General features: G+C 44.7%; 5 protein-coding genes across 5 annotated transcripts; 2 read left to right on the plus strand and 3 right to left on the minus strand.

Annotated features, from left to right (window-relative positions):
* The first annotated feature begins 4369 nt into the window (after positions 1–4369).
* On the plus strand, positions 4370–8898 carry emp1 (epithelial membrane protein 1). Its single transcript, XM_034540248.1, has 5 exons — positions 4370–4497; positions 5371–5461; positions 5909–6008; positions 6266–6406; positions 7370–8898. The coding sequence occupies exons 2-5, from the start codon at positions 5387–5389 to the stop codon at positions 7528–7530; spliced, it is 477 nt and encodes a 158-aa protein (XP_034396139.1). The 5' UTR covers positions 4370–4497; positions 5371–5386; the 3' UTR covers positions 7531–8898.
* zgc:101679 (uncharacterized protein LOC450058 homolog) lies at positions 8567–13800 on the minus strand. Its single transcript, XM_034540239.1, has 12 exons — positions 13055–13800; positions 12574–12620; positions 11975–12047; positions 11311–11470; positions 11044–11112; positions 10797–10917; positions 10573–10665; positions 10337–10401; positions 9896–9977; positions 9723–9769; positions 9371–9426; positions 8567–9255 (listed from the first exon to the last, which is right to left on the minus strand). Exons 1-12 carry the CDS (start codon positions 13204–13206, stop codon positions 9174–9176), a joined length of 1047 nt encoding a protein of 348 aa, XP_034396130.1. The 5' UTR covers positions 13207–13800; the 3' UTR covers positions 8567–9173.
* A 195-nt stretch (positions 13801–13995) lies between these two features.
* On the minus strand, positions 13996–17258 carry LOC117731480. The gene is made up of 6 exons (XM_034533872.1): positions 17040–17258; positions 16356–16625; positions 15231–15352; positions 14824–14943; positions 14572–14682; positions 13996–14482 (listed from the first exon to the last, which is right to left on the minus strand). The coding sequence occupies exons 1-6, from the start codon at positions 17119–17121 to the stop codon at positions 14420–14422; spliced, it is 768 nt and encodes a 255-aa protein (XP_034389763.1). The 5' UTR covers positions 17122–17258; the 3' UTR covers positions 13996–14419.
* A 1975-nt stretch (positions 17259–19233) lies between these two features.
* si:ch211-243a20.3 (uncharacterized protein LOC100151507 homolog) lies at positions 19234–23874 on the plus strand. The gene is made up of 4 exons (XM_034540943.1): positions 19234–19362; positions 22343–22483; positions 22725–22854; positions 23357–23874. The coding sequence occupies exons 2-4, from the start codon at positions 22369–22371 to the stop codon at positions 23676–23678; spliced, it is 567 nt and encodes a 188-aa protein (XP_034396834.1). The 5' UTR covers positions 19234–19362; positions 22343–22368; the 3' UTR covers positions 23679–23874.
* A 6726-nt stretch (positions 23875–30600) lies between these two features.
* On the minus strand, positions 30601–94318 carry grin2bb (glutamate receptor, ionotropic, N-methyl D-aspartate 2B, genome duplicate b). The gene is made up of 15 exons (XM_034534990.1): positions 94060–94318; positions 93629–94026; positions 61796–61939; positions 59993–60263; positions 59113–59305; positions 50168–50282; positions 49700–49905; positions 48308–48479; positions 46494–46647; positions 45283–45408; positions 43675–43904; positions 42592–42752; positions 40236–40423; positions 36055–36293; positions 30601–32994 (listed from the first exon to the last, which is right to left on the minus strand). Exons 1-15 carry the CDS (start codon positions 94301–94303, stop codon positions 30601–30603), a joined length of 5235 nt encoding a protein of 1744 aa, XP_034390881.1. The 5' UTR covers positions 94304–94318.
* Positions 94319–123430: the final 29112 nt, after the last annotated feature.

The raw sequence follows: 123430 nt of genomic DNA on the forward strand, positions 1-123430 counted from the left end.
TAGCATATTCCAGCACCAGCACTGTCCACTTACTACGCGGCGCCATAGGCCTTTTACCTCTGTCCACGAACAGGTGTCGGAATTCTTTTCCAGAGGCAGTGAAGGTCATGACCCCATCTTCACACTGCACCACAGGGTTCATAGCCAGCCACTCAGAGAAATGTGAACTGGACTCCAACGATGGGCCCAAAACTTTCCCCTGGACTCCACGAGAACCTTAAAAAGGACATCCATCAGCATGTAAATAAAAATGCAATAAGGTCCATGGCGAAAGCACTCCTGCACTAGCTGTGAAAGAAGTATTCAAATCCTTACTTATCTTCAGTAAAAGTAGCAATGCCATAGAGTCCATATGTTAACGTTTGCAGACTTCGCATCAATATGTAAGCAGTGGAGCCGATTCATGTAACGTTACTTATTTAAATGGTCAAATCTGTAACAACGGACCAGATTATATACATTTGTGTTGTTTTTATTACGAAAAATAGCTAATTAAAAAGCTCTTAAATAAATGTAGTGATGTAAAAAGTGTAACTTTTCTCTGAAATGAGGGGAATATAAATATAAAAAGAGCATAACAAGTAACCTCAACATGCTACACTTACGCTAGTGCTAATGTAACGTTAGTCTCGAGCTACTAGCTTCTAAGAGAGACAGCAGACTCAAATGACGTCGCATGAGGCCACGTTTTCACGCAGCTTCTCTTGAGCCACAGCAGGCTAACTGCTACACTAGCTAACCTAAACGTTACTTCTTTTTTCTAACTGCGCCGGTGCGTTACCCACCCCACGGCGGTGTGACGTTTACCTGTAAAATCTGCTTGATATCCATCTTCATAGTCGTGGGCCGAGGACCTCGAGTCCATCCTGACTTGCCCAACGGTCCAGGACGAGCGGTCATCGAGGTTTGCAGCGCCGTGAAACGAGACTGGCTCCGCGGGGAAGACGGCAGATTCTGACCGAAGCTCTGTGCGACGCGATTTCCGACGTGGGCCCGGAGCGGGTTCACCCGGGTCCCGGTCTCCCCGCTGGGCGTCCTGGTCTTGCTTAATCCGCTCCTTCCTGGGGGCGGTTGACTCTTGAACTTTGTGTGAAGTTAAACTTTCCCCACGCGGTCCCAAACTTACCGAGTGACTCGCCTGAAAGGTGTAAAAATAAACGGTTACAACGAATACAAGGGAAGTTAATGTATCTCTTCTATATTTGCGCGACATCGCAGTACGGTCGATGATTTCTTTGCTCACGCGCGCAACCGGGCTCAGCTGAACATGAGCGCGATCAATTAAGAGTCATCAACAACGGACCAATGGAAGCGCTGCACCAGTCAGGCTGAAGGCTGAGGAAGAAAATGGATAATCAGATGCCTCAGTGCACTTTTTGAGGGTGTTATAGTGACACTTTATTCAATAACCGTTACCAATCATGGTATGAGCAACTGATTTACTGATATGCAGAATATATATATATATATTCTGCATATCAGTACATCATAGACCATATCGTGCTCAGTTTTGTCGCGTGAACACATTGCATCACAATCTGACTGCCAAGAACCCCAAGAAACAAACACACCAGCAACGTCTCCTTGGAGCCGCAGTGAACACTTTATTTGACGGCATAGATCTAAGTGTGCGTGTGACTCTTTCATCAGTTTGGACTTTTGATATACCTGCAGCACCTTTTAGCTAAGATGAAGCCGGGTGGAGCGGTGGTTATCCTGCATTATTTAAAATCCGCGTGAAATACTGAATATGTCCTCTTTCATTCACAGACAAGAAAAGACACCTGATCCTCGACACCTTAGTCAGGACAAAAGTAGTGCTGGGCCATACGGCCAATACCTTTGATTCTGATGTAGGGAATTTAATATCTCAATAACAATATGTGTCACAATATAACCTGTTTTCTGGTAACTCACAAAGTCAATGGTCAATATGAAAGGACCCCATGTTTTGTATACTCGAGTCTTGAGCGAATGAAGTACTTGACACATGAGGAGTATTGTTCTCATATAATCCGATTGTCTGAGTGTGTTCTCGGTATCAAGTTAGACGACGTATTGGTGTATCACCATATCTCGACATATGATTACATCGCGATGTGACTCCATTGGAAGACAATAAATCATCATATTGACTTTTCGCCCCAGCCCATAGACCAAGGTGGACCGGTCATCACACGTATACGTAGCCATCCCCGGAGACTATTGTCAGCATTCATTCCTGAAAGAAGCTACTTCTCCCTCACGTCTTTCCCCACATGCACAGTGCACGATAGATTGTACTTTCTAGAGGCCCACATGTTGTGCCGGGAATAGAAAACTCCAGTGACTCAGATCAGGCGAAACCAGGCCTGCTGAGCACCCACTCACCATTCAACTGTGAGGGGATGACAAACCATCTGGGGTCAGCTGTTATGGTCGGGCTTTTTATTCAGAGTGATTATGGGAGAGAAAAGTACTTCCCCTCGTCTGTTCCTACGCCCAACGTGACAATCACAACAGCCCTCGATATGATTGTCATCCCGGCGATACGCTAGAACTTACTCTAGTCTAATGGCTCCATCAGCGCCCAGTCGGCGTGTAGAACACAGTTATGTAACACAGAGCTTGTGAGGAACGCGTGCGCTCTAAAAGAGATACTCTAGGTTTCGATGGCTCTAATCCGCAGATGCTCGACTTCGACAAAACCTCCCTCCAGTTTGGGCCTCTAGCGTGCGACAGCGCCATTCAAGTCACGAAGATATCGGCATCCAGTTTTCTGAGAAGTGATCTTTGAAACAACATGTGCTTCTGTCCTGAAGGGATTTCCAGATGTGGATGACAAAATACTAATATTAAAAAAACTAAATTAATGAAAATGGCCCTTCTTTATACAGCAGATTAATGCTTGATAAAAGCAGCTAAAACTGTTCCCAGCTAAATGCTTCTTACACGTTGATGCGTCATTAATAAGAATCCAATAATGTCAAAATGTAAGAGATCAGTCACAGGAGACATTTTACAATACAGGCATTAAGTACTTTTACATTGATACATTTTGCTGTTTATGAAAGCATGGACTTTTAGTTGAAGTAGTATTTTTACAGTGTAGTATTACTACTTCTACTTCAGCAACATGTTGAATGCAGGACTTTTACAGTGGAGTTTTTCTAGTGTAGTATTATTATTACTGTTACCAAATTTAAAGCAATAATGGCAGCCTGAACTCCATATCAAAATATAATATCAGTAATATCGGAATATGTTGATGTTTCGTTCCAATATTACACATTTTCATACAAAATATTGTGTTCATATTTAGCACCAAAAAAAAAGAGAAGACACATGATGTCCTGTCCGTCTGGATTAGATAATACAGTGGAAACTTTAGAGACATACATTCAGAAGTTGTTAAACGAGCCTCTGGGCTTTGATGACGCTGATTAAATGTCTGTAGCCACTGAGAAAATGCATCCCATAATATGTGTACATACTGTACCCTCTCTTCCTCTCTCTGCAGCGAGCCGTGTAAACTTTGATTCTTGACTGTGTTTTTTTTCCTTCTTTCTCTTTTTTCCTCCTCCCAGCCACAGATGACCCCGAGTGGGGAAGCATCGGTGTGAAAAGAGCAAAAGGAAGCAATTATGGTATCTCTCCTCATCCCACCTCCGGGAGGACAAAGCCGCCATTGTGGTGCGGGAGTCGGGGCTTCCTCGGTCCATGTGGTCGTCACTGAGAGACCACACGGCCCGAGGGGAGATAAGACATGAGCCGAGGCCTGTTAGGAGACGTAAGATGTTCTTTTATTTCCTTTTTTTTTTTACATACTGCTTTGTTGTAGAAATAAGAAGCCCCATATTTACTGGAGAGCGAGTGATGAAAGGTTTTACCAGAGATGCACCGTCTGCCGAGTAATCCCCTAATAACATATGATTTGACTGCAGACAATAATATCATCGTCTGACAGTGTCTATTTAAAATATGACGGTTTGCAGAGTGCAGTATATGTTCATTTACTCCGTCCTATAGTCGAGTTTATGAATGCAGAAAAAAAGGTTGCTACGTGTATTTTGTGAATGACAATGGAGGCTCGGGCTGCATGTTGAGAGATTTAAATGCTAATACATATAATAAAAAGTATGGCAATAAGCGGCAAGCTGTACACAGATGATCAATTTCATAAAAAAATAAATCATCAGGCTGTTGGGAAAGAAGAAGAAAAAGAGGTGCCAAGAAAGTATGAATGATTGAAGAGCGAACCTCTCGAAGCACCGTTTTTTTGGAGTTGACGGGGACAAACTGGTCTGGACATTTCATTGAGAAGGGGGTAAGAAGAGAAAGAAAGAAAGAAAGAAAAGAAAAAAAAGAAACTTCATGGGTGGGGCTTGGTGAGAGGAAAGAGAGGGAATGGAGAGGGAAACAGGGTGATGTGTGTGCTGCGAAGTCAAAGCTGGGTGGGTCTACGCTGTTTTCACATTCCCAAATCAGTCCCGGGCCCGTGCGTCAGAGCACTTTCAGGTAACTCTCAACCCATCGCCGTTTATGCTTTGCGAAGTTATGTTTTATGGGAGCGCGTGCCGTTAAAAGCGCTCTCGCGCATCATTCGTGAACTTTTTGTCGTTGCCGTTTGTTTTGTTTCTTGTCGTTGTGTCGAGTGCAGAGAAGTTGAAGTGCAGATGTGTTTTGCCAGCAGCTCTTTGAAGAACAGCGCGGAGAAGAAGAAAGAAAGAAACGAAAACGAGTCTTTTTGAAAGAACACGCAGCGCTCAACTCTGCGCACTATTTGCCGTGTTTATGTGCGCGCGGATACGTTAGTGATGTGTTTATTATTCGGTTTCTGTCGGAGAAACCGTCGTTCTCGCGCTCTTTTCAAAGTCGTTCGCCATAGTACAGGCCCGTGCGCGTGCGCGTGACGGAGCGCAGCCCGTTTGAGGAATGCCCCAAATCGCCGTCACCAAACAAATGCGCCTTTCTAGTCGACGGAAACCGACTGACGTCGTCCAGCAAAACGGGTTGAGCGTGTCTGCGGCCGACACGCGTCGCAATGCGCATGTTCATATGTAATAGCGGAGGAAATACGTGTTGTAAAAAAAAAAACGACTACACTTTTAAGATGTGCAATTGGTTGTGTGCGTGTGTCTGCGCGCGCGCTGTGTGCGTGCGCGCGCGCTGTGTGTGTGTGATAGCAGATGTGCGTGATTAAAAAATGTGTCCGTCTGTCTCAGACTTCTGGGGCGAGTTTGGGCTCGCATGCAACGGCTCTCTGTCTCTACCAGGAATATATATGTTTTTGTTCTTTCTGTCTTGAGTGTCCCTTATTAATTTGCGACCCCCCCCCCCCCCCCCCCCCCCCCCCCACACACACACACACACACACACACTTGATATCAGTTTTCAGAAGGCAACGATGTTGATGCTTGCTGGAATCGTTGTTCTGCACATCACCACCATCATCCTGCTCCTGGTGGCCGCCATTGATAATGTAGGTGGATTATTGTTCCCCCATTCACATTTAAAGGTCCCATATAAGTTCTATATATTTATTTATATATTGTGAGAGAATAATTTCCCAACTGTGCGATCAATAAAGGATACATTATTATTATTATTATTATTATGTATTACTTATAAAGTATTGAATCGCTCAATCCAGTGAGAAATACACGATGCCTTTAAAACGAACCGGTTGTGACGCCACAACTGTACAATATATGGAGACCAAATGTAGAATTCAGACAAAATATAGTTTTTGGGGAAATTAAAGCATGTAAATGTGTTCCGGTAGAAGCCCTCAATACAAGTATGAACCTACAAATGAGCCCAATATGTCCCCTTTATAAAAAATTTAAAAAAAGAGTAAAACTATGAGAAATATCCCTTCACTTTCTGGACAACATGCGTTTGTTCTCATCTTCCCGTTTGTCTTCAGGCCTGGTGGATCACCAACACGGCGTCAACCGACTTGTGGGGCAGGTGGGAGTTGACCAACTCAGCCTGGCATTACTCCAACCTGAAAGACTACCCAGAGGGTAAAGTTAACACCTTGTTATGGTCTGAGTGGAGATTCAATGTGATGAGATGTAGAAACCGGAGGGATGCTGATTAGGGGATTGCAACACAATATGCTGAGAGGTTATCAGTGATTATTGCATAGGTGTTAATATTAATAAGAATAATATTAGAGTAGTTATAATGACTACCATTTGAACAGTGCTATTGCCTTGTGTCCGTGTTGATGTGGATCTTTTATCGACTGCGTGTCTGTCTTGTCGCCCTGCCGCTGCAGAATACCTCCAGGCGGTGCAGGCCACCTCCGTGCTGGCCTGCATTTTCGCCATTCTGGCCTTGCTCGTGTTTGTGGCTCAGCTGTTCACCCTGCCCAAGGGCCAGAGGTTCACCTTCACCGGCATTTTGCAGCTAATCGCCTGTAAGTAACCCAGAGTCAAGTGTCTCGACCTGCAGCTGCAAGAAGTATCGATTTGTTTTTCTTGCTGCCTGCAGCGGAGATTTGTACCTCTCCACGGAGGATGTGGGCTAAATGCTCCACTTGAGACCTGTGACTGTAAATTATTTCATTTGATAGGACGGCTTTAAAATGCATTAACTTTACCTCAGGAAGCGAGGAAAAGCAGAGCTAAATATCTCATTAAGTTGAGATGTTATACATTTTTTATGGATGCAGTTTTGTGTTCCACGTAAAAGTCCTGCATTCAGAATGTCACTTAAGTAGAAGTAAGTAAGCAGTAAGGTAGTTATCAACGCCTTGTCATAAACCATATCCAAAACCAAATGGTGAAGTTGAGTCACATTCATACCAATGAATTAGGTCTAGTATATTATCCATCCATCCATCCATTTTCAATACCGCTTATCCTCATTAGGGTCGCGGGGGCGCTGGAGCCTATCCCAGCTGACATAGTATATTATTATAATTGTAATTATGGATTATTTGCTGTGACAGATTTTTGGTAAAACTCAACGTATCCATGTTGACAGAAGACTTGTAAACCACAACACAAGCGGGTTAGATGGTTAATTATGAATCATCTTTGGCCCTACTACTAGAAAAGTACAAATAATAATAATAATAATAAAAAATTTCTAGTCATGACTAGGTATAATTGGGGAAATTAGCTCGGGGAACGTTGTCATTGTGGGTTCAGAGGAACCGTCTGCTACACCGTCCCTGAGCCTCGTCTCATAATATATATATATACTGTATATATATAAAAATAAAGATATATAAATATATATATGAATAGATATATACAAATATATAAATATAAATAATATATATAAATACATAAAATATATATATATACACATTTTAAAAAAGAATGATTTCTTAAGTGCCTCGTGTGACAACATTATCCCCTCCACTCTCCGGCAGGCCTGTCCATAATGATAGCGGCCTCGGTCTACACGGCCAAGCTCCACGCCAACGACACGGAGGGAGGCTACGGACACTCGTACGTGCTGGCCTGGATCTCCTTTGTGCTCACCTTCATCTTAGCCATCACCTACCTCATCCTGCGGAAGAAGAGCGAGTGAGAGGACACCGGGAACGAGGTCAGGCCTGGGATCACCATCCCGGTTTGAATTTGAATTAATAAATTGGGGGGGGTGGGGAGGAGAAACGTAAAGATTGACGAACTACATCTGCAGCTAGGAAAAATGTGTGTGTGTGGGGGGGGGTAATAATGTTAGATTGCTTACAAGAGCCATTTGTTTATATTTTGAATATTACAAATTGAAATGGAGCTCATGCTTACGTTACACAAAGGGCTGAACGTGACCATTTTACTTCATAGATTTCTATTCGATTAAAAAGGGAGAGGAGCGCAGTGCGGGCTAAAAAAAAACGCTGTGATGGTTGTGATGAGGCGGGTGCTTATTTCCTAGAAGTGTAACCATAAAATAATGAATAAAGCAATGGTCTTTTAAAATTCAGTTACAGATACAATTGGAGAATAGTACATAACCATTATGTATAGGACTAGTTTGACATTTTGAGAAATATATAGGATTTCTTGTAGAGGGTTGATGCCAGTCTTGTATCTGTGCGTTTAAGTGTAAAGCTACTGGCAGCGGAGGGATAGCTTAGCATAAAGACTGGAAACAGCTAGCTAAAAAGCAAAGTGTAAATATGAGCCACGTGTCGACCTAAACCAAACGAGAGGAAACGTGCTGGTTTGTGGACTTACCAGTCATTGTGCTAAACTAAACTAAGCTAAGCCACTGCTGCGGATAGCTTCACGTTTACCAGAGAGGAGCAAAGTATCATTCTTCTCATCTAACTCTGCAAGAAAGAAAAGAGAAGTACTTCCAATAAACTGCTCCTTTAAAAAATGTTTTTAAAATCAAACAAAGTTGACCGTGTGGGAGGAGGAAAGCCCTTTTGAGATTAAAAGAAAACACTGAGATGAAAGTGCTTATCATCCTGTATAGCATCGTGGTGAGGCTGACAGTTACTACTGCAGCTTTCCAGATTGAAGGAGTGGAAAATGACAAATACTGTATCTGTGAACGTACAGCATGTTGGCAAAATGACAGCAGTCCTACTGCAGAACAACCAGGAAAGACCAGCCTCAATATACAGCACAAGTAGTTTTAATCATGTATCCTCATTTTACAACTGAAGAATAGTGTTTCCTTTTTTTAATTTTGTATCCATGTACATTGTAACCATTATATTTTTGTAACATTTTGTATTTCTTTTATGTTTAATTTGTGTTTGTAGTTGGCTGCTATCATAAGAAAAGTACATGCAATGTGTACAGGTGAGAATTCAGTGAACCAGGATGGAGGTCAATGTTGTTTAATTTTACCATAATGCAAAACTATGCAATAGAAGGTTTTGTTTGTAATTGCATTGGAATTCAAGCCATATCATTTAATAAAACAAATTATAACAACGGCCTTTGTGTTTCATCTATTAAACTTTCATCTATTAAATGCAACAAAAAGTCACTGTTCCATAATAAATATGTATTCATAGGTCCAGCTGTGCACACAAGATTTCATTCGAAATTCATTTGAATTACAATTAAAAAAGAACAACAACAAAATGCAAGCTACAACACTGAGGCTTTGAGAACAACAAGTCCTCGGGCCTTACAACAGACCCAGTCAGAAACAGGAATGTTCCATTCTATAAAGCGTCGCTCCCAGAGGAAGTGAGTAAAACCTTCAGACTAAATGCCTTGTCCAGACGGCGTGATGCGCTCCTGAACCACCAGGTGGAGGAGATGATTCTGCTCTGCAGTCAGAAACGGCCTGAGGGGAGAGGAGAAACCACACATAATCAATATGGAAAATGAAGATTGAAACACGGTAAAGAAGAAAATATAGAAAGACGCCGCGCACGATGGTCGGATTTTTGAGTGCTCACCAAAGCTCAGTCTGAAGAGACTTGAGGGACTCTGTGTCTTTCTCCTGACACGCCATCTGCAAAACAGATTTACTGTTAAACGACGAACAAAAGTGAAACCAGAACTGCAGTCACACAACCTCGACAAGTTCTCAGCATCTTGTCGATGAATATGCTCATTTATAACTCCTCCAATTATAGATAGAGTTGCTTTAATCTTTTCTATTTAAGCCACGAGTAAACATTAATCAGGAACTTTGAACACACACACACACACACAATTGGCGAGGAAAGACAGGACTCCATTATCTTTCCTGTATGAAGGACCAGGAAATCCTGTGAAATGGTCAAGCATGTGGACGATGACGCTCACCACTACGGACTGCAGGAGCAGGAAAACATTCTCAGGCAGGAAGGTCACTGAAGAAAAGGACAAGACCCACGATTACACTAAAATAAGTCACTCGTAGGCTGCACATTCACAGTGAAAAGACAAACTTGTATCATTTGACACGTTTCTGCTGCAATAATGGATCAATGTTTTACCTTGGCTGTGAGGGTCAAAAGACTCCCATGCGTATCTCTCCAGGGTCTGGGCATGTTCTGGTAACAACTTCTGTGGGGGGGGCTGCTCGGGCAAACAAGCAATGTTGGACCATTAAAACGTAAGTCACGTACAGGTGTGGGATACATTGGCATTGCTAGGAGAGATCAATACTTGGCATCCGTAAAAGCAGCGTTCCGACACTGAAGTGTTGGCAAGTGTTGGTGTTGCTGTGTACCAGTGGTAAAAAATGACATACTTTGCACAGTGTTTTATCACAACCTACATATAGCTTTACCCAAGTGACGCGTAAATAACTGGTTCATACGTTCTTAACAAAATCAATATGGTCCCTTATTGAGGCCATGTTTTTCCACTTCACTGATGAACATGTTTTTTTTTTGCAATGTCTTGTCTTTCTATATTAAAATCAACATGCTTACCTCAAGCAACATCAGCAGTAGAACTCTGGATATTTCACATTTTGCGACAATGTCCAAAAATGCCCCTTTTTCAGGAAAAGAGAAATGAAGACGGTTCAATATTTATTGCTGTTTTCCCCGTCAGTGTGGTCAAATAAAATGCAACAACAATATTTAAGCAGAAAGTGAGACGCCTCCGTTCATACACGCGACTATTTCAAAAGGGGTGGAGCTTGTAGATGAAAGTGAAGCCTCACCAACGGGGGTGTTGATGCCCGGTAGCTGCAGGCCTCTCTCCTGGCACGTCAGCTGCATCTCTGTGAACACCGACAGAGCACCGTCGTAGTCACCTGCAGAAAAGAAGAATAAAAAACAACAACAAGCGACGCGCACGTTTAAACACTAGATAGTCAAGTCACATGTGCACAGAAAACCCACATCAGCTACGCATGAGACGCAAACACAGACAGACTGAACTCACGGGTGAGAATTTTACACGTGGCCATTTCTCCCATTGACAGCAGAGCTTCAACTGGCATCTGCGTTTGCAGCTCGGCAGCCCTCTGGAAGTGAACGATGGCCTCTCCTGGTCTGTTCATCTCCTGGTGAAACCAGAGGAGGAGTTGAGACTGAAGTGTCGTTTGAAGAAACTGTATATCATATTTAAAATTTTAAAAGCAAAGATCAAGTTAATTTATCTTTCAGGACAGCCAGGAGGTGAGTTTTACCTTGAGAGCGTTGCCAAGTTCGAGACACAGGCTGGCCGCCATCACAGGCTGGTTCATCTCAATGTGCACCTGTAAGCCATTTTCACATCAGCATTATCTTACAGCCTCTTTAGAACTGGGGAAACGACACAGGAATGTACTCCAAAATCTACTCCCAAAATCTACTCATGTATAAACCACAAACTACTACTTTCTATTCTCCAGATACTTTCACAGAACAACTGTCGCTTGAAGCCTCTCGAAACAAAACGAGGAATCGCCGCGCACCTTGACGGCAAAACTGTAGCAGTTGAGAGCCGCTTGAAGGTGCTCGTCAAAGCCCGGGGCTTGCAGCGCCCGGTTCTCCTTCTCAGACGAGAGAAAGAGGCGGGCGGCATCGGTTAACGCCAGAGCCTCTCCAGGCGCGTTGAAGAGGGTCTGCTCACACCTGCAGACAAGATGTTTGGTGGTGTGCAACACACACACACACACACACACACACACACACAGTGAGCATGTGACCTCCATTAGAAAAAGCAGCGTTTATTGAACCAAAGACATAGTAGCAAGAATTTCAAATGTTTGTAACAACCATGATAGAGCTGACGAATTACTAAATGAATGCATAGACATGGTATTAAACGTCACAAATAACATTTTAATTAATTAATGGATCTTGATTTGTGCACGAGGGGCAAACACAGAAAAGGGCATTTCCCAAAGTGTTTAACCACTAGGTTGTAAGCGGGCTATTGTGTTAACTTTCCCTGTATGTTTTTACCATAAATATTTCCCTGTATACACGTGGGTGTACTTGCACAAATGCAAGTACACCCACGCATGTGGACAAAGGTGGTTGCATGCTTTTGGCATCCTGTGTCGTGTTGGACTCTGAGCTGGTCCTGGTCAATCTGGCGCAACAGGTACGAGGACACACAGGTTGTCCACTCACCGAGCCATTGCCAGGTTACAGAAGGCGGCATACTGCAGGCAGTCCTGCTGCTTCAGCTCCTTAGCTAACTGACCTGAAACACAAAGGGACAACAGGAAAACACACCTGTCAAACCATCATGTTGTTTGGGGGCTCTCTCGCAGACATTTTAAGCCGTCTACGAACGCTTTCCGTAACCGCATTTTCTGCAGACTTTGCCGAAGGGAATTACCCATAATTTATAGCAATGTGATGTTAAACACCAGGTGGGTTACCAGTGGAAGTGGAAGAAAAAGGTAAACAAAGAGGACGGCACATGTGTGTTCAGTCTGGCAAATTACATATCCTCAGAAACATTAAGGATTAAAGATGGAACATTAAAACACATGAAATCAGAGGAATGGAAGCAGAGATTATGTTACACAGGTTTATGTAATCATCAAACATGGAATTTGGTTATTGAAGCTGTGAATGTGACAGCTCATGTGCTGTCCCATTCGTATTTACACCCTTTCGAGACCGTACAGGAACCACACGCAACCAAGGTTTAAAGCCTTTGGGGGGACACTGGGACTGGGCCGTTGTAAGCTGAGTGTGAAGGCAGCGTTAGAGACACTTACCAAATTGCTCACTCGCCTCTGCTACATTGGGCTTCCGGAGGAAACGTCTGCCACAAGGAAACACACGCCGTTAACATTTCTAAAAGATCACAATTAGACATTTATCAATCCAGCTGGAGTAAATTCGCGTCCAGGTAACTGTTCATGCGCTAAACAGGAGAATGAACGTGAGACTAGTTCACTGCAGCTAGCCAAACCGTTAACGATAGCTTAGCTGTCGAGTAACGCAACTACTCACCAGTAACTACTTTTAATGAGCCGGAACTAAACAATTACAATCTATGAACATTATATTTCATAACAAACTGCATCACAAGCACTCACATGTAAGTTAACGATAAACAGCAGTAATGACAGACAAGTTAACATGGACCTTAGCCTAGCTTTTAGCTAGATACGTATCATTATTGTCAAGACACGTCACGCTAACGCTCATTTGCAGCCCTCTTTCTATTTGAAGTAATGTAACTCAACCCCTTACTTTTTCAGTTTATTTGAAACGGAACGGTATCTCGCCAGAAAATCGCCCTCTGCAGCCATGATCGATGCAGAAAAGCACAACAAACCAAACCCGGAAGTCCAACTGGCCAGAGCGTTGGCATTGGCTCGTAGAATCAATACCTGCAACTTCATTGGTCAGGAGGGCGCTTATCGCAGAAGGAAATGCCCAAATATGGAGACCAACCTAAATAAAAGAATTCAGGGTTCAGAGAGATCTGAGATTAGAGCATAGAACCTTGAGGTATATTCTCTGACCTCAGGGTTCTCTGATCACAGGTTTCTCTGCTCTGACCTCAGGGTTCTCTGATCACAGGATGCTCTGAACTCAGGGTTCTATGCGCTGACCTCATGGTTCTCTGATCTCAGGGTGCTATGCCTGACCTCAAGGTTCTATGCTCTGATCTCAGGGTTCTATGCCTGACCTCAAGGTTCTATGCTCTGATCTCACTGTTCTACGCCTGACCTCAAGGTCATATGCACTGATCTCAGATTTCTATGTTCTGATCTTAGGGTTCTATAGTCTTATCTCAAAGTTCTATGTTCTGATCTCAGGGTTCTAAGCTCTGACCTGAGGGTTCTATCCTCTGATCTCATGGTTCTATGCTCTGCCTGAGACTGGTGGCAGATTTATTTATTTTGAGTAAAACTCTTACTACTTTTACTATTGTACCTCTCCCTATAATTCAAAGAGAAACATTGTACTTTTTCATTTCATTGTTCATTTTACTGGTAAGAGGCCCCGGGGAAGACCGAGGACACGCTGGAGGGATTATATCTCCCGGCTGGCCTTGGAACGCCTCGGGATCTCCCAGAATGAGCTGGAAAGTGTTGCGGGTGAGAGGGAGGCCTGGGTCGGCCTGCTGAACCTGCTGCCACCGCGACCCGACCCCGGATAAGTGGGTGATAATGGATGGATGGATGTTCATTTTACTCAACTACATTTATTTGACACCTCATTATTAACAATGCAGCATTGTTATACATTACATTTTTGCAATAAATGTTTTACTTCTAAATCAAATAGTTATTATTAGCCTAGTTCCACCGTAACCAAACATTACAATGTTAATATATCGGTATTAATAAAATAATACAATGCAGATTTTGCCTGCATAATGGGTACTTTTGCTTTTGTTCTTTGAGTATTATTTGCTGATAATAATTTTGTATTTTTACTTGACTAATTTACGTGTAACCGAGTATTTTTACATTGTGCTTTTGTTACTTTCCTGTTTAAAGAATCTAAATACTGGTAACAAACGACAATGTTTCAGAAAAGCAAACTGAGATCCTCTCAGCCACGAATATAAATGTCACAATCTTTTGGAACAAGTTTATCTCTGATTCAAAAATTCTCATAGACAGACTCAAATACGCCTTCCTGCTGGTCTTGTGCGGTCTGCACCACCTGTGGAGGAAGCAGGAGACAGGTCACCAACTGCACGTTGCATTGCTTTCCGCTGATAACAGAGAAACATGCCTGAAGTCCACACTGACCGGCTTTTCGGGTTCCTTTTTCTTGGGTTTAGCTTTGCTTCGGTCTGGCTCTCTGTTGGCAGCTGAGTGGTCCAGCACATCATAAATGGACCTGGGCCGAGCCTCTAGACTCTGAGAGGATATATGATTTAGACATATTACAATGAACATGTGTGAATGCAGGGGATCTGGTGGACACACATCACGTGCTGCTGTTGAATTCAGGTGTAATCTGTGTCTGTCTTTTACACTGATGAGTAGAAAGGTGCTTACGGCATAGAAAGACATAGTCGGAGACGTTATCACATCCGCGTCGTTGTCCTCTGTCTCTTTTTCTTTCCTTTCTTCTCTTTTCTGCTTGTCTTTTCTGCCACATTTAGTGTGGCAGTCTGTCTAAACAATGACAATTGAAGGCATCGAAAGATTAATTAATAACAAAAACTATAGACTAAAAGACACACAGGTTTGTGATGGAGCAGGACTCCGGCCCAGTTTTCCAGTCCGTCTGTGTTATCAATTATTTATTAATGAATAAAATTAATGAGTTCAAGAGGTGACTTAGTCGCCGGTACTCCATTGAACATTAAAAAACTCAACTCATCTGTCATAACGAAGCAACATTCTGACATTGCAACATGCTGTTTCTTAACGTCTGGGCTCCTGAGCAGGACACATCTTACCCAATGTCCTCTGAAGACATACACAGAGCTGGCCACACTGAAAACCAGCAGCAGACCGGTGAAGACGGAGACGACAAGGACTTCTGTGAAATACGATATCCCGAGGTCCCAGTCGCTGTCACCTGGAAAGACACCCACAATGCAGTGCAGGAAGGTCACCAGACTTTTTTGCGGATCAGTATTAGTTCACAAGTGGCTTTTGATATTGGGTTCCCAAGCAGGGAGTCAGGGACCCTCCAAAGGGTCCCAAGATCAATCTCAAGGGACAATAAAGATTTATTTATTTATTTCAGTCACACAGTTCTGTATATTTTTTATAAGATTCTTTTCCTTGGTGGGCTCAAATTAAACCATCAGTTGGTTGAACCATTCAAACCTCATGTCCACTCAAACGTTAAAGACTCATTGGAAGCAAACATGTACATTCCAACAATTCATCCCTAGAGTTGAAGTAGTCACCGTGACGACACCCATTGGTTTGTGGACTCTTTGAAGCCTCGAGTTCGACGTTTTGGCCAACGCCATCTTGTTTATTTGCAACCAGAAGTGACAAATTAGACATTTTTTGGTGACCAAAATTAAATTAATTAAGTGCCACATGCATGATTACATCTGCTAAAAACTGAACTTCCTGTCCCACCATTACCTTACCATTTTCGTGGTTTTCCAACAAATCACTACACATTCTGCGTTCATGGAAATCATGAATCAATCGTTGCCAACGAAACTCAAACCCTAGGTACTGGTAATAATGCTCTTAAACGCCTAGTCACATTCGTGATACATAGGCACCTAGGGCTTAAGATATAAGTGTGTGTTCTTTTCTTTTCATGATTCTTATTACTGTGGGGGTTTATCATTTTAATTTTTATTATTAGTATTATTTTGTGTGTTTTATTTATTTTTCATTTATAGTTCAAAGTACTGTTGGATGATGTTATTTGTTGGATGACGTTATTTGTTTGGAAAAAAAACAAACATGGAGATTGTACCATTAATGCCTCCCAATTTACTTTCTGTATACCACCAATTCCCATCAATAAATAAATAAAAAAATAAATAAAAAAAACGACTGTTCACTTTAACCTCAATTTTTCATTCGCACTCTCCCCTTTTCATACTCACTTCTCACTCGAAGATACCAGTACACTTTGGCTGTTTTATAGCGGCAACTGTATTCTCCTGAAGCGGTCACGTTTTTCAGCTCCAATGTAAGATGTACTTTCTGCGGCCGGCCGTGGCTCTCGGCGATGGGACAGCTGTAGATCGGTTTGTGGAGCGGATCGGAGCACGTCAGCTCGCCGCTGCTCTGGTTGGCTGGCATGTTCAGCTCACAGCTCAGGTCGAGCTCTTTGCCTGCGAAGGCCACAAATACTCTGCTTTCCAGGCGGAGACCTGTGAGAGGACAGAGACGGTCATATTGGAGCTGAAATGATTAGGTCGACCAGTTGTTTAGTAAAAACATCATACATTCTCTGGTTAGAGCTTCTCAAATGTGCAAGTCTGCTGTTTTTCTCCCTTTCATATCAGCATAAACACTTTGCACAAAAGAAGCAATTTGAACACTATCGTTTCTTTTACATTTATAGATTAAGTAGTGTATAGGGTTTACCCCCTCCCCCCCCCCAAAAAAAACATAGATTGGTAATAAAAAATAGTTGTTGTTGATATGATGCTAAAGGAACACGTGTCTAAACTTATTTTACTGCAAATCGAAGAGTTAGATTCGTGGTCCGCACTGTAGTTTGTACCACGTTTCAACCTTTACTCCATAAGTACATTTTCAAAAAGTAAAGTTTGGTGGCTTACTTGGTGAGTCCATTCCTGAGCACGCAGCGAGAAAGAAAAAGGTGGACATGAAAGAAAGATGCCAAGATTGTTGAGCCTCCATGTTGTGATCCTCGGGGTTCTTTCTGGGACGCTATTCGTCGTCCTCGTTGAAGCTGTACCTAGTCAGTGTTTCAGTTTGTCTTGGTACATATATTGCAACGCTGGCCTTCCTGTCTCTGGCAGAACTACTTCCTCAAAATGTTCTATTTATTTGGAGACAGACTTGTTTGGGAGCACTAAGGAAAAGAACATTCACAAGTGACATTTAACATTTAAGCCTGAAAGAATTGGACGCCACCAGGAAACATCCACATAGAAATAAAAGTGTACAAACGTTGGCCCCGAACTTGATTGATTTTATTATTTATTGGTCTTTATTTTTCTGGCGGCGTGATCTCTGTTACGTCAGCCTCTGGTTGCGAAGTGAAGTGCAATGTTGGCTTTCCTCCACAGCGGGACAGTGTTGGAGTCATGTGGTTTATTAAAAGACAGTGGAAGCAACCGACTCGAGCAGCACAGGAGAAAGTATGGTGTGTGTGTGTGTGTGTGTGTGTGTGTGTGTGTGTGTGTGTATATGAGGCTGGAATCCAGCTGAAAGGTGGCAAACTGCCTGTTGGTAATGTGAACCAGCTGTGGCTGATGGTTGTGACTTCTTCACATCAGTAACTCACCATGCAGATGTTGAGGTGCAGCAGCTATGATTATCATTTTGACCCTTGTTTGTTTGTCTGCTTTTCTTTTCCCCTCGTTCACGCTTCCTCTCTCCTCTCTCCTTTCCTCTCTTCCCTCTCCCCTCTCCCCTCTCTTCTCTCCCCTCTCCCCTCTCCCCTCTCCCCTCTCTTCTCTCCCCTCTCCCCTCTCCCCTCTCCTCTCTCCTCTCTCCTTTCCTCTCTCCTTTCCTCTCTCCCCTCTCCCCTCTCCCCTCTCCCCTCTCCCCTCTCCCCTCTCCCCTCTCCCCTCTCCTCTCTCTTCTCTCCCCTCTCCCCTCTCCTCTCTCCTCTCTCCTTTCCTCTCTCCTTTCCCCTCTCCCCTCTCCCCTCTCCCCTCTCCTCTCTCCTCTCTCCTCTCTCCTCTCTCCTCTCTCCTCTCTCCCCTCTCCTCTCTCCTCTCTCTTCTCTCCTCTCTCCTCTCTCCTCTCTCCTCTCTCTTCTCTCCTCTCTCCTCTTTCTCCTCTCCTCTCTCCTCTCTCCTCTTTCTCCTCTCCTCTCTCCTCTCTCCCCTCTCCACACTCTTTCACCATGTTCTCTCTTGGCGGTGTTAGTGGCCAACTCTGACCTCACGGCTAGAAAACAGACGCAGAGAGCTGCAATAACATCTGGATGCCAGTCAATCAAGAATAAGTCATTCCATCTCATTTAGTCAATTTTGCATGAAGAAATGGCTAAACGTCTACCAAAATAGTTAGTAAATGTCCGTCGCTCAACCTTATCAATGGCTGCGCTGCAATTAAGTTTGGCTTACTCGAAATGCATCAATAGAAAATTATCCAACAACCAAATAATACAATGCAACACATTACTTTTACTCTGAGAATACACTTTGTTGTCAGAACTTCTGTACTTTGACTAACATTTTGAATCCAGGACTTGGACTCAGTAACTCGAATATTTTGTTTAATAGATAACGTGTTAAAGTTAGTAAGAGTGTAAACTGTATATTGCATAATAGTTTCTGACTTATTACCGGTATGTTATGACAGGTGGAAGTGGAGCTGACTGTGTTAGCAATATTCTCGGGTGCTCTTCATCATTTCATCATTATCTTTCTGCATTCTTTAACCAGGAGTCCTTCTTTTCTTTTCTAAACATGGTGTGTGGAGGCTGTGGGCTGCGTTTGTGAGGGGTAAAGGGCAGTAGGCGGGACAGAGAAAGATGAAAAGGGTCTATAACTCAAGTTTGGAGGAGGAACGGGATCCGATTAGAGCCGCGGGACACATCCACCTGTCTGTTCACAAGAGGAGGCTACCAGACTGATCTGAGAAAAAAGCCCGTGCCACACATCTGGCAGCAGGTGGGTGTCATAGTGCTTCTGAGAGAGCGAGAGAGAGAGAGAGAGTAGGAGTTGGGCGTGTGTTGGGGGTGTAAAGAGAGCTCTCCACTAATAAGGAGATTTTAAACTCAATACTGGTTCTGCCACAATCTCCTCCGAATTATATTACAGCTGTGAGGCGAGAGAGAGAGAGAGAGAGAGAAAGTGAGGGGAAGAAATAAGGAGAAAAGACCAGGTCCGTGGAGAGGAGCATCTGGCATTCAATAAGATCGGAGAGGGACTTCCTGCGGAGAGTTATCATAATTTCAAAGTCGTGAGTATTGGCTCATTTGCTCTTTTATTCCAGCCTGCGACGCTTTTTCCCACTGAACTTTTATTACATTTATTACACAGACGACACTGTTTGATTGCTGCTGATGTTGTCGTCCAGATGTGAAAACAAGCCGTCTCGGATTAAAGTCAGGCTAATTTTTACTGCGCCTTTTGATGGGCCCTTCAAATTCATATTCCCTGATATCATTATAAAATTCCTTCAACGGTGAGTCAGCGGCCTATTATTGTCCAGCTTGATTCACAGACTTTGTCATATGGATGCAATTCTGTTCTTTCTTTTTTCTACGCCTCTCTTCGGGGTCGCCGGCTTTCTCCTTCGCTCTTGTTTTTCCTCACACACATGGAGTCACGGGATTACAGTAAAAATACATGTTGTTTTTGTCTAGTCAGATTGGACTGTGGTCATTCTCTTATGATAACAGACACAGGGAGGACTGTCGCCGGACAAAGAAGTATTTCTGTTAAAGAATCAGAATCAGAATCAGAAACCGTTTATTGCCAGGAATGTTTACACAAACGAGGAATTGTTTTTGGCGGAAGGTGCAACATTAAACATGACAAACAACAATCAACGCGACGGCAACAGTGCAATGTGTGTATTAACTTAAGTGTAAGATAAAGATAAAGTGCTCGGACAACAAATAACGTTAAAGTGTTTAGGTGTGTGTTTCAAGTGACATGTGTGTTTAAGTTCAAGTGTATGTTACATGTGACGTGTGTTTAAGTTAAAGTGCATGTTAAAGTGACATGTGTGTGGAGGAGGAGGAGGAGGAGGAGGAGGAGAGAGGAAGGAGGAGGAGCCTGAGGAGGGAAGAAGAAGGAGGAGAGAGGAGGAGAAGGAGGAGGAGGAGGGGGAAGAAGGAGGAGAGAGGAGGAGGAGGAGAAGAAGAAGAAGGAGGAGGGGGAGGAGGGGGAGGAGGAGGAAGAGGAAGGAGGGGGAAGAAGGAGGAGAGAGGAAGGAGGAAGAAGAGGAGGTAGTCCTGGGGGTGACAGAGTCAGTCAGTGGGGGACCCGGGCTCCATTGATGAGCCCGACTGCCGACGTGAAAAAACATTTGGTGTGGCGGGAGGTCTTTGTCCTGATGGACCGCAGCCTCCTACCAGAGGGGAGGGACTCGAACAGGTTGTGTCCAGGGTGGGAGGGGTCAGTGACAATCTTTCTGGCCCGCTTCAGTGACCTAGAAGTGAACAGGACCTGGAGGGATGGCAGACTGCAGACAATAACCCTCTCGGCCGAGCGGATGATGCGCTGCAGCCTGCACTTGTCTTTGGCCGTGGCTGCAGGGTGCCAGACGGTGATGGAGGAGCAGATGATGGACTCAACGATGGCAGTGTAGAAGTGCACCATCATTTTCCCTGGCATGTTGAATTTCCTCAGCTGCCTCAGGAAGAACATCCTCTGCTGGGCCTTCTTGGTGATGGAGCTGATGTTCAGCTCCCACTTGAGGTCCTGGGTAATGATGGAGCCCAGGAAGCGGAAGGACTCCACAGCGTCGACGGGGGAGTCACACAGGATGAGAGGGGCGGGTGGGGCTGCGTTCTTCCTGTAATCCACAACCATCTCCACTGTCTTCAGAGCGTTGAGCTCCAGGTTGTTCTGGCTGCACCAGGTCACCAGGTGGTCAGTCTCCCACCTGTAGGCGGTCTCGTCCCCACCAGAGATGAGTCCAATGAGGGTGGTGTCATCCGCGAACTTCAGGAGCTTGACGGACTGCTGACTGGAGGTGCAGCTGTTGGTATACAGTGAGAAAAGCAGAGGGGAAAGAACACAGCCTTGGGGGGAACCTGTGCTGGTGGTCCGGGAGCCTGAGACGTGTTTCTCCAGCCTCACGTGCTGCTTCCTGTCGGTCAGGAAGTCTGTGATCCACCTGCAGGTGGAGTCGGGCACGTGCAGCTGGGAGAGCTTGTCCTGCAGCAGGGACGGGATGATGGTGTTGAAAGCAGAGCTGAAGTCCACGAACAGTATCCTGGTGTAGGTTCCTGGGGAGTCCAGATGCTGGAGGATGTACTGAAGGGCCATGTTGACTGCGTCGTCTGCAGACCTGTTGGCTCTGTAGGCGAACTGCAGGGGTCCAGCAGTGGGTCGGTGATGGTCTTGAGGTGTGACAGGACCAAGCGTTCAAGGGACTTCATTACCACAGAGGTCAGGGCGACGGGCCTGTAGTCATTGAGTCCTGTGATCTTAGGTTTTTTGGGGACGGGGATGATGGTGGAGGCCTTGAAGCAGGCTGGGACGTGGCATGTTTCCAGGGAGGTGTTGAAGATGTCGGTGAACACCAGAGACAGCTGGTCAGCACAATGCTTCAGGGTGGAGGGGGAGATGATAAAGTTAAAAAAAAGATAGGTTGTAACTAGAGGGTATCTTTTATTTATGGTTAGTTTTAAAGTTCAAAGAATGAAAGGCACCCGTGGTGGTCGAGTTTAAACCCTTATTATAATAATAAAGAAGCACAGAAGTAATGTGGGCCGAGTTACAGTATCAAAAATAAAAGAATCCATTGTGAAGAAAGCATTATGTATATTTATTATATTGTTGTATTGGTATTTTAATGTTGTAGCTGGTAAGAGTGGAACAGATATGTATTCCGCTATGAAAGTGCATCATATCATAAACCTAAACATATTTTGTTTGTAAAATCCCAATCTACAAAGTATTTGTGTCAGTTGTCAGATAAATGGAGTAAAGAGAGTAACACGTTTAAAGTAGAAATATATCAAAATCGTACCAATGTACTTGTATAAGTACATCTATAACTCAGGTTACTTTCCACCACTGCATACAGATGTGTGTCCACATCTGATGACTCTTTCCTTTCTGTTTCATCCCTTCTATTATTTATATCTGTTTGTTCTCATGCTTTTGAAAAATATTTTCTTTTATTATTTGTTTTCCCTTTTCAACCGTTAGCAACACATGAGTTTTTCTCATCTTCTTCTCTATTTTTTCATTTGTTTTATTAGTTAAAAAGGGGAAGCATCCGCTTGCCATGGCCCCTCCTTCTCTGTTGACGCTACTCATGGTGGTTGCCACGGCAACTGGGGCCTGTTCAGCCGGCAATGAGAATTATCTGGATTATGGGTACTGGAACTACAGAGAGGGAGGTAAATCACGAGCCTCCCTTTGATCTCTTGACGCTTTGCAGATTGGAGGCCTGTAAATCATTTTGTGGCAAAACGTTTGAAGTTGTGAATTATTAAGATAATGAATTGATGAACTGAATAGAAAGCTGCAATTTGAGAAACTCTACAGAGATGAGGTAATGTTTGGATCCTAAAGGTATTATGACGCATGTGTCTGTAATGTTCATGATTCATACAGTGTGTTTCTCTATTTTGGTTTCAGCGGATAGTGTTAATGTGGCCTCTGTGCGCAGTGTGACCAGAGTTTTAGATGCCTGGGGAAAACGCATCTTCCGTGAGGTCAAGACTTTGCTGCACTCGGAGCCCAGTGCACTGCTGCCTGACTACTCCCGGTAACTTTAACCCCTCCCTAATCACACATTTGGTTCAAGAGTTTACTTTCTACAACTTGAAAGGTGCAGAGGGAAGATCCCTGTCAGGTGTGTCTGCAAAGACCACTGCTGTATTGTGGGATTGAATGAACACTATCAACCATTGGCTATCGCCAGGTCTAGACACCGCGGGGATGTTAGGCGTTAACACATTTAATTCAAACTCAAAAAACAAGCGGTGACGTATGCAGTCGGCTGGAAGCGTGGACTGGTATTTCCTATAGAAGTTAGTTTGGCAAAACCGTAAAAGTCAACCACAGAGCGGCGGCTGCAAGGTTTATTATTATATAATATAATATAAATGATATCCTATTTTATCGTATCATATCATATTAAATTATATTATATTGTATCATATCATATCATATATATTTTTTTATTATTAAATATATATTTTATTATATTATATTATATAATACAAGATTATATTACATGATGTGAACATTCTCTGTTCGTCCTGCAGGGTGCGCCCTCTGTCCGAGTCCGTCAACGACCTGTTCAGAGAAGTCTCCCTGCTGCGCAAGCGCATCGTCGAGCTCTCTCATCGCCTAGCAACCCTGGAACCGTTCCTCCGTCACCACGGCTACCGGGAGGTGGGGGAGGATGAGGCGGGAGGCAGCCGGGCTGTGGCGACTCAGAGCCCGGGAGGAGAGGCGGCTTTGGCCCGGTACACCCCGAGGACCCCGGGGAGGACGAGTCCGCCGAGGGGGAGCCGGGTGGTGAGGCAGAGACGGGTGAGAGTCCTGAAGAACTGGGGGGGGACGCCGGTTCAGAGAGAGACATAAACACACATGGTGGAGGCGAGGATGAAGTTGACGTAGTTAGATACAAATATGTTGTCATGTAAGAATTTTTTTTTTTAACTGTATAGATTTAAACGTTTGTAAAAACTAACATATTCCAGACATGCTGCATAGTGGGATCAGAGATGATATGGTTTGTATTAATCAATAAATAACTCTTAATAAACTATTATCACTATTTTATTGTCCAGCTCTGTCCGATTTAATTTACTGTCAAGACATACGGAAACACAACCCTCCTTCTTGAATATGAAATATAAAAGTATATATATACTTTTATATTTCATATTCTTTATAGTATTATTATTATTAATAGTATTATTATTAGCTCAAGGCCCCCTGCGCAGATTGAGTGGCTCACCTCTCATGGAGAAAATGTTGTTGTTATCACGTGATCTACATTTTTTGCGTTGTATTTATTGGCACAATAATGTAATCAATATTTTGCATACTTGTCATTATTGACAGTCTGGAGTTTTTGATTAAAACAGGCTTCATGCAACTAATGCACGTTAAATAGAGAACAATTGTGCAATGAAGCAGGAAGATAATTGTCTGATTAAAAAATAAAAAGAGAAAATACATATATTGTTATATTTCCCATGTTCATGGTTATGTTCCCTGTATTTATTTTAATTAATTTAGTTACGTTTCATTTACTCAGTTCATATTGCACTCTGTGACGGTCTATGCAAACAGCAGAACAGCAGAACACAAACAAAAGTACAGGAGACGTGAAGAAGCAAAAGGCATAAATCCAAAATTAAAACAATTAACAATGATGTCATCGAGGTTTTCACCGCTTGGGTTAGATTTACCCTTAACTTAACTGATTGGAAATGTTTTTCTTTTACAGAAAGCCTTCATTATAAACTGAACTGTGGCGTTTGAAAGATCGAGTTGTATTGTGGAGCATGTCCCCGGTGTCTTTGAAGCTTGAACGCATAAGTCAAGAGATCTCGGCCTCTGCTGCCTCTGTCCTTTGAGAACATAACTATTCAGATTCTTGTCAGAACTCAAACTTAATGTAAGTGCAATACCAACATTGATATATTATCTCTTTAAAAAGATAAGCAGGTGTCACTGAAACGTGCACGGTGCCTTAAAAGCACACACGGTAACCGGAGGATGGCGAGTTGTGGCCACAAGGTGTCAGTGCTCTCCTGCCGACGGAACCGGACGTGACATCTGATTCATTGAGGCTTGATTTATTTATGTGTGTGTGTTGGGGGGGGGGGGCTATTATCTGCTAACATAATTATACTGTTTGTTTGCGTATGGTGATCTCATGTGTGTGTGTGTGTGTGTGTTTGTGTGTGTGTGTGTGCGTGCGTGTGCGCGCTCGCGCGTGTTGTGGGCACTGGCATCAAACTTTATGCCTTCATTAAAACTTTGCCAAGTGTTTCTACAGCAACCAGTTTCCTCTCTTCATCCCTTCGACTCCACTTGTCATCATCCGCGCGCCACATACACCGCAGCATCTCACTTCTCAACCTGCATGTGCACTCTCCTCACTTGTCAGCAGCTCCTGTTTTGCCCCCCCCCCCCCCCCCCCCCCCCCCACCCCCCCCCCCCCCCCCCCCCCCCCCCCCCCCCCCCCTCTCCAGGCCCTTCTGCACAGGTTTAATCCCTCCTTTTCTTTCTCCTCTCCAAACAGTACAGTCTCTGTACATCAACCTCCTCCTCCTCCTCCTCCTCCTCCTCCTCCTCCTCCTCTTCTCTTCTCCTCTTTACGCTGTGTGGGCGTCGGGCTCAGGCTGTACTTTCCATTTTGGTAGTGTATTGTCAATGCATTGTTGCATCTGATCCAGTTAAGATGCTGTGGGAATACTGTATAAATCTCTCTCTCTCTCTCTCTCTCTCTCTCTGTCTACGCCCCCCCTCCTCAACCCCCTCCCCATCTCTGAAAAAAAAGCCAGTTGCTAGGTTACAGTTAATTGTCAAGAAGTATAGTTCCATGTGTTGCAATGCATCCTGAGCTTGTTGGGTTGGTGCAAGGAGCGAAACAAGTGAGCAAGAAAATATAATTTTCTGAGAAGCAGGAGATGAAAACTGATTAAAGGATTATTTAACCCCCCCCCCCCAACCCCCCCATAGCGGACTTTAGATGTTAAAATTCTTCCACCAAATCCGTACCCGCGAGGCATCGGTATACATGTTCAAGTCTGCAGGTGTCTTTAAATAACTCCTGTTGCTGGACAAGGCGTTCGGAGTGAAAGAGAGAGTCTGAGGATTGAGGGGGAGTCCATATTTGTTTTTATCTCTGCTGCTCGTTCAGTTTCCATCACTTCTTCCCTCCCTCCCTCAATCTCTCTCTCTCTCTCTCTCTCTCTCTCTCTCTCTTCTTCTGCCTCTTGCTCCACCTTTTTTATCCTCAAGCTATCTATACTTATTTCCTCTATGGTCCCCAAGAACACGTATTCAACACGAGTGAATCAATCTGGATGCACGACGAGCGTCTCTAGACCCCCCTCGGCTGCAGCCATTAGACGTAACACCTCGGTCCGTTGCAGCGTCGACGGGACACGCGTGGAAGACGCCCTGTTGCTTACAGACAACCCGAGGACACGAAAGCGATGAGAAAGAAAGAAGAAGAAAAAAGACAATACAAATTAAAAGAACAAGACCAGTGAGCTTGAGATTTCTCATTTTTTATTAATACTCAACACTTTTATTCCAAAGAGACAGAAGAATAATATTTCTCAGCACTTATTTTCACATCGACTGTGTTTAATCTCATTTTCAATATTACTAAATATGCAATACAATTTCGAAATACTCTCTTCACACAGGTAACTTCTCTCCATACAAAATAATTGCGAGGGCGAACTAGATTTTTTTGTCGTATGTACATTTTTCACAATCTGTACAGCTCAGGGGTGGAGTTGTTTTGAGTCTTCTGTGGCAACAAAATAAATAAAACAACAACACAAAAACAGAAGTGTAGTCGAAGAGGAGCAAAAAGAGACTTCCTGTGTACAAAATAAATAAATGCAACAGATAATCTATTGTGCTTTCTGTGTACCAATTAATGGCGGTGCTTTGAGAAAACAACCTTCTTAGCATTGGTCTTGGACCAAATCAAAAACACAAGAAGGAGCCATGACTCATTGAATGTGCACACTATGTGTGTAATAATACACGATTGCACATATCCTGGCCTGAAGTCGTTACAAAAGCAATTTCGCAAGGGGCAACCTACGAATCAAAGATGTATCCCAAATAGATCTATTCTCTGCTGTTTTTGTACAGGTTTCTTTTTGTGTGTTTTATCAAAAGTCCATGAGCGTGAGGTAAAGTATTTACATACAGTTTTATAATACATGTACAACAAAACAGTTATCTCTCTCTCTCACACACACACACACACTCTCTGTCTCTCTCCCATATGAGCACACACAGAGGTAATCAAGCGTATGTATTCAGGCACGTACAATAATAGAAATAAGGAAACAAGATATTCAAAAGGGAAACAAGAGGAGTTGAAATGAAAAAAAGGCTTCTTCAGTGACAATGAATGTATTAATCAAGACCTCAACCTTGTTTAAAAGTATTACCACAAACTATCAAGAAAACGTTTGCAGAAGATTAATATTTCAAAAATAAGTTTTCTATCCTAGTGAAATGTTCAATCAATTTAGCCATATTCATGAAAGTATAACACAAATTTTGACGGTTAAGATAGTTTTTTCCCCCCTGCACAAACAAGCACAAGGACACGCACACGCACACACACGCACCCACAGTACTACATGGATCATTAGTACCAATGAAATTGATAAAAATTCCAAATATTGTCTGGGCTAAACGTTAATATTAAAAAAGAGAAAGAAAGTAAAGTGTATACATGCAGGTCCTTACAAACACTAGAGACCCCCTAGTATCATACATACTGACTTGTCAACCAAGAGGAGGGAAGTCCTCCGAAGTTTTGACTGGGATGTACAACAAACTAAATATATATTCCACCCATTCAGTCAGATTGTGCTTAGGTATTAAAATTTGGTTTGGACTAAAAGTCAGGTGACAATAAATACCTGGAAATGGATAATCGGGACCGATAGGTTTTTAACGGGGCTGTGAATGCAACGTGAGAGCAGAGATGACCCGTGTGTCTGATGCCGTAACAAAGGCGATGCTTTCCACTAAACGTACCACCTGCTTCCAGGACGCTGTTTACTTGCTCCTGCCCTCCTCTTCTTTTTCTCCTCAAACTTCTGCAGCTGACACAATCCACGCAGGACCTTCGGACGACTTGAGGGCAAATTCCTTCCTTCATCAAAATCTCAGCATGTCAAACAGATTGTGTGCCGGTGGGGGTTAGAAATCAAGGTAACAATACATAGTGCAATTATTCCTTATGTTCCGTTGGTAGAAGAAATTGTGATATAATCAAGGTTCTCTTGTTCCTGGTGGACGGAATAGTCTGACGTTTTGGAAATAAAAAAGGCTTTATTTCCTTGTTGAGACTGGTGAGAGGATTGATACCATTCTCAGATCTTTAATGGACCAGAGGCCAGTTAGCGTAGCTTAGCACAAAGACTGGAAACGAGCCTGGCTCCGTCCAAAGATAAGAAAACCTGCCGACCATGCACTCTAATTTCACACGTTATATCTTGTTCTTTTGAATCTGTCAAAAGATGTGACAAGTTGTGCAGACAATGTCGTAGCTGAACATCATGGCAACTACAAGAAAGTGTCAATGTTACACTGCAGTTTTTGCATGGCCTGCACAAAGAATATAGAGGGTGTTCATTTGTGCGCTTCAGAGATGTTGCGAGGTATATTTTGTTAGCATTTGCACTGAGCCAGGCTAGCTGCTTCCCCGATTTCAGCTAAGCTAACCTAAGCTAAGCTAACTTGTCAGATTCATATTTACCGCTGAAATGTGGGAGTGGTCTCAATCTTCTCATCGAATAATTTTAAGCAAATATTTCCCCCCAAAATGTCAAACTATTGTTTTTAACCAAAGGGGAACACTATCCAGTAGCTGTACAGTGAGTACACACTGTTAGTATTATACACCCCATTTTTAACCGAGAAACATTTGTTAAAGAAAAACAGTGAAATGACTATGCTATAAAGATGTAACTTTATCTAAATGAACGTACTTGTGTTCGCTGGACTCCTTTAAACCAGCAAGTGAATATGTTCAACACTTTGTTCTCCTCCCCGCATCAGTCAAATGTGACCAATCCAAACGCAGCCGGCCGGGCTGATAGCCGTACTCAACGTCACCGCTGCTCATCCTGGCAACGGAGGCCTCAATCTGCGGGTCCATTATGTGGCTCGTCCTGAACAGCAAGACTGTCACGGCCAATTGAGCCGGACCCAGTGAAGCGCGATGAAGGCAATGAGCGGACATTAAATGTGATTTACATGTATTTAATGGGGAGTCATCTGTCATGAACAGCAACGTTTGAGGAGGCGAGGAAGGGGGTGTGGGGGGGACAAAGCCTGTTGAGCTTCTTTGTAAATCATTTCAAGGAGTTGCGGTTAAGACAGATTGGGGAGTTAAAAGTGTAAGGAGTTCCTATATTTGATGTATGTCTTTACAAGGCTCTGCTGAGCTGACTTTCTGGGGTTGGGGGCAGGAATGTGTGTTAATCATGGCACTGCGGTTTTAACCCTTGTAAACCTGCTTTTGGTTACTTTTATTGTTGGGAATCTACATATTTCAGTTTCCTTTATGGCAGCTTTGTATTACAACATCTGTCGAATGCCTAAAAGTCTGTCACGCTCGTGAAACCTCGGCGCTCGTCGGACTTCTTCAGGTGTGTTTTCACACTCTGATCAATTGGACTAATTGTTTGCAGGTGGATCTGTCTGCCAACAGAGCAGATCGCGTGCGTAGGAAATCGGTATCAATCCTTTAAGGCACATCCAGCTCAAAATGTGAGATCCACTTGGTACTGCCGAGCAGAAAGAAAACGGAGAGGAAACGGCAAATCAGTATGATGATGTTGCTTCTGTAGCAGAAAAAAAGAGACCTTCTTTGCAAATGTATAAGTACATAGAATGTACTCAGCAAGTCATGCCTTTCACATACACTTCACAGCACTCAAGAGTAAGAAATGTAAAAAAAAACAAATCAAACATGAAGAATTAATAGCAAAGAAGAGTCCAAAGTACAGGAACCCCCCAAAAATAGATCGGACGACTGGTCTCCTGTGATATTGGTAAGCTAAGAAAGAATTAACATCATACAAATATGCAACATGAACTAGTTAAATCAATCAAATTGAAAGAAAGAAAAAAAGAAAGAAAAAATCCAAAACTGATCATCGTTAAACACTGGAATAATATTCAATAATATTATTAACATTATCAATACAATTATTCTTAGTTTACCCTGTTACTTCAACAGAAGCGTTGATTTCTCATTCATGATTGTATTTCCGTTGTTGAACAAAATGTTTGTTTTGGTGTGAAGGAACTGCAGGAGGGAGGAGGGAAAGACGATGAGCGTGTGCAGAGAGCAGAGACTGGAGATTTGATTTCACTCCCCCCCCCCTCCTTCCTTCCTTCCTTCCTTCCTTCGCTCCCTCCCTCCCTCCCTTCCTATCTTTCTCTGAGCGTCGGAGCAGCACCAGAATCCTCTCTTCTCATTAAGAACTTGTCTCCCGCCAGACTTCACAGCTTAGCCTACAGTGGCCTCTGTGCATCGTCCAACATCGTCGAGAACGACACACACACACGCACGTATGCATGCACGCATGCGCACACACACACACAGACACACACACACACACACACACACGTACACGCGCGCGCACACACACACAGTATCGTGTCTCCTCGTTCTCGTCACACAGAGAGGTCATCAGCATCTGTATGTTTCTCTCCCTCTTTTCTTCGCCCACTTCATCTTCTCCCTTCGTGCTCTCTTCCTCCGTCTTCACCCTCATACGTCTGATTCAATGCTGGAGAGCTTTTCGTAAACGTGTCCGTTGCTGGCACCATTGAAGGCTCTCTGTCCCGGCCCCAGGCCTAACGTGTCCCTGCCCACCGGCAGTAGCTTGCTGGCCCCGTGGTGGTTCCCCATGGGCACCCCCACCCCACTCAAACACAGCTCTTTGGGGAACCTGGGGGCCACATTGGACATCACCCCAGCTGTGGCGGACACGGGCAAATAGGAAGTCGTTCCCATGGAGCCGTGGAAGTCCCCTCCTCCCCGGGTGTTGTTGAGAAGTTGTTGCTGCTGCTGCTGCGTCTGTGGCTTTTTGACGTAGTACGGTTGGGCGCCGTGTAATTGACACTGGTCGTCGCCGAAGGTTGGGATGAAGGGGTTCTGGTTCACCTTATCTGGGTAGAGAGATTTAGACAAGGAGTAAGTCCCGGCCCCTCTGCTGCTACCACCAGCACCACCACCAGCACCACAGCCCCCACCTCCCATCATAGCTCTATCTCTGTCCCTCAGGTCTCTCTCCCCTACGGACCGCTGATGCAACCCACCTTCGCCTCCACGGAACAAACTGAAGGAGGAGCCTCCCTTCGACCGGTCCCCGCCTACTCCCCCGAACATGGAAGACTCTCTTTCCCCTGCGTACCTCTCGAACATGTGGGCGTAAGGGCTGGGGCCCTCCATGAAGCGGTCTTTGTCTTTCAGGCTCACACTCCGCGGCTGGGGAAACTTCCCCCCGCCACTACCCCCTCCCCGGCGGCCCGCCCCCTCCCTCTGCAGGTCCACAAATGTGTCATACGAGTGCTGCCTCCGTAACACCCTCCCGCCCGGCCCTATCTTCCTGCGCTGCGCCTGTGCCTGAGTTGGTACTTGGCTGGGTCCTACGCTACTCTTCAATCCGGCGAACACCATGTTGATATCCTCGCTGATGTTGTAAAGGTTGCTCTGCGGGATCTTACACGAGTCGCTGCGCTTGCAGCTAGCGGAGCTGGGGCGACTGCTGCTGCCGCCAACCCCGCTAGCCGGGCAAGGGCCGCCTCCACCATGGTGACACACATTATGGCAGTTACGACACTCCCAGTCGCCCCCTGCTATGCCCCCACCTCCCAGCCCAGAAACCCCCTTCTCCCAGCAGGTGTGGGCCTGCTGCCCTGCCGACACAGAGCCAAGCCCACCTTTACACTCCGGCTTCTTGCCTTTACCTTTGAGGAAGTCTTCCACAGGTACTAAGCTTTTACAGATACCACCACCACTACCACCGCCCACGCCGCTTCCTCCACTTCCACCCTCTTGCTCCCACTTGGCCTTGCCCTCCTTGGAGCGGAACTGGTCCGCATAGAAATCCCTCAGGTTCTCTTTGTCTTTGCGGAACAAGTAAGGTGAAGAATTACCCCCTCCGCCTCCCCTTTTCCGCTCCAGGGGAGGTGAGACCGTGCGGTGTGCCAGGGGACCGTGGGGGAAGTGGTGGTGGACGGTGTGGTGGTGGGCTCTCCTCCGGAGGCCGCTCAGCTCTATTTCGTCTTGCTCCCGTCTGCACTTGGCCGAAGCTGGCCTCTTTTTGAGGCTGTCCCTGTACTGCTTACGTCGCTTGTTGTTGCCCTCCAGGTTGCCGTAGGTGACAGTGTGCGTGGAGATATCCGAGACATCCGAGCGAATGTTCCCATCATCCCCCCCTGAGCCTCCCCCACGCCCACCACAGTACCTGTCATGACCCCCGATGAGCCCCGTGCTGGATGCACCTCCTTTGAAAGAAAACCTGCCGTACACATTGTTTCCCTTGAACCCACCCTGGCTGGAATCCGCAGGGGTGTGGCCAGCGATCAGGTCAAACTTATTGGTATTCCTGTGAGTCATGGAGGGGCGGGGCTGGGTTGTGAAGATGGGCGCTACCCCTCCCCCTAAACTCTCGCAATCGAACATGCCCCCCTCCACCGAGCTAGTGCTGCCTAAGCTACGCGGCCTGTTAGGCGGGGGGCCGGACATACCCAGAGCCGAGGCCGGGTGGTGGTGCAGGTAATGGTCCTGGTACAGGTTGCTGTCCTTCAGGGGCAAGTTGCCAAAAGTCCTCTCCACCTCGCTGATGTAGTCACTGAACATGTTGTCCTCTGGCAGGTAGGGCGGGGCTGACTTGCAGTCTACGGGGTGGCCCACCAGGCTGCGCCGGTGATCTTGTATATCGTAGATAGTCGAGTCCCGGCCGCTGTGGCTGTACTCCAGGGCGGCGTGCGGAGAGCCGTTAATGCCCGGGACGGCGGTCATGTCCTTGGCAGTGCGGAGCAAGCGCAGGATGTTGGAGTGGGTGTTGTTCATGTTCTTCTTCATGGTGGCCGAGGGCGAGTCTTTGGTGGACTTGTTTTCCTCAATTTGTACCCCGTGGATGCAGCTGTAGATACCCTGGAGTGTGAAGATTAGAAGAAACAAGGGGGAGGTGGAGAGAGGAAGAGAGGGTGAGACAGGCCATGGGAGGAAGAAAGAACAAGAGTGAGAGTGGTAAGGTACGAAGGCCAAGGGAGAAGCAAAGACCAGTATAGTGTGTAGGAAGGAGTCGAGAACCAAAGGGGGTTTTAATGTTACACACATAAACAGAATGACAAAGAGAGAGAGAGAGAGAGAGAGAGAGATAGAGGGAGGCAAACAGGGGCGGAGAAGGGTTATTGCTTCGCCATGTTTTCTCTGACCATCCTCTTGTTTACACACTATTAAACAGTAATAGGGGCTGAGTTCATAAGTGACTTGTTCTCAGGGGAGCGGTGCTGACGTTCACAGCAGCTGCTCAGCACTCCACCTTAGATTGACGAGAGCTGAGGGAGCCGATCAAAGCCCTGATTGATAACACAAGGGGAGCTGTAAGCTCATGGTTCTGACCCCCGATCAATAGGTTTAATCAATGCCATTTTAATTCAGCAGACACTGGTGGCACTTACTTTTTCCTCATTTCCCTTTCATAAAAAACACACGTTGTCAAAGAAAATTAATCACTTTGCTAAAGTAAATCCAACTTTCTCAATATATCAAGAGGCGCATTACATTATCAATCGTCTTCTTCATAATCCATCATAATCCATCAGCGTGCGCGTTCGCTTCAGGTTTGTCGGTCGGATCGGGATTTTCGAGGGAGGGGAAAGCCTCTTCCCGAGTGAAGTCAAACAAGCGTGTTTAAATGGGGGCCGAGGGGATCTGTGGTCGAGGCGACAGCCAAATCCGAAAGGTCGAGGACACACTACCCACCAGCACAGCACGCGGGCCAACTTTCCTCAAAGGCGTCAACTTGTCAGAAACAGTTTCTGTCTGTCTCTTAGTCACTCTCCCCATCGCCGAGCCACATTGGTGTATCTGAATCGTCGTCCCTGCTCTTCTTTGATGCCTCCGTTCCCTCTTTGTGTCTGTTTTATCTCCGTTTCCGGGTGCTCCGGTGAGCGGCAGCCTTTATCTCTCTACATCTATGGCTACTACAGCTGCCGTGAAAAGGTAATAGAACAGAGGTTCCTTGCTCACCACTGTGTCTATTCTTTTCTACACTGCCTTTGTCCTGCTACCCATTTTATTCTTTATCATGACTCTGGCTAACTGATCTCTTTTTCTTCCTCTGTATTTTATTAGCCCTTTGTGCTCTCGTCACTTGTCCGTCCGTACGTTTTCTCTATACTGTATTAGAAAACTGTTTTCTTCAATGCCGCGCTATCTTTAATATTTTTTCGTCCTCGCACCGCAACTCGAGTGCTAAACCAAGGGTGGAAATGTATAAAAGATATCAAGCCTCTTGAAACGGTGTATGCGCTCTAAATGGACGTTGTAATGCAAGTAAAATCGGTCTCAACCGTGTCAGTGCTTCGGGTGAATCGTAAAGCTACCATGCACAAAACAGTGCTTATGTTTGGCATTACGAAAAAAAGAAAAAACAGCCGTTTCAGGAAGCGACAAAGAGAGGACGAAATTCCTGCCAATTGAACAAAAAAAAGAGGAAATGGCGTGTTTCTGAAGTGCTCAAGGCCAGATCTATTCATGAAGAGTGCTTTCAGGTTATTCTGAGTAGGTGTTAACCAAACGACATTACAATTAGAAAGCACCACACACATAAACACTGGTGTCCTTTTCTCAGGCAAATAATAACTGAGACAATTTGCATGCAACAACCTCCCCCCACCCCTCCACCCCCTCCTCCTCCAATCCCCCTCTTTAAAAGGCAACATTATGCAAATGATTTTACACCTCTGATGATTATTTATATGGACCCCAAACAGCTTGTTTCAATAACTCTGAGACACCTCATTAGGTGACGCATCTGAGCAGAGTCGCAACGCGCTTGATAACCAGATAAACGGGGGAAGACCGCGGGCTTTGTTTTGTCTGTCAGGGCCTCGAGGCTTCAGCGACGCACGCATGCCGATGCCGGTTGGTCCCGCTGTGGTCCCGCACATCAGCAGCCCGCAGTCTTTATGACGCGGGTTGTAACCACTTCTTGTGTGGCAATCCAGGAAACACGTTCGCTTTCCACTTTCCTGAATAAGTGAAGAGGCTAAATAGTTGCCTGTGTTTGTTGGTCAGTTTAGTAAACGACTGACAAGTGTTCACTCTTGACCTCTATGAACTGAGTGAACTGAGGTCTTGGCAATCACGGCCACTTCATGCAGCGATTGGCCCAGTTGTGTGTATGGGAGAAAGTTACGACAATAAGGTTAGGCTTCTTCATTTTGAGGCTGATTATTTTTCCTGTGTAAAAAAAAAAGAAAGATGCATTTGATGAGATTGAAAATGTGCACTTTATCACATCTCGCCCCCCCCTCTCCACCACGGCGGCCTTTTCATCCCGCATCCGGGGGTGGCCGTTCTGAAAGCCATAAACACTTTGCCTTCAGACGTCACATCTTATGAGAATATCTGACACCTTAACTTTGAGTAAACGTTCAACTTTAACATATATTTCCCACATATATCTCATATATTTCTCACATGTATCTCATATTTTAATACATATATCTCATATATTTCTCATGGGTAAACGTAAGTTAGCCGTGTCACTTGATTACATAATTACACCAGAATTCTGATCAAATAAACTTGTTTTTTCAAGACAAACCTGTAATTCTAAATAAAGAAATATCCATCACAAATCTTTAATTATTCAGATGAAACATTTTGTATTAATTTATTTTTTAAGTGCTGGTTATTTTAATGAAAGTTAACTGCTCCCTTTGACTGACAGTGTTTTATACAAGATATCCTTTTCCCGTACAGCTCACTGATGCTTTTGACTTGTTGTTTAACAAATGGGCTAAAAAAAAGTCACAGGTTAAGTCAGCTGAGTCATCGCATCCCGCTGACTGACTCGATACACCTCAACCGAAAGTCAGCGGTTTGAAAACAACCCCTCTCTTGATCTTCCTGTCGAGGCGAGGGGGCGCGGGGGGGGGGGTGACAAAGGTCAGACCTAAAATAAAACACGAGCACACTCACCCTGCTAATGGAGAAGGTGGCCCCGGGTTGCCCAGAGCACACGCCCATGAAGCAGAAGCGCAGCTGCCAGTAGAACCAATGCTCACAGATGAAGGTGAGCAGCGACAGGATCATGGCGGCGCCGAGCATGTAGAAGACCCCCGCCATGTTGTCCACGTCCAACTGGCTGCTCATCACCTCATTCTTCTCGTTGTGGCAGATGCCCGTCAGCCACAGGGCCTCGAACTCCTCCATATCACCTGGAGTAAGGAGAGACACACACACATACACACACACACACACACACACACAGGTTACTGTATCGAGGTCGTCAGGGATGTTTGCGCTTGAGTGATTTGGCCCATAGGTGTCTGAACATTTAAGTGTGAGTACAAAAAGAGAGGGCACATTTTGGAAGGGGAGTTGATGCCAAAAACAGCTCAGGTCTCATGTATGTGCAACACATGTCAGGTTGCATTATTTTGACTGAACGTCTCCCCGAGGATCTACCTCATTAAGGATTGCTTATGCAAGGCTTTCCCTTTCCTTGTTGTGGGGAAGAAGAAGAAAAAAAAGAAACACAAGCGCCCGCCGGAACTCGACAGTCCTCGGGGAGGAAGTGTGTGTGTGGTCATGTGACGAGTGCTTCCGCCCTAAAATATCTCCCCCTCAGTTCCACGTCCCTGGGGGGACCGCTGAGGGGGGAGGACACGTCCAGAGAGATTTGTTTGATCTGCACCAATGAACTGATGTTGTGTGTGTCTGGAGGAGATCAAGAGGGTGTGCAGGCGTATGGGTGTGCGTGCGTTTGTCTCGTCACTATAGTTTTCAGCGAGACTTTCTCTCCAGACTACATCGACTTAGTGGTAGAATAGTTATCATGGTGATGAGCGCCGAAAACAGAAAATATGAAATCTGGAACCAAGGGGAAAACTTTATTGTTTCATGGTCTTTGCTCATGGAATAAATTAACGAATATTTACACTCCTTCACTTTCTTTCTCTGAGTTAGGTGAGAAGATCTGTACCCCTCTCATGTGAACTACAGAGCTGGAGCCAGGAGGCTATTAGCTTAGCTTAGCTTAGCTTAGCGACTGGGAGCAGGAGGTAAACTACTAGCTTGTCCAAAGTAAAACAATATATATATTTAGTATATATCAGTATTTTCCTCTGTACGATGGCGCCAACCTGGCAACCAAGAATTATTGTAATTACTTTAATCAAATAACTCCTCACAACGCCACACAGAGTACGGATTAAAGAAACAGGAATACAACATATTAATAAATTAGCTTTCGACCTGCTGGGACTGGTCTCCCACTGACTTCCAGTCCGCTAAGCTAACAGCCTCTTGCGTCCAGCTCCGTGTTTAGTGCACGGACGCGACAGAGGTAGAAATCTTCTCATCCGGCTCCCGCAAAGAAAGCGAGTAAGCCGACTTACTCAAATGATGTCTAACGAGAACATGTGTTCGTGATAACTGCATTTCAAAAGGGCAAAAATTCAAATAACTTTAATATAATTTTCTTTGATCCTGTTTTTAAATGAATTCCTAGTGATGACCAGATATCCCCCTTAACTTCAGATAAGGCCGGGCAAAGAATTGGTTCCCATTTAGAACCAGTGACCCATTCTTGACTGCAGCTGATTCTTCATATCCGCCCACGGATTTCAATGACAATGACATACGTCCTCCTCCTCCTCCTCCTCCATCTTCAACACCTCTCCCATCTCCCTCTTGATCCTGCCCACATGAAGAGGCCCTTGGTTTCCTGTTAGTAGACCGTTGCTGATCCTCTCCCTCGGCACACAAGACTCGCATCATGTTCATATGTTCTGGACTCTAGGACGTGACGGATAGGAACAAACATCGAGGAGTCTGATCTCTGAACCGGGCATCAGTTTCAGGACTGGCATCTGAGCGTACGTCACACATCAGTGTACGTCGAGGTCTGGGTCAATTTGGCTCCTAAAGATGTGATCCGAGGTGAACGTTCCCCCTGCACTGACCCCGTCATCCGTCACACACACCGGGATGGAAGTTGGTAGCACATTGGAGACCATTATGTATGTGTGTGTGTGTGTGTGTGTGTGTGTGTGTGTGTGTGTGTGTCAGCGTGCTGTACAATATATGATTTGGCATGTGGTGGAGCACAGACGGTCTCTGGAGGTGGAGTGCTCCTGTAGGTGTACTCTCCAATGATTCACATCATGAACAATCTCTTCTTTTACATGAAGCTCATTATTATTTATTTATTTCAGCATGTTATACTTTCCGTTGTGATTTTATTGTGGTATTATTATACTTACTATACAGCTATGCATCTGCGATAGCAGGCTTATGACACTCCAATAATAGTGGTGTGTTTCTACATTCACCTACAATGTTAATTCTTCCAGTGCTTTATTTGTGGCCTATTGTATCGCCCTATAATTTATTATAGGATGTCTATGGTCTGGAATCCACACCAGCCAGCGGGACAGGGTGTGAGCTATGCCTTCAGGTTTTAGGAGCAGTGTCCCAGTCAGGATAAAGAGACACACTCTGAATCTCTACAGTGAATAAAAGCTACAGGAGAGGTTTTGTGTTCCGCCCTCAAAAATATGTTTTACTTAAACCTATGCTATTTTGGAGTATTATTATTACTATAGATAACGCCCCAAAAGCTTAAAGACAAAACTTGCGATAGTTAAAAAAGTAAAAACTCTTTCACTCCTCAGTCAACAACAACTTTCGTCTTTCCAGCATTCATCCACCCATCTAATACCGATCACTTTCCAGCACCTGCTCGCCATCCCCTCCCCGGCTCGCTGACGTCTTCTTTCGGTCACGACCCAAAACACACAACAACAGCTGGAGCTCAAAAAACAAAAGCAGACCCACGAACCCGACAGCGGTATCACGGGGGCTGCTCCCTCACTGAAGTACTGGGGTGGGACTGATGATTCAAATCAGTGAATTGATCAGCCGGTGTAACGGTGCTACACGAATCAATTTCTACAAAGACACGTGTGCTTATGAACACTCGGGGTAGCCCACTACTGCGCTCCCTGCACATCACTTAGCGGGCACTGGAGGTGGTAAAGGGCTTAAATTATTTACGCGCTTTTTCAAAACCGTACGCTGAGCTTCGCAGCCTTTCTGTCCGATCCTTCTGATGTAGCTCACAAGCTGTAGGAGAGAACATCTTAGAAAGCTATACACTAAATCAGAGAGGGTTCATATCGTTCATACCAGAAAGCGCTCGCACTGGCGACAAATCAAAAATATTTAAGGTTTCCCCTGTTGGATGAATAAGTCTATGCGACAGAAGAAAGAAATAAGACAATTACCCCAAATGTATCCTCTTACTCGTAGTGCCCAGATTGCTTTGGTGTGAGTTGCCAGGTGTTGAAGATGTCGGCCTTCTCTCAGATATAATGGGACGATATGGCACTCGGCTTGTGGTGCTAAAAGCGCCCCAAAAAAGACTTCCCATAAATCCTCACCTGGCTACTCAAGATAGTCCACAGACGTTGTTGTGAGGAGGTTCGTGGAGGAACTAACAAGATTGCGACAGGGAAGAGGAACTGTCCCTTTAAGGTATATATTTAAGCGTATCCTTTGCAGTGAACGCTGCCAGAACCTCTGAAATCACCAAACAAACAAACAAACAAACAAACTCCTTCCACACTCCAGCGTGCACTCCTCCAGCTGCAGCAGCTGCAGCCTCTCAGGCCTGCCGGTGCCTCGCTGTTGATCGAGGACTGAACCGTGCCAGTCTGGCTCAGGAGGCCTCATCAAATGCCGGGATCCACCAGCAGGCTCTTGGCTTGTTACCATCACAAACACGGACCCCCTTCGGAGTCACATGCAGCCTCCTCGCAGCTGCTTTGAACGACTTCCCGTCCCCAGCTTTAAGTCACTGATGAGAGCACACCTCTCATCTAGCGGTGAGGATACTTCACAAAAGAATAGGACACCGTGTTTACCACCATCTCCAAAATGGTGCGCGTGTGAGCGTGTGCGTGTGTGCGTGTGTGTATTTTCTACATTGAAGTGGCAATCAACAACAGCAGCTGTAACACCTGATCATCTGCAACAGAGCAGCAGATGAAGAGCCGAATAGAAATGCCACCATTATTGCTTGTGTTGCGATGATATTTACGAGGCATCTTCATTCAAATAACACAGAATACGATATGTTATTCCAAGTCCCTTACCATCTCCAAACAGCATGAGGATGGCCAGATCCACGGCTCGTTTCCAGCCGGAGTTCTTCTGGATGGCGATGCCGTAGCCGGTGGAGGCGAACACTTTGCCGCTCCCGATGGTGACCAGCTTACAGCCCTCGTCCCGGCCGGCCATGTAGTTCAGCACCGCCGCGTCGTAGATGAAGGCATCCAGCTTGCTGCCGAGCGCCACGGAGAGGAAAGTGCGTTAGAAGAACACGTTGGCATCGTAAGAGCGCCTTGTTGTTTCCTTCACATTTCTGGAGAGGTTCCTGAAGAGCTTTGTAATTTGGCACTAATTGTAGATTTAGACTGCGTCGCATCAGTCGGTTCGTCGGGTGCGTCGAGTCTTAAAACTGTTGTTGATTTTCAGGAGTCATTTACATTTACCAAAGTCAATATTTACATATTTGATTTGATTTATTTATTTCACTGTATTCTCCATAAATGTTGAATTGCATGTGCACATTTCTGTGTGTTCAGGCGACCTGCTGTGCTCTGAGTAAAACACTCTAGGAAACACTGGCTTAGCATTAAATTGGAATTAATTAATCTAAACTTTGATCTCTCTCTCTCTCTCTCTCTATTTCAGCGATAATGAATGGCAAATAAATTATGATACATTTATGGCTTCATAGAATAAATAGTTACCAGGTACAAACATTGCATTGAGGGTTGTTTAGGAAGAGGCAGTGTGCGTGCTATGAGGGCTCAAAAAATAACAGAGATATTTCTCTTTGAGTTCAAACTCTCTATAATCAGTCAATATAGGGAACCAGTTAGGAGTGATTCGGGATGAAATCTCTGAATATTTATTATTCTATTCTGTTTTATTCCTGGGTTTCCGGTAGTGTTTTAGGTAGAACACCGAGTCTGAATCAAAGACCACTTTTGCTCACTTCTTAAAAAACAAATTAAAAGCTTCTGAAACAACGGTACGTTTGACCAAGATCAATAATTAAATTATTTTAGGATGAGTAACTACAGAGAAAAACATGTTTTTCATGAACTGATTTTGCTTCGTCTTATTTTAGACTAGTCGAAAGAAAACATCCAAAATACACATGTTGGTGTTTATTGTACTACTTTGTCTTAATATAAGTAACATCAGCTGGAGAAGTGTCACGGTGATATCATTTTATTTTACCCTATTCACGTTCAATGTTTTCAAAACGTAGGCAATTTTACAGCACATATCTTTAAATGTTCTCAGACTGAGCCAGAAATCTCCACATCAGCATCACTTACATACACCAAACTCTCCGGTTCCATTCCTCTCTGTATTGTGATGGTTTGTTCATGCCGAACACTTTTTGACTACAAACCTATTTTCTTTGGCTTTTGGCATAATTTTCTGATTCATGGAGTGATGTAAAGAGACATCCAATATTCCCCCCTCGTAAAAACCTGTGACTCTAAAATGTCAACAAAATGAAACGTGAATTCTGAACCTGGTTTCATCCAATGTCCAGCTTTCTGTTGTGGAAATGTTTGCAAATGAGTGCATATTTCATAAAATAATGCCTCATTTCTATATTTAAACACACGGTTTCAGAAATATAATGTAATGCCTTAATGTCAGTAATCAAATGGTGACATTTTATAGTGATATCTGTATTTTGATATAATTTTGACCCTAATCACCTGACGTGTCTCCCTCAAGTATGACTATCGTTTAGGCCTAACAGCTCAATTGACCATGTAACTGTTAATACCGTCTGAGCTGAAACAGTTCCTTGTATCTACTCTATTCAGATCCATCCAGACCGACCCTGAATGACGTCTCAGGTCAATCGGCATGACGACCTCCATCTTGGCAACAAAACTACCATCAAACGGTGCCCCGGTGCCCTGCAGGCCTCCGTGGTCATTCAGCTCAGTCTCTCACCACCGGTACATCAATACTTTCCATTGTTAATCCTTAAGCGGCGGTTGATGAACACATCGTAGGACAGGGAGAGAGAAAGAGTGAAAAGGAAAAGGAAAGGGAAGGGAGGGAGAGAGAGAGAGAGAGAGAGAGAAAGAAGGAGGGTGAATATTAGCAAGCTTTCACTGCAACCACGGGCTACGCTGCTATTTTGGGTGCCGGTGGCTCCACTGGCTGCCCACGAACATCACCCAGAATGCTCCCTCCTTTCCTTCAGTCTCCCTCTCCTTACTCCTTCATCATCTTTCCTCTGTGTTGCATCAGCACAGGACCTCACAGCTTCATGGCGCCCGTCTCTTTTTCTCCCCGCTGGGATCCTTTCAACTCCCTCCCTCCGCACATCACCCCCATCATCTGTCTCTTTATCCTCCCCTCAGTCTCTTCTCTACCCCCCCCCCCCCCCCCGCCCCCCCTCCTCACCCGCTCTTCAGACTGTACAGCGCCTCGTCTACATTCTTCTGGTGGAAGCTGGTCATGTAATTGTGCATGTCCTTGTAGTTGTTGCGGATGTTGCGCTCTGTGCTCCCGTTGGGCACCGTGCCAAACCGGAACGGCGGAGAGAATTCGTTGGGCTTCTGGAACTGTTTCGTCAAAACAGAAACAGGGAACGTATTAATGAAAGTTGAGCTCCGATACACAGACAAACATGTACTGTACACCGGGTCCAGTCCAAAAGTAAAGACCCTCCAATCGGACGATTAGGGTCGGGCTGCAACTGACGAGCATTTTCATCACGGACTATTCAATTTCTGGATTAATCAATTTCTGGTTTAACCATTTGATGGATAGGAGGTTGAAAAAACTATCAAATGCCAATCATGATTTCTAAAGCCAAGGCTGACAATTTTGTCTGAACAGTCCAAAACCCCCAAAACAATTCCTCTTCCGATTATGTAAGCCAAAGAAAGGACAGAAAGAGAAGAAAAGCAGCAGATCCTCACAATAAGCGACTCACATTTTGACATTTCTCCTTGAAAGTGTTTTGAAATTGATGAAACTTTGATAAAAAAAGTCGCTGATTTTTTTTCTTTCTGTTGTTCGACTAATTGATCGGTCAACAAAGTCACAAGCCATACATACATATTTAAGTGCGAATCATATTTCAGTGCGAATCAGCAATGGTGATAATCGTTGAAGCGGTCTATGAAGCAAATATGAAAAATGTTTTCTCGTTCCAGCTTCTAAAATCCTCAGATTTGCTGCTTTTCTTTGTTTCATATCTTTGTAAATTGAAGATTAGGCAAAACAGACAATTTGAAACAAGCAACTTGAACCACAGACGGTCGTCAAACAAAATACTGAGGATTCAATTATAATCTGTATAGTAAGAAGGTCAAATAAAATACATAGTAAAAAAGGAAAACAATCTTTAGCGGCAGCCCTGAACCGTGAATCCGCTAACAGACCTTCATCTACACACACACTCGGTCTCAACCCCCCCACGTTACTTTCACACACCCGCTCCCCCGCCGCGCGGCCCCACACTTTGCCTCACGCTCACACCTTTTTATCTGACAGGCCCGACACCTGGTCGACGTACTCCTCCTGGATCATGAAGGCCGCCAGGTTGGCAGTGTAGGAGGCCAGGAAGATGACAGCGAAGAAGGCCCACACTGACACCATGATCTTACTGGTGGTCCCTTTGGGATTCTGCACGGGGACGGAGTTGTTGAAAACCAGACCCCAAAGCAGCCAGACGGCCTTGCCGATGGTGAAGGAAGGGCCCCCGGGTTCTGGGAGAGACGTGGGAGAGGAGAGGAGAGGGAGGAGGGGTACAAAGAAAGATGACAGAGCGAAGAGGGAATGTGAGGAATCAGTTTGACAGATCCCAGATGCTACTTCACTTTATCTCCATTCACTCGCGACCGCCGTCGTGGGACGCCACTTGATGGATGGCGGCTACAAAGACTGGATTTATTCCCAAATCCTTTTACTTTGCCAGCGGTCGCAGGATCAACGTGCGCTCTTCCAGCCGCTGCCGTGACAGCCCACTGACACAGACTACCTCTGATCCAGCATGACAAGGTAAGCAGGGTGGAAGCACTACACCACTGGATAGCTCCGAGGCTTCACAGACAGGGAGAAAGGGGGGGGGGGGGGTACGCAGCAGGCGACAATTATGCTACAGCGGGAGCAGCAGTAAAGGAAAACAGCCTTACATAAGCTGTAGCGATCAAGCCCCACACACACACTACACACTGTTGCCAGAAGACAGACAGAAAACACTGACATAACTCCAAACCACACACCATTACTCTTCTCCCCTCTGGTCTTTGATACAAAATATACAATAAATAAATAGAAAAGGCTGTGAGCAGCCATATAACACGTCTCTGATTTGATCCTGAGTGGCTGCCGTCGTGGCAGCTTAATGCAATCACGAGAGTCAAACAGAGCTTGGTGTATAAAACCTGGAGAGAAGGATAAATAAAAAAGATTGAATCTGAACCATCGATTTTGAGTGGCAAATTGATTTGAACGGCCCGCTGGAACCAAATGTGATTCAACAGCGCCGTGTTATTCCATACTGTCAGACACCATTGAACCTGACACATATTTTCAATGTATGGTAATGGATCTACTTAAGTGTCCTCGCCAGTTTTGCAACCCGAGATGTGTGTAACAACGGCGTGTAATGCTGAGAGCAGCACTATACTATACTATAAGAAAGAGAGACGTAATGCTTGAACAGAGGAGTCTTTGTTCACACGTGTGATAGCTAAGAATACTTCAGATCACCTCTTGTCAATGATCCTTTTCATTATGGAAAGAGCTTAAGTGACTGGAGACGGAGATAAGTACTCCGCGGCATCGAGTATAGAAAGTGCTCCGATCGCACTCATACAGACGGGGATTGTCAAATCCACTTGGCGTGCGAGGGGGCTTTGTTTGCATGCTGCATTCAAGGTCACGAGGAAACATGCCAACTGGTAAGTCTTCATCTCTGCACGTGACGTCGCCTGAAAATGAACCCCATTGTCACTTGGATCATGGAGCATGCATTGACTGTGTGTGTGTGTGTGTGTGTGTGTGTGTGTGTGTGTGTGTGTGTGTGTGCACGCGTGTGTGTGTGTGTGTGTGTGTGTGTGCGTGTGTGTGCAGTCTTCTCACCTCGTCCATCTGCCAGGCAGCGGTTGTAACCCACGGGGCTGAAGTACTCAAACACAAACACAGACACGGCCGACACCATCAGCAACATCACAAACATCATCACCCAGACATCAGCACTGAAGGGCTCTAAAACACAGAGAAGGAGACAGAAGGGGGGGGGGGGGGGCAGAGGAAGTGAAAAGGGATAGGAGGGAGGGTTGTGGAAAAGAGACAGAGAGAGGAAGTTGATTAAACCAGATTAAAGAAAATCATAATCAACATGATTACTTGTATTCACAAGTGATGCACGGTGATGGATTCTGCCCCAGTCCCAAAGCACGTTTCAGGAGAGCAGCTGAGAGGGAAGTCGGTAAGTGCGAATGGACAGATGTGTACTCATGGAAGTGGGCACGTCTCCCACCACTCAAACAGTCAGTGAGAGTTTCCATAGTACTCAATACAAGCTCACCGCGAGGCCCATTTAGTAGCTGCTCTGGAGCTTTCGGTTCTAGTGCACAATCTTCGTAAGCGGATGGAGTTGTAAATATTCCACTTTAAAAAATATATATATGTGCACTTTTTCCTCTTTAAATTGGTAACCGGCCTCCATCTCCAGCTCCTCAGCAAGGTACCCAACGCTTCTGCACCATGTGTGGTATCAAAGTGACATCAACACGACATGTCGGACCAGACCTCCTTATGAAGCTTGTTTGGCTGCTATTTAAACCAATGTTTTGCTTTTCTGAAAAATAAATTGCTGCTCAAAGACATTTCTGGGACCTGGAGTATTGAAACCACACTTGCTGTTCCCACGGCAACACAAGTGTGGCCGTATCAACCAGGACTGACATCTTAAGGAGGACAACGATAAGGACTTTAAGACACCTCTGATGCAAGGAGACGCCCTTTAACGCGTTCAAGAATGATGAGAGTTTTGAACATTGATTATCCCATGATGACTTGTGTGTGTGATACACGGTCGAAAGCTCCAGAACCGCCACTGAATGGACCTCTGTGTTGAGATTACATGCGTTTCAGTATTTAGCGATGCACGTTTTTTCTGCTGCATTTTATGTCACTAATTCCCCAAATGTGTGTTAAACAGCGTACTTTTTTTTTTTTTTTTACTGTGCATTTATTATTTTATCTTTGAGTGTGTGTGTATGTGTGTGTGTGTGTGTGTCGATTTGTGTTGTCCATCAGCCATAAACACCAGGTGTCTGTCTCCTCACCGAGGAAGGCGGAGGGGGACACGGTGCCGTTGCTACGGGAGACCATGACACTGATCCCCGTCTCAATGAAGGGCACGGAGAAGTCAATGACCTGGGACCTCTCCTCGTTGATGGTGAGCGAACCCACTGCCATGTGGGCATTCTTCCGCACCACCTGAAGGTCAACCACAGACAGACAGAGGGGGGGGGAGGGGACCTGGAAGGTCAGTACTGATATATACTCAGGATTGCGGTGAAAACAGAGAGGTGGAAGATGCATTTTGGGGCAAGTAAGTCAGTGCTGCAGTTCGTACACACAAGGCGCCGCCTTTGACAAGTAGTGTAGGAGAAGAGGATCGTTACACCACTGGGTCAGTAATCGACTCCCCACCGACCCCAGCATCCCTCCGAGTGTGTTCAGGTACATTTACTTTTTGGGAGCCTCGGGCCGTGAATAAAAAAAGGAGCACAAAAGACTGTGTTAATAAGCGATATGTATGCCGGAGTGAGCAGGAATCCTATGCTTCTCCTACGCTTCATTTCTTTCTCTTGTCTCGTTTTGTTTTCTGTGTCTGTTGTCCTGTTGTCCTGTTGTCCTGTTGTCCTGTGCCACATTAAATCATTAGCTGCTTGTTCAGGCATTTCAGGAAGTGAACTAACGCTTCCAGGCATGCATGAACTGTACATTTGCGTGGCCCGTGTCTTCGTGCTGATGCACGTCACAGGAACATTAAAACTAAATCGACAGTAGGTGGACGTCGGACGCTGTCATCTTTACATTACCCTGCACATCTTAACTCAACCATGTTCTGAAGATGGTCATAAAGTAGCTGGTTCTACGCCATAATCAATTAGGTTGCACGTCACATTGATTTGTAAAGGTTAGCGCTGAATGTCTAATGTGTGCAGTAGAGAAGTGGGTCTTTCCCTGGGGCTGCTCTCTCTCTCTCTCTCTCTCTCTCTCTCCTCCAATGGCTTTCTCCTTCTCTCTGTCTTTTTCTTTCTCCTTCTCTGATTAGGAGCCTGACTGTCCTCCTCCAGAGGTTTTCCGGAGCTGATCACAGCTCCCCCTCAGGCCGGGTTGTGGGGACCGAGTGCAGCTCGATGGCTGACAAAGACGGCGAGAAAGAGACACTCAGACAATATAATTAGCCCCGTCATAAAAAACTCATTCCCACGGGCACCAAAACACTCTCACCAGTTGGCGGAGTCTTAACTTACTTACTTATTTTTTTACATTTTGCAAAGCAATTTGATCTGCGCATTGTAGTTATATTTTTTATAAAGAATAGTAAATTGCAAACTGCTATAAAAGCGGCAAAAGTGATGAGCAAAGGAAAAGAGAGTGAAAAAACAACAAACACACTCACAAATGTTGAATAAATAAACGCAAGGCATAATGAACAAATGAAGACGGAATTAGATTCAAGACATTTCAATCCGTAGCTGTTGTTTCACATTCTAGTTTTTCCCATTTTAAAAATGACCTCCATCCGACTGCATGCACCAAATGCAAAGAGAGAGAGGGAAGCTCGGTAACCAAATTACCGTCTGAAATAGCAACTTTTTCTCACTTTACAAAATAGCAGAAGTTTAAATCTGACTCCTGCAACTTGAAGCCGATTCATTTGTGACAATCTTTCCGCACATTCTTCACTGCCATTGCAAATGGTGTTGCATGTCTTCATTGAGGCGTGCGGAATGCACTACGCCTTTAAGAAAATAGTGAAATGGAAAATAGTATCCGTGCACTACCGATCAGTGAAGCCAGCGAGGGCACGTGGAATAAACAGGGCCATTTGGTTCATGTGTAAAATACAGAGTCGTGTCCTCACCTCACCGACCAGGCCGTTCCACGTCCCATTCACCTTCTTGCCATGTTTGCCGTTGGTGACCAGGTAGAGGTCGTAAGTGAACTTCACCGCCTTGGCGATCTTCTTCAGGATGTCAATGCAGAACCCTTTGCAGCAGCGCTTGATGTAAATCCCTGAATCGCCAGTCTGATTGCTGGGAGGCGGCGCAGAGAGGACGACAAGCAAAGAGAGGGGCACGGGAGGACCCGTTTATTTGGGTTCAGGTCCATTAAACTAGCAGATTCAGAGGAGAGAAGACAGCAGCAGGGATGAGATGGAATACACGTTTTTATTTAAAAGGGGCTGAGAGAATATGTAGGTTTTAATGCCACCCAAAAACTGATAAGCACACATACAAAAAAGAAAGAAGAAGACCACTGGAACTGGCCAAGGAAACCACCTGAAGTCAGTAGGAATGTGGAAAGAACATTAAATGGCAACTTTTCTTTGTTAATCCATCGATTATTTTAGTCATTTATCCGCCAGAAGATTATGAGATCGTGAGTTGTGTGCGTCTCTGTGTGTGATCTTGCCCACCGTGCATAATATTTATGGCTTCACGTTCAAGGGCCTCTCGAGGTTGCAGTGACAAACTTTCTCAAAACACCTTTTTTTGGGCAATTTGATGCTGCCATTGATTCCCAATACTGTCTCATACGCCGACTTTGCTTTCTGGTAATCATGCTCATTTCAGTCGATCTCTCTGCAACAAAATACATCGACGTCTTTGACTTACCGCCAGCTGTTTATTTTGTCAGAGGAGAAAAGGGGAACAAGAGAAAGGACAGCGTGGAAGAGCAGTCAATAGAAAAAAGCACTGATGTAGGACGCCCTCGGGAGATTTCAGGTAGGAAAAGTGAACGAGGCCATTGAAGAAAATGTATTATCACACACCAAGGTGAAGGAGGGAGGATCAAAAACATCGACATTGAGAGATTTTTGTGAGGATGAAAGTGATGCAAAGAAAACAAGGAGAATTAACAGTGACAGAACAATAATAAACAAAGCCAAAGACACGCAAAAAAGGGAAATTCAAGGAAAATGTAAAGAAATCATGACTGTCGCTGCACATACATGCACATTTTATCATAACAAAGATTCATTTCTGCACAGTTTGAATAATATTCTGCTAAACTACCAATGCAGCTGTTCGGGATTCATGGTTTTATAGTATTGGGTAACTTGTTTGATTTTTTAAAATGTATTTAATACTAGTATGTCTCACACTAAGTTTCATAAAAAGACAAACTGAACCTGGATTCACACATTAAAAACAAATCAGATTTCTCATCTCGTGAGACTAAAATGTCAGTTTTCAGGGGAAAGCAAGGAAAACGAAAGCCGACACAGGTTTTCCAAAGTCTAAATGATCACCTGAGTTTGAGCTGTTTGCGGCACGGCACGGTGTTCCTCATGCAGGTGCCACTGAGCGGATCCACGTCCTCCACGATGACAAACGGCGCTTCCTCCAGAGTCACGATGGACAGGTGGTCCTCCCGCTCCTCCGCCGCAGAGTACAGCTCGAAGCGAGGCCACACATGGTATCTCATCGTCAGAGAGCCTCTCTCCCACTTGCCAACCTGCAGGAGTGAGTGGGAGTGATACACAGGCCACTATAACACCTACTTCCACTCCAAAGGAAGACGTGACAGACGCATCATAGGGGGCGGGGGGGAGGACACTGAGTGGGAAATAAAGGCAGAGGACAGCCCCGAGGAAGAGAGACGGACAGGACTCAGAGACAGGGTGGTGTGAAGAAGAGAAGAAGAGTAAAGAGAAGAATGAATGAAATAGGATAGAAGACAGAAGGGGAGAAGTGGAGAGGAAAGGGAAGACGCTCACCCTGTCCCACTGTCTGTCCTTGTCTAGCAGAATGATGACCAGTTTGGGGAACATCTGGTGACCCTCTTCGCTAAATGACAGGTTACGGCCTTCAAATGTGACATTCATGAGGTACCTGAGAATGACAATTCAAGTCGGTGGGTCAGAAACATCAAGGTCAATATTAATATGGGTCAAGGTCATTAAAACAACTAGCAATAATGTGATGAAATTGATGCTCAAGATGGACTCGACATTTTCTTCAAAACGGTTTTCATTGATTTATTTTTTTCATTTTGTATCACAACAGTCTGTAAACACAAGATTGACATATTATGAGCAAAGTTGTCGCGGCTACGCGTTAGCAAACAGCTGCTTATTTACACATGCAGCAGAAACACTTTTAACAGTCACACAGTCATCTTTCTGGCCACCTGGTGAGCGTAAGTCCAATATTTACTCTCCGGTTTGCTCCACTTTGCTCCCCACCGACTCCTGAGGGACTGTGGGGCTCTTTAGCCGCTGAATGCTCCTCTGCGGTTTGTTCACCAGCTAGCCGCTAACGGGGGTCTGTCTGCTGTTTTGGTGCTGGGCAGGTAGCATATGAAGGTATATTTGTGTCGCAAACAAAAAACACAGAACAAGTAAAAAATATATAAACTGAGAATAAATAATTTCTTAGTTTATTTTTTCATTGTGAGACTAGAATAATTTTTGGCTGCAAATATAAAATATTTGTTAAAAAAAAAAAAAAAAAAAGGGTATTTTTGTTTGTTTGTGTAATAAAGTCACAAATATACCTTCATAGTAGCGCACAGTGCAGCAGTTTCTGGAGCTTTTTTTCTTGCTGCTAAAACACTAAATCAAACGCATCAGCTCTCACAGCCGAAGATGACCGGTTATTCCTCTCGTCAGAGTGGTCGTCCCGTAAGCACAAGGTCCCCGGTTCGATCCCCGCTCTCCCCATAGTTGCATGTTGAAGTGTCCTTGAGCAAGACACTGAACCCCCAGTTGCTCCCCGGGCCCACTGCTCCTTAATGACTATGGATGGGTCAAATGCAGAGAAGAATTTACCCATGGGGATCAATAAAGGATATATTATTATTATAAGGCTTACATGTTTAAAATAGTGGGGGGGAGATGAGCATACGTGAAAACCAAGGACCTTATTTTAGAAATATTCTCAAATGTCGAAAATGTTGTGGGGTATTTGTAGTGACTCATTTAGGGGGTCAAATATTCAGCAGTGAAATACTAGTAATGTTCTTATCTGTTATGCGATACAGGAAATTATACTATTATACTGTGCATAATATCTGACACCCACTGGTTTTAAAGTATGCTTTTGTACACATTTGCTTTGTTGATGTTGAATTACTCTCTTTGCGTTTTTGTTTTGTTTTTTTTAGACATATTTTATTATATGTCAGTGTTATTCCTTTAAAACAAGATACTGATTTTGCAGGTTTGAGGTCTTAAGGTCCAGGACCCGGCCTGCTGTTGCCATATAGTTAGATTATTAAGGACAAAGCCTTTGCTGTTTAAACACCTACACTGTGGAATGATCTGCCAGAGGAACTCAGTGTTATCTTATTCACACAACCCACTTTCATTGAATGGCTTTCTTACAATGTCATTTTAAGACTGTAAATGTATATATTCTTGATGTATGTTTTTTGTATTACTACTTCTTCTTCAAATACAACTACTACTACATAGCAGTAATCTTTATGTTTCATGCACTCTTGGTATACGGTGACTTTGTCAAAGTTATATAATATACGAGCCGATGTGCAGCTTAGTACAACATAAAGAAGCAGTAGAAGGAGGCTGTGAGAGGCAGCGAGAGCAACAAAGACACCAGGAGAGATACGTGTGAGAGAGAGTGAGGAATGGGGCGTATTAACCGCCTGTATGAATACACATCAGCATATATGTGTGTCAACAAGTGTACAGCAGTCGCAGATAAGCTGGAATCATCTCTCTCTCTCTCTCTCTCTGCCGCCTCCTTCCCTTACTCGTCCTGATCTGTGGGCTGCCATCACCATGGAGACGCTCTGCCTCTGAAACAATCCACTGGAGAAATAAATATCTTGTCTGAATGCAAGGAGTGAGGAGCTGTGTGTGTGTGTGTGTGTGTGTGTGTGTGTGTGTGTGTGTGTGTGCAGACTTTTAAAGGAGGTGCCGTGCACATTTTACCCACCATCATCTCCAACCAATAGTGTGAAAAAAAAGACAATAAATCTATTCACCAGTGAATAAAAAACACAGACAACAGATGAGCAACGGGGCCTGAAACTTACCCAAGATTTTATCGCAAGTACCTCCTACTAGAACATTCAGTACCTCTATCTGTAACGTCTTTGACTGTATTTATATCCCACCTCACACGCAAACACACAGACACACACACACCTAAGTAGGCTACATGCTTTGAGAAAGCCAATACTATGACTCAAGCCTCCATGAAATGCCTATTGCTGCTTACTGGCTGGCGAGCACACTAATGCTGTAATGCGCCTGCAACAGGAGATTAGTCTCCTAAACATAATCTCAGTTTGAATAGGGAACCCAAAAGATCAAGGCGCTGTTGGTGGAGCCTGAGGAGGTCCGACTTGTTGCCGCCCTGACGACCCATGTGACCAGTAGCGGCCTCTGTGTGTGTGTGTGTGTGTGTGTGTGGGGAGGCTCTTAACACCAGTATAATGTGATGCGTTGCCATGGCGCCCACAACCACAAAAATGTTCATGCAATCAGCTGTGTTGCCATGGGAACAGTAATCTCGCCCGAGAGAGGGTGGTTGAAAGAGAGAAAGAGAGGGAGTATTTTTCTGTCTAAATCCACTGTTTACCCACTTCCCCTCATGCTGTCTTTCACATTCAGATCAATCTCTCCGTCTCACCTCTGATCACACATCAATACGATTCCTCCACCCGTACATTAACCTGTTCCTTCACAAATGGATGCCTCCTGTGAATTCACAGCAGAGGAGGCGGCTCTGTTTATCATTTTGTACCCCTGTACTATTGATGTGGCTTTTATGTGCCCTTCTCATTTCAGAATTCCCACCTGACTTTGCTGGAAGAAGAAGAAGAAGAAGAAGAAGAAGAAGAAGAAGAAGAAGAAGAAGAAGAAGAAGAAGAAGAAGAAGAAGAAGAAGAAGAAGAAGAAGAAGCTACCAGCAGAGCTTCATGTGGCTTCATCACAGCCATATGCAGCGCTTGTGTGCGCCTTGCTCACCAACTGTTCTCCAACTAATCACTGGCTGTGAGGGGAATTTATGTTTTAGTTACAGAGACACTGAATCATCAATGGCATGGACACAATCCCTCTTTTTTTCCCCTCTAAAATCTCTTCAAACGCATACCAGAGCCATTTGATATGACTTTATTTTATCTCATAGTGAAGCCGCAGACACACACACACACACACGCACACACACACACGCACACACACACACACACGCACACACACACACACACACACACACACACACACACATACATACTGTATCAGGTTTGAGTGGATGACTCATAATCTGGGATGACTGACTCTGAAAAGTTCAAACTCACACAGGCTCCTCCCTCTGGACTACATGGGTAATGCTCTCTTCCAATCACAAGCAGGCATTTAAAGTTGCCAGTTCAAGAACCTGGTCAGTGGCTGTCATGTCCCTCATCTCCGAAAAGGATCTTCACAACGGCGACTTCGAGTGCCTCAGACCACTCAGAGAGCGGTCCACCAAGGAACCCTCTACAACCCTCTACAACTGCAGGACGGGGGAACGATGGAATATTTTTCCGAGCACGGCGGAGAGCCTGTCGGTTCGGGAGGCGCTCCACATTCCGGGTCTGGAGATCGGGGTTGCCGACCAGACGAGTGGAGATCTGGAACCGCTTTGGGAAAGCAGAAGTGGATCTGATCGCCAACTGACGCAAAACACCCACTGCTCACTATGGTCTATGTTTCTCCCTAACACAGCAGGACGATAGGGGGGAAAGGAAGTTGGGTCCCCTGTCCAGTGCAGTTGGGTCTATTCTCTGGACTGTCTTGTGCCAATGTGAATGTGTATGCAGCAGCCATTTCTTCCTGCCCAAAGGAACAGACCCATTTTTGTCCCCCATCTCATGCAATGTTCTTGCATTGAGATGGGGACCAAAAATGGGTCTGTCAGGAGGCAACGCCCGGTGATGCTGGTCTGCTTCGGCCATTGGTGCTCGAGGCCCTGCCGAAGGGTCCCTTTGAATCTCTGGAGCCCCTCCTCTCTGAAGTCACTGTCACGTCTGACGTCAGCTAAGAGCGTGCTTGAACATGAATAAATGTAAAACAAATAGAAGAAAAACATATATATAATTGTTCATTTATTGACTTATTTGTTGCTGGTGCCACCGCTCTGATAGCGTAAATACAGAGTGATGTGGCTACACACATAAAAGATGTAAGGCTCTGAGTCACTTTGAGCTGCAGCCTTTAATAAGAGAGTCCACCGGAGCTCCATGTGATCTGGGCCCATGGGGACAGCTACCTGTGGAGTCTGGAGGAGGGGAGCAGTGTATCAAAGAGAGCCCTCTATCATTAGAAATGTGAACAAGGGCTTAACAGGTGAGGACACTGAACTTCCATAGTCTGCAAACCTCAAATGTCATTTTTTCTCTAATGGTTGTCTCTAAACTCAGAAGAAAAAAACATCAGATCTACCTTTCTTCTGATTTGCCGTTGTGACCTAAGAATCATTTTGCATATGAATCTTTTGTCATTTCGTGGACATTATTTTCTATAATGCCTGAATGTTGATCTTGGCTACACACACCTGACACCAACCTTGCACATATCTTTGTTGACAGTTTGAAACTACTGAGTGTGCCTCGTACATAAGGCGTAACTAATACAATGAATGGTTGGCCCAACAACATGGATCACTTGGAGAAAACGTTGAGTCAAAGTGGCTTAAAATGCTTAAACTAAAATGAAAGTTATTGGAAATCCCCCACATGCAAACTCTAACATAGAAACATAACTAAAGCTATTTTAGAGTGAATGTATATACCGACAGTCATGACAGAATACATGTCAGTAACAGTGAAACAGTCTCACACACTGGAGTAGTAGTAACAGATGTGCGACGGTGTTCACAGATGAGATATGTGAACATTCCAATAAGTAAAAGGCCATATGACATATTGATTGGTTATATCCATGGCATTTAAACGTCTCTCACAGGAATTAGGGAGAGGACAGTAGACAGAGTGAAATGAGGAAAACAGAACTCATGCTCAGTGTAAGATATCCTGTCCTTAAACATATGACAGGATATACTCCCTCCTGAAAGTGTATGTAGATATAGGAAATCAGGATCAACAGTTTTTTGACTGAGGAAGAAAGCAGGGGGTGGGGAGTCATGCATCTTCAGAGTTCAGATGAGAGACCTCGGCGTGCAGGAGGTTAACAGAAGAACGCGAGACAGAAAAGCAGTGGGAGCTGAGTGACACGGCGTGCAGGAGACACGGATGTGTACTTTACTTGACCCGCGTGCATTGGAAAGGCTTTATGAAAGGAGGCGGCCATTTGTGCTCCAGACGCACAATGAAGTGGCCCGCTTGCCTTCCAATAAAAAGAGCCAGGACTTGTTACACGGCCGCTTTTATTGAACCCATTAAGAAACGCAACAATACGGCTCTACTTAATAAAGGTGAAGCGGGATGACAGCCACAAGCTCGCTGTGCATGCGTGAGAAGCGAGCCAAGCGGGCAGCGCTGAGCTCTCCTGGACGGCGCTCATACGCTGTCAAACAAAATACAATTCCCTTCCCCTGTCCCAAACACACACAAACACAAATAAGTCCCCATGGTGCATCATCCAAAACCCCTTGGAGCACATTTTCTCATTATCCAAGTGTTCCTGTCCTCTTTGTCTGACAGGAAACAATGGGTGGCCTCTAGAGTGTGTGTGTGTGTGTGTGTGTGTGTGTGTGTGTGTGTGTTTCCTATACTTGTGTTGGAGCGTGCGAGAGCTCGCGGTGTATGCATGTGTTTAAATATGCGTGTTTGTGCGCCCCATAAGGTCACGTGGCCCCTAAACAAATTTGAGAGCGTGACTCACTGGACCACCTCCGTCCATCAGCGCTGACAGGATGGCACTGTGGCCTGGAGCTATACAGGACCACATGGAGACATATGGCCTTATTATTGCTTTTGTCTCTCGGGTGAAGGGATGGAATAGGTGGAATTGTGTGTGTGTGTGTGTGTGTGTGTGTGTGTGTGTGTGTGTGTGTTAGGTTTTTTCTAGCCTCTGGGGTTGCACCAAAATCTACCCATCCAAAGACTCTACTTTTGCTCAGTCAAATGAAGAAAAATGGAATGGCTGGTTGAAACACACACACACACACACACACCCCGCAGTAGCGTCGCAGGTGTGTGCCTGAAGGATGATTGAGAGCTAACCCTGTGTCTGATAGCACCTTTTGGGGACTGAAATATTCATGGCTGGGGTGTTATTGTTATCTCGGTCGTGTTTGGCAGCAGAGCGATTCACGGCATGCCTAAGTGCCCCCGATATTAAAAACAGAAACATGGGTAATGACGAGACAGAAATGTACAGCGATACATCAACCTCAGCCTGGAGATTAATGCAGTAGTGGCAGGGGAGGTTGCATAATGTTTCCCTAGTTATTCACATTCCTCAAATTCAGACTGACACTGAAACAAACAAACAAAAACAGAGAAAATGTTAAATATTAGGAAATAAAACGAGGGATAAAGGGAAAGCGGGCGCATAGTTTTATAAGGCTGACATACATCTAATAAGGAATGACTTTAGTAATACTAAGCTTCTATTAGATTACGCCCTACAGAGCAGTTAAATGTCATGCTATAACAACACGCATGTGTGTGTGTGAGTGTGTGTGTGTGTGTGTGTGTGTGTGTGTGTGTGTGTGTGTGTGTGTGTGTGTGTGCTGGCGATAACCCCCTCTTGTTCTATGGCTCTTTTCTTCATTAATCCGGTTGTCCCCGAGCATTCAATTAACTGTGGAATCTCTGATCAATGTGAACTGAAAGCATGCCCTATGAAGTTAAATGGGGATTAATTATTGAATACCAATGCTCCCGGTTGTTCTGTAATGTGCCAAAAAGCAAAAAAAACAAGGAGGTTCAGAGGCAGAGGAGACGAAGGATGTTTTCCTTTAAAAGATGGCTGTGGGTTAAGCTAAAGATAACACAAGATCAGAGAGCTAATGCCCCGGTTCGCCTTGTCTTTCACGTTTTTATTGGCTAATTAATTACATTCTGGTTCTCCTCTGGGAATTGTGTCTTCGTTTCTGTGTGTAATTTGAGTCCACGATGTGTGCTGCATGTGTGTGGTCGGACGTTTGCTGGATTTATTGTCATATTCGACTGCGCTTTGGCAATTATTTGTTCCCCTTGTGATTTTGCAGACGGTTCATTTTTGGCTCTAATTAATATGAATAATAATAATTCCCCAAAAATGTTGTTCAGCTAAAGTTACAGCTCCCAAAGACATCGGATCTGTGCTACAAATGTGATGTAAAAAGTAAACCTGTTCATTCTGAGAAAAATTTGAACTTCTTGCTAAGCCCCGCCCCCGATGCTACTCCATCTAGCTTTCGGAGCCCACACTGTCACTAACTGCACTCCCTGAAGAGATCCACGACATGGATTTGAAAGATAAGTCCAGGATGTCACGCTGACTCAGCAGCAAAGACAGTGAGGCGGACCCAAATGCTTCGAAGCTTCGACCGTTGCCATGGTAATCATCGGCCGAATGCCTTACCCACAAAATGTCACGGCCCCTCCTCTGCGTAACCTGGCTGTCTGGTGAGAGTGTGTTGTTGTTATTTTTCTAGCCTTAGTAGTAGAAGGCTGTGCACTCTGGTTGGTCCGTTCCGTCGTAAACCCTTTCTCCCCCCGTCTCTCGCTCTGCAGACCTGACAAATGTTTTCCTCACAAGAACCTGCATCAACTGCACTGGGTTCTCTCTGCCAAGCCTCGATCGCCCGCCAGCCAACAACTCCCCATCCCTGCCAGCTTCTCTCAATTAAAGACTTGCCTTCACCTCGCCTGCTTGTCCGGTGTCTACATTTGGGTTCAGCCTTGAAACCTGACACAGAAACTCCAAATAGCCCATAAAATATTGAACAGTAGCCTCACAATGTTTATTATGCATCACGGTGAACTATTATGAGGGATTCTCAGACGGATAGCGCTGTTTGTTGCGTAGAGGGTGTTGATGGCGCTGTCCAGGGTGCTGAAACGCATGGGAGGACACCAATAGACAAGATAAATGTGTATATAGGCCAAGAGACAAGCATATTTGTTTTCATGGTATATCGCTGTAATGTATTTGATTATTACCCATTTTGTAGGCAAAGGCTTCCCCTACATGTCACAGTGTACGATGGCCCGCTTCGTACACTTCACAAAACATAAATATCTGGAACAACGGCCGTTTCATTTCATAACGGCGTAAACAAACGTCGTAAACAAACGTCGTAAACAAACGTCGTAAACAAACGTCGTAAACATAGGTCGTACATTTCTGTTAGCTAGTGTAAGCTAATGTTAAAACTAAGTCCACAAATTACTTTTTAATGTCTCCTTGAAGATGTGAAAGGGTCTGAAGTATCACAAGACGGCTCCAAACATGAAATCAATGCTTTCACCAGCTCATAAAAAGGAGCAGCACTGCTCGTGTGTTGCAGGTCAGAGCCAGCTGTCAATCAGATGAAGGAGAGGCTGCATCTTTTTTCTTGCAGTGCGACCTATATGAATATGGCCTAGTATTACAATGCAGTATCACAAATAAAAGTGTAATTGAAAACGCTATACGTTTCAACATAAACGTATGAGGTGGTTTGACAAACTTGGAGAAGCAACAGAGTGTTATAGTTATGGCTTATTGTTCATATTTTCAGTTACAGTTGGTAAACTGTGATTGGGGCATTCACTCACTTCAGTATTTCCTTGGAGTGGCCGGTGTTGGAGCTCTTTTTGTCAAGTGTCCCGAGGCAGCTTGACTTCAGCAGTGTGTGCGGCCCCCGGTCCAGCATCATGGTGGAGGTCGCCGTGGCAATGACAGCCACTGCATCACGCACCCTGGCCTCGATGTTGTAGTCCCATTCGTCATACGACACGGAGATAAGCCCTGGGACCGAGAGCGAGAGATGGAGTGAGGTGAGAGGAAGAGATGCGTGGAAAGTGTAGAAGGAAATATGGAGAAGGATGAAAAGGGAGGGCGAGGGAGGCAGAAAAGTGTGAGACAGAGGGAGGCAGCGTGCAATGTAAAATAGCCAGGGGAGGGGCGGGTGGAATACAACAATAAATCCATTTTAGAGGAGGCTAAAAAGTGGAAAAACTCAGAGACCAAATCAGTGCGTCTTTCCTGCAGAGAGGTATCTTCAAGAACAACATCACTGGGAACTCTCTTAATGGGATGGCGGCCGCTACGAACATAGTCCAGTTTGTCAGTCGACAATCATCATATCTCATAAACCGATGCGACACAAATGAACTCCCAAAGATTACAGACCCACTTACCTGAGGTTGACATGAATCAGTATGCGCCCCCACCGCTGACGGCACAGGTAGAGCAAACAGACAAGGGGGGACATTTGCATACATGCAAACAAGCCCATCTGCCACTTGCGCCCACATTTCAATAAAAAGCTTTTTGAAAACAGATCACACAATAATGCGATACAGATTTCAGCGTTTTTGCTCTCCAACACTAAGGAGACTTCATTGAGCTCGACCCGGGCCCCTCGTGGTTAGATAGACAAGAAGTAGCCCGCTTTGTGCAACGGAGGAGTTAGACGCTAAGCAGACGTCTGACCTGTAGGGAAGACGTCGGGGACGTGGTCTGCATCTCCGGCCACCAGCGACGGCACGATCCAGGTGAAGCCGTAACCCGTGAGGCCCACAGAATGGGCCACCTCGAAGATGGTGCCGGCCTCCTCCTTCGTGCAGTAGAGCAGGATGACCGGACTCTGCAGTTTCTTCAGCTGGTTCTGGATCTTGGAGTCTCCGTCGTCCACGGACATGTCCAGCAGGAAGACTTCTTCCAGCTCCCAGCCCACGAAGCTGTTGTCGATGGTACTTCGGACCTAGATCGGCGAGCCGGATGGGATTTTTTAAATGATTTTTGTATTGGTTTTAAAGTGTAGGCTGCACACATAACAGAGCAGTTGTGAAGCTGGAACAACATCGACTGAGATGTCTCCTCCTCCATCTGCCAGATTGCAAAACTCTTTACACGTCTCTTGGGAGTGGAAGACAGCGGTCGATTAATAAAATAGGATAATAATAGTGTAACACGAGCGAGATTAGGTAATCTCTTTCCCCAAATCTTAAGGCTGTATGGAGATGGAGTCTTTCTTATTTTTCTATGGGCACGGGGTTCATAGATCATGTTTAGCAGAAGTGATTTTTAAGATTGTGGCTCTTTTGCTTATATGTGGCATTTAGATGACAGATAGATGTTTTGTTTTTTGAGGGAGAGAGTAATAGCTGCTCCTTCAGGGAATCAATTCCTGTTCAGTAACAGGCAGAACCGAGCGTTTAGTGTGCAGTATATCCCATTACATCACACATTTTCTTCCGCATGTTCTTCTGTGTACGTGTGCTTGATCTTTGCTAGAGGGAGGACAGAAGGACAGAATGAGATTCATGGTGCTGGTAATAACTGGTTCAAGCTTTGCTCGTTGGGGCTTTGACTTGTTTGCTTTCAAAAATACATGCAGATAAGCAAAAGGGACAGCAAACGACACCAGTTGATATGAGACTCTATACATTCAACATAAAGCGAATGGACTAAATATCTTCGTTCGTAACCTCTGTTTAGATGACTCTTAAAGATGACTCTTAGATGACTTTTAAACCGGATCGTTACTCTATAACTTTGTTCAAAGGAAATACCCTGCCACTGCTGCAATATCACAAAGAAATATGATTAGCTGACTTTGAAGAACTTTTCATTCTTTTCAGATGTGAGTCTGATGTTCAAAGTTATTCAGGATCTCATACCAGCCCCTTGAAAGAGTCTAAGCCCCGAAGATAAGGAGGCTGAGGGCTCACTGAGTGGCTGCATTTAAAACGACATGCTGAACAATCTGCCTTTTCTTTCCCATTAAAGCAAATGGAACTCGCTACCCACTCACATCAAACTCGTTATCATTTTTAAAAAGCTTGAAATTATGGGTTCAGAACCAGACAGTCGGCTCCTCGGAAATCGCTTCATCAATAGTTTTATTTCATCAATTGTACATAGTCCTAGCAAAATAAACACAAAGACTGTTTTCTTTTTCTTTCTTTTTCTTTTAAATAGATAGGACACAAATGTTAAGAGAACAATATGAAATGTACAAAATCCGTCTGGCCTCTTATAATGGGTCCCCAAAAAGACAAAAGTAATCAAACCTAATGTGCCTGGGACCCAGAGGGAAAGGGAATCTTTTGTTTGAATCTGTACGTTTTTGTAAAAATGTAGGCTATTAGCTGTTAAAGTATCCTGCTGCTTCTGGAACCAGCTCTTAGCAAAGGAATACATGTGGTCTGTCAGGTGTGAAGGTGGTGCGTACACACCTACTGCCAGATGCACTGAAGGATGCTGTATGCTGTCTGCAATGTGTGGAGTTACCTTGTTGACAAAGTCCTGGTAGCCAGGGTAGTACGTGGTGACTATGGAGAAGATGTACCAGTCATACTCCTCCATGATGTTCAACATGACGGAGGCCTGCTGCTCGATGGACGGGCCGAACTGGAAAAACATGGATTGGTCGTCCTGGAAACCAGAGGCAAGGAACCAATCAGCAAACAAGGTCATGAGTCATGCAGAGCACGAGAGCGAACCGGAAGGTAGGGCACAGATGATAGTGGAGCGTGTCCAGCTCCTGCAAGCCTCGGGGACTAGTAGAGTATGTTGAGAGCTGCGCTTTACTCTTCAGCGTGTGCTCCGTACAGCTGCACTCGAGAATATGCAACAATAACAGATTTTTCATTCCTTTTATCGATTATATTCGGGTTTTAATCAGAGACTTTCACTTCAAAAGACACTAGGCGGGTGATTGGAAGAACCATCTGTCAATCAAATGTCAATCAAACATCGGGAAAATAAATATTTTCCATTGAGAAAAGGTCTTCAGTGTCGCTCTTTGCTCCAAAAGGTTCCCATAGTTATAAATTTTTTTGTTTATTCACTTCAATATCAAGTCCAGTTGTGATATATCATAGCTGAAACACTGAAATGAATTCACACACATTTTTATTAGATTTTCTTTTTATATTAGTTTTTAATCAGGCGATATTGTTTCAGTTTAGTTTAGGTTTTCCTCATGGATATAGCTTTCATTTAGTTTCACTTTATCATAATAACCCTCCAATGAAGAAATACTCGACATCCTGCTGCCGTGCGAGTTAAAGAAATACACCCAGCAGCACCCATACAGTCTTTTGAACAACGTACAATGCGTCTGCCGAGCACTTCTGTGCAACATCATGTCAATAAGCAGGCACAGATTTTGGCATTGGGTTGTGAATTCACAAATTGTGTGTTCCCCCCTGCCTCCAGTCTACATGCTGAGCCAGGCTATCAGCGCCATCATCCCTTTCCTCGCTCTGCACTTTCCATGTAGAATGTGATTGACATCTGTGTGACATCGAGGCCCAGCGATACTAGTGAGGACCACAGTAAACGCTTTCTGATCAGTTATCTCACTTCACTTGTCTCCAACTTTAATTTCAAATTAAAAGCCAGAGTGTAAACATTCGCCCTCCAGTGATTGTTTATGTGACGTTTTACCTACGCTGACAGTAAATGCAGTCGGCTCTGTTCAGGGAGGTAATATTGGAGTTCTCACCCGTGAACGACAGCTAATGCAGCGTTCACCTCTAACCTCACACTTCCATCAATTGTCCAGATGAGCGCGACGTGTAATTGACCCTGACATTATTATTATTCCATCTGTGGATCGAGTCTTTTTCTACAACCGTGTTCGCTATCAGACACCTCTTCTTCCTGTCTTTACAGGATGAAGCTGGTGGTATTTTTATGTTATTGCCAACAAATCCCCCGAAAGGCCCAAAACCAATGAACAAGTGTTGTGCAGCCTGATGTAACTTATTTCTCTGTGCCGTGCAGACTATGAAAAATACATCAACGAGCCTTCGCTGTTGAACAGGCTGACAACCGTCAGCGTGATGAACGTGGCCACCGCGGCTGATCTTGAGTCAATCCGACAGACATCATCCTGTTGCTCTGAAGAGTCGGTCGAGGGTCGTGTGTATTAATGCGCAGCTGAAAATAGTGCCTTTTACTCCTGTTAAAGTAAACAATACAATGCCCAGAGGCTTTGGGAAATTACTGACCCGTTCATCAAAACTAGATTAGATACCTATGACCTGTTTTCAAGGATGCGAGTCTCAACTTGGACAACGTGATTTTGGTCTTTTTGTTGGATTTGTTGAAAGCATGAAAATTATAAACAAAAACTATTTTGTATATTGAGATATTTTGGAGTGTGTGCCTCCACCCTTCTGTACAGTGGAGTGTCCTGGTTTCTGTGGATGGTCAACGCGTCAATAACCACAATCGAGGCCACTGAGGTCATTTCCTGCTTGTCTTATTTATTCATTTGTGTGACTTTGGGGACGGGGTTTTTTACATTTTACATTAAAACAAACACATTTAATAAGCTGTTGCCAGAATTCTTTTTGAATATGTTTCAATTAGACTACTTTATGCATTTAGCATTTCTCCACCAGTACTTAATTCCCGGCAGTCAGGATGACAGACTTTAATACCACATTTTAATGTATAATTGAACGGTTAACGGAATAAATCTATTATGAAAAATCCAAGTAATGTCAATGAAGTTGAGACTGTTTTCGGATCGTTATTATCTGAGGTAGGTTTGGTGGGAGACCTCAGTATAATCTACAGTTCTGGCTGCTTCCGCTCTGTTGCGTGGTTACCCAGGGTAACCAGGACATTGCTTTTGGAAAGACACGTTAATGATGAATTATTGAAATGTGATCCCAATGCTTTCAACCTCCCCAGCAGAAATCTCAGAAAGAAATATTTGTAAACTTGGACAAATCAAACCAAAACAATCTACGAAAAAAGCAACTGGTTATTTTATTTGTACTTATTTTTTATTTTTGGTGAACTGCCTCAACCTCGGCTCCAACTATCTTCTCCACCGTTTGCTGTTCTGATTTTTTTGTGTGCTTCTTACTCACACAGTATCCCTTTCTCCTTCAACCTCCTAAACTCCTTCTTTGTCTTGTTATCGCTCCCTCCTGATTCTTGCGTCCTAATCGTGGGCTCAGAGAGGTGCAATCAGTCGCCAGACCAAACCTGCCATTCAGAGGGATCGTGAGGGCACTTCTTACTTCATTCTTAGATTACGACTAATCATCATCTCATTCTACTTACTCTTTCCTAATCACCACTATTTCACGTCTGTCCTTCATCAACGCGGCATTAGCGTCCGGCTTTTCTTCTCCCTCCCTCTTTCTCTCGACCCCGGCCCTCTCCTTTTTCCTCTCTGCCACGTTTCTTTTTACATAATGTCCTGCGGCTCCATTAGTTCATATCACAGAGGTGTGAAGTGTCCTGCAGGGCGAAGTCTGTGTGCGTGTGTCATTACCGGAGCCGCCCGCTTGCTTTCTGGCCTGTCGTTTCACATCATCCTTCTCCTCAACCGCGAGCCCGAGAAAAAAGGTTTGGCATCTCATTTTTCTAGCTTTTTCCTTGTGTCTCCTCTCTGTACATTGTAAGTTCCTGTCTCTGAGGTGGGTTACATTTGGTCATTTGTGCGGTCAGGTCTGGTTAACGAGGGGCTGCAGGATGGACGGGTACGAACGGGCCTCTCCAGTTGTCATAGAGAGGACTTGTTAAGAATAAAGAACTCCGATGTGTGGACGATGCATTACATAACTCTAAATCTTTTGGCGTAAATGATTTAGGATTACGACACTTCTTCCATCGACAGTAACTTTGGTAACAGACAAAGCTCCGCCTTCCTGAGCTACTGTTGCTGCCCTGTCAAACTATACATGGTAGCACGTGTGAATAATGGCCGACAATTTCACACTCAAAATAAATAATACGCAATTTCTTTTCAACAATCTGGATGGTATTGTTTTTCCCCTTGTGAGTGTCTTCATGGCAGAATGTGTCCTCCACAGCAGGGTGTTCGAGTATTTTGGCCCACAGAGTTTATTGATGCGTTCCCTTAGAACCCTGAAGTTAGAATTTCAGAGTTCCCAGTTAGAGATTCGACCCCAGAAGTCAGAAAAACTCCACCAACCCGTATTGCTAAAATTGGCTAACCTGCTAAAAAACATATTAAGTTTTCCAACTTGTTGTGCTGGAATCAGCTGTGCAAGATGCAGTCACAAAGGTGTACAGGTGTGTATATGAGATCATAATGAAGGTCGAGTTTGATGATGGATGTGGTCGCTCCGAGGTAGTACACACACACACAAATCGGAGCAGATGGGTGTGTGTGTGTGTGTGTCTGGGAACTGCTTCTTACACTTTTTGTTGACAAAATGTGTCCACGGCCAGACAGAAATATGAACACCTGACAATGTAGTCAGAAGCTCCTCCGTGGTAGTTCCCGTGTCTTCAGGACACATTCTGCCGTCTCACACACAGACTCACGAGGGGAAAACAGAACCAGCGTCGCTGTCACGGCTGCAAAATATCATTACGGTGCAAATCCCAAAAATACACAAGGCCAAAAGATGCAAACAAGTTAACCAGAAAGGATCCTAAAAACATAAAGTGGTTAACGATCCATAGAGAAGTTATTCTTGTGCTGCAGGACATAGAACTATAGCTCGTCCACGACAAAGCACAATGTGTAAAGATCGGTATGTTCTCACTTTAACTGTTCTGCTTCCTAGCTTATATATATGTACATATGTACACTGTAACTGTGTGTTTTCATTGTAACAAAGAACAATCTTTAAGATGAGGTCATGTACATTCATGACACGGGTGTTTTCTTTTCAGTGGCAGGTCACGACCGACGAATGTGTACTTGTCAGTTTAGTCTTTATTATTTCTTCACATGACTGATCTCCCACCCCTCTAATATATGAGTCACATCAAACACCACTTTCTCTTTGAGCCTCAGCACAGGAATCTCTAAATAGTCTCGGTGCAGTGGCACTAAATCTGCAACAGCTAGTTGTGTGAATTCCCCCCCAATAAAAAAGTCTGGCAGAGGAGTGAACCACTCGGGAGACTTCATGCAACCTTTGTGCACCAGAGAAGCGGCTCATTCCCGGTCCCAGAGGTACAACCTCCAGTGAAGACGGTGACTCTGCACTCTCGGTGAACTCACCGGAAAAAATCTCTCTCTCTCTCTCTCACCCTCCATACCTCCATCCCTCTCTCTCTCCCTCTCTCTCCATCCCTCCCTCTCTCTCTCTCTCTCTCCCTCCACCCCTCCCTCTCTCCCTCTCTCTCTCTCCCTCCATCCCTCCCGCTCTCCCCCTCTCTCTCTCTCCCTCTCTCTCCATCCCTCCCTCTCTCTCTCTCTCCATCCCTCCCTCTCTCTCTCTCCATCCCTCCCTCTCTCTCTCTCTCTCCCTCCCTCTCTCCCTCTCTCTCTCTCTCTCTCCATCCCTCCCTCTCTCTCTCTCTCCCTCCCTCTCTCTCTCTCCCTCCATCCCTCCCGCTCTCCCCCTCTCTCTCTCTCTCCCTTTCTCTCTATCCCTCCCTCTCTCTCTCTCTCCATCCCTCCCTCTCTCTCTCTCTCCCTCCCTCTCTCTCTCTCTCTCTCTCGGTGCATGCTGGGAGTTTGCGTGTGTGAGCGTGTGTGAGTGAGCGGATCTTTTTTTCGAATTGTTTTTTTTCCCTTAGTTATGTACTTTAATTTCATTTGGTTTATTGGTTGGGTTTCACCGTAGTTTGGGTTGTTAGTTGTGTATTTTTGGGGTAGTTTGTGGGTTTTTCTTTGGGTGTTTGTTTCCTCCTGCCGGTGTCTCGCCGGTCGGCGTCAGACGCCATGGTAAATGGAGACACGTTGTCCCACCTCACGAGGAAGCACGGCATTAAGATCGCGGCCGCTTTCTCCTGCAGCGTGGAGGACATCGGGATGGCTGTGGGGGCGAAGGTCGGGCACAGCAGCATTAAGTCGGCCGCGCGCATGAACGGCGCCGTGGTCATCTTCCTGGACCAGGTGGAGAAGGTGAACCGTGTGGTGGAGGCGGGCCTCACGGTGAACGATTTGTTTGTCCAGGTGTTTCCGTTAGTGCAGCCGGCTACTAGAGTCCTTGTATCTAATGTCCCTCCGTTCATCACCGATGAGTTCCTCAGCAGAGAGCTCTCCAGACACGGGAAGGTGGTTTCCCCGATCAGGAAGATCTTGTCTGGGTGTAAAGATCAGTTGCTGAAGCACGTAGTGTCCCACCGTAGATACTTGTATATGATACTTAACAACCGGAACGAGGACCTCAACCTCCGCTTCAGGGTGAAAGTAGACGCGGCGTTCGCGTCTCCGGGCGGCGTCTCCGGGCGGCGGCTGCGGGCGGCGGCTGCGGCGGCTGCGGCGGTGGCGGCGGCGGCGTTTGCGTCTCCGGCCGGGGGCGCGTCTCCGGCCGGGGGCGCGGCTGCGGCGTCTGGGCGGCCTGTTCCGGCGCCGCGGCGCAGGGTGAATGCTGCTGTGCCTGAGCTGAGTGTGAGTGGTGTGAGTGAGGTGAGTGAGGGTGATGGTGGTAATAATGGTGGTGGTGAGGGTGATGGTGGTAATAATGGTGGTGGTGAGGGTGATGGTTGTAATAATGGTGGTGGTGGTAATGATGGTGAGGGTGTCCAGAGCAGCAGGGGGGAGGCTTTGGTTAAGGTGGGAAATGGTGAGGATGGAGGAGAAGAAAAGGAAATGGGGGGTAATGGTGCTGGGGAGAAGCCCGTGGAGGTAGCACAGCAGGTTGGTGGGGAAGTAAAGGCGGAGGAGGAAAGTGTAGGTGGGTGGGCTGAGCAGGTGGAAGAAGCGGAGATGGAAGTTGGGGAGTTTAAAGTTGCCTCAAAGAGGAAGAAGCGGGCCCAGAAGGCAGGCAGTGGCACCAAGGCCAGCAAGGTGGGGGAAGCCAAGGAGACGGGTCGGGGGCAGAGGTCAGACAGCAGTGACGAGGAGGTGTCTGACAGCAGCAATGCTCCTGCGGTTTTAACTAGAAGTCAGCAACAAAAAATGTACACGGCAGAGAAAATTAGGATTTTTTTACAAAGGACAAAAGGCAGGAAAGGAGTCAACGTTGTTGACTTCTTTCCTAACATAAACTTATTTTATACCTCAGCCAGACACCACATGAGCCGGAAGGAGGAGTCCGGCTTCACTGACCAGGAGGGTTTTAGATTAAGAAAAATTGCCACAAAAATAAAGGAAATGATGGATGAGGGTGATGCCGAAAGCTCCAATGTGTGTTTTAATTAATTTATTGGTTTTTGTTTGTGTTTTAAACATTTTTCTTTTAATGGATACTTTCAGAGTCGGAACTTTAAATGTTAATGGAGCCAGGGATGTTAGGAAGAGAACATCTATTTATGAATTTAAAAAGATGAAAGGTATTGATGTTCTCTTCCTACAAGAGACCCACAGCGACAGCACCAACGAGGCCGACTGGAGGAGGGAGTGGGAAGGGGAAGTCCTCCTGAGTCACCACACAAACCTCAGTGGAGGAGTGGGCTTCCTCTTCTCCAGGTCTTTTATCCCGGTCTCACTGGAGGTCAAACACATCATCGAGGGGAGGTTGTTTTTAGTTAAAGCACGGTTCGACCTTTTTACTGTTGTTTTTATCAATGTGTATGCTCCAGCAACCGGTGCAGAGAGGAAGCTGTTTTTACAAAATGTTAATGATGTTTTAAGTGGCTGTGCCTTGGAGGATTTTTTATTCTTGGGGGGGGATTTTAACTGTACGGAAGATGATTTAAAGGACCGTAACCACACAGAGCCACATCCAGCTTCACAGCAGGTTCTGAGGAGGCTGGTCCATTCTCATGACCTGGTGGATGTGTGGAGAAGGATGCATGCCGACTGCCGACAGTACACATGGTCCCACTTTAGGGAGGGGAGGATCTCCTCAGCCAGGTTAGACCGTATTTATGTTTTTAAGCACCATTTTAATATTTTTAAAATGTGCAGTATTGTTCCTGCCGGTTTTACTGATCATTCTTTGCTTTTATGTCATGTTTTTATTAGAAACATTTTACCCAAGAGCGCGTATTGGCATTTTAATTCAGTTTTAACTTTTGATAAAAAATTTAGAGAGGTTCTTATTTATTTCTGGGATGTTTTTAGGCTGAGGAAGAGTGATTTTAGTAGTCTTAGGCAGTGGTGGGACCGTGGTAAGATTGAGATTAGGCTTCTTTGTCAGCAGCATACTTTCAACGTCACCCGAGACATCACCAGATCTATGAAGGACCTGGAGACTGATATAGTGGACCTAGAGAGTTTAAGTGAGTCCACAGGAGATCGAGGACGTATTGAAGTCCTCAAAGGAAAAAAGGTGGCTTTGGCCGACTTGTTAGACGTTAAAGTTCAGGGTGCACTGGTCAGGTCCCGATTTCAGACCATCACAGAGATGGACACTCCCTCTAGCTTCTTCTTTGGCCTGGAGAGGAAGAGTGGGCAGAGGAGGGTAATCCACTCACTGTTAGGAGACGCAGGGCAGCCAGTTGTGGAACCAAGCCAGATCAGGAGGCGAGCTGTGGACTTTTACTCCTCCCTGTATACCAGTGAGTACAGGGAGGAGGAGTCTTTAATGCAGGGGTTCTGTGGGGAGCTGCCTCAGGTCTCTGAGGACATCAATGAGGAGCTCAGCAGGCCCATAAGCCTGCAGGAGCTGAAGGCTGCCTTGCAGGGCATGCAGGGACGGCGTGCTCCCGGCCTTGATGGCCTCCCTGCCGAGTTTTATAAAGCGTACTGGGAGATACTTGCTGGGGACATATTAGATGTTTTTAAGATATATCTTGGACAAGAAAATGTGGTCCAAAAGAATTGGGAGGGCGTCACAGAAAAGATTGAGGGAAAACTTTCCAAGTGGAAGTGGCTGCTCCCTCAGATGTCTTTTAAAGGTAGAGCACTGGTTTTAAATAATCTTATCGCATCCCAGCTGTGGCACCGCCTAACATGCCTAGACCCTCCCTCAGGCTTTCTAGCCAACATACAAAAAAAAATGGTGGATTTTTTTTGGGAGGGTCTACACTGGGTGCCACAAGGGGTGCTGTTTTTAGCCAGAGAGGAGGGGGGACAGGGCCTGGTCCACCTGGCCAGCCGGACAGCCACTTTTAGAATTCAGTTTGTTAAAAAATACCTGACTAGTCCGGAGTTTTTAGTGTGGCGAGATGTGGCCAGCTGCATCCTCAGACGTGCTAACAACCTGGGGCTGGATACTGCTCTGTTTTTAATGGATTCTAGCATTTTAAAGTTAAGTGGGCTGCCTCCGTTTTATCAGGGTGTTTTTAAGTCGTGGGCCCTTTTTACTCGTGAAAGATGCCCACAGTCTAACTCTCTGTACTGGTTGCTGAGAGAACCATTGATTCACAGGGCCAAGCTGGACATCAGCAGCAGCGTCACCCCTGGACTTACGGGGGCGCTGCTGAGGTCGCGGACCCTGTGCCTGCAGCAGCTGGTTAATGCAGTGGGGCCGACGCTGAGCGACCCCCCGGCCCTGGGCGCTCTGCTGGGTCTGCATTCTGTCCGGGTGGTGAGGAGGCTCCTGGAGCTGTGGAGACAGAGGCTGACCGGGAAGGAGAGGAGCCTCCTCATGGACTACAGCCGAGGACAAGTCGAGCCGGACCCTGCAGACCTTTTCCCCGAGATCTCCCTGAGCCCAGGGCTAGGGGAACTCACCGGCCCCCTGCTTGCTACGACGTGTCCAGAAGCAATGACAATACACAAAGCGGACAAAAAGACTGTGTATTTTAATTGTGTCAAGAGCACCAACAGGTCCGGACTGTGCAACAGGCCTCCCACTGTGTGGTCAGAGAGACTTGGACAAGGCGGACCTGGCCCACAGTGGAGGATTTTATATAAACCTCCCCTCAAGAAACCAACGGCCGACCTCCAGTGGAGGATTTTACACGGTGCTGTCGCCTGCAATGCTTTTATCTCTGTTATTAATCCCGCTGTCCTGAGCCGGTGCCCCTTCTGTGACCTTCGTGAGACTATTTATCATGTTTTTACTGAGTGCAAGAGACTTTCAGGTTTCTTCACTCTTTTAACATTGGTTTTTAGTCTTTTTAATGTGTTTTTTACTGAGAAGGTTTTTATCATGGGAGCTGCCTACAAAAAAGCAGAAAAAGAAAAGTGGCAGCTCCTCAACTACCTTTCTGGGGAAGCCAAAATGGCCATTTATTTAACAAGGAAAAAGCGAGTGGAGAACAGGGAGGGGCAGGAGGCCAGGGCAGTGTGGCTCTGTAACATCAGAGCCAGACTCTGGCTGGAGTTCCGGTTTTATAAACACATTGGAGACTTGGATGCTTTTAAACAACGTTGGTGTTTTAAAAACCTTGTTTGTTCTGTTGTGGAAGAGGAGCTGGTGTTTGCAAAGTTTTTTATCAGATGATTTATTTATTTTTTAACAAAACCTGTGATTTTTGAAAAAAGAAAAAAACACGCAAATGTAAAATTATGAATGTGTGAATAAAGTTTTTTTCAAAAATCAAAAAAATCTCTCTCTCTCCCTCCCTCTCTCTCCCTCCATCCCTCCCTCTCTCCCTCTCTCTCTCTCTCTCTCACCCTCCCTCCCTCTCTCTCTCTCCCTCCATCCCGCCCTCTCTCCCTCTTTCTCTCTCCCTCCATCCCTCTCTCTCTCTCCCTCTCTCTCTCCCTCCATCCCTCCCTTCCTCTCTCTCTTTCAGGGGTTTGCTCCATGCTCAAAACCCGCTAAGACGCGCAACGTAACGGGTGCGTTTGCTTTTCGCTCAGATTGCCACAGACACTTTGGATGCGTGGCCGGCGCATCTGCGTCGGGTGCGACGCACCGTGCACGAGCCGAGGGGAGCGAGCCGAGGGGAGCGAGCCGAGGGGAGAGAGCCGAGGGGAGCGAGCCGAGGGGAGCGAGCCGAGGGGAGCGAGCCTCGAGCGGGGAGGGCTAAAAGGATTTGGAAACTCATCTCCATGTCATGCCAATGAAAGCCTGTCTCCAATTAGATTTGCAGAGGGAGAGCGACATATCGGCCCACTGCTCAACAAGCCCTGGTGGGAGTCGATTGGAGAGAGAGAGAGAGAGGGGGGGGGGGGGGGGGGGGCGGGGGTAAGGCAGAGAGAGAAAGTGAGAAGTCTTGCTTGAGAAAACAGGGCGAACCCTCAGAAACTCAGAGACAGGAGCTCACAAAGACACACAAACCAAAGTGGCGAGTGTACACACCGTTCCCTCCACTTCATCACACTCGTCTCTCTCCACCTTTCATCTCCCCCCCCCCCCTCCCCGCTCGCAGTCTGACTGCCGCCATCAATCCTCCTCTGTTTGAGCCCAACATGCTTCATCATCATGTTTCTAATCAAAGACACACACACACACACAGTGCTTTAATTAATCTCACATTCGGCTCTTTAATTATCAATGACCCCGCTTTCCGAACGCGCCTTTCTCCTGGCTCCACTCGGCGCACTTCGTTTTAAACATCCCATAATGTTCTGATTGAATTACTCTTGCTATTTTCGTCAAGGAAATGATTTCAGGAGCGCCCGAAACATGATTCACTCCCACAGCGGCCAGCGGAGCGACAGGGCGACCTTGTGGACACGCGGCGACCTTTGCTGAGCAGCAACAACCAAAGAAAAAGGTATTACATCCCATCATCAGCGATTGTTTTTAAATAGCATTATTTAGAATCAAATATGACGGCACTCATTTTTTTAAATGTCGTGATGTCTGTGTAAACATAATAATTAGAATAATTTAACCCGTTTGCCTCTTGTAACATAATTGTAGGTAAAGTGCAGCTTGAATCATTCTGATATATTAGGTTCAAGATACAGAAGCAGCAGTTATGTGACAGAGGAAGGAAACGTGATGCTCTCCCCTCCACACTGTGTGTGTACCTTGACAGAAGTACTAGAGGCCACTTGGCAGCAACCCCCCCTTAAGTGGATGAAATAAGATTTATTTTGTATTTAAACCTTTATTCAGATGAATATCTTGGAGAGTGTAATAAGACCTATACATAGAGTTATACGTTGGTTCTCTCAGGAGTGACTTTCCCCCCTCAGGCTTGTATAACAAAGCAATTCAACATACCCAGAGTATCTCTTTGTTTTCTGGCTTAACAAACCTTTACAACCGCCATCACGCTAGCGGACCTGCAAAAGTGGTTATAAACTCGTTATAAATTAATTAACGGCATAGACACAGTTACTGCAGTTATACTCGCGCCCGAGATGGGGCAGTGATTTTTAGACAATAAGCCTTTCCATTTATGCATTCACGCTGTGTGCAGCCTCGAGTTCGACTTTAACTTCTTGTGGGTTTTATTGTGTAATATTATTTCACGATCCGTGCACCGAGCTTTGATGAGCTGAAAGGCGGCGCTTTTATATACGAGCTGATCTGTTTCGTCTAACATGACCTGCTCCGGAGGAGGTTAGGTGCAGCATTAGTTACTGTAGAGATCTACCCGGGGAAAGTCATCCCTGGTGAGTAAAGAGTAAATAGTAAATAGTGCTCAGAAAGCTGGTATTAGGTCCATCCCCACGGCAACCTCCTGTTCTGCCGAGTGATGCCAATGGGAAGGGTCATACAACTTGCATTCTCTCTAATGGCCATCAGGGGGCGACTTCTTTGGTTGTTAAGAAGTCAGATTGTATAGAAGTCTGTGAGAAAATGACTCTTCTCACTTGATTTATTCCCTCAGTAAATATTGTAAACATGAGTTTTAATCTCTAGTTTCAAGTCTTCTTCAATACAGCATAATGTTCATTTAGTAAATGATGGTCCATTTAGAGTCAAACAGACCATAAAGAGGAGTATGCTTTAGGGCTACTGTGATTGACAGCTCGCTGCCGCTACCAGAGACGTAGACGGCGTCTCAAAGTCAGTCCTCCGTTTTCCAAATATGGAAACCTCGGTTTATCGGTTGCCAAAAAACAACAACATGGCGACTGCCATAATCCAAGATGGCGTCCGAACTCGAGGCTTGAAAACGTCCGTCCACAAACAAAGAGAGGTCACGATGACTACCCCCACTTCTTATACACAGTCTATGAGCACAACATGTCAATTTCTATATATAATAGGCAGAGAACATGACGTTTCCAGAGTAGTGATTTTAATCTCCTTTATCACGAATGGGAGGCTGAACTTTACTCCTTTGCAACCTGGAGCTGGTCTTTTTTTGTTAAACTGGTGATGATCACGTTTTGACCAACATTCAGCAACAAACCAGTTACAGTATCCATTACCCACAACCTATATGACAGCCAGCAGCTAAGCCGCATGTCGACGTGCTGTCTAGATGAGTCAACCTCCTCCTGATTTATCAAGTTGATATGGCAAACTTAAAAAGCAAAATTGTGAAATTATTGCTTTCATTACGATTGATTTACTTTACATTACGAAGCATCTTTGGATTGGGACCAAGCCTGTACATTAAAAGGCTAGCATTGAGTAGTAGTAAAATTGATTAGCTCGGATGGTTTTTGAGAGATTCGACGATAATTCTTACCCCTGGGTATGAGCATTGATCAAGAACTGAGCCAATATCGATAAGAGCAGGAGTATCGATAAAGCACCAGTGATACACTAGCCGTAACCTTTGTTTCATTAACTCATCATTTTATTATCCATTCATGCACACCGAGCTGCTTCTATGCTCATGATCAGTTCTTCTGTGGATCTTTTTCCCAGTGAATCATTTGTTCAATAAAATGTTTTTAATGTGTCCGGTTTTTGTCGGCCAAACTGTCCAAAACCCCCCGAAATGTTCAATTTACTTTCATGGTAGACTAATAAACCCAGAAAATATTCACATTTGAGAAGTTTTGTCATTTTTGCTTCAAAATAGTTAAAGCTCTTCAAAATGAACTATGTTAGCCAGATGTGGTGACATCAGCATCCATTAAAACACCACAGAGCTTCTAAAATCCTCTCGTCAAGACTCCATCGTGTCTTCAATTCTGCACCACGACTGAAACGTAATCGTCAACTGAATGTCTAATCAGGACAAATTAATCTCCTTGTCTCTCTCACACACACACACACAGACAGACAGACACACACACACACACACACACACACACACACACACATATATATATATATATATATATATATATATATATATATATATATATATAAAGGCTCCCCTGAAAGCATAAGAATCTAGTGTTTGCCTCAAGCTTTCTGCACCGCTCCATCGCCATCACCGCTGTGTGCACCGCGAGCAGGACGCAATTAATTGTCTGATTCAATCTCCCACTGTTCCATCTGACGCTGCGGCAGCACTCACATCATGTCAGTCAAGCCCAAAGCCTTGTCCTGACACGGAGTGGAAGAGATGAAGACGGAGAACAGCGGAGGAAACCAAGCTCGCAAGGGCGACCGGCGAGTAACAGACGTGAAACTATGAAAACAATGAAAAGAGCAGCAGAGAGGAGGTACGAACACAAACCTATTAAAACAATCAACAGGAGGAAACTGCGAGCCCAGTAAGACACTGGGAGGGGGAGGCCATTTAACACCACCTATGGCCCAGCAAGTTAATGGAAAGCTCCTTCGTGAGGAGTTGATTAAGCTCATTAGCGCCGAAGAAAAGGCAGGTAATTAATCACCTTAGGACACACGGGAGCCGTGCATGCTGATTGGGCCAGAACCCACCAATCCAAAGGAGCCAGAGGACCGATCAGACCTGACCCCGGCTAACACATGAGCTGGCTAACCAACTGGTGTGCTGGCATCTGCATGTGTGTGAAGTGGGGTGTAGAACAAAGCCTGGATGGAGACAATTATATTTAAAGAAAGAAATATTTTTGCTTTAAGATAAATCCTTAAAGTTGCATTTTCAGTTGATTTTACACTCGGTTCAAATACTATAATATATCTGTTTCCACCTCACAGGCTTTCTAGGAGAGCAGACGCAGCAGAGGTCCCTGAATCCTACATTTTACACAATGCAACAACCGGCATTGTTTTGACCCTCAATGTCTGCTTAAATCTTTCAAACTCCACAGCACAGTTCATTTTAATAATTTGTGGAAAACCCCTGAAGATGTCATTCACTCAGAGTTTATGGAGCTCCGCTTGTGTTTACTGGGATGGCTAACAGGGACATGCAGTGGGATTGAGGTATTCTTAATGTTATTAGTTGCACCTGTGCTGCTGAGTCAAGATGGTGTCCTTTTTTGGGCTTTCACCGTACACACAATCGCACATTGAAGGTGAGGTCGTCACGGTGACCGAGCTCCAGTCAGATGTGTTTGCTGGTCTGTTCAAATCAAACACATCTAAACTGATACTACAGAAATAACCACACACACACACACACACACACAGACACACACACACACACACACTCCTTTTCCCGTAACTGTAGGTATTGTGTGTAAAATATCTGGATCTGTTGAGCTCTGTGGCCAACAAGTACTTTATTCATAAGCTCTCTCAAATACTCTCTTTTGAAAAAGAATATAACTTTAAGAAATATCCCGATCAAGCTTTTTGGCGCTGCCACGGATCGGCAATCAGCGATTATCGGATGTTTCTTTGTTGTCTTTTTGATTTGTTATACCTCCAACGTCCCGAAATATCATCTCAACTGCCCCAAAAGTCAATGTCAACTGTTTGTCAGCGTCGTCTATCATGGCTATATGTATTAAAAAAACACACACAATTCAAATGATCAGGGAATAAATGATTGTATTTTTTATCAAGAAAAGAATCTTGGCATTACTAGTTTTAATTATGTATAATAAGCTGTTTAAAACTAGTGTTAGGAAGTCAAACAAGTCATAACTCACTCTCTAATATCTATTTTACAGTTATTATAGGATTGCCGTGGGTTAAACGTTTGCAAAATGCAACACTTGCTTAGTGTACTCATGACAAAGTGGATCGACAACACGTGCCTTTTTTAAAATATCTATCGATTGAAATAAGAACTTGTGGTATTTGCTCATTTCAGACGGATGAGAGCTCTGCCTGTTGCACTGCATTCTGGGACCCGTCAGATTCAGTGACCTGTAGCGGTGCAACAATGATGTAGCCCTCAGGTAACCTCACGTGCATCACGCATGCAGAAAAAAAATCGGCGACCTATTTGGTCGATATATATTTGCTGTTTTAACTTGAAGCGTACCGCGTTCTGCAGCTGTAGCGCAATGAGACACCGGGTGACTTTGCTTTGCTCTTAAACTCGGTAAATAGACACTGACACTTCCTGAAGAGGGTTTCGCATCTAAAAGCCTACCAGGAAAAAGCTTTCTGCAGGCCTCTCAGTTTGGCAATTCACGGTATATGCAATAGGACATTCAATTGTGCTGCGGGGTCATTGGGAGAAAAAGAGTATAGTGTATCAGCTTGGGCAGTAGAAGGGAATCGAGGACCGACGCTAACAACTGTGTGCTGCAGCGCATTACCACCTGTTCCTCTTGCTGATCGGCAGGTGTGTTTTTTTCTTCCCCATACAGGAGCTTTATGTCATCCTTTCATTCCCCTTCCCTCGCTAACAAGTGCACGAGGTGAGAGTGCAGGCTGGAGTCAAGCGGGGCGCGGATTGAGAGAAATGCGGTTCAAAAACCTCGTCATGATGCGCTTTCTTTCTCCTGAACGCCTCGACTCTGTCTCCTTTTTCTGTTTCTCCTCCCGCCCTCCACTTCCCTTGCAGCATTACTCTCATGCGCCCTCTTTTAGACATCCATCAGCACCGGGAGGGGTTGGGGGATGACTTTCTCCACATTTTCATTTTGTACACCCGGCCCAATAACTCCCATTCTCTATCTGTTTGCACTTTTTCTACCCTCTTTCTCTAAAAAAATCCATCTCTGTATGCATGTGTCTCTCTCTCTCTCTCTCTCTCTCTTCCCTTTATCGCGCTTGCTGTTAAATCAGATAGGCTGGATAAGTGTGGCAGCATGGTTACACAGATAGAGGCATCAGAGAGAGCAAAAATCAATCACTTCTCCCGTTCCCTTTCATCAGCTATCTCTCTCTCTCTCTGTCTTTGTAGCCCTCCCTTTCCTCCTTCAGTCTTCCCGCTCTTCTCTTCGCGGCATCCTCCTCGTCATCATTATCTTTTGAATGTCATTCGACATTTCCTTCCTATTTCAATATGTAGCTTTCGATTAAAACCCAAGTAGCCCCCGAACCCACCTCCCCATTCTAAAAGTGATGCCCTCTTCTTTCTTTTCCTTCTTTTCCTGGAGAGCACAGATGCCGACCCGTCTCCCCTCCGTTTCCTCCATTTGTGGTGCGCGTCTCCTTCAGCAGCGCAGGTTGTTTTTTTTTTTGACTGACAGCAGCTGGCCTGTCAAAGTCGGTGGAAGTCAGGAAGAAGAGGACCGGGAAGTGATGGAAAGACACGCGGAGAAGGGAGGCGCGAGGGATGGAGAAAGACATTTCTAATTCACAGAGACGTGCAGTGTTTCCGTGGCAACTCGGTTTCCATAGAAACCGTCCTGCTAAAGATGCCATTAGTCTGAAAAAAAATCCCTACTTACACTCTACTGCACTGGATGCACACACATTCTTACGCGTCGATACTGCGTTTGTGGCGCTCTGAGAGGAGGACGCACGTTATTGCATTTCCTCCGGCTCTGAGACACACCTGAGGTCACTTATAACAGCTCAATTACAGGCCACTTATGTCGGTAGCTCAATTATAGGTTTGGCCCCTTTGGGTGGAGGAAGCGACAAATTGTCTCTCTAATATTATTAACTGAGTTTTGTTTTGACTTCACTCCTCAAATGACTGCCTTCAGATTAGGCCGCAGGGCCCGAATTCTCCATATATTGTTTCATTGACCGTGACAGTCTGCAGGCTGGCACCACCCACTCATCCACACACACACACACACACACACACACACAAATAAACTATATATAACTAACACAAGCTAACCCGGGCTGACAGAAGTGGACTGTATATCAAGTCATGCTAGCTGTGTGTGCTGGGGTGTTGAGTGTGTGTGTGTGTGTGTGTGTGTGTGTGTGTGTTGGGGGGGGTCATGCCTATAATGAACTGCATGTGCGAGTCATGTGCGGATGGCCCTCTGCCGTCTCCGCTGTGCGGTGGTACACGACTGATGATTCAACATAATGAGGTCTCGGCACAACAACAGAGACCGCTTCGTCTGAACAAAACGTCCCTTGTGTTCATTACATGCAAAATAAAAACTGATGTCTTTGGTACATCTGGACGCCATTCTTGCTCTTTAAATGCCAAAATACTCAGCTTCCACGTACTTCTGAAGAGCAATACATCGTCTGACAGGAAGTCAAGACAGGAAATAAGACAAAACAAGAGTCTCGTCTTTATGACACTGTAGCCGGTTACCCATCTTCTGTATCAGCGAACCACACATTTAGATGTGTTGTTCCCCTCTGATGTGTATCACCAACTGTGCTCTTCACATGTGCAGCAGAGATGAGCTGCCTCCCGTTGAATAAGCCAACCAACCAGCGGCAGCTGGTGGAATATTGGTTGGGCCATCCAATCAATTTCAGCAAATCCCAGTATGATTCAATGCAAAAAAGTACACGCATTTCTACTTTGTAGTTAAATATTTTATATTTATTCCAACACTGACATAATAAGGACATTTTATTCATACAATTCATATATATATATACATATATATATATATATATATATATATATATATATATATATATATATATATCATGTAATAATATTCAGTATTATGATATATAAATACCATCTAATGTAAATACAATATACAGTACATATTATAAATATATTATAAATAAATACATATCGTATAATATAAATCATATATATATATATATATATATATATATATATAAAATCTAATAGAACATGTTTATATATTAAGATGCCCCTATGAAGCTTGTTAGGGTTAAAGCCTGTTTTTATCCACCTCCTCGTTGTGTTTCTTCTCCTCCTCATTGTGTTTCTTCTCCTCCTCATTGTGTTTCTTCACCTCCTCATTGTGTTTCTTCTCCTCCTCGTTGTGTTTCTTCTCCTCCTCATTGTGTTTCTTCACCTCCTCATTGTGTGTTTCTTCACCTCCTCGTTGTGTTTCTTCTCCTCGTTGTGTTTCTTCTCCTCCTCATTGTGTTTCTTCACCTCCTCATTGTGTTTCTTTACCTCCTCATTGTGTGTTTCTTCACCTCCTCATTGTGTTTCTTAACCTCCTCATTGTGTTTCTTCACCTCCTCATTGTGTTTCTTCACCTCCTCGTTGTGTTTCTTCACCTCCTCATTGTGTTTCTTCACCTCCTCATCATGTTTTTTCACCTCCTCTTTGTGTTTCTTCACCTCCTCATTGTGTTTCTTCACCTCCTCATCATGTTTTTTCACCTCCTCATCGTGTTTCTTCACCTCCTCATTGTGTTTCTCCACCTCCTCATCATGTTTTTTCACCTCCTTTGTGTTTCTTCACCTCCTCATTGTGTTTCTTCACCTCCTCATCATGTTTTTTCACCTCCTCATCGTGTTTCTTCACCTCCCCATTGTGTTTCTTCACCTCCTCATCATGTTTTTTCACCTCCTCTTTGTGTTTCTTCACCTCCTCATTGTGTTTCTTCACCTCCTCATCATGTTTTTTCACCTCCTCATCGTGTTTCTTCACCTCCTCATTGTGTTTCTTCACCTCCTCATCATGTTTTTTCACCTCCTCATCGTGTTTCTTCACCTCCTCATTGTGTCTCATGTTTTCTTAATTCTTCCAACAAGTGCTTCATGTTCCTTACTCCTGTATCTGTCCATGCTGGATCTGTCACCGTTGATTTGACCGGGTCGGTTCTTCTTGGAAGAGAAGTGCACGCGCGTTTGCGCTGTCTGTCATGTCATAAAAGGCGCCTGGCGAGAGCGCGCAGCTTTGGGCCAGATGACTTTGGCTCATACTGAATATATTTTAGGACACTGATTGGCTAAATTGTGTATCACTCATTTATATCTTTAATCAGTAATTGGCTAAACTGCTTCTTAGACCCGTCTCTTCTGGGCCAGAACGATTCGGCCTAAGTGCAGCTGAGACATGCAGACAGGCGGAGAGGAGGTGCAGGAAGTGGAGGAAAAGCACATATTTTACAAATATTACTGGGTATATTCCATATCTCCAAAACACAAATATTGACAATTTATATAATTTATAAATATAATTAATATTATTAATATAATTTCTTTTTTTGTGGCTCAAGGTGGGCCTCTATTGGACAGCCGCCACTGCAACCAACTGCACAGATCTACCTTCTATTTTCTGCTACTCCGTGGAAAGGTTTGGCTTTGCAGAGCTGCAGTTCAACTCTCTGTATTGTGCGCAAGAAGAGTGAAAAATGGATCACCTCCTGTATGAAGGCAAACACAATGTTCAGGTATTGTGTCCACTCAGTCATTGCTGGAGGATGAATCCCATACACAAGCAGTGGCTTTGAAGGAGTTGAGAATGTGAGCTTTGAGCCTGTGCTTGCCGGAGAGCGCTGGCTTACTTTGATGCAGAACAGAAGAGGGGAAAAATAAGGGAAAGAGAGGGAGATTAGAGAGAGAAAAGCCGAGAGAGAGAGAAAGAGAGAGAGAGAGAGAGAGAGAGAGAGAGAGATGTGGCATCGAGATAGAGAAGCCGGGAGAGGGAGAGACGGGGAAGAATCCGCAGGAAAAGTGAAAGTAGAGAAAGACGGCTCAAAATGAAACGCAGGCAGCCCAGAAAAGCTGAACATCGCGAGTCTGGCACTCCCCACCACCATGTGTTGAATAAACAGGACTGTGTGTGGTAACACTCTGCAGGGGCCCACAGCTGCAGTGTCACATCACCTCATGGCTTCGCCCTGTTATTATCAGCCACAGCTAATGCACACGCGTAACGCGACAAGCTAACATTCACAGCTACGGCTCTGTCCAGCGGTGCCGTGTGACCAGATATCAATTAGGTATGGGAAATGCATCACTATCACTCACAGTGTGTAAGGCGCACCTCTGCAGTAGCTGACAGTCACTGTAATTCAGGCTTTTCCTCGCATTCGCGTTTCAAAATCCCTTGTACTAAATATAGAAAGTAGCCCCCGGAGTTGAGAACCACTGGTATTAAGTACATGAGGTTTTATGTGGTGGAGTCATTTCATAACTCCATCATTGTCATTGTTTAGCTGTCTCGGAAGGCAGTTTGGAGTGACGGCTTGAAGGCCGACAACCATGTGACAACTCTGTCCGGCCGACTGGCGGAGGTTACCTCAAACACGCTGCAGCGCACACGCTGCATGTTTCCCACCTGAGAGGTGGTACGCAAAGCGAAGGTCGCACTGGTGGTGGACGGCTTTAAGTTGTACACTATTTTAACGAATATCAAAAGATTTAATGAGACAATGATGATGAGGCATTTGGCTTCAAAGCAGTTCAGTTAAAAGTACAACATTTTTTTATAAAAGTTTTCAGTCTGGATATAAAGAAACGTCCGGGGCATTGGGTTCAGTGTGGTGCTGCATAATGACTAAAAGACCCGTCTCCCTGTTTACATTTTCCCAGGGTACCACTAGCAATCTACCCCCCGGTGATCTAAGAGGTCGCTTTGGATAAAAGCGTCAGCTAAATGACATGTATTATTATAAGTAAAAATTGATTATGTGGCAAAGTGCAAAGATTTAAAGGGACAGTGTGTACGTTTTTGTGGGCACAGCTCAGCCCCGCCTTTTCCAAGCTTGTCGAAGAACTACGGTGGCCTACAGGTAAGCATAGGTATTGTTCTGATTTTTATTTTAACTACCAGCTACTCTGTACTCGGTTGTTCTATATATCCAAATGATTGTAAGACATACATCAGTCATTCCTCCGGTTTTCTGCTTTTGGCTTTTGGCCGATCGTTCACGCTGTGCTTGTGTCAAAATGGTGGCGGTGGCCGACTGGATTAGGTTTCACTTTCATTTTACATGTTCACAGATTTATTGATACAGTATTGGCTATATACTCAAAACATTTTATTGCAGGTATACAGTCACAAGTGTAGTCGCAGTCAACTCGAGTATCCTTCACTTCGCCTGGTTTAGAGTAGGGCTGTGTGTGTGTGTGTGTGTGTGTGTGTGTGTGTGTGTATGCGTGTGTGTGCGTGTGTGTGTGTGTTCCAAGTATAATTTCAGCCATTTTAAAAAACAACCCAGTTTTACGGTCCATGATGAAATTTATTGTTATTGACAATATCAAAGGCTGCACGAAGATCTAAAAGCACTCAAATGTATGTCTTTCCTAAATCGTTATTAAAATGGATATCATTTAAAACCTTTGTATGAATCGTCTCTGTGCTGTGGTCGTCACGGGTTATAGTTGGTAAGTTGTGAGTGTGACTCAAGCTTGCGGTACGAACAAGTCCGATACCATCAATTTGTTTTTTAAAAAGGCCGTAAATTCAATACAACTATCAGTGTTGAGAAATCCAGGAGCTGGGATTTGTATTTCTATAGCAAATATTGTGCGTGCATTGCATTTATTTTGGTTTGTGATGGTGGGAAAAAAGGATTGACTTGCAAATTGTATCAATGTAAGAGAGGCGCATTGCTTTGAAGATAGCATAATGTGTTTGAAGTTAGGCTTTATGTTTCATTAGCCTTACATTTGGTTCATGTCTCCAGGGTGCTTTCTGCTTAAGAGTGATTATCTTGCATTTTACCGGTGCAATTTTGATTACAATATACAATGTTTTGGAATTTAAGTTTTTCAGCAGAAAATCAACAGAGTCTGATGTTTCATCTAAAGTTGTAGATATGGCTTGTGTAAAAGGAGCAGCGGTACAGCAATTAAAGAACCTCTTCTGAACAACCATAGCTCGCGTTTGAGGATTGGATTTTACAGACAAATAAAATAAATACAGGAATAATCAAGTAGTCCTTAGTCAGTGTTGAACTACAGAAACCTTTAGGGATCAAGTCCAGAGTGTGACCTTGAGAGTGGTTGGGCTCCGCATGCTGACACAGGCCAAAAGGTTGAAATATTGCATTCAGTTCATTCACACGACTGTCCTCTGGAGAAGAGAAATGCAGTCAGATGGTGAGGTAAGTGGAGCCGACTACGACTTTGCAGTAGAAGACTGTGGCCAGTACGAGGTCATCAGTTTAGTAAGGGAAGTAAGAGCTGGTGGAAGTTAGCGGATAAGCTGAATAGAGTCATGGGCTCCAGACGCGCTGCACTGATTGGATGATTGTTGCTCTCTTGGAGTTTACAGGAACCAGCAAGGGTCCAATTTACGGGGCCCACTGCGAGGATCAGGCACCGATGGTCTGCCACCGCTCAATGTCATTCCATTAGCGAGCAACTTGTGCGGCAAATTGTGAACATTTTTACTTTGTTGAGTAAAAAAAACTAGGAAAGTGCGGTACGGGTGTTTTAAAATTGAATACAAATGTAGATTTATGAGAGAGCTTCTGGCAGGACGCATGCGCATCTGCCCTTAAAGAAGAGAAGAGAGTGAGAGAACGAGGGTGCCACTCATTGGGTGTCACTCTCACTGAAGATAAAGACCACTGAGCCGGATGTGTCAGTCTCTGCTACCGGAGAGACTGACCATCTGTCACCGACAGATATTGCTTCCCGCTCTCCATCGCCAACAGGCACACGCACGCAATTAATGTTATGTGTAAATGTTCAAAAGAAAAGAAGAAAAAAAAGACCATGGGCTAATATATCAACTTATAAGAACAAAACTTTACTTCTGCACCAGAATGTCTCCGTCGCTCCTTTCTCTCTGTCTCCTTCTTGGTCTCAGTGAAAACAAATGGAGGCTCACTGATGAATAAATGACTGCCCTCCTCAGCTCCTTGCAATTAGAACAAACTCCACCTTTCTGCCTGTTTGGGATTAAACACCGACAAGTCAGCCGTCTCTCTCCGTAGCTAAGAGCCCTTCCTCAGTCTGACGCAAAACCATGAAAACCACCACATTATGTGACACTTTTTTTCTCTTTCTGCTCCGGCTCTTATCTTTGTATCTTTTCATGTCATGCGAGATGGCACCAGAGTTCCCTCTTCAGAAAACAAACTACTGAATGTAATACAGTGAGAGTGCACTGTGCACTGTGCTTCAAGTTTGAACCCCTAATGACACTGAATGGAGAAAATTGTAGGAGGGTCACCTTGAACTTTTTGAGGCAACGACACTGTCTTGAGGATGGGGCTTTGGAGGCTGTGACAAATGAATTGTGCATGAATGCGGTGCTATACCATGTATTATTTATGGCCTTTAGTATACTGCTGCTAGGTAATAACACACGATTCTGACTTGCTTTACTGTACAGCAGCTTTCACATTGAGCACCTCGGCTTCACCGGATAAATGTGCTATGATATCACTAGTGAGACATCTGTCGGCTTTAATGTGTTCAATCCCACTGGCAAACACTTGATGTTCTGATTTGAAACCAACACAGACAGCTGCTGTGATTGGCACATAAGCAGAACAACACAGAACACAACGACTTCATCACTCAATCTGATCAACGCTTGTTTTTCAAAGATCGTGGGAACAAATTCTTTGTCAGATCACAACAAATCCCCTCAACTGAACAACAAAAATACGTTTTTTATGGGATTGCCATCCAAAAACAACACAATTCAGCATCATTTGAATGTGCCTTTTTTTAATTACCATTGAAAAAAGGACTAATATGACCACTCTCTGATTTGCCGACACTGAAGATGCTATAATCACAATGACAATGTGTCGAATGACAAAGGCCATTGCACACCAGGGGGGATATTTTTCAAACTGGTTTTGTTATGAATACTTTCACACAGAACACAAATATTATGCGACTGTACTTTTCCTGGATTGAGGTCAATTTATCTGAGCTTAAAGGCATCAACCAATTACTTTGTGACATATTCTCACATACACTGAAGTGTGAAACATGATGGCTGCGTAATCCGCACCACGACGGTACACTTTATTACTCCTGTCAACCTTGACAAATGCACCATGCAGCTAACCAAGGAGCCCACACTGCCACTAACTTCACACACTTTTGGGGGAAAAAAATAAAAAGGCAACTTCAGAAAGAAGCTGACAGAAGGGTTTATGATATGCGTCAAACTAATTTAGCAGTGAAAACAGGTTCAAAAGATATAGTGGGAAGCCAGATAACAGTTTAAAAGTGAACCAGCACATCGACATGGCGACAGAAAGGAACAACACTGTCCCTGTAGGTCTTTATTCACTGTTACAACCATTACAAAGCAAAGGGAGCACGTGTCTCTACATGCAGGATACCTTCAGTAGATAGCGTAGCATAGACGTGCTAACACTGGTTGATGTATTGCTAACGTACTCTGCTAATGCTCCACTGGATTTTAGGTAGAAACGTAACATTTGAGAAAGGTGCATCTCCTTCCAACGTCTCCAGGTAACAAGTATCACCATCACACGACGTTGAACCACAGCGAGCTCCAAATCCACAAAACCAGCCTGAAGATGAAGTCTGAAACGATTGCATGAGCGTCTACGCATCAGAGGCGGACGGCGGTCAGAGCTGGCCTGAGCTACGCTGTGATTGGCATTCTGTGTCACAAAAGTTTAATCTCATTCCATTTGAAAATTATGCCAACTTTATCTTACATAATAAGATTAGCCGGGTAATTAGGCCCCATAAGCTGCAATGTTAAAAGGCCAGATAGTTACTGCTGACAGGGAGAAGGCCAGTGAGGCTCCCAAAGCCTTCTGACAACCTGTTGTAACCCAGTGCAATGCAGAGAAGCCTCCTGTGATCTCCCAAATTACTCATCCTGTCCACGCACAGAACAGACGCTGATAAAACGGACTCATTATATGAAGAGAAGGACGAGGGAGAGGAGGAGAAAACAGAGAGGAAGAGGGGTGGATTTAAAAAAAAAATGTTGGTTTAAGTCAGCGCATTTGAAGGGCACAATTAAAATCTAGAAAGTTATCGGGAAAAGTTGTTGTGCGGAAAGAGCTCATTGTGTGAGTGCGGACGGATCATGGGACAGCGAGGGTGGGACCACATTGATAAACAGATTAGGGTGTCGTTTCAGAGTTCAATGCAATGGAGAAGCGAGAAGGAGGGCTGGGGTGGGGAAAGGAGGGGAAAGAAATGGCATGATGAGGACATGACAGAAAATAAATAACGGAGATTTCAACGCGCGATGAGAGGAAGTGAGATACAAATACAAGCCTGTCTCATTTGCAACCAACTACTAATTTTCTCAAATAGGCTTCATGTTTTGGAGGTGTGTTTTTATACTGTAGTCCTGCATATGGTTTGCTTTGGGCAACTAAAAGACTCCGATCAAGGGGACAGAAATATCTGGGTTTTTGGTTCAATACTGAACGACTAAACACATCCTGTTCTGTGCCTCATGTCACTTCATTCTAGGGATGTCACCACTTTGGTCCACGGTGAAATTTCTGTCTGACGGACTGCCATGAAATGACAGTCAGTCATGATCCCAGAAGACAAGTCCTACCGACGTTGGTGATCCCCTAAATGTAATTCCTGGGACAACATGCTTGATTGAACTACGTCACTCAACACTGGACGTTGTCACAGCTTCCACTCACGGACAATAGAGCAGCTCAAAGCTTTGTCGTCACAGATTAGTGAGGGCTCTTTTGTGTCTTCGTACACAGGTATTCACATCAAAGACCTCAGGGTTGACGCACAATGGACGAAATTGTATTTCAGTGCCGATTTTCTTTCTATTCCGGGCTCCGTCTGTTGGACTTTTCGAGGGGTTAAATGTCCGGCAAAGCCAGAGACAGGGGAGGTGAGAGAGCGAGAAAGTGTGCTTAAAGCTCTAATCGGATGGGATTAGTTGTACTATGTCATTTCTGAGACTGATCACAGCTGCGCAAATTAGCTTTTAACACATTATATTGTTTTTTAAAACTAGTCAAGAAAAATAATAGGACTGAATAATGGGAGTGACAGAATCAAATCAGTATAATAGCTGCATGACGGGCAATATTTTGTCCACTTGTCAAATTAATAGTGCATGTTTAAAATGAAGCAGCCACTCAATGAAGTGCCATTGTCTGTTTGGCTGGCGAGTGAAGCAAACCAGCCAGCCACTGGCAGGAGGACAGCGCCAATTCTGTGTGCTCTGCTCATGTGCAGTTTATTACTGGAGATCGCACCTTAATTCTCCTGTCTTTTGGGATTGGTCCTAATTGCGAAAGGCGGCATCACAGAAGCAGTCCATTATCCCCTCATGTACAACCAGCCAGCATAATGGGATACATGGTGCATGCAGGATCCAAGTCTTAAAACCATATATTGGGAAAGAGAACAATGGGATGAGAAAACAAGAGTGCTCAAACAATCATGTCGGCTGCTGCAGATTAGCAAGGAGCTGCGTACCACTGTACAGCCACTAGCTTGTCACTAGCTAAATCATTTAATATATATTATTTAGCATTTACGTCTGTCTCACACTCTTCTGCCCATTTAAAGGTAGAGAGAGTTTATACTTGTCGTAATCACTCAAAGGAGGGTGAATCAGTTGTCACGAGCAAAAGTAAATATAGCCTTTTCCCAAAGCAATGCAATGGCAGTTTGTTTATTCTTATGTGCAATATTTTTGACTCTCTTTCAATTGTGTAAATCACACCACAAGAGAACCACGGCACAGCGGCCCATTCATACAAAGTTTTACTACCAACCACATGGCAGACAGGTTTTTTTCCACCGCCAGAGAGATCCAGTTTAAACAAGCAATGATTTAAGACCGCTGCATGCTTATAGGACTTGTAGGCAGTGCTGAATGGAAAGAAAAAAGAAAAGAAAACTACTTTGAGGAGGCCGGACGGTTTATTAGACATGGATTCAGGAGGATGCGCACTTGTTTGCTGTGAAAACAACAGCTTTAATGTCCACAGAAACAGGCAACGAGGCCATTATCATGGAACACCAGCCTGCAGTACGTGTCCACACACGTGCACAACAAGCACACACACACACAGCTTAAGTGCCAACAATAGATCTGGAAGACCTCATTAGACGCCAGAGTGTTGGCCGGGGCCGACTCTGTCTTCCTACCATGCCAATACCAACACACGGCACGGAGGGAATTAATGGCCGAATGGGAGCGTGCACATTGTTCGGTTCATAATGCGCCTACCTGCATCTGTCCCCGGGTCATTAGAACACTGGAAAGGAAAACTGCAGCCTGCAAGTTTATTTGGTCTGACCGTCTCCGCCCGAGACTGTGAAGCGTGTTGAATAATGCGGTTTGAAGATCAAATGGCATAAAAAGGGGAAACCCGTTTGTTCAGTGTTCTGAATGCAAATCAAATCACTCCGTGACAAGATATGGATAAATGAAGTGGTTCGCCCCGCATAGAAGGACCTCAGCACACAGCGCAAGAGAGTAGACACAATTGTGGGTTGATAAGGGATGGACTTGGCAACCTGAAGGGAATTGGGTTATTGATGCTGGAAAATCACTCACTCGCTCTAATGCGCACACAACATGCACCCCCCCATGACTCCATAGGCTTCATGTTCCAGCTCGTCCACACGGCCCTCGGCCTCTATCTCGTCACTCTTTTCTAGGTGTTTCAGTCTCTCTTATTCAAAAATAGAAAACCATTTCATAATCCACCAAGATTGTCTTTCGCCCCCCAGTGGCCACGGAATCGGCACAAAAAGGCCCAGATCAAAGAGCACAGACTGTAAATTTGGAGGAATTTGACAATTATTTCCTTGATCAGTCAATTCATAGTTTGGAAAGAAAGAATTGAAAATTAGAATAGAATAGAGGCCGAGATGAAGTCTTGAAACCATGTGTTTGAAAAGTTATTCAATTTACAAATGTTCAAAGAGCAAATAGCATTTAAAGGGCTTGAATTTTGGACATTTTAACTTTAATAGGTGTGAATATGGATATCAGGTGAAGGGTTTTGATGTTTTTCTTGGTTGGCGTGACTGAAAAGCTATAAATAAAACATTAAAGAACGCATAGAAGCAGCGACAGTGGCACTAACAATCACTACTTCACCACAGTGCAATACAATCTCCCTCTCCATCCCTCCCTCTCAGCCTCACCACCCGGTTGTTGGTCCTCTTCCCCTGTGTTTCCACCTCTGTTTTTACGCTTTGATCTATTCATTCATCTATTGAAAACATCTCCCTCACCCCCCGTCCCTCTATGACCAGGGCGTTAAACCCTTTTCTGCAGGACTACCAAATAATCATTTATTTTCTCTCTCCCTCTGTAACCGCTTTCTTTTATAAAGTATGTAGAGATAAAACTATAAGCAAGTGGTTGCCATGCAGACCGTGTCCACACAGATATTTCTTCAAGAACTGTTTTAACCATCAAATGACGTCTAATGCAGCCTCCCCCTCTACACACACACACACACACACACACACACACGTCTCTTTTTGCTTGTGTGCTGCAGCCAGGGTGGGCGATCATCTCTCGCTTTTAAATCGTCCAACTGTGGTGACTTAAGATCGCCGATCAGCATGCAGGCGGCGAGGCTCAGAGTCTGGCGGGGTTTGGAAATTACACTCTTTCATGAGGCTAAGCTTTCTGTAATTCATAAAAGGGTGTTAACCTTTTATATAAAATATTTAAACATTACTTTTAAAAGTTAGCATTATTATCCTATAGATTTAATATGATAATACAAAACCTATCCATAACTAAGGCTGTACAGAATAGTTTGAAGAATAGCTCCCCTCCCCCCTCTCTCTCAAACAGAGCGTCCAAAAGTCAACATTACCGGCTGTAATCATTTCCAAAAACATTGTGTTTTCATCTCACGAAATATTCTACTTTAATCCATATTTATCGGTATTCATCCTCCAAAAAGAGGCACGCAGCTGTAGTCGAGCAGCAATTTAACAGCACCATGAATTACAGTAACAAAAGAAAACATATTTTTAGGGTAAGGACATCATAAAATATGGCTGACAGCTTCATTTGAAAAACCTCAATCACAGCTTGAGAAAGAAAGAAAGAAGAAATAAAGACGATACAGCCCCGTTATTTACTCTGAAGGAGAGCAAAGTGTTGTGGAGCGGACTCAAGGAGAACGGAGAGGCGTCAGATGCGTGGAAAAGTGGCGGTGTAGTATTATATAGTATAGTACAGATGGTTTTTCAAATTCACTCGTCACATGTGCTGGTTAAGGGGAGGATTCAGCGGGCGGACATGAGAAACATCTCTAAATGGACTGAAGGACGCAGATTCTAGAGATTATGTTTTACAACATCTTCTGTTCTGATAGTAAAATTGTTTAAAATTGCCTCAATGCTGATGTCAGCCTCTGGCCCCACTGTTACGTCTTCTTTTCGCTCTCAGTTTGTGCCCTCTGTCTCTCTGTCAGCTGTAAAATGTGGTAATTATATGTTGAGCAAAATCCTCTTCCTCCTTCACACCCACACGCGTTGTGTTGTATTTCATAACCTCCCCTCCCCCACTCCTTTATTCTCGTGTTCTTTTCTTTTCTTTTGACTTCCACGGTAAAATCTCTCCATTATTCTTTTACACTCATCTATGCCACCATCAAGTCCACACTTGGATGTGTGTAACAGTGGTTTGATAGGAGAGAAGATGAAGACACGCTGTCATTACGAGTGTTTCTGACCACTGGAGGTACCTGCCCTCCTGTGGGGAGCGTTAACATAATTCTCTTTCAATTGGAGCTTTTATTGGATTATTTCCTCTCTTCAAGTTGAGAGATAGCGTTGATTTAAATGTTCAGCGGAGCAACAAGTGAAGCTGGTTATCACATTTCCAGATTTGCTTGGGATCCAACATAATCGCTGCCATTTATCAAACATTACCAGTTATTGTTAATTAGGGCATTCAGTGAGCTGATGATGACAATGGTAAATATGTTTGTTGTGGTACGTGTCTTCACGTTGCACACAAATGGCATTCATGTGAAAGCTTCGGCTGCAGTAATTTTAAGAAATCACCTTGTCTGATTATCATGCAGATTTATGCAGCAAAGTTTTCCACAATCTAATCATATCAGATTCTCCACAGGAGGGAACTGCGGTGTGAGAATGAAGTTTCTACCATGTATTTATTAGTCTGTGCTGGAGGTAGAACGCCTTTGAAACAATAGTGAACTTCTCCTGACAGCACAAAGAATCTGAAGCGGGTAACATGGAGCACGGTGGCTAGACAAACGCCTACGGAGTTTTAATTATACAAAGCAAGCAGTTGGTACTTTACGAAAACACCTTTCAGGATTTCATTGTTCGAAGTGGTCGGTGGTCCACTTTTATTTATTTTTCAGAATAATGTCACAATACTTCCAACTGTCATTGACATTATAAACAAGCAGTGAAGACCGGAGGACATGAAGTTGTTTTTGGGCATCTCGGCAAACATATTACCCTTTGTCCAAAATGTCAACCACATGGAGGAATAAAGACCATGAGATGGAGCGGAAAGCTTCGGAAAAAGATGATCAGGTAATCATGATTTAATTTGTCCAACTCAAATATCTTGGACCTACTCAACCAAAATCAATCAAAGCACACTTAAACTACAGTACATTACCGATGCTATTACTCAGACCAAAATAATCTCTATTGCATGCCCCATTTTCTCCAAATGGTACAAGAAAAACCCGACATCAGTATGGGTCCTGCCATTCTTCTGTGGGACCTAAACGTTGCGCAGCCTGTTAACGCAACATTATTTAAGGATACATTTCAAAGCCATTGTTCCATTTCTGGATCATAGATTCTCCTCGTGCAGTTTGTTTGTGCCAAATCTCTTGTTTCCCCGATCCCACAGAAATGTATTTTTTTAACTTGCTCTGTGCTCTTTCGTCTCACGCTGGGCGTCCCTTTTCAGAGTTGAGTCGACTCGCTGTCAGGAGCTTCAATGTGACGTCTGGCTCACAGAGGAGGTCAATTAACAGCTAAATCAATCAGCGGAGAGGCTGGGATAGAACGAGCGGCAGCACTGAGTGGTGGGAGGCTGATGCATCTTAAAAAAAGAATGGTTTTCCTCTTGTGTTCATTATTATCTATGAAGCAAAAAAAGCGTAAACTAAAGAACCTAAATACAACTTTTGCGATGTCTCTTATGGATGGGTCACCAAAAGAAAGAAGAAAACACATTATCTTGCGAATGAATGATGCAGCTATTTTCTGTCAGTGAATTTTGAATAAAACTGTCGCATTCATTTTGAAGGTTGCCGTTGGCTCACCGATATTTTAGAAGAATCACATAAAAAAACAACACTTTGCTGGATGAAGAAGCAACAACTCATCTGTTCCCACTTCACTATTCACCGCCAACCATCGGACCCGATTATCGTGCAGTGTGGTTCATTGTTTTTGGTTTTTTTCCTCTTACCTTGGCAGCCATGACCATGGAGGAGCCTCCCCTGATGCCCAGGATGGGAATGTGTGTCTGGGCAGATATGAAGTCCAGGATCTGAGCGATGGCCTCCTGGTCCGTGTCGTCTCCAAACACCACGCCTTGCAGAGAGCTCCTCGTCATTTGTGCGCAGATCCGATTGATGATGCTCTTTGGGTCGGTCTCATTCATGGTCACCAACTCGACTTTGGGAGGGTAAGGGATGTGGAGGAAGTCCTCTTTCTCGAGTCCAGCCCCCAGGGCCACGTCACTAGAGTTGCCCACCAGGATGACAGCTATACTGAGCGAGTTGATCAGTTTGGGATTGATCGGGGGAAGCGCTGGTATGGCGGGAGAGTATTGTGGAGGGATGACGACGCCCCTCTGGGTGCCGCCTCCCCGCTGGCCACCTTGTCCCCCTGGGGCACCTCCAGGACCCGTGCCTGGACCGCCGCCCCTGCGGGACTCGCAGGCGGGCAGGAGGAGTATGGAGAGGAGGAGCAGAGAGAAGGAGAAGGAGAGGAAGGGCACGGTCAGCCGAGGCCCAGAATAAGGACAAGGGGAGGACTGGTCCGGGGGAGGGGGAGGAGGATGGGCGGTGGAGGAGGAGGAGGGGGAAACGGAGCACTTGTCCTGAAGACGGGAGGGAGAAAGGTGGAGGCTGACAAGCATTGTGGAGGAGTGTGAATGCCGTCCCTGGAGGGAGAGGGAAAGAGAGACAGAGAGATTATAAACCAGGATAAAGTGTAAAAATCCAACCTTTAAACTTCTATAGATCTATATCTGCCAACATTAGCATATAAAAGATATATCCATGTAACAATGTGTTTTTATGTCTCTCATGCACCAGAGATGGGTTGGTGAAGCGTAAACATTTGGTTGGATATGAGGCCAAACACCGAATTTGACCACGAGGTGTCCCACATGGCTCCTGCGGTGATACACGGCACCTCGTCTTTCATTTTTGGATCACTTCTGTCGTCGGCTAAAAAAACAAAAGTTGCCATATTGGAGCATATTGTTTTCTTTGAGACTAGTGCCTAAATTATAGTTCGCCGGAAAAGCTTACATAAATGCCGTTGTGCATAACATCTAACTGGTTTAAGGTCCGCCTTCAGCTGTAAAATCTCCTGCTTAATACATATGTTGGTCACGGTCCAATAACAGCCAACGTTGAGGGATCCTTATCACGGAATTTTTGTTGATGCTATGCGTTATATATATATATATATATATACAATTTTATAATATTGTCATATGAATCATTTTCACAATAATTTAGTTTTGTATGCGAACTATGCGATACAGAAATGCAGCCCACACGTGGAAGATATGGCCGCATAGAAAGAGAATAGTAGAACGGACATTCCCAGTCAGGATGGGGTGAGCGGCAGCCATTTCTGTGTGCACCGTTGCCACAGCAACCAGAGCCCGAAGGAAATGCGCCTGGCTTTAAAGCAAATTTTACACAGTGGCCAAACTTCACATGATGCCATGGGGCCCAAGGGGACTTTTTCTCAAAGACTTACATAAGGAAAAATACGTAAATATGGGAATCAGTTTTTTGCGGTACATCTACTCCCCAGTCCGAACACTTAAATCACTCTTTTTAAATGAGTAGGTTAAAACTAGTTGCCGAATCCAGATGTATTTTCCAAACTCCGAGGCCAAAATGAAGGCTGTGCCGCCAAGATGGCGAAAAATTTGCAAACACGGCATATGAGAAAAACACTACTTTTATGTTCACAAACAATGAATTCAGCATATTACTGACCAGCATATTATTCTATTTTTGTCTAAGGTTATTCCAAATGAAGGCTATTGTGTGGCCATTTAAAACATACGACAGGTAACTCTGTCAACAATAAACCTGTGTAGTATGAAATCATTCATTATATATACAATACATCAACGTATTGTTTTGCTTCACCCATATGGATGACACTGATAAAGATTTTTTTTTTCCAGTATTGGTAAGGATGTAAAAAAAATACAGACCCCTTAATTGTCAAACCAAGTGACCCACATAGCTGGGTATCAAACCCCACACTGAGAGAGGCCTGTAAGCTCTCATGGAGCATCAAGTGACAACGCCACTTCCCCTTATACTGCACTCTGACTTCCCTGTGGCACTCAACTACAGAGCGGGAAGGAGATTGTGTGTGTGTGTGTGTGTGTGTGTGTGTGTGTGTGTGTGTGTGTGTGTTTTGAGAGAGTCAGGACAGCAACGGGTGCATTTTTTTACAGATTGACAGCCTCACAGCTTCATGGACTAGCCGCCAGGCTAAGTGAACATTAGACACTCAGGCCGGGCTCGGCTGAGTCTCTCTCTCTCTCTCTCTCTCTCTCTCCCCCCTTTTTGTCTCTCCCCTCCCACACTCCTTCTCCTTTTTAACCTCCAAACTTGTTTTCTTTCAGTCGCTCCCTCCAACGCTCTGAGATCCCTTCGCTGCTTTTTGAAGTCAACTTCCGACCTATTATTTGCTATTATTGCTATTATCTACTGCGCCTCTATTAGCAGACGTATAAAGAGCAGTGGGGTGGAGTTCAGAGGAGTCATGATGGGGGGAGAGAGAGGCGGAGTGAAACATGTAAGCAGAGGGAGGTGACAGGCAGGGGAAACACAATTAGTCATAGCCTGATGTGAAAATTGTCGTTTCTTACTGTGTGTATCGGAGGGGGGCGAATTTGGGCATATTTTCTGCATAGATAAAGACAAGGAATCTTAATTTTGTGTATGTTCGTTCTCATTTTATAAAGTAAGCACGGAGGAGCACTTTGGGAGAGGGGATGAGCGAAGGGCAGAGTGAAAAGTGTGCTCCTCTTCCCCGCTCGCACAACAACACCTTCGCTTATCTTTTATTTATCAAGCAGCGAGGAGCCGATCCAGTACTCAGCAACGAAAGGGAAAAAAACAGAAGTCCAAAGAAAACAAAGAAGGGAGAAGTTCTGAGAACGAGGAGAGAGCGAGGAGCAGTGTGTGAGACGGGGGCGAGCGGAGGGAGAAGAGGGCCGAACGGTGAGGCTGATCTGCACACACACACACACGCACACAAATAAAAAATAAAAAACTGTTTAAAAGGTCTAATTACCAGAGGTTTGTCAGGCTCAATTGCAGGTGCACATATAATTGTAAACTAGCTGAATGTTCCATGGGGGCGAGAGACAGAGAGGGAGAGAGAGAGAGAGAGAGAGAGAGAGAGAGAGAGAGAGAGAGGGGAGGAGGAAATGAGTGGGAGGAAGGCAGCAAGAGAGAAGAGGAGAGAGAAGTGGGGCGAGGGAGAGAATAAATAGAGACATACACAAAAGAGATGGAGGTGGAGGAAAGGAACAGCAATAAGAAACCCAGAGGAGGGAGGGAGGTGTGGAAGAGCAACGCGGCTGAAGGAAGAAAGATGAAAAGAGGACATGATTAGCACAGGACGCCAAAAAGAAAAGTCAAGGGGGGGGGTTAAGGAAATCTGAAGGAGAGAGCATGGATAAGCAATGAAGAAGGAAAGGATCTCAATTCACAGTGTGTTGAGGAAAAAGAAGAAGAAGAAGAAAAAAAAGATATTCTGCTAAAGGGCTGCTGGAGCTATGAGAGGAGGGGGGGGGGGGGGGCGGGGGATTATTAGAGAACAATCTTTTTAAAATAATGGAAGAAGTGTGACAGTGAACGAGGATGGAGGGAGGGCGAGGAGAGAGAGAGAGACCTGCTCGGATGTGTGTTTCCATAGTAACAATTCAAATATGCCTCCACGTAACACCCTGACGGACAGGAAGAGACACACCGCTCGCGGTAATTCACGCCGCGCGCGCCCCTCTCCTCATAATAAAACACCGTGTTTTACTTTCATCCGAGCCTTGCCGCGTGTTCGACTCTCGCTGCAGAAGAAAACAACAAACAAAAACACCCGTAAACACGAAATGAAAAGCACAGGCGCGTGCGCGCACGCACGCACGCACACGCACACACCGGGTAATTAATGCACTCCTATGGAGAGAGCTGATCCGCGCTGCTCCGCCTTTTAGTGTATACCTCGCATTAAAAATGAATCCCCGAGACGGGCTGCAGGCAGATACACACGAGTACCGGGATGGAGGGGCGCGTGCACATCTCCGCCGTCATTAACGGACAATTAACACGGTTTAAATGGAGGGTGTCAAGAGTGGATCGTGCACTCGCTGCATAATAGAGCCAGAGTACAAAGCGCGCTACCGAACCAACAGTTGACTCGTGCATTCCCGTGCTCTCGCGTGTCCATGACAGCGCACGTGTGCGCCGCCGCAGAACACACGGATCGAAGTGGGCGCACCGAAACACACCCACGTGTCATTTACCTGTAAACCCCGCGGGGGGAAATGACACACGCGTGGGTGAAACACCGAGCCTGGCGGCGCAGGTGGGTTTTTATTGTATAAGGTCAAGCACTGTTTGGGTCAGACACGCGAGGCCTCCACATGCGTGTATATATGGCTCCATGTGTTTCCAATACACACACACACACACACACACACACACACACACACACACACACACACACACACACACACACACACATAATCAGGTTGCTGTGCATACAGCGAGGCTCTGGGTCGATCATGTCAGTCATATCACACTTCACATTTACAAAGGGCATTGATCACAGCCAGAGAGGCTGGACTTCCAATCTGCCGATTAATCGAGCCACGAACGATCGTCCTCCTCCGTAGCAAACATGCGCGTGGAGGGGGCGGGGTTACAGACTGGGGGTGGGGGTATATAATGCATAGGAGCTGGAGACAGACATTACAACTGGATGTTCCACCCTATTTCAAAAACACGGAGGCCATCGTTATCAGGCTCCACGACAACCCCGGAGACTTGATGTGGTGGGCTGCGCTGTATGAGAGGCATCGTGGATAACATAAGCTGACAGGCTAATAAGGAGCCCGTTTACATTCAGATGGTGGTCAGTTACAGGTGAGAGTGGCACGCGCTACATCAGACATCAGGTTGGTAAATAAACACACAATGTACTAAACAGTGCGCTTTAATAAACTACGAGGAGGCACCGCTATCTATAATAAAAGTACCCGATGAGGCTTGACAACCGTAAAAAAAAAAAAAGAGAAAAAAAAGGAAAGAAAAAAGCCTCAGAGAGTTGAGTTTTTATTTCATTTAAAGGTCCAGATATCCACTGGAGAGACAGGGAGGTGACAATGTTTGACATTTCTGTGTCTAACTCAAATATAGGTGAGGTCAAGGGCGTAAGAGAACTACGGTGGCCCAATCGGGAGCCAGAGTGTGGTTTGTCCGTTCTTGGCTACCGTAGAAACATGGCGGCCGGCTTTCTGTAGAGGGACGCGCTCCGTATGCAGATATAAACGGCTCATTTTGAGGTAACAAAAACACAATACTTATTTTCAGGTGATTATACAGAAAAGAAAAGGTATACAATATCGTATTCCAGTTCTGGCAATCGATCCCCATAAATGCTACACGCTGTTCCTCAAAAAGAGACATGTGTCAAAATAAGGGCATTATCATGGCGTTAGCATTGGATTTAGAATAATTCTCCAAAAACCAGGGAATGAGTCATACAGCTTTCCACGTTTGGTTCCCTTTAAGTGAATGGGTTTTTTAAGCTTCAGAGATTTGAACCTTCTGTGCTATGATTAAAAAAAAAAAAACCTCAATAAATATCCATCTCTTGAATTTTGAAGCTTTTCCAAAAATAAAGGCGGCTGCTAACAAGTGGCTAGTCAGCCTTTATACGAGGAGTAGTTTACTTAATACTTAATATGAGATTTGTGTTGGTAAAATGGTGATGTGGGTGACCTCAGCGCACAATAAGAGGGAGCACAGGAAAAGAAAATGTTTTTTTTTTTTTTTAGATTAACATTTTCTTGACTGTGCCAAAGGACAGCAATCCTCTGGGTTCATGCAAAGCACCCTGTGAGTCTGTCGCGTTGACGCAAATGTGTAAAAGACAAAGAGAGTGAAGCCCCTCGCTGCTTTTTGTTCACTCTTATTCAACGGAGGATGGAACTACTGCCGGAGAAAGTGCAACGGGCCAACCGTCCTCATTCTGAAATCACCTGCCCATAAAAGGCCGGCGGCTCTTTTGATGAATGGCATTCAGCCCGTCGGAGCTGTGTGACATTGTGCTCAGGTAATCAGACATCCCGCCGCTATAATGACTCCCCTGCAGGGGCGGTGGAAGTCAACACGAGTTCTATTGACATCCTCCGTAATTATTCAATTCGCTCTCACGAAGTCGACCGCCGCCGTGAGTTTCCCCCTCTGCTGTCATCGTGAGACGTTGAATAAAAACTGCACGACGGCGCTGTTGAACGCGCGGTCGCATTTGAGTGACGTGAGTGGTCGTTATTCTGTATTCCAATCCACGCATTCTTCCTAATGTCGAGGAATCCAGTGAAGAGACAGAAACGAGGAAAGCGTTCAGTACAAACACAGCTCCGACGTGTGGTCCAGACACGTTTTGAGTAACACGTCCTTGACTTTCAACGGCTCATCGGGGGCCGAAACGCGACACGTGATTCGTAACAATTTTCACCACTCAAGAAAATGATCATGGCTGCAATTATTTCATCTTCCGTGGGATGATGTTGCGTCGGGCAAAGCGTGCGCTATGCGCTCACCAAGCCCCATTTGTTCCAACTGAGGAGGTCAATCTGGAATAAAAAGGCTCATGAGTAGTTTCATTTGTAAAAAAATATATATATATATATTAAAAAGTGGTAAAGTTCTGCCAAACGTTACTCAACCAGTAAGATCTAGAGCATTGGTCGGGGACTATTTTCAGCTGTGGATTAACACACATTTGGTGGCCTTGTGAGTATTAACGGCAGCAGGACGTTTATTTTGAGACGGACTGGAAATAAACTCCCATTCCCGTCATAGCGAGGGAACGCGTCACCAACAGCAACAGTGTGGCTGAATATGTTTTGAACCGTTTTTTTTAATTTTATTTTTTTTAACTGCAATGGAAGTCAATGTGGCACAGAGGAATACACTTTATCAGGCTTTTACTTTTTGTTTTGGTCTTGTGGTCATGCTGATTAAATATTTTGAATTTAGTCACAAGGTGGGACGAGAGTGGCTGAGAAAAAAAAAGAAGAGAGAGAAAGATGGAGATACTGTTATGGTATTAGCAGCATAGCAGAGGAGGCACAAGTAAACAGATGGTACGGGTAATATCATATACAGCAAATAACCAACAGTGTGAATCGTGATAGTATAATTGGAGTCTTTGAGTAATCTTCTAATACAGTGTTCTTTATTTAATAATCCGTCACTGCCATCTTGAAGGGCCAGAAAAATCGCTAGTTTATTGAAGAGGGTCTTGGGAGTATTAAGTGCACTTTAGTGTGGTCAAGAATCCTCTCTGCTAATTGCACTTATAATGAGACGCTCTATGGATCTCTGCTGTCTCGCTGAGGCGACCTCGCCTCTCTCAATAACAATATATGGCCTCTTCATCAGAGGCAAATAAACTGACGCACAACACCGCCAGCGCACGCACACGCACACACACACACATTGCGATACATGGAGCACGCAAAGACACACAACTAAATGCACTCGCAGGATTGAGGCCAAGAGCCATCTATTCTCAGGGGTCTTCATTACCTCATTGAAGCCATTTATCCCACCGAGGATACGTCTCTCCTGCTCTGGACTTAATTTAGCAGTGTGTGTATGTGTGTGTGTCTCTGTGTGTGTGTGTGTCCCACCACAACAGCAATTCAGGGGGTCTTTTACAACCTAGACCACCACTGCACAGTGCTTTATAGACCCGATGTCTCGCGTACAATATGTCACGAGGTCTCCAGTCTGTTTTTTTTAACACAATAAGTCACTTCGATGCAATATGTTACCTGGTTTTATCTGAAGCAAAGGGTCACGTCCTTCTATCAGCCCTCAGCCGAGAAACCTATTTTTCTCGCCGGCCTTTCTGAAAAGCTTAAACATGATACTGGAGTTTTCTATGCTCATTCCCAGACAATCTGGTGTCTTCTGCTCTCCCGGTGGCAGAATCTGAGCAGCGACAGCTCTCTCTCTCGAGGTTTTAACGTCGGCACGCCCATGGCGCCTTAGACTCATGGGATAGCTGTGTTGAGAGACCTGCTAATTGCTTTGTAATTCCTCCTCATCCCTTGAGGCCTCACACCGACCCAAGACGTCCTTCCACCTGCGCACCTGTAGCCGCACCGCCTTCAAGCGAGTCCTCCGTTCCAGGCCGTGTCGTTTTGTTGAATTCATATTATTAATTTATTTGATCATATGACATGACAAAGCCTTTTTTACCGCTGGTCGCCGACCAGAACATATGTGCTCAGACTTGGAGCCCAGTCCTTATCACATGTATGTTGTGGCGCTGTGTATTCCACTCGCTTCACTTTGAACCCGACGGGCAGCTGCATGATTCTTCTTGGAGGACCTGGTCTGCACTCCCCTCTCCACCGGGTGAGCCAAGGACACAAGGCCCCATTATAACGTGCGTGGCTGTTTAAAAGGTGTGACGAATAATGTTAGCAGCCAAGTATTCATTATTAATAACTACCACACCTCTCTATTTATATTCCACTTTATCAACCCATTGTGTGCGCGGCTTAATGACTTTGAACAGATGCGGGGAATGTGTTCAGTCACGCGATTGAGGACCTTGAGCCAAGGCTTTCACTTGTGCATATATATACATTATTTATTAATCACTTGTTTAATTCACATACAGAGGCTGTTTCATTGCTCATTAAACATTCACGGATATAAATTGAGCATTCGTCAAGTTCATCATCTGGGCAGGACCAGCGCCCCACAGCAGAGTTCTGGTTCTGGTTCTGGTTCTCTACGAGTGTCTCAGATTATCAGCTGATGAAATCCCTGAGCATCTCATTCATTATCTTCACAAACCTCACAAGATTGTACGTGCAGTGCAACAGGCTCTGATTTTCATTTACATCCGAGTGGATCTACCGATACGTGCACGAACCGCCTCGTCTAAAAGGGCGAATGAAACCTGAAGATGTGTTGCTGATAACCGGAGATGAGCAACTTATTACATCCTCCACTTGCTACATTTTGTGAGCAACAGTCTCATGATGCAACGAACAAGGGGCTCACCTCGTGTCAATCAGTTGGTAATGTGTATAAATGCTCAACAAATATAGCCTGCTACTTACTGAACCGAGCACTATGTACCATCATGCATTGCGCGGAGGGGAAAATGGCAGACGGACGAGAGGAGACAGAGAGCCGAGAGAAATCCATGATTTGTGGGCGCAAAAAAATGAATCTGTTGAATGTGAACGGAGCCGAGCGTCACAACTCAAACACACAAAGTACTTTGTGTTTGTTAATGTGGGAAAGCACACCTATCGCCTCCATATTGGCAACGGCGGAGACGACCATTTCATTTCTCTCTTTCTGTTCTTACCTTTCACAATAAAAGCCAAGAGGCATGCACACTCTGCGTGAACACCAGAAGGGACTTAAGTTCACTCAGATCACGAGGCTAAGAGGCAACAACAAAAAGATTACAATATGTATTAATCACAAAAATGCATGTCTGTATTTATTATGGATGGTCCACCAGCCCACGCTGATCTGGCATGTTTTCATTGTGCAACAGAAATTACATAATTCAAGGCACAGCATGCCAAAGAGCTCACTACATAGTCTACTACATATCATTTGCAAGATAGGGAGGAGTGAATGAGTGAACACAGCCATTGTCCCTGTAAAGGTATAATTCATGGCTGAGCTGACAGGCGTACCTAATAAAGTGGCCAGTGTTTGCAGTCCTGCATTCATCTTTATTATTGTAAAGCAAATCTATAGTGCAAGCAATCTTTCTACATAAAAAGTATAGTACTACTACTGTTGCTTTCTTGTTGCCTAGAAGTTTTCTCAGCGAGTGTAAATTAGAGATATTACAGCCTAATATGCACATAAACATCGAGTACTACACTGACGACCAAACAAAGGCTCCAACAAATGATTGTTTTCATTATCGATTGATCTGATCGATCGTTTTTTCTCGATTTTCGGACATTACATTATAAAAGGCAGAAAACATATTACACTAGCGGCCCAAAAACCCAAAGATATTCCATTTGACAAGAATACCAAGACGGAGAAGCAGGAAGTAGGTATTGATGGACTGCAATGATGAAGCTCAGCTCTTCATCCATCCAAGAAGCTGGAACATTTATTTCAAGATCCAAACACACCTCAAGAGTCTCAGTAATATAAGCCTGCACACTGCCCTCCACGTAGGCCTAAATGTGGCAGCAGAGCCCCGGACGGACGGTTACACGTCCTCTTTTTGTCTTCCCCCCCTGAGCTTTCAGCCTCCATCTCACCGATCATCGTTAGAAAGAGAGGAAAAAAGAAACCGCAGCTCTTCCCCACTGAGCTCATGTTGTTCCTTCTTGTCAGAGTGTATACTTTGATTAAAATGGAGACAGATTCCCGGAACGGGTCCGCGGGAAAAAAGTCGGGAAATAGCAACAAGATCCACAAGTCCAATTTTTCTAGTGGTTCTCTAACAGGAGATGGAAATGAAAACAGTAACAGGTATCATTATCGTTGTGTCGCTGTTTACACACATTAATTACTTTTGCCAGCAACATCCTCCTCTTGAAAGCAAGCCGCCTCTGTTGATAAGTAGCACTACACACAACGATTTCTCCTTCTAAAAAGGTTTTGTTCTCCCCCCCACCACCACCTCACTCTTTGAAGACACAATCATCTTCTTATCATCCCCTTCAAGCACAGATTTCTTGTGAGCCCTGACGTGAGAACAGTGCCATCAAACATCCGGTTCGGCTATCAAACCCCTCCATCGGTTCCTCTGATCTCCGCACCTCGACCCTTTTCTCGGCCAGGAGATCTTTGTCTCTCTCCATCTCTGTATCGGCCTCTTCCCTCCGTCTGTAATATTATATGAAATGTATTTTCTATCCGTCAGCGGAAGAGCTTCAAAAGATCTCCCTTTTTGTCGTGACATGCAAACACGTGACACTTTCTGATCAGATCGGTGTGCAATGCGCGCCGGCACAGACCGCTCTGATCGTGTTATCGGCGAAACGCAAACGGGGCGAACGACCGATCCCCCGTAGCGCCGTTAGTAGCGGCGGCTCCCGTTTGCGTTGTGTTCAGAGGAAGCACAAACACGATACCGGTTGAAGGCCTTCAGCAACAGAACGGCACAGCGAGAAGCTGAGCAACGTGGGTAGAGGCGGCATCACAGCGCTGGGCCCCCCTTTTCTCTATTCTTAGCTCTTCCACCTTCTCTCACAGCCACACATGACTAGGTATAGAAGAGGAGAGGTAGAAGAGACAGCTTGACTTTCTATCGCGAACAAGAAAAACAATGGAATGGCAGCTCTACTCGGTGTGAAGCTATACGTTCACTATACGTTGGACTGGCTTTTAACGTTACATCTGTAACCATCTGTCGGAAAATCTGAAAATGCACGCATGATAGAGGTTTTTCTGAGGCATTGTGTAACTTCTTGCACCTCTCTCTCTCCCTCTCTCTCCCCCCCCCTCTCTCTCTAACTCTCTCTCTCCCTCTCTCTCCCCCCCCCCTCTCTCTCTCTATCTCTCTCTCTCCCTCTCTCTCCCCCCTCTCTCTCTCTATCTCTCTCTCTCCCTCTTTCTCCCCCCCCCCTTTCTCTCTCTATCTCTCTCTCTCCCTCTTTCTCCCCCTCTATCTCTCTCTCTCCCTCTCTCTCCCCCCCCCTCTCTCTCTATCTCTCTCTCTCCCTCTCTCTCCCCCCCCTCTCTCTCTCTATCTCTCTCTCTCCCTCTCTCTCCCCCCTCTCTCTCTCTATCTCTCTCTCTCCCTCTTTCTCCCCCTCTATCTCTCTCTCTCCCTCTCTCTCCCCCCCTCTCTCTCTATCTCTCTCTCTCCCTCTCTCTCCCCCCTCTCTCTCTCTATCTCTCTCTCTCCCTCTCTCTCCCCCCCCTCTCTCTCTCTATCTCTCCCTCTTTCTCCCCCCCCCCTTTCTCTCTCTATCTCTCTCTCTCCCTCTTTCTCCCCCCCTCTCTCTCTCTATCTCTCTCTCCCTCTCTCTCCCCCCCCTCTCTCTCTCTATCTCTCTCTCCCTCTTTCTCCCCCCTCTCTCTCTCTATCTCTCTCTCTCCCTCTCTCTCCCCCCCCCTCTCTCTCTATCTCTCTCTCTCCCTCTCTCTCCCCCCTCTCTCTCTCTATCTCTCTCTCTCCCTCTTTCTCCCCCCCCTTTCTCTCTCTATCTCTCTCTCTCCCTCTTTCTCCCCCTCTATCTCTCTCTCTCCCTCTCTCTCCCCCCCCTCTCTCTCTATCTCTCTCTCTCCCTCTCTCTCCCCCCCCCTCTCTCTCTCTATCTCTCTCTCTCCCTCTCTCTCCCCCCTCTCTCTCTCTATCTCTCTCTCTCCCTCTTTCTCCCCCTCTCTCTCTCTCCCTCTCTCTCCCCCCTCTCTCTCTATTTCTCTCTCTCCCTCTCTCTCCCCCCTCTCTCTCTCTATCTCTCTCTCCCTCTCTCTCCCCCCCCTCTCTCTCTATCTCTCTCTCTCCCTCTCTCTCCCCCCCCCTCTCTCTCTCTATCTCTCTCTCTCCCTCTTTCTCCCCCCCCCTTTCTCTCTCTATCTCTCTCTCTCCCTCTTTCTCCCCCCCTCTCTCTCTCTATCTCTCTCTCCCTCTCTCTCCCCCCCTCTCTCTCTCTATCTCTCTCTCCCTCTTTCTCCCCCCTCTCTCTCTCTATCTCTCTCTCTCCCTCTCTCTCCCCCCCCTCTCTCTCTATCTCTCTCTCTCCCTCTTTCTTCCCCCCCCTCTTTCTCTCTCTATCTCTCTCTCTATCTCTCTCTCTCCCTCTTTCTCCCCCCCCCCCCTCTTTCTTTCTCTCTCTTTCTGGCTCTGAGTAAACAATAAACAACACCAGGCTGCTCAGCACCTGCAATCCTTCAACGACTAAATTAACATTTGTTAAGCCGGTCGCATGAGGCTTTGCATCCAGAACTGAGTCAGCCGGCTGTCTGTGAATCCCCGGCGTCGGCATCTCGACGTCCATATATATATATATATATATATATATATATATATATATATATATATATATATTGTTCGCGGTTCACGGACAAGAGAGCCCACGCTCAGGATCTGGTAATCCCCCCCCCCCCCCCCTCTACCCAACCCTCGCTCCAAAAAACATGCAGCGTCACGACGCTGCAACAGCACACCCCTCCCAGGGCCGCGATGCTTACACACTCGGAGCTACATCTGTCTACAAAGATGCCTCCTTCATCCACTGTCAGTGAAGCTCCCTCCGGATTTACCGCCTGCGCCTGGATCTTTTGCCTGTCTGTCTCTCTCTTTTTTCTCTGTCTGCCACGCCTAAACCCTTTGCTCGCTCTGTCATACTTCTTTTTTTTTTAGGGATGGGAAATCTGCCCTAGAAACACAGTTCACGTGCAGCCATATCAAGCCTTCAGTGTCAGCCAATACCCAACTGTGGAGAGATGGAGGGAGAAGTTTCAGACTGGTGGTGGGTCACCCAAGAGCTAAAAACAATGCAGCCAGGACCTGGATCCTGGACCTGCTCCATTGGCCCCAGCAGGACACTGGGAACCTGGGTTTTCACACACACTCAAACAGTGAAAAATAGGACTGTTACCTGGTCTAAAAGTTGTCTCTCCTTTTGAGCTGATGTTACTTTATATCTCCTCTCATACTCTTTGCCGATGACTTTTCCAGTCTTTCCATCATCTTTGGCCGCCCCTGCAACTTCTAAATGTGCCTTTTTTGTATCAGTCAAACTCCTGAATGGAGCACATGCTCAGCAATAAAAAATGGTCTCTTTGGCATTTCTCCTGCTTTACACAGTTCCTATTGTCTCGCCCTTTCGGAGCAGCACCGTGGTGTCGTTTTGACGGGCTTATTGAAGCTGGTGCCTTGTTATCCGTTATCTTTACGCTGGGCTACCTCACAAAGCGCAGCGGGAAGGAATGTGACCCAAAAATTTTTTGCAGTAAGCGCATTCATTTAAACATGAAGATTTGTGCACTTTATTGTGGCTTTTTATTGTCAAACTATATAACTCAAATTCATTCCCATGCAGATCCTGGTTTAGAGCCAATTTCTAGAATAGATTATAAAGTAATGTGCAGGATCACTGTGACCAAAACTGTGCAGCCCACTGAAGTCCAAGTGAACGGCTCCTGACTTCAACCCTCTGAACCATGAAAGCCGCCGACGGGATGGAAAAGCCTGTTTTCTTGAAACAATCGTCCAAACAACCCCGTTTATCATCGCCAGAAGTTGTAAGGAAACATAATTATCGTCAGATTTTCATCTCTCCGACGGTCCTTGAACACTTCAAGCAGCCTTAACTAAGCTTAAAGTTGTGACATTTCATCAACAACATTTCTACATCTCTCATTTAAACTCTTGCCTCAAATAAACCATTTAATAGTAACCAGAGCCTCTAAAGAACATTAAGTTTCTGCGTTCCTCAGTGCAACTCGCCAGCGAGCACAGTGCATTGAGGACAGGAGAGGCTGTAAGCAGAGGTCGGAAAAATGTGAAAAGACAACACTTGTGGACACTTACCCAAAATGTTGGATATATAAAATAAAATATCAAAGAAATTCAACTTGCGTTTGTTTATGGTTTACAGCATCGTAACTGTGTCATACTGCACAGAAGACCTTTTTGAGTTCTCTCTGCTTCGAGCCATGCTGTTTCCATAGAGGTGCAGGACTTCTGGACTGCAGTGAAAATCAAGGCCACGGAGATGAAATGTGACAGGAGACACAAACCGCCCCAAACCTGCTTGGGGTTCAGATGGTTTTAATGTCTACAATGTCCTTCTTTATATGCCGTATAAAGCCCAGTCATTGCCTCAACTTTACCAAAACAAGCCATACGGCAGATCCTTGAGGCTACTATCTCAAGAGTCGCCAGGTGTGTCCTCACAAATGACTAAATAAACTGTATGATCTAATGTCCAACGTGAAACATCTGGCGATGAGTTTCAACCAATTATTTCCACCTCCTCTGATGTGTAATTTGACCCACAGAGTGGACTTCATTGACAACTTTAATTTCTGTTCTTCCTCTTTTAGGAACGATGGTATTCACGTCAACTTGCAGCTCGCTGTACAATCCAGTCCTGTGCCTGACTATTTACTCCTCACAAACACACACCCTCCTCTTCTTCCTTGCTGCTGCACCAAAGCACAGTTTGCCGTGACAGCTCCCCCTACTGGCCTGATCTGTCATTAACCCCCTCATCTGCAACTCTCCCCATTCTGACTATTGTGACAGGCAGGACGCCACTCCCACACATTCACAGAGCCATAAACAGAAACAACCTCTCTTATATCCGTCCCAGTGATGTCCACATCGGCTCCCAGTGCAAGTTCATCATCTGCAAACCCACTTCTGTCAACTCAATCCCATCTCTGTGGAATCAGCTCCCTTTTCACGTCATCACAACAAACGGCATGTGAATTCACCCTACCAAAACCTCTCAACCAATCACAAAAAAAAATTGCTCTGTTCAACATCCGGTCACTAAGCAACAAAGGCCTAATCATCAATGAATTAATAACCGACAACAACCTTAATATCCTTTGCCTCACTGAAACTTGGCAAAACATCTGGACTCCTATGTACTAAACCACCCCCACTGGATATCTTGACCTAGACAAAACTGGACTCACACCACGGCTTACAAAGAATACATGCAGCAATACAAGATGGCTCTCAATAGTGCACATTCCACCTACTACTCTAGCATCATCCACCAACCCCAAGGCCCTCTTCCCCACGATAAATAAACTTCTCAAACCTATGGCCTATGGACAATCGCTCACACTCACACACAGAAATGCAATTCCTTCCTATCTTTCTACAAAACCAAAATTGAGACCATCAACAATCAACTGTCCACTCCCTGCCCCGCCACCCCCGACCCTGGATCTGCAAATCCCCCACTAACCGACCAGTCACTCTCCCACTTCTCGCTAATCTCCCTCTCAGATCTTAATAAATACATATCTGGCATGAAGACTCCAACCTGCGACCTGGACCCCATCCCTTCCACCTTTGTCATGGCCTGTCTCCCGGCCCTCCACCCGCTCCTCCTCAGTCACACCGATCCTCAAAAAACCTGGCCTGGCTCCTGACATCCTCAACAACTACCGACCCAGTCCCTCAAGGTATCCCCCAAGGTTCAGTACTCGGCCTCCTCCTCTTCATTCTCTACTTGCTCCCTCTTGGCAACATCATACGCCACTACGGTCTCCACTTTCACTTCTATGCCGACGACACGCAGCTTTACATCTCCACCAAATCCATCACACCCACTACCTACTCCACCATCAGCAACTGCCTGACAAGATGCAAGCCAACTGCAAGACAAAATCATCCACAAACTACAACACACTACAACCCCCCCCCCCCGCTCCAGAGATCACATGACCCCAATCTTTCAAAAGCTCCACTGGCTGCCCGTACAGCAAAGAATCCCCCCCCCCCCCCCCCCCCATACCTTTCTGACCTCCTACACCAACACGCTCCCACCCGCAACCTCAGATCTGAAGACAACAACCTCCTCATCCCCCTACTCTGTCCAAGCATCGGCCCTAGGGGGCCTTCTCCATTGCTGCCCCCTCCCTCTGGAACTCTCTCCCCCATCACCTCAGACATTATCCATCACTCGCCACTTTCAAAACTGCATTTGAAACCCATTTATTTAGATCTGCATTTAGCCTGTGCTACTCATTTTTATTTTGTTTCTCACTATTGTCATCTTTCTTAATTTGCTGTGCTTCTATTGTTTGTCTTTATCATGTAAAGTGCCTTGAGTACCTTTTAAAGCGCTATAAAAATAAAATGTATTATTATTATTATTATTATTATTACCTGTAATTATCTCGAGTGAGGACAATTTCTGCAGTTTAACTAGGGTCGAACTAACGGACACAGGAAACGGACCACTCACAACTGTTGGATACGTTGACTATTTTATATTCTAGGATACAGTTAGGGCTAGAGCTGAGCAATTTATCAATAAAAAAAAAAGATTTAATATATTTTGCAGTTTTAATAATCAACTATCAAGGAGAAATGCCACTGATTCACCAACAAGTAATTTGAGGGTGTCGCCTTGGATTCTCCAGCTCGTTTTTTACGTTTTATCACCTAAATTGGGTAATTAATTAACGTTATAACAGCACAACTTAGGACCATTTGTAAAACGAAAGCTTTTACGCAAAGGTTCTGCTGAAATTGACCTTGGCCAATGTGGATTTTGGGGAAGGGGGCTAATGAAATTCTCACAGCCAAACAGATACAATCCAAAGAGTCATGGGCCTACCTTGAACATTGCCAGCCCGGATCTCCTCTCTGCTCTTCAGAACTGGCATGATGGAGTGATCTGGGATTCGACTCCTCCTCTCATAGCCTCGGATGAAGGGATGGTAGACAGATGAAGTCACTGAGGTGGGGGGGTCTCACAGGGCGAGAGGTGAGCGTTCTCGGCTTGAGTGAGGCTGGAGGTGGGCGACGCCGGGCTTTATCAGGGTGATGGTGACTGTTTGTGGAGAGTAATTTCTTTACATGCAAAGAGGCCCAAAGAAAGGCGGAATCTGCAGCTGCAATATGCTTTTGACTCAGATCTCAGACGACTTCAAGTCGACCATCAACTCAAAATGTCAGTGTGCGTGTGAACTCAGGAAAAGAACAACTAAAACGGTGACAGATGGAGAGTGATGAAGGGACGCTCCTTCATTCGTCCCTCTTCCATCCGCTTCTCGTTCCCCTTCCTCCAACGCCGGCGATGCAGCACGCCAAGGTCTCCTCCCAGAAGTCTGCGAGCGTGCAAACACAGTTGCCGTGGAGATGAGGAGATGAGCAGCAGTGGGTGTGCACGTACTCCTCCTCCTCCTCTTTTCTTCTTCTTCTCCTTCGTCTTCTTCTTTTTCTTCTTCTTCTTGCCTTTCTCCCTCCCTTCCTTTCTTCCTTCCTTCCTTCCTCCCTTCCTTCTTCTTTTTCTTCTTCTTCTTCTGGCTGTGCTTGCCTTCGCTTTGCTTCAGCCAGTCATGATGATCGGTTTCCCGGCCCGCTCTGCGCTCTCCTCTCTCTCAGTCTGGCGGGGAGAAGAAGAGAAGGACAGAGTCAGTGGGCAGAGAAGGACAGCGGATGGGTGTGTTGTTGGTGAAGGCTGAAGGCTCCCAGTAATCTCTACTGGGAGCACAAGTCAACTGCCTCAGAGGTCGAGGTTTAACTCAGTCAAGCTGCTGTGTTGAACATTGTTGTGATATTACTCTGCTAGTTCATCCGCGGGGAGATGCTCACAGCGCTTTTGTTTTACCTGCGCTTTAATCCTGCGTTTCATGAACTATGTGTGGCCTGATTAAAAGTGAGACTGTTTATTATCTTTGGTTTTATTGGGGCACTTGTTGCAATTCACCTGCTTTATGGTTTATTTGCTGTTTATTTAATCCCTGCATCAATGCGATAGAGCACCTCGATATGTCAGTTATTTTGATTTGCCCAAAATGGATATTCCTGCCTGTTTGTTTTTTGTTTTTTTTAATATACCATCAAACTGTTTCCCAATTTAAACTGAAACTGGCTTTGTGTCGCTGCAATGCGAACAACGAAAATATATATCACCATACAAAACCACTTGCACCGTGATGGATTTGATCCATCGTCCCTACTCCTCTAATCTTCCAAGTATTTATTTCAGATTTCATTTATTAATTTACACACACAGATTTGAATTAAGTTATATTATATATATATATTTTAAATGAATCATCTCACAAGGTTTTACGTGCGATTTGTTCACACTTATTTAATATGTGTGCCAGTACTGATAGCAGGCTAATGTGGTAATTAGGGTCATTCTGTGTCCCACAGACAGTTTTGGGTCCCTAGATTAAAAATGTTTTCAATGAACTCCGGCTTTAATCCAATGTGAATAAAACTAATTGAGGGGGAAAATGTCGCATTTGTGATTATCACAGAACATTATTAACAAAGGAAGGTAGTAAACTTAGATAACTCATAACTTTGGTCTGGCACTGTAATCTCTACTGGAGATGAAATGGTGAGCCAATTATTTAATTGGCCAAAGAAATGAATCTACTACTTGAAATAATTCAATATTTCATTATATTTTTCAATTCTCTGTTTCCTTCGTCTAGAACTGAATGTTCTTCGTCTCTTACGATTGTCAGTTTCCAGGCAAAGAAGACCTTTTAAGAGGATATTTTCTCAACCAAACGATCCTCAGATGAATCAATACTGGAAATAGTTGCAGCCGCAGTTACATATGTTCTGCCTATTGTGTGTGTGTGTGTGTGTGTTTATCTGAGGAAGTCGGATATGTAGGTATACACTATTTAGCCTAAGGAAAACTGTCAGAGGATATCTGCATGTGTAGAATTATAATCCCGTCTGGCAGTGCAATGAATTATTCATTCAAAAAATTGTATTTACTAAAATCCATCTTTTTCTCTGACTCCTTCAAAGTCTAATTATCTGCGACTCTCACAGTCGTATTAAAATGACACTGATAGCTTGACTCATGCAGAATAATACAGTATTTCCATAAATAAACCTTTGCAGAAAACATCTGAATACGGCTTGTTTGTTTGTTTAGTTCCCTCGCTAGCGTGATGATTTTTTTTTTTAAACGAAGCAAAGGTTTTATTGTGTGTCTGTGTGTGTGTGTGTGTGTGTGCATGTGTGTGTGTGTTACATCCTTGCTTTATCAAAATGCCAAAACGTTTATGAAATTAAACCTCTTCCTGTTTTCCGTTTCCGTTGCTTTGAGGACGCGACCGCCGTGAGACGTGAACTCAACCAACATGCGAGTTCTTGATTTGCTGAGTATCTGAAGGCCTCCACAATCTTAATGACTCCTCTTTTCAACATAAATCCTTCATTAGCCTGAAACCCAAGAGGTGAGCGTGCCCTTTTAAGACTTTATATTTTAATTGCTCACAGTCTAAGGCAACATCCAAGCGCTATTTCTTTCTCTTTTTTTAAAGATGTCCTCAATCATTTAGTCGGTTTGGACTTAGAAATCAACTTGAAACTTTGCTCGTTCACTCTGTGAAAGGAGAATATATCGAGGGAGGGAGCAGCCATAGGACCCTTGTTGTGTTTTGTTTGCGTGTTTTAGAGGATTAAGTGACAGCTAAATAGCACCATCGAGTATGTTGTGTTCTTAAAGTTCTCCTAAAGTTCTAGAGCTCCTGACATCATATCATAAGGATTCTCTTTTCTTGTGTAAACAATTCAAAGTGTGTTGCCGTTCTGTCTAATCATCGTATTCATGCCACTAATCATTGGCTATTTAACTGATCGGCGTGTTAAGGGACACAGTAAGACTTCTGGTTGTAGAACAAAGCGAACGCAGCAATGGATCACCCGTCCACCGCCTCGCTCGCCATCTATATGTGTGCTGTGTGCTCATTAGGGTCATGCTGTGAGAGTCGGATCCAGCTAAGCTGGTGGATGAGTCACATGAGATCTGTGATTCATTCCCAGGGATCTAGGCATGGTAGGAGATCGCTTGCAGATCCATCGAGCAGGAGAAGAAACGTAATGGAGGAGGAGGAGGAAGAGGAGGAAGAAGAGGAGAAGGTGGAAGAGGAAGAGGAGGAGGAGGGCATCCACAAAACACTGGTCGACAAAGCTCAACCAACTAAAATGCACAATAAGGAGAGGAAGAGGGTGAAAAGGAATGCATGTAAACGCATGCACCTGCACACCGGACTAATGGAGTGAGTCAACTGACGAGCTGAGATTCAACCAAAGTAACTTCAAATGGTTTAAACCGAGATTAAGGAATCGCCCCTTGAGTGAGAAGTCTCTGTTGCTCGAAAGGCGCCATTGAGAGATAATGCGTGAAATCGTTAGATATAACAGTGTATATGGAAATATAGAAAATGGATAAAGATCAAAGGCACGGTCTGATAAACAACCAATTAGTCACAGCAGGGTGAAGAGAGGTTTAGCGGCACAAGCAAATGTGGCGGAAAAAATAAAACACCCTTCGCAGAGAACATTAAAGTTCATGCACAATACATTGCCACCAGTATCATGCAGACATTCAAACGCAAACACACACACACACACACACACATTCACACACGCATGCACGCCAGATTAGCTGTACTCTTGCACACACACACACGTTCAGTGTCCATGCATTTGCATACACTCAGTTGCGGAGAAGAAGTGGGTGCTGTATTAATTCACTACTCACCTAATTAACTCTTTTCTGTAACACATAATTTATAGACTGTAGTGGAGATGTTTTACAGAGGAGCAGAGTTGAGACACAAAAGCAAAGACAGAGCAAAACGAGTGGTCCTTCATGTTCCTTCATGTCGACATCCCACTCTCAGAACAATCAGAGAAAGAGGTGTTTATTAAGCCCCCTCGTCAGTCCATAAGAGCAGAGGAGGAAGGAGACTAAAGTGGCTGGTGTGGGCCTACGCTACTGGGCGTAATTTGTTCACCTTAGTGCACAGGTGGATGTCCAAGGATATACAGGCTAAAGGCGTACAGTCTAGAGAGGGTGACGCTTTAAAACAGCGCTCCCAAAAAGGTGTGGCAGTGAGCGGAAGAGACGAAGCATCGAACACAACGTAAAGAAAGCAGGGGGGGGTGGGGGGGGGGGGATGTGACAGAGGAGAGGAGCGAGGTCTTGATGAGATGGGGATATTAAGTTATATCTACTTTTATCTGTCTATCAGTCTGTCTCTATATCTCACAACCTGCACACTGGCGATTACAACTCGAAATCCACCGCAAGGCGCGCTGCCCACTTAATCCACTGTTCAACGTCCAACTAATGCCAATCGGTCTCTCTTGTCCGACAGGGGATGAGAATGGAGACGAGTGGAAAAGGGGGGGAGAGCTTCAGGGATGGAAAAAACACACAGTTCTCTGTGAAAAGCAATCGATGCGAGGGGATCGAAAATTGAAAACGTGCAACAAGAAGAATAGGCGAAACAATATTTTGATGATAGTGTAGAGTGTGTTTAAGGTTTTAGCATTGTGTGTGTGTGTGTGTGTGTGTGTGTGTGTGTGTGTGTGTGTGTTTGTGTGTGTGTGTGTGTGTGTGGAGGGTTATATGAGAACTGATAGCTGTTGATGGGCTGGGAAAAAATGAAGAGAAAAAAACAAACATGAAGAGTGGATCATTTAGTTCAGACTAAATTCCCCCGCCCCCCCCCCCCCCCCCCCCCACCCCCCCATCTTTGCCAAATTGTAGCCAAACATAGAAGGACGCCAAAGTGCCAAGAAATTAATCTCATCCTCCCTCGGGACTGAACTTATTTTTTTCTTCCCTTGTTATATCACACCAACAGGTAGCAAAACAAATTTTATCAAATGGAAAAAATGACACATGAAGAGAAAGATTTCTCACAGACAACGATTAAAAATGGGCGCACTTTGCCACGATGGGAAGAATAGATGAGGAGGAGGGTGTGAAAGCGGTGTGAGACCGGACCGAAGTCGACCCACTGAGCACTGTGGTTTTAGGCATAGTTTAGTGTGCGAGCACATGTGTGTGTTAATGTGTGTTTTATGTATACGTAAAGCACACACAAATACACACAGACAGACAGATGGACAGACACTAAACGATAGTTAACCTACCTAGAGTAACATTTAAGAATCCCGCACGGGTGTGATGCAAAGAAAATGGGTGTGGAGGGACCAAAAGAGAAGGAAAAGGGGAAAAAAGAGTCATTCATGAGGAGCTTTCTTTTTTTTGTTGTCTTTGAAAAAAAATTGAAAAAATCAAAAATCATCCAAGTTCATAAAACATCAGACTTCAGAGACAGAAAGAGGCGTAGGATGGGGAATGATGAACTGATGGCGGCAGCTAGAAATGAAATGGCAAGGAGGGACTGACAGGTAAGATATGGTTTGGTGGAAAGGGGGGGCAGAGTGGAGGGAAGGAAAGGAAGGACAAAAATTCAAACAAAACTCCTCCCTCCTTCCTCTTTTCTCTCACTCATAGATAGAGGAAATTGTACACCAGGTAGATGGAGAAATAGATGAGGAGGCAAGTGACGGAGAGAGAGACTATATGAAAAGATGAAGCACCTCCCAGCACCGCGATGAGGAATAAGAAAAATATAAAACGAAAGAAAAAATTGAATACTCCAAAGCCTTCCGTTTTTGCCCTGTTTAGAGAAGTGAGGGGAGGGGGGGGATTGTCAGTTATATATCCCCCCTCTCTCTGCAACTGGTCATTCTTCTTTTATCTTCTGTCCTCCTCAAAGCAAGGTGCCACCTTCCCCCTTCAGATGAGCTGTAACCCTTTGCCAAGACAGCTGTTAGACATGGCACTCAAGGCTGGCTGCACGGCGGGGTGCTGCTACCCAGAGATACAGAGCGCAGAGCCGAAAGCACACCTCTGGCTGGCAAAGAGCGCAGAGCACAACTCAAATTGTACTCGCTCGCTCTCCTCCACCCCCTTCTAGAGAGAGAGAGAGAGAGAGAGAGAGAGAGAGATGTGGAGGTGGGTCCCTCTGTAGGATTGTGAATTAGAGAGATGCTACAGTAAATGAGGGCTGTTGCAACAATTGTCAAGAATATTGTTCCGACAAAGTAAGCAATGGCTCCCTCTGTTGCCGGAGAGGAAAATATAATCTGTGAAAATTGGGTTTAATTGGACATTGTCAGTTTGAGGATAACACCTCTGCAAACATTATTTTTTCCTCAAAGGCAATTTTAAAAGTGTTGATGATGTCATGTCACTGCAATGCCTCCTGCTATGTTGCATGCTGAGAATGGGTTTATTTAAGCTTATATCAGCCCAATAGTGTCTAAACTATAACTATATATTGTTATATATATATTTTTTTTTTAATATATATATATATATTGTTATATCAGCCCAATAGTGTCTAAACTATAACTATATATATATATATATATATATATATATATATATATATATATATATATATATATACATACACACACACACAAAGAGAGAGAAAACATAATTAAGAGTGCTGGGATCATACGTCCTCAAGAAAACGTTTCCCAGCAACATTTCAGTAAACGTAACATTTATTGTACACAGTATTCTCTCACTATCTTTATTATGGGTTTCCACTTCCACCAAATATAGCTAACCCGTCAAATTCTGTGAGGTTTGGAACAAACTTTGGAAAGAACTAAAAAACATTTACACTTAATGCAATCAATTTCTACAACAGTAACAAAGTACATTTACTCACATACAGTAAAGTTTAGAGGTACTTTCAATTTACCTATGTATTTACTTTAGTATTTACTTTATTGGTTAAGACATTACATACAAAACATTTGACCATAAATATGATGTATGCCTCATTAAACGAGTAGTTACATTTCGCTCCCTGTAGCTAAAATGCTACAACGCTGTTAAACGCTACTTGTCGATGCATCTATGAAAATTGTACAGAAATAATGTCTAACGTTATAATGACTTTCAGTGCATTTTACTATTGACATGCTTGAGCTTTAGAACATTTGTATGCTTTATTTGTAAGTATTGTTGTCACTATGGTATTAACCCTATTATTGAAGTATTGCGAATATCAAAAAACTTAACGTTACATAGGGGCATCCCTTTTGGTAACGCTGTATCAAAATAACGATAAGTCATCTTTAGTAAACATTTTGCAGTGGCTGAATTGCTCAAATTTGAATTGTTCTGTCCTAAATTGAATGCCTTATTGAGGTCATAGAATTTGATGGATTTGTAGTCTGTACAAGCTAGCTAACGTTAAGGTTACTGACTAAGTTAACGTTAGCTAATGCTACCGACTTTTCACATTGGTAACGTTAAAGTAAACTGTTTGATGGAGGTTAGATAGACGTGCAAAAGAGACTTACTTTGTTGTTGTGAGCTGTCTTAAATGAGGAAGCAGTTCTGTGGGAGACTCGGCGGGAACCACATTTCCACGAAACACATCAAAAAACAAAAATATGAACGCTCACCCTGTTCACTTGGTGACACCTGGGTGGAAAGTGATGGTGAGTGTGCCGACCTGCTAGCTAGCTAACGTAACCTCGAGCTTAGCGAGCACGTAACATTTTTTTGCCATGAATTGGTTAGTTAAATCGAATTAACAAAGGATAAAAGGTCATAAAAATTATATTTTATTTTCATTCAATGACATTTTAGTCTTAACATGTTTACTACATCTTAATATTGTTGCAACTCATTTCAACAAAGGTTTCAGATTATTTTTATGATATCATTATTTTTTGCCTAATAATAAGATCTAGACCATAAAAACTGACAGGCTTGCTATATTAGCTATATCAGATATAGAGGTATCGGTGTGTGTTGGTCGATACAAAAAGATTGCAGTACAGAACTGCCAAACCAGGCCATGTAGAAGTACCTCACGTTAGCTTCATCCCTCCATGGTTTGTCCACCAGAGAGCACTGATAAGTTCATTTCTTACCGGTGTTTTAACTGTTAAATGTTCCAATTTGAATTTGTCACAATTTCCTAAAAAGTACATTCATATTATAACAATCTAAACATCTGTATCAAGAATATTTGTTTATGTAAAATAAAATAAAACATTATAGACCAATATATATATCATAAGCTTACAAATAGCAATGTCAGTATAGACCTCAAACAGAATCAGTATTGTTTCGGCCAAACTAAAACTAAACCGATTACCAAATCATATGAACAGATGTCGTAACTCTAGCTAGTGTTAAGTATTTTGAAAAGCTTTATAACTCAGCTCATTAAGCTTGCTCATTAATGACATGCATTCAGTGTAATACCTCATTGTACCACCAGGTTTTAAAACTATGTAATGGATCCCACTATTAAAGAAATGCATTCAGTACAATACCTTATTGTACCTCAACTAGGTTGACCATATCCATAACACCAAAAAGGAGGACACTATGCGGTATTTTGTGAGGCTGTGAATAATTACATAGGACTCTGGCATGCTCCCCTCTACAATATATGTGTGTGATTGCTAAATGATGTGTTTAACAGAATAGGAAAGTAGAGAAAATAGTCTTGAAGAGTCAAAAAGTGTTTGTTCACAGTATTTGTATTTATTCAATACATTGTGGTGTTCAAAAAGTGACCAGAGATGAATCTTTTAAAGTGCTGAGTGCCACAAAGCATAACATTTGTGGACTTAAAATGGTACAGATAAATTAATGTTAAAAGGGCAAATTGTTTGCTTTGATGTAATCTGTATGTACCTGTACAGACTAGGGCACTAGGACATTCGCACACAAAGGCTTTAGTTCGGCCACACATCATCCCCTTAGCTATGGGCGAATCACTAAATATCTCTTGGTTAGATATGATGTAGCCAGCACACAGAGCCTTGTTTACGTTTTTAACCAATGATATAGGGTTAGAAGCTAACCTAAGCCTATCAGATATGTATTTAACTACGCTTTTAACCAATCATTTGTTAGACTGCGTTCCAGCAAAATATTCTATCACGCGGCTCTTTCGGCCCAGTACAACTCCAAAAAGGAGGACAAATACGCGGCTTGATGCTGCGCCTGACTCCAGACAGGGCATTGAAAATCCGGACAGTCCGGCTTAAATCTGGACGTCTGGTCAACGTTGATTAGTGGAAAGTACCAGAAATAACTGTTTACATTGAACACACCTGAGAGGAGACTTCTTTTTTCTCAAATGATAATTGGACCAACCACGGACTTGGTCAATGCACAAACTATGCACCAATGCCTGTATTGGTGCATATGATAATTAGAAGACACGGACCAACCACGGACTCCGTCTATGCACAAACTATGCACCAATGCCTGTATTCTTAAACCAATGGGGGTAAATCACTCCTTCTTCTTCCCAGTTTATGAACCTGTCTGCGAGCTCGGCTCGGGGCTCGTGGGTGAAATGAGAGACAGCTAACTACACGCAGATAAATGGAGCTATAGCACAAGTACAGACAGGAAGACCATACCCCTCAGCGCGCCATTTATTCCTCATATATCTGCCAATCATTTCTCACACATGCTCACGCATTGTTTACTTGCTATTATTGTTCTGCGCTGTCAATCATGACACCAGCTGCGCAGATCAGCTGATTCCCTCTATCCAATAAGCACACGGAAACAATGACACGGTTAACCAATCATCTTGCTGCTGTCCCTCCACCTCCCCATCTCAGCCCAGTCTTCACGGATCCATCAGCTTCATCAACTCGTCATTCTATCAGCCTCATCAGCCACCACCAGCTCTGGACTCCACGGGGGGGGGGTCTATCTTGTTGCTGATCGGGGCAGACGGCCCTCAATTGCAAATCTCCCCGTAGAGTCCAAGCGCCAAAGAATCTGAGACTTCATCATTTCATATCATCTGTTAACAATAAACATGCATCCTTTCTTTATTTAACTGGTCTCTCCCTGATTGAACTGCACGTGGACTGTGGATAGCGGAAGCCTACGGGACCTCAGCTGAGACCATACTCTGTATCACAACTTATTTTTACTTAATTAAATAAGTTTTATTATAACTGCAGGTTGTACTTCCTGCGCCAGCTCAGGAAGTACAACCTGCCTCAGGAGCTGCTTATCCTGTTCTACTCTGCCATCACTGTGTGGTTTGGATCGGCCACCAAACAGGACAGAGACAGACTACAACGGATAGTCAGGTCTGCAGAGAGAACTATTGGTTCCAGCCTGCCCTCCATCCTGGACGTGTACACCTCCAGAGTCAGGAAGCGGGCTGGAAAGCTCACTGCAGACCTTCACACCCTGGACACAAGCTGTTCCAACTCCTCCCCTCTGGTAGACGCTACAGAACACTGTACGCCAAAACCACCAGACCCAGGAACAGCTTCTTCCCACTGGCCGTCACTCTGATGAACAATTAATCAGACACCTCCATCTGCACTACTTGCACTATTTACCACCTTTCTGCACTACATCCCCATTTCACTGTTGTTGTTGTTGTTGTTGTTTATATTGTACATACATGTTACTATTGTTGTCTTTAATGTCTTTATAATTTTCCTGTCATTTGTAATTTAAATATGTATGTACGATGAGAGCGTACGTGAAACCGGAGTCAAATGCCATATATGTGCACACATACATGGCCAATAAAGCTGATTCTGATTCTGATTCTGAAAATGCTTCGCTTAGAGAGAAACAGAATAAACCTAACAGTCAGTGACCTCAACTCTTTGAACTTAATTTAACAAAACTTTTTGAAGCAGCAAAGTGATCCGTAATTTTCATCTGACATACTAGTGTACCCATCAGCCTCCTATTGCTTTTTTTCCTGATTCAGAACACGGATGTTGATTGAATTAACTGCTCAATGTGAAGTGATTTAACCCTCAGCTCCTAATAGAATTGTAATCTTGAACTTGGTGGAGTGGACGGATACAAAGGTCTGGCCCCCAGGCAACATTAGCAGTACATAAATCCCCTTAAGAAACATGAACATAGTCTACCAAGCACTTCCCTTTGCTCAGCAGTCTAAAAGCCTGATTGCAGCACACTCTGCATTAACCTATGCCCACCCATTACAAATCACCCGATGGTTTATCAGAACCAAACAGAGTTATTGCTTTAAGAACCACAAAAAGCTGCAGTCCGTCTGGCCTCCGGTCTCTTGCTTGACGAGTCTCCAGAGCTAACCACACCCAGGCCTCCTTCAGCTGGATGCCTTGTCACATTTTGAGTCCTACAGTTTGGTGTCACTGCAGGGATAGGCAACCTTCTGGCTACAGCTCATCGAAGCCTCCTTTGCAAATGAGGCTTTGAATAAGGCTCACTTGGATTCCGTAACCCCTCCTGGGATGTAAGAAGACCTTCGGGGTCACACCTGACGACTAGCCCAAATTCCTGAACCAGTGTCGGGAATCCTGAGCTCCTCCTCTTGTCATCTTCCAGGCCTGACATTGATGCAGCACCCACTGGATGCAGGTATGTTTCTCCACGTCCTCCAGAGCCTTCATCCAGTTGCCCCCCCCCCCCCAACGGTCAACTGGACACCACCCTGGCAGTCATCCGGGTGGCCTATCTCTCTCGCTTCCCAGTTGACGCTGCTTTGTTGCAATCAGCTTGATCCGATGTACTTCAACTCTTCAATAACTGAACTTCTCTGTTTCCTACCAGATCCCTCAAATTGCGTCAAAGCCTCAGGATCTGAGTCAGTCTGTTCTAAATCTGTCTCTGAATCTGTCTTTTTCAGTTCCAAGTTCAATCTTCCCCCACGAATCTCTGAACCAGGGCCAGTTTCTCCTTTGGTTTCAATGGGACTGCGTGGTTTAGCTTTGTCAACCCCTCTATGGATCATCTGGCCACCCTCCTGAGCTAGTGCTGCCTGAGTGGTTCCTCCTATTTCTCGTGCCTCCTGGCGGTCCTCCTGATGGGTTCAGGAGAATGTGCCCCGATATTTAACACCTTAAAATACTGGGACACAAGGATTTTGGTGACCCATTGACTTTTTCTGTAGATCCTCAATTAGGAAAATATTTGACCGCCCTGTTACACCTATACTTTTATTAAAGGAGTAGAATTCTGACTGTAGATCTATTTCTTGAGATACATTATAACCAAGTACTTTCAAGCACATTATTGACCATGAAAGGGGAATGTGGTATTTGGCTTTAAGTTAAGGTCTGCAATGAATAGAGTGCTGCAGGTTTGCTTGAGTTCATGTTTATCAATGTACTTTCTACTCTGCTTCTGCAGATGAAGCACATCATAAATGCCCCAGTATGCTAGACACTCACGTTCTCCTGTGGTCTTTGT

The sequence above is a fragment of the Cyclopterus lumpus genome, chromosome 1 (assembly GCF_009769545.1).
Source record: "Cyclopterus lumpus isolate fCycLum1 chromosome 1, fCycLum1.pri, whole genome shotgun sequence".
NCBI classification, from domain to species: domain Eukaryota; kingdom Metazoa; phylum Chordata; class Actinopteri; order Perciformes; family Cyclopteridae; genus Cyclopterus; species Cyclopterus lumpus.

Coding starts and splice junctions, on each gene's coding strand:
- si:ch211-243a20.3 (XM_034540943.1), top strand. CDS start 22,369: ATGGCCCCTCCTTCTCTGTTGACGCTACTCATGGTGGTTGCCACGGCA. Junction 22,484..22,724: donor CTGGAACTACAGAGAGGGAG/GTAAATCACGAG, acceptor TTTTGGTTTCAG/CGGATAGTGTTAATGTGGCC. Junction 22,855..23,356: donor CTGCTGCCTGACTACTCCCG/GTAACTTTAACC, acceptor TTCGTCCTGCAG/GGTGCGCCCTCTGTCCGAGT.
- LOC117731480 (XM_034533872.1), bottom strand. CDS start 17,121: ATGGAGGCTCAACAATCTTGGCATCTTTCTTTCATGTCCACCTTTTTC. Junction 15,353..16,355: donor CTGGTATCTTCGAGTGAGAA/GTGAGTATGAAA, acceptor GTGTCTTTCCAG/GTGACAGCGACTGGGACCTC. Junction 14,944..15,230: donor ATGTCTTCAGAGGACATTGG/GTAAGATGTGTC, acceptor GTCATTGTTTAG/ACAGACTGCCACACTAAATG.
- zgc:101679 (XM_034540239.1), bottom strand. CDS start 13,206: ATGAAGTTGCAGGTATTGATTCTACGAGCCAATGCCAACGCTCTGGCC. Junction 10,666..10,796: donor CACGTGTAAAATTCTCACCC/GTGAGTTCAGTC, acceptor TCTTTTCTGCAG/GTGACTACGACGGTGCTCTG. Junction 10,402..10,572: donor GGGCATCAACACCCCCGTTG/GTGAGGCTTCAC, acceptor TTCCTGAAAAAG/GGGCATTTTTGGACATTGTC.
- grin2bb (XM_034534990.1), bottom strand. CDS start 94,303: ATGCTTGTCAGCCTCCACCTTTCTCCCTCCCGTCTTCAGGACAAGTGC. Junction 59,306..59,992: donor CCCCGACGTCTTCCCTACAG/GTCAGACGTCTG, acceptor TCTCGGTCCCAG/GGCTTATCTCCGTGTCGTAT. Junction 32,995..36,054: donor CCACCTTCTCCATTAGCAGG/GTGAGTGTGCTC, acceptor TTCACACTCCAG/GGTATCTACAGCTGCATCCA.
- emp1 (XM_034540248.1), top strand. CDS start 5,387: ATGTTGATGCTTGCTGGAATCGTTGTTCTGCACATCACCACCATCATC. Junction 5,462..5,908: donor TGGTGGCCGCCATTGATAAT/GTAGGTGGATTA, acceptor GTTTGTCTTCAG/GCCTGGTGGATCACCAACAC. Junction 6,407..7,369: donor CATTTTGCAGCTAATCGCCT/GTAAGTAACCCA, acceptor ACTCTCCGGCAG/GCCTGTCCATAATGATAGCG.